Raw genomic sequence first — 144,179 nt, 5'->3', positions numbered from 1 at the left:
TTCTCTGTGGTGGGGTTGGGTGGACTTTCCCGGGCTCTGTGGGGCCGGGGGGCGCTGCTGCGCTGGGCCCCGGTCTGGATGGGCCTGGGCCCCCTTTCCCTGGCGGGTCGCGGAGTATGGGGGTGCCTACTGGGGTCAGCGGGGGAGCTGGCCCCAGGGAGGGGTCACCTGCCCCTCCCTTCCTTCCCTCCCCATCTCCAGCTGCCTCCCTCTTCCCGCTCCACCACAACCACCCACACATGCAGGGCCTTGGAGTAGGGGTATGTCACCAGGGTGCAGGGGAGGCTACTCCCCCCCTCTGTCCCCTTCTGGCTGCCTCTGCCTCAATTTTATCCCACAACTTAGACATTCACATTACTCACACCCTCATTACACATACATATAGGATCTTGGGGGTGGGCACGATACGCGGAGTCCAAGTTACCATCAGGGTGTACACCTCACCCCTGGCATCGTTGCCCACCTCTCAATTTTAAATACACGTAGACATTGAGGGCTAGCAGGAGGGACTATGCGCTTACCTGCTGCTCTCTGGCAGGTAGCTCCATGCCCTCCTGGGTTTTAAATGCACCTTAGAACACACATGCATCAACACTACAATGAGTGGGTGGAGGGAGGTTTGGAGTCTTCTCTCACCCCCGTTCCCTGCGGCCTGCTGGAGCAGGGGGGCTAGGAGGAGTTGGCCGTCCGACTGCGGTCTGGGGTGTGGGGCCTCCCTGCTGCTGCGGAGTCGGGGCGGTCTGCCTCTCCCCACCGCAGGGAAAAGGGTAACACCACCTGGGTCTGGGTGCAGTTCCCCCCTCCAGGGGCAAGGGTACCTAGACCCGGTTCGTAGAGTATGCTTGGGGAGTGTGATCGTGTGTACAGCGTCTCCTTGTGTCTGTCTCCACGTCGGTTGAGTGTGAGGTGCATATGAGAGCATGAGGGGGGGGAATGGATGTTTGTGTCTGTGTGTGCCTGTATGTCTGTGTCTATATGTCAGGTTGGGTATCAGACGCCACCTCTCTGGGGACATCTCAGGCCCTCCAAGGTTTGGAGGCCTATCTCCACCCACCACCACTTCCCCTGCCGGTGGCGGACTCCCTCAGGTGTCGGTGCGTTGGTGGTTCTTTGTGTCTGGGGGTGGGCGTCCGGGTACACACCGGCTCACTCCTTGGCGGCCGCTTATCGGGGCCTGGAACCTTGGGCTCGCTCGGGCCACTTCGGAGGTGGGGTGCCCCCGGCCTCTCGGCCTGGGGCTCGGTCACTCAGGCACAGCTGGCTGCCGGCGGAGCTCACGGGCGCGTCACTGCAACTCCCCCTGGCTTCTGCTCCGCGGCTGCTGAATGAGCCCTCATCTGGGACTCTCCTCAGTTCTTACTGGGACAGTGGCGCGGCTGCCCCTCTGTGGGTCTTCCTTGGTCTCTTGTGTTCTGGGGGCCTCTGGATGTCTGGAGTTTTGATCTCCTCCATACCTGCTTCATACCCTGGGGGACGGGGCTGTGGCCCCCCCACACCCTCTAGCAGATCATTACATGGAGAAACCTTTGGAATGCAAGCATGCTGATCCACACAGGTATGCACACAGGTGTACGCATGGGTATTCACAGACGCGGACTAAAGCTTTCTTGGCTGCTGCCTCAAAGCACATTGTGCGCTGTCTATCTTGCATGCTGCACAATATCGTTTATTATTTAGTAACTATTGATATCTACTGCTAGCTAGTTTATTGTGATGGTGCTTTTTTTTTCTTATTATGTTGCTCTTTGTTGTTTGCTTTCTCTTCTGTTTTTTTTCTCCATACAGGTGACCCAGGTGTTTTGTTTTTTTTGTTTGTTTGTTTTTTTTTCTCTCTTCCCCCCCTTCTCACCGTCTCTTCTCCCCTTTGGTTTTCTTTCTCTCCCTCTCTTTCTTTCATTCTTTCCGCATGTCCTATCCCACAGTCATGTCTGTCCCGTTTGTAGCAACTGAAAATAAAATAAATTCATAATTATAATAAAGGTCAATCAAATGGACCAATATGGCAAGGCCATGATGATCCACTTGGTAAAATAAATCCGCTTGGCATCTTTCTTGGCCTTAAGACAACAATTCTGATGGCTAAAGATCCAAACGGGACAAAAAACCAAAAAAAACCCAAAAAAACCAAAACATGCATATAATTTGATTCAATTTGAATCGGGGAAATTTTGCCTCAGACAGTCAGAAATATTATAATTCAGGTCATGCATCAGTACATTTCTATATTTTTATATCTATAAAAAGAAATCTGACACTTGCGAGACTTTATCAAAGGTGTGAGCATCACAGCAGATGCCTTTGTGTCAAAGTAGCTGAGGATCAAACAGAAAAACATGAAGGTTTTCCTGGCCTGGGATTTTATACAAATATTCTGCAGTACATCAAAAACGAAAGAAAACCATTAATGAACATATGAACATTACCTGATGCTACTGACGTGAAGCAGAGCAAAGTTACAGAGGTTTGATTACAGACACAGCTGAGCATTTTGCAATTTTGCATCATTTTAAAAAGTTTAAATTTGTTCAGTATTGAACGGCAGAAATGAGGCTTTGTTTTCAGAAGTAAGCAAAAGAAAAAAAAACACCGGCCGACAGGCTGTAAGAACGGTAGACTTGTGCGTAACAAGCAAGCGAATAATGCAGAAAACAGGAAACTGTTCTTGAAGTACAGAGAGAGAGAGAGAGAGAGAGAGAGAGAGCTGTGCATGAAGTGTGATTTTATCCTGGTGGCAGCAAAACAATCAGAGGGAATTCATGACGATGTTTATGTGAAGCGTAGTTTGGAGCTTCTTTTGCTGCTGGTTTACTCAATATTGTTTGGAGAGACATCAAACCTGCAGCTTCAGAATCAGCGCAAAAAGGGCGTAAACACAAAGCGCGGAGCCGCCGAAACATCAGAATCAGCGAGCTGTCGGCTTTCAGCTCGTGTCCCTGCAGTCAGGTGAGAAAGTCACATCTCACTGATTCTGATGCGTCGGCGGCTCCGCGCTTTGTGTTTACGTCTTTGTGCAGAATCTGTGTTCCTGCTCTCATTTACTGTTTTAGCTGTTTGGTGGTTGTTGAAATTTTGGGAGGTTTAACCTGAGATTCTGGCGTTTTGGCCAAAATAAATTTATATTAAAAATCGATTCAGGATTTTAATGAATCGATATCACGTTATCCAAGCGAGAATCGATTTTAATCGATAAATCAATAATCAAAACCCACCCCTGATGCATATACACGGGTCACACTGCTTATTGAAACTCCCCAAACATCAGATCTTAATCAGACAGGTTTCTGTTTTTTGTTTTCAAAGTTTAGACTTTGCTTCTATTGGACTTTTTATCAGTAACACGTGCTTACTTTTTGCAGGAACAGTTGAAACTAACATAAATAAATAACTCCAGAGCTGATAGTCAGCAGGGGTTTACAAGTTGTGTGCCGCGTTGTCGGCGGTATAAGCTCGACCACTTGCAAGGTGAGCTGGCAGACATCACTGAACTCATCAGAGATGATCAGGTTCATTTTGACAAAGTGAGCAGATATTTAACCTCCTAGGACCTGGCGTCCACATATGTGGACATCACATTTTGGGTTGTTTAGACCAAAATACTACATTTTGCTCTACAAGGGCCTGATATCCACTTACGAGGATGTTACACTGCCACTGTGCTATCAAAATTTTAGACAAATATCCTCATATGTGGCTCTCATTTTTCTCAGAAACAAAAATTTGGTAAGAAAAAAAAATCTGGTAATTCTTTGTTTTTACATTCATCAGGTCCCAATCAGCCCAAATATCAAAGAGAAACTAAAAATGAATGCCACGGAGGAGTTTGGGTCTTAGGAGGTTAAAGATTATGCCACTACATTCTTGTCTAGAAGATATTAAAGTGTATTTGGTGACACACAAAAAAGGGTAAAGTTTAAGTATAGTTTGGGTCCACACATGTCCAAACCCTGGTGTGTAGGCCTACTTAGTTTTGAGAAATTGTCATGGGACTGGGGTCTGGGTGACCCAGGGCCTGTAAGAAGTTATGGACATGTGTGTTTTTGGTGCTGCTGTCTCCTGTTTCCATGTTTGTGTATCTAGGTGTGTGTGTGGGTGTGTCAGCCAGGAGCCTGGCCACACCTGCGGAGGAGAATTACTCACACCTGCAGCTGATCAAGCCTCGTCAGAGGAGCTACTTAGGAGTGTGGTGGAGCTGTCTCCGATGCTGGATCATTGCGTAACTTCACGTTAGTCTCTTGGCGAGTTAGTTAAGGTTAGTCTGCAGCATTGTGGCGTTGCTGACGGCTGCCTCTTTGTTATTCCCCAGGAGGAGTGTGGAGACGAGAGGGCAGCGAGCACGGGGTGCTCAGACACTGAGGAGCGGAGACAAAGAACACTAACACTGGCAAGAGGACATGTCAGAGTCGGGAACGCACTGGGGATTTATTGTTGTTTGGATTATTTTGCATCACTGTAAATAAACGCACTGACCTCATCAAAGAGTCCAGCATTTGGGTCCTCCTTCCCCTCATCATAGTCTGCCACACAGGCCGTGACAGAAAAGCCCACTAAAAGAACGCCCACCAGACCAAAGCAATGGTTTTGACTTGATCAGCATTAACCCCGCCCCCTGACTTTGATGGGTGAAGCTGACAAATAAAATGTATTTATGAACAGCGATGCAGGGCCAGGAGTAGCAACGTGAATTAAATAAATACATCATTAAATAATTCATTAAATGTGTCAGTAAAATAATTAAAATAGAAAACAAACCAATAATTGATTAAATATGTAATTAACTAATTTGAATTGTACATGAACAAATAATGAAACATTTTAAATGAAATTAATGGATAATTCATTATTAATATATTTCTTTAATTGATTATGTACATTTTTAAATGAATTACTGAAATAATTAATTCATTAGTGATGTCTTTATTTAATACAACCATAAAATACCATAAAATTGCTAATTTACTCAAAATAAATTTAAGACATCAATATTAAAGGTTAAATTATAATAATGAATACATGCAACTTTAACTAATGACATAAAAATGAGGATTTCTTAAGCTAAAGCCAAAGTGCTGACTCATTTTTCATGTTACTCTCAAATGTTTTCCCTAATAACAAGAACATAATTACACTTTAGCCACAAGAGGGCAGCAGCATTAATACAAGTCACATGTATATAAAGGTACAGTGATTATATTACAGTAATTTTGACAAAAACAAAGCAGAAGCTGATGGCAGTGTGTTTTTCCATGACAGAATAATTACGCACACCCCACTTTGCAGTTATTTATTTGTAAAAAATGTTTGGAATCATGTATGATTTCCGTTCCACTTTGTGTTGGTCTTTCACGTGGAATTCCAATAACATTGATTCATGTTTGTGGTTGAAATGTGACAAAATGTGGGAAAGTTCAAGGGGGCCGAATACTTTTGAAAGCCACTGTAAAGTTCACTATCAGTAACATCATAGCACCACCCAGCTGTATAGAAACTCCGTCATGCTAGCTAGTAGCAGTACGAGTTATTGTAACTGACTGTAAAAAGTCAGCACAAGGAAAATAAACTCCACCTAAACTTGGTTTATATCTGACCCAGACAGACTGCAGGTCATAACTTCTTACCTGAAGTTCAGTTCACCTGACACTCGGACCGACGGCCGCCTCGGGTCTCTGCTCCTCCTGCCTCCCCTTTCCCTCATCCACCTGCTGCCTCTGTGGAAGCTCCGCCATAGCCACCACCAAACAACTGACTTATTTTCACACATCGACCAGCATCCAGCCAATCTGCCATCTTTCATTGTTTATACCGTTACAAAAATAAAAATAAAAATCACCATCAGTATGCCCGATAGCCAGTCCAGCTATGGTCGTGCCATCAGTTAACCCTTCACGTGCCAGCTGTGACACGTGTGGCCAGGGTTGCCGACCCCTGCTCTAAAGCATCTGATTTGGATTCCTGAGATCAAATATATTTTCCTTTGGCTTTGTTTTCTTCCCATTTGTGGCTTTAATGTAGTGTTACATCCTGTTTGTTTGCTTCCATCTGTATACATGTCCAGATTCACTGTTATGTTTCTATTCTTACATTGCTGTGTGATCACTGTTCCCTCTGCTGACTGATGTGACCTTTTGTATCTTACACTGATACTTGTCATATTTGTATCTGCGCCTAAAAGATAAAAAGTTTTCCATGCTAAAACACAGCTCCACCTCCTGCAGTTCTCCCTCTGAACCACTAGATGTCTCTGTAGCCAAGTACAGGATAGGGTAGGGGAAATTAAAGTAAGATGGAGAGAATGGGCCAATAGCTAAATTCATAGGAGAGATAAAGTGAGTTGCGTGGAGAAGAATGACTGGAGTCACAGGTAAAGTTGCTATGAACTGTATTAAACTATTTAGCAACAATTTAACAGCATTTCATGAACAGGAATGAAAACATAAAATAAAATACAGTGACAGCAATAATAATAACAATCAGAATCCTATCTGAGCTCAGATATGTCAGTCTTGCCGGCTTAATAGTCAGTGTTTAGTCAAGTCAAATCCAATAGGTCAAAAGTTTGTGATTGGTGCGATTTCGTCCTACCGCACTGTTGCAATTGTTCGTGAGAGAAGAGCAACCTGCCCTTCTGGATATTTGCTCAATTTATCAAGTTAATAGTTATTTTCCAGCAAAAAGCTTGGCGGTGAAAATCAGCGATGGTCTCGTGCACCTCCGTCTCTCTCTGTGTCTGAGCACGTGACGGTACAGACCAGGGGAAGGCGGGGCTTGTTCCTGCCTAACCAGTAGGGGTGTTAAATATACTCTTTGGGTTTTATTCTTATATTTATAGTATTTATCTTTTATTATTGATTTATTTTTGATCAACTCAGTGATTAACAGAGTAATGATGAATCACAATTAACAATAACAATGTTGTAGTGCATTACTGAGTCGTGTAAACTCACTGGGTTACATCTCTGTTATCTAAATGAAGACGTGCAGCACAGCAACCACAGCAGCGCTCAGATCACACGTGTCCTGTTATTATGTATAAAAGCATGAAACAGGTGAGACAGGTGGGATCAATATTAATGTTGTGGAAATATATGAAAAAGCAACAGAAGAGTGAAAACATTTCGTGTTTCTAGAAAGATCTTTCAGCTCACAGCTGCTCACAGACTGTATTTACAAGTGACAAACTGCAACTCTACAGTACATCTACAGTATATATCAAATATATTCTGTATTCAAATCTATTGAGTGATGTTTGAAAGTCTTTCCAGGTGAGTTTGATCCAGTAGGGTCTGAAGCCAGAGTCAGACAGAGACTGTGCAGAGACTGTAGAAGGACAGAGCAGCAGCAGAGCAGTCCAGATACACTGATGATCCTCTGTCAGATCCAGAGGGACACACAGGGATGATGCTGGACTCTACATTGTGTCTGACAGTGGAGCTGTTCTCAGAGCAGTTCACTCTGCAGCACTGACAGTCATCTGCACTTCTTCTCATTCCTCTGTCAGTCACTGCTGGATGAAGCTCTCCTCTCCACCTCCCAGTAACATGGCCCAGTCAGAGCGTCTCTACACACAAGCTGCTGCTGCTTCAACCTCTCTGGATCATCAGGACACAGCTCCTCCTCTCTCAGCACACACACCGTCCTGTTTACCATCATCACCTCCACCTGCAGAGAGAAGAAGGAAGAGCAGAGGAGATAAACGAGTGTTTCCAGAGACTCTTCATCAGCTGTCAGTCAGTGATGCAGCACATCCAGTATAAAGAGCAGCAGGGACTTCAGTGCTGGGACTGTACTAGGACTCATTGTTGCTTCACTTTTTCTAATCTTTGGATTTTTATTGAAGTTGATGAAAATGTTTTTCCCTCCTAGTTTGAGTTTGGACTTTCATTCATTAGAAGAACCTTGGTGTGTCCACTCTGAGCTCTGTAGGAACCCCAACAACAAGCCCAACAATCCAGATGGACGGTTCCAGCTGTTAACTGGAGGAATTCCATCCAAACATCTGCTCTCACTAAATTCTTCCTCACCTACAGACTGTGTTCTTCACTGCTTTAAACTTGGAAATGAATGCAGTCATTGGTCTGCGTGCTGCTTTGTTCAGAGAGCTGATTGGCTGTTGACAGTGTTTGATCAGAGCGTGTCAGCTGTTACTATGGTGACCACAAAGGTCAGAAACAGGAAGTGTTTGTGTCCAATCCTGAAGCCTGTCACCATTCTCCTCTCACAGCTTCACTGAGAAGCTGCAGCTTTACAGGAAACACTGGATCTTTGTTTCATACTGACTGTGTTTAGTACAATACTGCTGACAGCACCACCCACTCACTCCATCACTCTACTGACCACAGAGTCTCCAGTCTGTAGTCTGGACTCTGCTGAAGATCAGACAGCTGCTTCACATCTGGATGCTTCAGGTAGTTTTCCCACAGCTCCAGCTGTCTCAGATGGGAGGGGTTGGACTTCAGTGCTGCTGCCAGATAATCACAGCTGATCTTTGACAAACCACAGTAACTCAATCTGTATAAAGAATGAAAGATGTAAGTTTATTAGACAAAGTGTGAGCTTGAAATCATTCAGTGTTTCATCATCTGTTCAGAGCTGAAGAAGGTTCAGAATGTAGAAGTTTAGAAAATGGAAACTCCAAACAGCTGAAGCCAACAGGAAGCAGCTTCAAACAGGAAACTGTGCAGAGTTTCAGACTATATGTCCTGATGCAGCCAGTTGGATTTTGGAGATTTGAATCTCTGTTCTGTGACTAAGTCCTTGAATCATTTCTTCCAGTTGGTCCAACAAGACAGACTAAGTGTTGGACATGTGTTGTGGCTCCATTAGGGGAGCTTCTAAATGTGATGTGATGGCCCCTCTGGGTCTGTCAGGTCACAGGACTGAAGAGAGCTCAAACTGGGCACACAGTTGTTCCAGTCTGGACCAAAGACTCTATACTGGGACTGAGGGACTGCTTTGACTGCACCCACTGGGACGTTTTAAAGGCTCATATTCTCACTTAGATCATCGATTTCTACTTACATTTCTTTCTGGGAAAAATGGGGATTACTTTGGAAACAGGAAGTATTTTCCCCAATAAGCAGCCCTGGATTAGTAAATCACTCCAACATGTTCTCAGGCAGAAGAAGCTGTCTTGTTATGAGGGAGAGAAGAAAAAGATTGAGGCACAGAAACTTGTTGAAAGAGAGATAAAGCAGCTAAAATCAGGTGTAAAAGTAAAGCAGAGGATGAGCTGAATAAAGGACACTCAAGGCTGGCTTGGAAAGGAATGAAGTCCATGGTGGGGATGCAGAACAAGGAGCAAAGATGAATGTGATGCTGAATCAGCAGAAGACTTGGACTCATTTGATTCCAGCTTTGATATCATTGATTTCAATGAAGAGCTTTGTGATCGTAGCAAAGGGCTGGTAGCTCTGAGAGTCCCACTGATGAGGTGTTTGTGTGGAAATCTCTTAGTGGGACCAAAGAGAGAAAAAGCCCTGGTCCTGATGCTGTGGGAGGGAAATGATTGAAGTGTGCTGTGAGGAACTGACTGGGAGACTTTCACACATTTTCCAGTCCTCCTTGGAACAACAGGAAGTTCCCAGCATATGGAAACAAAGGTTAAGTGTCCTATGGCACTCAGTGATGATGGTGCTGTGGCCCCACCACCTCCACCTCTTTGTAAAGGAACTACCGTATTTCCCGGACTACAGAGCGCACCTGAATATTAGCCGCACAAGCTAAAATCAGGGGAAAATCCTGCTTTGTACATACATTAGCCGCACCTGACTAAAAGCCGCAGGTGTTTCAATGTTGACTTATCATATGTAAGAGAATATGCAGAAAGCGAATTGTCAGGAAAGAGATGGCTGTTTGGAGACACACCCCTTTTATTAATATTTTGAAAAACAAGTTATGGGTACATATTTGCATAACTTTTTAGGTATATGTACAAGTAGCAGTAATTACAAGTACGAAACATGTACTGTGCTTCATAAAAGAGTAACAAATGTAGTACATAACAATAACCTACAGCACACCAGAAAAATAGATTCAGACTACCTTTTAGGCTCAGGTGCAGTGACACGGCTTTAACAAGAAGAAAAGTCAGTCATTCACCACCATCTTCCTGCGCACTAAAACCACCAAAGTCCTCTTCTCCAGTGTCGGATACGAACAGGCTCAGGATGGCTACGTCATCCACTCTCAGCTTCTTTCCTTCGTTGTCACTTTCAAAACCAAAGAAATCCTCGTTGTCAGTGTCAGAGTCGAACACCCTCAGAAGGGCCGTGGCGGTGTCCTCCTCTCCATCATGCAGCAGTCCAGCCCTTCGAAATCCGTTGGTGATCATGGATGTTTTCACACTTTTCCACGCTGTCAGAATCCACCGGTGGAGTTGAGCATAACTTGCTTTTCGCAAGTTTATCGCCGCTCGTCATCCACGACTCCCGCTGAACGTGTAGCGCTACTTTGAAGTTTGTTTTTCGCGCTACTTGTACAGCACTATGTTGCCTGGCGGATGGACACGTGACCAACATACCACTCTTGAACCCCGATACTGTGTTGTCTGATCACATGCCCTTCCGCCAGGCAACGTAATGCCGTACAACAGCGGAACAAACAAAACAAATTGTTTTACGATATGACAAAAATCATGGACAATCCATAGAAAAGCCGCACCTGACTAAAAGCCGCAGGGTTCAAAGCTTGTGCAAAAAGTAGCGGCTTATAGCCCGACAATTACGGTAACTGTAATCTGAAGCTTCAAATGGAACTAAGACTTCCTCCACTAGGTGGCAGTGTCTGATGAGAAAGTGTTAGTGGAGCTGGCCTGGAGTCAGAAACAGGAAGATGCAGGATTTGGGCTGAAATGGGGGAAAGTGGTTTGCACTAGTGCCTTAAAGCAAGAAGGTTGTAGGTTGAAGCTTGTTGGCCTTTCTGTGGAGGTTGGATGTTCTCCCACAGTCCAATGAAATGCTGCTTAGGTTCATTGGTGCTTCTAAATTGGCTGTAGGTGTGGATGTGAGAGAGTGCTTCTCTGTCTCTCTCTGCTGGCCCTGTGATGGACTGCTCACCTGTGCAGGTGGACCACGCCTCTTGCCCTATGACAGCTAGGGCACAGGCTGCAGCCCTGTGAGCCTAAGCTGAATAAACAGTTAGCAAAAATGATCCATAGATGGCCTGAAATCCCCCAGTTAGCAGTTTGGTAGATAGCTATGACATGCTAATCCCATCCAGCAGCTGTATTCTACCTGTAAGCTGATCCCTGCTGAGCCAAAGCACTTTTTCATATACAAATTACAACCTTTAATAGAAACCTATTGGTCAGCATCTTATTAGCCTGCTGTTAGCTTCATTCCACAGAAAACTGAGAGAAACTAACAGAGCTGATAAAGAATAAAGAGAAATGTGCTGATTTAAAGCCTTTGAAGTGCTTCAGATGATCTCTGTCCACTTCTGTCCACTCATTCATTCATGTAAGCTTTCTAATGCAGCTTTGATCTTCACAGTCTGTTTCATGAAACTCATTCTAACCCTGAATGTCAGAGTGTTCCTCCTTCTCTTTCCCATCATTCATGCTGGCAGTGGAGGAGATTTGGATGTTGGACTGTGTTTTGGATGATGTGTGTATGTTTGTGTTGGACTGCTGTCTGTAAAGCAAACGCACATTTTGCTTTGGATTTCAGTGTCAGACAGACTTTAAGGTGGAATGAAGAGTTGGAGAGTTTCACAGTGAATTATCCAGTGGAGGATTTTTCTTCTTCTTTGAAGGTTTGAAATGTGAACATTGTTCTGCTGCAGTCAATGGACTAAACCAGAGAAGAAGAAAACAGACTTTACCATGAAGATCCTCAGTGTGGATCAGTATAATATCAGCCTGATGTCTGCAGTTTAGTGTCAGCACAACTTTCACATCATATTCATCTCAGCACAACTAAAACATGCTGACTGACCTCAGAGTTTCAAGTCCACATCCTGGACTCTCCAGGAAACCACACAGATGCTTCACTCCTGAATCCTGCAGCTTGTAGTTGTAGCTCAGGTCCAGCTCTCTCAGATGGGAGGGGTTGGACTTCAGCGCTGCTGCCAGATAATCACAGCTGATCTTTGACAAACCACAGCCCCCCAATCTGTATAAAGAATGAAAGATGTAAGTTTATTAGACAAAGTGTGAGCTTGAAATCATTCAGTGTTTCATCATCTGTTCAGAGCTGAAGAAGGTTCAGAATGTAGAAGTTTAGAAAATGGAAACTCCAAACAGCTGAAGCCAACAGGAAGCAGCTTCAAACAAACACAACAAGAGAAAAAACTCTGAATGTTTCACATTAAAGTCGTACATTTATCATAAAAACAGGACAAAGACTTGAAAAAGTCGTGTTTTTCCTTCCAGGAACCACAAGGCTTCACTTTTAAAGGTGAAGTGTGAAAGAAATGGACATATTTGAAGTCCAACACCTTTTTCCAGTCACATTATTAAAGCAGACAAACTACAAGCTCATTTTCATTCCAACAAGTCATCTTCTGACCTGGACTAACAACACTGGTCTCTATGTGCAGCTGGCTGTGAGACCAGTGCTCAGGGAGCGTCTACAAAGTGCAACACTGAAAGAACATCACACACTCATTTGCTTCCATCATCCAACCTGAAGAGGAAACAGAGACGGCTCCCCTTCAAAGTAAAAGCTGCTCCTTTTGGACACAGTATCAAAGAAAGTCTACAGTATAACATAGAAAAGACAGAACAAAGTTTTGGTTGTTGTTAAATTGTGCAGAAATGAAACTACACTAAGCTCAATTATGTGACAGACATTTCATCCCATGTCAGTTTGGCCTCATCCTGGGCCGGATTATCCAGCACACACTCTGACCACAGGCCCAGGGGCCACGCACAGCTGGGCTCCATCCAAGAGACAGGAAACAAACCAACACAATAATAAAAAGCACCATGTGATCTTCTTACATCTTCAAGACAGACATAGTAAAAACATGAGCATATTTGTTTCCTGATAAAATGATGTGACAGGTAGAACAGAGTAAAGTGGTGGTGTTACAGCCTTTCTCCCCTCTGCTGCCGAGGCTGTTAGTCTCTCCCAAACTCAGCTACAGGACTTCCAAATGAATGAAAGCAGCAGAAGTGGCTTTACAAATGAAAGCGGAAGAGGAGAAGAAGAGGAGAGGGAGGCCACCCTGACCATCACTCCAGCTGAAAACATCACACTTCCATTAAAGTTGGTGAGAAAATGTTGAGCAGGATGAGCTGCTGGCTAATCTGGAGGCTGTAGCAGCAGCTCATAGTCACAGTGGATTTCCACTCATGAAAAAGCTCTGGCTGCTTCATTTCTCATCTCATATCAGAGACTTTAATGCTTCACTAAAGCTGTACTGTGATGCTTCCATATTCCAGTGAGGCCTCCATAATGATTTCAGCTGTTCTGTACACACACTGTGTGCCCTGTATGGCTCAAAGTCTCTGCAGCCTGTTTTTATCTGCTATCATCAGATCTTCATCATCCTCATTCACATCCCTCACACACTCTACAGCCTCATCAGCACTGACTTCATCTTCACTGACTGATGGAGCACAACATGAACCTGTGGAGGCTGAAACACTGTCCTGTCAAACATCTCCCCGTCACCACTCCACTTCTGTCAGCCTTTAAATGAACCCTGCTCAAGTCTGTCACTTCTGTTTGGAGCCAAAAGGAAAAACTGTTGTTCAGTCGTTTGGAAAGACAACATTTCTGAAAGCACTCAAACTTCTTCACATTTGTCTTCAGACACATCCTGAACATTTAGGAACTAAAGAAAGTTTCAAACATCAATCAAAGACCTGAAATATAGAAAAACTACAACAGCCGCAGTCAGTGAACTCACCTCAGAGTCTCCAGTCCACAGTTTGGACTCTCCAGTCCAGCACACAGAAGCTTCACACCTGAATCCTGCAGGTTGTTCCAACTCATGTCCAGCTCTGTCAGATGGGAGGGGTTGGACTTCAGAGCTGAGGCCACAACTTCACAGTGAGACTCTGAGAGTACACACCGAGTCAGTCTGTGATGATAGAAAATATAAAATGTGTTATTATAAAAGCAGAAAATCTGCATTATAAACTAGAGATGGACCGATCCGATATTACATATCGGTATCGGTCTGATACTGACCTAAATTACTGGATCGGATATCGGAGAAAAGTAAAAAATGTAATCCGATCCATTAAATATCACGAAAGCACCTCACAAAACTTGCAACACGCCATAACTCACCTCAGAACGTTAGCACGTCGGAGCAGTATGCATCACGTGATAGAGCGGCTGTGGCATGCGGGACCTGTCGGTGGTCTGGATAGCATTTGGAGCTTCGCTAGCAACCCGGCATTTCATCTCCGACAAAGTTATCCCCGAGAGAAGTAAAGCAAGTGTGTAAGTCCATCTCTGAATGTTTGTAAAGCATTCCTGCGTTAAGCTTAACAAGCGACTGCCTGTTCTTGCTGCTACTTCAATCATGAAACTGCTTAATGATCAGCTGATCGGCTTTTCTGTCGCGAGTCCGTCTCTCTTGTTTGTTTTTGGCCCACTTTGCACCAGAAAGAGGAAACCAGCGGCTGAACAACAGCAGCACGTTTAAGCTTGATAAGCTGTTGTTAGAATTTATTTAATATTACACCAGGATCTTTTTCTACGTAGCTGACGGCTGGTAACTGTGCAGGGGCGGATCTAGCAAAGTTTAGCCAGGGGGGCCGATAGGGCATTAACAGGGAAAAGGGGGCACAAAGACATACTTTTCTTTCTTATTCTCATTTAAAATGTCTAGCTTTCAATAAATAATTATCTGACACCCAAAGTTTTAATTTGATGTAAAATGAATAGAAGTCAATTACTGTATATAGTGACTATCAAGTCTAATATAAATACCCTAGTAAGCTATAGTACTTTTTCCTTTGGGAAGGTACCATCTGTGCAGTCTGCAATTTTGTTGAAGAAAGATGTTGAATCTATTTAATATTTCTTGAAAAATAATTGATTTCTGTGCATTTTTTTTTTCACACTGCATCAAATTAAGGTTGATTACGTCGATTAAGCATCATGAGGTGGAGCGTGAGGGGTGGTTCCCTATTTTTTATTTATTTATTTTTGTTGTTGCTGGGAGTTGGAACCCTATTAGTTAGGTTGCTTAATATTTACGCTAAGTACTCTTTAAAATACCAGAATAGGGAGGATGGTGTAGGTTTAAGTTTATTAGATTGATCAGTATTGCTGAACTATGAAATTTTTTTTTTGCATACAGGTATAACAGAATAGCTTTAGTGTAGTTGTTGTTTTAAACTTGAGTATGAACTTATACAAAATGCAGCAAGATATCGGTATCGGACATAAAAAAGTGGTATCGTGCCATCTCTATTATAAACACAGACTGAATGTATATGAAGACAAAACAGAGTGAGGTCATAATCTGATGAATCTGCTCTTCACATCTGTGCTTCAGCTCCTCTTACTGTGTTTGACATGACACAACGATTGAGTCTCTCTCAGACCTGCAGACTTTTAATGAGAATCTTTGTTTGGCTTTAATCTGCAGATGAAGGAGGAAGATGGTGTCAAATTTAGGCTTCCATAATGTCCACAGTCTGTCACTGAGATCTGATCCAGAGTCAGAGTGAAGACACACATTTGGACTGTTTGCTGTTTTGACTCCAGAACATTTTGAATGAGTTCAGCTCAGTGAAGAGTTCCAGCTGGAAAGATGATCTCTGTTTGCTACCTGCTGTCAGGTACGACTGTCCACGTCCACACGCAGGAAAAACCTGCTGACTGTTACCAAACGGAGCAGAAATCTCATCACTGGACAATAATGATGAATGAACTCAGAGCTGCTGATATCAGATCTGATTTCAGGGGAACTAAACACAGAAATGATTTGCTCATTTGAGCTTTCTGAGCCATTATCTGCTGGTGTGTCGCTAGTTGGCAGAAAATGATTTGTATTCCTGTTCAGGGCTTCAGTGTTTATGAGTCCAGATCCAGGTGACAGCAAGTCAAAATGATGTTACCTGTCTGTGTCCAGCAGCAGCCTGTATTCACTTTGAATATTGTTATAACCTGACATGGATCAGTTTGTCTTTGATTAGTTTGTAAATGTCACTGTTTCCATTGGACCTGAGTGACGTACAAAGACAGGGAGGGAGAGAAAGGAGAGAGAGGATGGAGACAGCAAAGAGAGAGCAAACACAAACAGGTGAGAGTGGACAGGTGACCAAGGTCAGCAACCAATCAGAGAGCTTCTGTTTGACCCACAGTCACTGATGATGACTGCACATAACCAAGCAGTGTGTTACTCTGATATCAAATATGGATCCTGCTCTTATAATAATGATCATCAGATGATATTATTGTGTTATTTTGTAGCTGAATACGATGTTTGTGTGATTATCAGTGAAAGAAGCAGTGAGGAGGATGGAGAGAGAGAGAGGACAGAGGGTGAAGTTAAAAACACTAAAAGAATTTTTCATGGATTTCATGGATGATTTGAGTGATTTCCAGCAGGACACTTAAACATGTCAGTGGACGTCCTAAAGGACATATTCACTGATATGAAACGTGTCATTGAACAGGATTAATATCAGTGGAAACATGGTGGAAACAGCTGTGACTGCATGGATGTGACACACTTCAAATCTGTTCTCCACTCTTGGATTTGGGATCCATGGAGCTCCTGCTGAGTCTGTACAATAAAGGAATGGTGTGGAAGGTTGCAGCGTACGGACACAAACACTTTGTGGTTACAATCTGATTTTATTTTCAAAATTAAACTACTAACCTACACTGATCAATGATGTTAATGATCACATCTGGACTCACCCAGCATTTCTGCAGTTCCTCACAGCTGGAATCAGTCTCTGTCGTCCCCGCTTTGATGTTTTGTACTTCTGCAGGTCCAACTCATCCAGAACCTCCTCTGACATCTGCAGCATGAAGGCCAGAGCTGAGCACTGGATCTCAGAGAGTTCCTTCTTTGATCTGTTCTCTGACTTCAGGAACTCTTGGATCTCCTGAAATAATGAGAGGTCGTTCATCTCCATCAGACAGTGGAAGATGTTGATGCTTCTGTCAGGAGAGATTTTATATCTGTTCATCTCCTTCAGGTTGTTGATGACTCTCTGGATGGTTCCTGGACTGATCTCTGTCTGACCCAGCAGACCTACTAAGAGTCTCTGGTTGGACTCCAGACAGAGGCCATGAAGGAAGCGAACAAACAGGTCCAGGTGGCCGTTTTTACTCTGGAGGGATTTAGACATGACTCTCTTCAGGAAAACATCAAGAAAAGAGTTGCCTGCATCATCATCATCATCGTCATCACTGTCATCATCATCACTGTCATCATCATCACTGTCATCATTCCAGTTCTCCAGCACCTCTGTCTTCCTGTTGGTGAGACAGTGGAACATGTAGACTGCAGCCAGAAACTCCTGAATGCTCAGATGAACAAAGCAGTAGACTGGTTTCTGGAAGATCACACACTCTCTTTTGAAGATCTCTGTACAAACTCCTGAGTACACCGAGGCCTCTGTCACATCCAGACCACACTGCTCCAGATCTTCTTGGTAGAACATGATGTTTCCTTTCTCCAGATGTTCAAACGCCAGCCTCCCCAGCTTCAGAAGAACTTCCCTGTCAGCCTCCGTCAGCTCCTGTGGACTCGTCTCATGTCCCTCATGGTACTTGTTCTTCTTCCTCTTTGTCTGAACCAGCAGGAAGTGTGAGTACATGTCAGTCAGGGTCTTGGGCAGCTCTCCTCTCTGCTCTGTAGTCAACATGTGCTCCAGAACTGTAGCAGTGATCCAGCAGAAGACTGGGATACTACACATGATGTGGAGGCTCCTGGATGTCTTCATGTGGGAGATGATTCTGCTGGACAGCTCTTCATCACTGAATCTCCTCCTGAAGTACTCCTCCTTCTGGGCGTCAGTGAAGCCTCGTACTTCTGTTAGCCTGTCAACACATGTAGGAGGGATCTGATTGGCTGCTGCAGGTCGGGAAGTTATCCAGACGAGAGCCGAGGGAAGCAGATTCCCCTGGATGAGGTTTGTCAGCAGCTGGCTGACTGATGACTTCTGTGTGACATCAGACAGCAGCTTCCTGTTGGTGAAATCCAATGAAAGTCTGCTTTCATCCAGGCCGTCAAAGATGAACAAAAGCTGAGAGACAGCCAGCTTCTCTGCTGTGACCTTCTGTAATGTTGGATGGAAAACATGGAGCAGCTCCAGAAGACTGTACTGCTCATCTCTGATCAGGTTCAGCTCCCTGAATGAAAGCAGAACCACCACACTGACATGTTGGTTCTCCAAGCCCTCTGCCCAGTCCAGAGTGAACTTCTGCACTGAGAAGGTTTTTCCAACACCAGCCACGCCGTTGGTCAGAACCACTCTGATGGGTCTCTGTTGGTCAGGTAAGGCTTTAAAGATGTCCTGGCACCTGATTGGAGCATCATGGAGGGCGTCCATCTTGGAAGCTGTCTCCAGCTGCCTCACCTCATGTTGGGTATGAACCTCTTCACTCTGTCCCTCTGTGATGTAGAGCTCAGTGTAGATCCTGTTGAGGAGGGTTCTACTTCCTGTTTCATCACTTCCTTCAGTCACACGTTCACATCTCCTCCTCAGACTGATCTTATGTTCATCTAAAACCTCCTGCAGACCAACATCTGCTGAAAGAAAGAAAAACAATGAGACTAAAGAGAAAGAAAACTCTTCAATGTCTGAACAACACAAGAAGTCCAGTTTTCAGAAATGAATCCATCAGCAGACAGATGTTCAGTCTTACTTTGTACACAGCTGCTCTGACTGGCTGTCTGCAGTCCAGCTCTGCTTCTGGATCTTTCTCCACACTGGGGACAGGACGAGTCTCCTGATGAAGCAGACTGGTCCCAGTATGAGGAAATGCACTGTTTGCAGAACCAGTGTCCACAGCTGGTAGAGACTGGATCCTTCAGGACGTCCTGGCACAAAGCACAGCAGGACTGCTGCTCCTCCTTACAAACACCACTCCTCTTCCTCTTCCTCCCTCTGTGAACACATTTCTTTATCACTACAATCAGTGACTGTTAGTGACAAACATCCAGATTTGACAACACTGTGCAGAAGCTCTGATGGTGACACAGAAAAGTCAAAGTGGAGATACTTCTGTCCACCTTTGATTAGACTCATTATACAAAGGAAAACAAAGTTTGAACACAGTCATGTTTCCAGTTCACTGACTTACATTTATTCCATGGACACTCACTCTAACCTGAACCACAGCTACAACCCAACATTGTTGAGGCCTCATCTCCTCCTTTCCTGACTGTAGAGGTTAAATATGCAACAACCAACAAATAAAAGAATTTGGTTCATTTCAAAGAAATTCACACGGCGACCAAGTAAAGTAACCGTAGTAAAGGAGACAACATCCCGTTGATGGTGGGATTATTTGAAAGATTTGCTTTAGTCACGTCACCAAATGCAGTTGAACCACCCGTGGATCCATGTTTGACCATTCTACCACTCTGAGCTCTGCTTTTGAATCATTTTATTATTATCATCATTCATTTATTCATTCTTTGGAGGGGGGCTATTTCCTAATGCCGCCCTAATAAGCTGATGTTCAAGGGGAAATATAACAGAAACTCTTTCAGTGTTATTCATTAATAAATTAACAGATAAACTGTGAAGAAGAAAAAACTGAGATTTAAAGGAGAGAGTGAGAAACTTGATCATCCATCCTCATAATACATGTTTATCAGTATCTGCTGTGACCATACTGCAGTAATAACTACAAGTCTACATTTCTGTGACTGTTGATCAATCACAGCAGGAATCTGAGCTCATCTCTGCACACAGAGCAGCTTCAGCTCTGGGATAAACTGCTCGCTTCACGTCCTTCTCAGCTCACAGACACTCATCCTGATATTTTCCTTTAACATTTGATGGTATAATTCATCTGAGTTTACACTTTATCTGCATGAATACAGAAAAACAGACCCAAACACCAGAAACCACCAGTTTCACCATGTAGAATATATTGTTGTTTCCTTGCTTTTAATTCAGAGAAAAACTCTGATTTGGATTTTCTCTGTTCTCTTTGCCACAGCCCATCCCAGCAGCAGCTGAAGCAGCTGACTGTCACAACACTGAATAACACTTTAGGAGGAATTTCAGAGGTCAGTAAAGCTCCAGGTTCAACATCAGTTAATTAATCATAGTTCATCATAAATGTGAACCTGGCTGGCACACATGTTAATGTTAGCCATTTAAATATTAGCAGTTAGCTGAGGCCACAAGAAGAAGAGGCCCTAGAAGAACAATGGATGATAAGATTAGATTTTCAAGACTAGGCAGAGACGTGTTTTCCTTTACTGTCTCTTACAGAGGAGGGAGCAGATACCAGACGAGGTCACGGAGGTACGGGGAGGATTCGCAGCAGACAGCAAGACTGCCACGTCCATGCGAGAGAGCGATGGCTACGATAATCTCTGTTTTTAAGATAAGATAAGAGATAAGATAAGATAGAACTTTATTAATCCCTCGGGTGGGTTCCTCTGGGAAATTCGACTTCCAAAAAGCACAGCAACGACCGAAGTTACAGTTACGGAATTGTTTTTTATATATATATATATATATATATATATATATATATATATACACATACACACACACACACACACACACACACACACACACACATATATAAATACAGAGACAAATATAAATAAAATATACAAAGGGGATAAATAGAATAAATAGGAATAAAAAATAAAATAAAAATACAATGTCTCCCTATATAATGTTGTACAGCCCATGTGAGGGTTATCCTCTCTGTGAACCAGATGCTTGATTTCACACAGAGGTCCACCAACTGAATTTGATCAGTTATGGAACGATTTACCTCGACAGGCTCCTTCACTCGCTGCTTTTAAACCTCCTTTAAAACACACTTTTACTCCCTGACCTTTGACCCAGTGTGACATGTTGACTCACTACCTCAGACAGCTTAAAAATAGTCTTTTTGTTTTTTGGTGCTGCCTAAAAGAACCGTAAAATATCTGTCCTATATACAGTTATGTTCATATATTTTTGTGCTACATCAGGAAACTCAAAAACATAGTTTTTAATATTTTAATCCTTATTTTTAAAACTGTTTTTGTCATTTTTCTGAATAACACTTTAGGAGGAACGTCTTGAAGCATTCTCAATCATCCAGGAAAGTAAATCTCCAAAAGTTGATTCTCTTCATCTGGACGTAGCGTAAATGTGTCCCAGCTGGACTTTTGTCAAAGCTGGAAAGGCTCCTAAAGAAAGTTCCAGTCGATCCAGGAGAGAAGGACAACCGCTGCCTAAGAGAAAACCTGTAGCTATCCCATATGTGTCAGGAGTGTCGGAGCAGCTGAGTCGCATTTTTTCTAAACACCGGGTCTCTGTGGCTTTTAAACCCCAAAACACGCTGCGCCAAAAACTGGTCCACCCCAAGGATCGGGTCCCCCGACACAAACAGAGTAACATAGTGTACGCTGTTAAGTGCAGGACGATTGGCAGGATTTATACATCGGGGAAACCAAACAACCTCTGGCTACAACACAGAAGAGCCACCTCGTCAGGCCAGGACTCTGCAGTCTGTTTACACCTACAGGCCAGTGGACACTCTTTCAATGATGAGGATGTAACATCCCGGACAGGGAGGAACGCTGGTTTGAAGGCGGAGTCAAGGAGGCCATTTACGTGAAAAGGGAAAGACCATCTCTGAATTGAGGAGGGGGCCTAAGGGTACATCTGTCACCATCTTACATGCTGTGATTGCAGCCGTTCCCCAACTCTCTGTGAATGGTACTCATGACCATTGATCAGTGGTCATGAGAATTGCATAATTAAGATTAAGGAACTGACCTCACAGCCCATTGTTCCTTCAGTGGGCTGGTTTCAGTCATTATGCAAATGTCCTGTTTATAAGATTGAATCCTGCAGTCAGCTGAGACTGAAGGAGTCACCTGGATGAGAGACGAAATGTTTCTCCCACAAAACGCTACGTCCAGATGAACAGAATCAACTTTTGGAGAAAGAAGTTGAATCAGTATTTCAGCTTTAAGAGGGTATTTTAACACAAACATCAGTCCTTCTACTTCAGTATGTTTGACACTTTGTTTACACCTAAATTAACTTTACTGTTAACGAGTTTTCATGTTTCTGTAATCTCACCAGTGTGCTCATGCTTTTTTAATTGAAAACATATTTTTAATGATCAAATATAATTATGTTTGTTATTTGTGGATTTTAAATGTCCTTGACAGAGACAGATGATGATCATTATCCTGCACTGTGGTCTCAGGTTTGGTCGAGCTAGCACAAAGAATGGCTATGTTGAACTTCCTCCTGGCATCTACACTAAGAAGTGAGTCCAACATTAGCAGGGTCTCTTTCCTTTATCTGGATTCACTTTAGCATTCACAGTCACGTGAAGCTTGTTATTAACTCGATAAGTCAACCCAGGGTTTCAGCTGAGCGCTCACATGAAACACATGGTGTTGGCAGCATCTGATCAATCATATTCATGGAGACGTGTATCAGCAACAGAGCAGCTGAGTTTGCAGAAGGAAGTCAAACTAAACCACAGGAACAATATGAGGAGATTACACACATAATAAAATACTAGCAGTAACACAGCTGCTGCAGACAAATCAGTCGTGTGATCGTGTGTGAGAGGAGAAGGACTGTAAAGGAGTTTGGTGTTAAAAGCTCTGTATGAATGTGGGAGACTTTGAAGGGCTTTAAAAAGGCCAATATAAAATAAAAGGCAGCAAAATTGCTGAGTGTGAAAGTCACCAGACTTATCAGACCTCTGTGATTAAGACCTGTAAGAACACCTGTTTGTACTTGTTGGCATTATATCAAACACACACGTATATTAAGCCTTTGTTTGAACTCTGGTTGAATTTGTTACTTTCAGACTGTGAAACATCACAGAGGCTGCAGCTGCAGATCTTTTATTCACCTGGAAATTTACTTTAAATGTTAGATGGAAAATGTATTGCTCAGTTTAACCAAAGTAAGAACAAGAATCCATAAACCTTCATAAAGACAAACATCTCCCAGAACATTGAGCTGCTGAAGTGTCACTGAAGGGAAAAACTATTTGTCCTCCTCCATCCAGCAACACCTGAAACACCTGAGTGGAAGCTCCTCCCTACACTGTGTTTGAAGCAAAGCACAAAGGAGACACCTGCTGGAGCAGCTGGAGTCCTACAGACACTCAGCCTCTTCACTACACAAACACCTCCTACAACATCCACTCTTTCCACTCTGACTGCTGTGTTTGTGGAAACACTCCAACACACACCGCTTCACATACCAACATAGAAATGTGTGAAAAAGAGCTGAGCTGATATTAAACATGAGGATTTATTCAAAAATACAGAGTCAGGAACAACATCTAGACACACATTACCTCTCAGCAGCAGAAGAACAGCCTTTAAAGTCTATAACAACATCCTTCGACACGTTGCTCTTTAAGGAAACACAGCTGGGTTCAGGTCCAGGAGATTCTGGCCTCTTATTGATCCTAAAAGAAAAACAATAAATGTAACAGCTTCATGAGACAGGAAGGAAAAACTGGAAATATTAAATTAAAGACATGATGAACAATCTCATAAAAATAATGTACTTACTCTTTGTCACATAACAGTCTTTTGTTAAAGTTTACAATAACACCCTTGCTTAGTCTTTGCTCTGTACTGCAGTACTTGCATTGGTTTCACTGGACAAGTCTGCATGTGAATCTACAGCTGATCTGACATTGTGGCACAAACACAGTAAACAAACACTACGAGCACCTTGTTTCATGTGCAGTGGCTTTCTTCTCATTCTGTTACTGAACACTGTATGAAAAGCCTCTCACTGCCAGCATCCTTCCAGCCCCACGACAACAAGACCAACTCACATCTTCACAACACCAAGAATTTTTCCCCTTTTCTTTGGAGAAACTGAGAAGCCAATAGGATTGTAGCTCAAACTTGCCCACAGTCCTGCTTCATCACTGCTCACTCCTACCTGTGTTGGTGCTCAGTGGACAGTCATAGACTGCTGCTAGCATGAATGCTAAATGTACTGCTGTGGATGATCAGCAGAACAAGATGTTGTCAGTTTGACTGTTTGCTGTATTTAAAGTATTTTTCTCAGTTCGTCTGTATTCAAAGTGCATTCAGGGCTTTAGCTGACAGCTCTTTGTGCTAACAAACTAAACTCTCTTAGTTTAAGCCAGCAGACTTTACCAAACACAAAGCCTGCTGCTGCCTCCATGGGTTAGCTTGTGTGACTGGTGTTTGCACCAATGAAATCTAAATCACACTAATGTGTCCTCCAAGGTGTTTGGTGGGAGCACTGAGTGAAACATAAGAGCTCTGGTAAAATAACAAACAGGGCTGTGAGAGCAACTGAAGTGATAAAAATACTGTTTGAAGATAAAAAACACTTTGATGTTCTCTCGTCACCTAACAAAGTCCAAACCCTGTGAACTATTTTAGCTTTAATAATTGTGGATTCAGGTATCCTGAACCCATCTTTGGACATTTGTAATTAAATATTTTAAAACTCCATCAGAGACTCCTGATGTGGCTGTTTGGAGAAGGAAAAGAGGGACAAAGTGGAGCGTTGAGCTGAGGCTTCATTCACTGCAAACCTACAGTTATGTTTCCTTATTTCTGCTGTTTGCATGTTCACAGCTGAAATAAAGCTGCCTCTTTGACTTCATCCTGTTGTGTTTGGGTCCAATTCTGCCTGCCACACAGCGCTACAGGACAAAGTCTAATATTTTTTACCTTTTTAATGAATCTTTGGTCATATTTATCCAGGAAAACACAAACATGTAAAGGAGTCATCACAGGTCTCTGACCTCATTGGTCCAGGTTCAGCACTGAAGTCTGGAGGGTTTCTTTGTTTGGACCAGTCACTCCTCACAGACGGACAGCTGGATCCTGCAGACTGTGACCTCTGACCTCTGCAGACACAAACATGTTTTATTCAATGATCAATTCTCTGATAAAGTGATTGAAGCAGCTGTGGTCACACAGACTGCAGATAATGCAGCTGTTTGCTGTCAGTAACAGTCCTCTTAGATTAGAGTTCAGCTTTTTACAGGAAAACAAATGTCCCTGAATGCAACAGTGAGACACAGTCTGCCTGTGTGGCTGTGATAGCTGCCGTTAGGAGCGCTCATGTGTTTGCAGTTAGACGAGGAGATGTTACCATCATGGACACGTTAACAAATCCTGCAGCATCACGTGGCACAAACACTTTGTGTTCCTGTCATCTGCAAGCAACAGGAAGTTCATTAATAAAGGCGGGATGGAGACGTGACTGTGATGGTTCTCCTTCATCCAGCTGTTACACACATCTGGGCTCACACAACGAGCCTTTGTCTAATACAGCAGCTGCTCTCTGAACACTTTTCTGAAGAGTTTAATAGTTTAATTATTTATATAGCACATTTAATTACAACAGGAGCGTTGACCAAAGTGCTGTACAAGAACACAACATACACAATAAAACAACTTAGAGTATTAAAAACAAACACCAAATATAAATTAACAAACAACTCTCATGCTGTATTAAAAGCCAGTAAATAAAAATGCGTTTTAAGATAAGATTTAAAAAGATTGACAGTGGGAGCCTGTCTGATGTGTAGGGGTAAATTATTCCACAGCTTAGGCGCTACGACTGCAAATGCTCGATCACCTCTATGAACCAACAATAAAATTTTAAAATTAATTCTGAAGCGGACAGGGAGCCAATGAAGGGAGGCAAGTACCGGGGAAATGTGTTCACATCTTTTAGTACGTGTCAGAAGACGAGCTGCAGCATTCTGGACCAACAGCAGCCTTGCCAGGCAGGTCTGGCTGACTCCAGCATATAAGGAGTTACAATAGTCCAGCTGGGATATAATAAAAGCATGAATCGCTCGTTCAAAGTTTTTAAAAGATAAAAATGATCTCACCTTAGATAAAAGCCTCAGTTTGAAGAAAGACCACTGTACAACTGAGCTAATTTGTTTTTCAAAGGTGAAATTACTGTCAAGTATAACCCCCAAATTTTTGGCATGTGATTTGACAAAAGGCTCAAGACTGTGCAGGTTAAAATTAGAAGTGTTGGGATTGCCGCTTGGTCCAAAAATTATCACTTCGGTTTTGTTCTTATTGAAGTTAAGGAAATTAGAGGCCATCCAGGATTTAACTTCACTTCATTTAACTGAAGTAAGGGTTCTAGTGAGGCAGGACTGTTTCCCTTCAATTGAAGATAGATCTGAGTATCATCGGCATATGAATGAAAACAAATGTTGTATTTTCTAAAAATTAGACCTAAAGGCAGCATATAAATGGAGAACAATATTGGCCCCAGTATAGATCCCTGGGCAACACCACAAGTAAGGGGAGCTGAGGAAGAGATAAAATCGCCAAAGCTCACAGAGAAGGTCCTGTCAGACAGGTATGACCTGAACCACTCTAATGGGGTGCCCTTTACGCCACAATGCTCCAACCGTGAGATTAAAATGCTGTGGTCAACAGTATCGAAGGCAGCGGTCAGATCTAAAAGCAGAAGCACAGCTGAGTCACCTGAGTCAGTGGCTAATAAAAGATCATTAAGAACTTTTAAAAGTGCAGTTTCTGTGCTATGAAGAGTTTTAAAACCAGACTGAAACCTCTCAAGAACATTGTGTCCATTTAGAAAAGATTGCAGCTGAACAGAGGAGCTGCACAAACTTTTGTTTGCTTTCTAGAGCAGCGTATCAAAGTCAAACAACCCACTGCTAGCAGCTGTTTCTATCATAGTTTAGGATCCAGATGTGTGAGCTCTAAATTTACACCTCTGATTAAAATACATAGTTAAAAACAGCCAATTGAGTCCAAATGTGTCTTAAAACCAGATAAACTGACAGTTACAGCTGAGCCTGTGTGTCCTTGGAGACACTGCTCTGCTACAGAGATGCATTTTAGAAACCAGGAAACATCAAAATCCTTTAAATCAGAGAGTTCTTGTTACTAACAGCTCACCTCTCTGCAGCAGAGACTTTTAAATCAATGAGGAAACCTCTAGACACGTCACTCTGTAGGGACACAGAGCTGGGTGGAGGTCCAGGCTGGTTCCTGTGAATAATGATGGAGCAGTGATGTGAGTGCTGAGCTGTGACATGGAGAAGAGTCATGGACAGTTAGAGATGGTCATCTCACCTCTGAGCTTTGGTCTGGCTCTCATGTTCCCCACACAGAGTGCTTTTAGAGGGAGGGACTCCCTCCTCTCTGTCCTCACACTGATCCATGCTGCTCAATTCACATCAGCTCACACACACTTTCTACCTTCACCTGCAGAGGAAACACAAATCATTCATGTGCACATCAACTGAAATCCTCCTTTCCATCATGTGTGCTGTCCAAATATCAGCTGCTTCTTTCCTGCTTCATCTCAGTGTCAGCTGAATGCAGTCAGACAGCAGTGTGAGGCAGACGAAGCTGCCATCAGCTGCTCTACTATCAGTCCAATCGATGGAGCCACGAAGCACACACGATGCATTCACTGACACATACTGATTTACTGTGACTAGAAGTTTCAGTCAGTTCAACAGGTGTGAACAACATTCTAAACAAATACGTCAAGCTTGGTTTGCAGAGGTCAGACGAGTGGATATCGAGTTTTCTGCCATCCCCAATTTTTTGTTGGTTTGCTCGCAGCATTTTCTTTCTGGTGAGTTCTAAATAAATTCATATCTCTCTTAATAGGCTTTTAGTGTTATTTTGAATGCGCTGAGGTCATAGATAATTAGATAAAGCATCCTAATGTGTGATGCTGCAGAACCACGTCATGTTGACGGAGAGGCTTATTATTTGGCATTATTGCACTCAAACCAGCATATGAAATGGATGTAACAAATCCAGACTTGGCTCCAACGCTGCACATGGGGCACGACGACATACCTGTGTCAAACTCGGACCGGCGCACAACACTGCTTGATAAGATTGTTAAGGTGTGCTGTGTTTTGGTGAATATGTGCCCCAGTGTGGTTGTCAAACCAGGGCCAAATGAAACTTGCTCTTGTTGAATATTCATAAAACTGCTGTGTTGCATGTACAGTTCATTGTAAATAATTGTACTTTCTGTAAAGCGGTTTCAATAAAACAGAAAAGAAAAGTATGTTAATTTTTTTTTATTCAAGATCTGTTCACATGTACTTAGCAAGTACATACACATGAAATGCAAACTATTTACATGGCAACGCACAGCTTGCATCAATCGTGAATCGTTCATCTAGAGCAATTTTTGGGGCAGCTGCTGAGGAGAAGTCAATGTTATGTGCAACCTCAAGCTGTATCTTGGTCATATGGTCAACGTACTCACAATGTGGAGGCTTAAAAACGGCCAAATCTTGTACCCAACCGTTTGTGAATTAGATGTGCGCCTCCAGGAATTTATAATTCCGAAAATGATTCGCCGTGTATGCGCTGACTCCACAGACAAGGTACGCGAAAATATCGGGATAGGACAACGGCGGTAGGCTGTCTGGGTTTCCGCTCCGCTGCCTTATTTCATACGGGTCCACATTACCGATGCACGCTATTTTGTCCAAGTACCGTCTTTTGGCGTCTTGGCGCAATCGGTTGCGATACAGCCCTTTGTCCTTTGCGCTGATTTTAAGCATGGTTCTGACAGTCCTGCTTCCAACACAGTGTGTTTGTTTTGATTTGTGGCCTTCTGACATGGTGCAGCAATCCCACAATGCACTGCGGTGTGACATCAACTCCAAAGCCCTATACGGCAGACGGCAGAAGCGGAGTGGCCAAAGAGTAAACCTTCAAAAGTAAGTACTGAATATTATGTCACTTATTTATGTGCAGATGTTTAATAATGAAAAACATTAAAACATTCCTGTTGGCCACATGTCGGCAAAGTTATGTGACATTAGTGATGTTTGTACTTTCAGCGTTTACTTGGTTTTAAAGCCTCTACTTCAAAATATATATATGTATAGTCGACCTTAATCTTACAGAGAATGTGATGATTTTATGAATAATTAAAGTCAGTCATATATCCACAAACACAACAGGCTGAAAGTCAGTGATGCTGCTCGGTTTGCAGTCCTGAATATCACGGCACAAGCAGGATTCACTGCACTGTTAATGTTAGCTATGTTATATTGCTGCCTCTGTTCGGTGGTGTCGAGCCAAACGGACTTTAACGTGTGTTTGAACGAGCTGACGGTTCACTCGTTAAGCTGAAAGAAAGACGCTTTAATCACAGCAGTCACACATGTGTCCACTGCACCATCTGGGAACTCTTCTTGTTTAGCACTCGTAATAACACAAACACTAAATCCTGCTTCTCTGGTGCTGTTGTGTAGCAGTGTGTACACCTGAGACTGTCACCTGTCTGTCTGTCCTGCACTCTCTGTCTGTTTCTTTCTCTCTGATTGTGGAATAAAAGTATGAACATGTGTTTATAAGTTACACTTGTGTTTGAATCCTGCAGCTTATCACAAATTGATTTCCATGTGTGACAACTGCAAGTGTCCAGAGTGAGGACAGACTGAGGGACCCACTGCTGCACATCATCTGTGAGGCTTTGCAGCCCTGATGATCCACCAGGACAAACTCAGCAGTGTGTGAGGAAGAGGAGGAGGAAGAGCCAGCAGCAGCTGACAGATGGAGAGAGTAGACAGACTGTTCCCTGTTTGTGAAGGACTGCTAGGAAAGTTTAGAATAACTAACTGTCTGTTCTGAATCAGTCTTATTAGGTAATGTTCAAATAATGTGATCATCCCAGTGTTTTCAGTGTGGGAGAAAGTACTCAGGGCCTTCAAGTTACACACTATGAAAGGCAGCAACAAGTTTAATGTTCAGAAACCTAAAGTCTGTATCAGCAGCAGAATGGAGCTAAAAATAAATGTTTGTTTCACTTCTATGAAGCTTTGAGTATTTTGGATCAGTAGCTGCTGTGTTTGTTGCATCATATTGCTGTAACTGTTTATATGCTTTATATATTCTGAGGTAAGTTGAGCTATAGTGTTACATCATTTTCTATAAGGATGTTATGTGTTTGTAGACTTTCTGCCCAGTTTGACCCATTTAGCAGAAGTCAGCCTGTTTAAGGCTCTGATATCTGTTCTGTATGACTGAAAGCAGTTATGACATGGTCTGATTTTCTCACCCAATAAAGGAATATTTCATATATCAGTCTACTCTTCATTCTATCAGACACAGTTACCACAGCTCGCACATTTGCTTTTTACACATATATGTAAGCACTGAGCCAAATTTAGTAATGCCAACATACTGAAAGAACAACATTTGTTTCTTATATATAATACATCTATATATACACAGTCAAAGATACTTGTCTTTGATTGAAGATTTAAGGTGATAGGAAATATAAATAACTGCTACTTGAATCTTTGACACAGAGTTCAAGCTCACTGCTGTAAAATATATATATCATAATAATCTGACAATAAATATAATATTGGCCATATTATATTTACATTACCACAGTGAGATGACTTTAGTCTCATGAACAACATTAAATAATTGTTATTTACTAGCTAATCTTAAATGACTGTTCAGTACAGAAATGAAGCCCAACAATCATGTTTTAGAGTCCTGTGGTCTCAGCCTCAGATACTCAACTAATCAAAGTGATATCATGAAAAAAATGGCTGAGCAACAAAACATTTTTTCTCCATTTCTGTCAAACAAAGCTGTATGAAACGTTTCTCGCTGTTAGTATCATGGTTGCTAGGCAACCTGAGCAGCGCGACGAAGCAGGCTAGACCGTCCCATTTCACAAACCTCTCACTTCCGCACTTCTCGTAATTATAGTACGCACCGTGCGTAGTGCGCGTACTTCAAGCGTGCACTCTCTTAATTGGGACACAGTACAAACTACAAGTACACAAAACAGGAACGTAGCTCAGAGTGGCGGACACACTCGGCCTCGTTGGTCCAGCTGTGAGTCCGTTACCGTGAACTATGGAGCGGCAGATTTGTGCTGTTTGTGCTGGAACTAAGCTGCACACAGCTGATGTTAGCCAGGAAACATTACACACTGACTTTAATGGAGAGACCGGAAATACAAACACACAGTTTGTTGTGTGAAGAAATCAAATGTGAGCTGAACAAACAGTAAAGTTCCTAAAGACAAACTGTTAAAGGAGGAAACAAAGCAAACTTACAGTTTCTTCACACACCAACAAGCTCCGCTCCACACCTGGACACTAAACACGGACACACAGGTGAGCTGCTTCCTGGAAGGAGGCGGGGCTCCACCTGAAACTCACCACAGGTGGGAGGGGCTCAGCTCTGTGTGTGCTGATGTGTTAACTTTAAAAATATGCCGTCTGACTGCTCAGACTGAGTCAGAGTAAAGTTCACATGCTGACGTGTGAAGACATGAAACCTTGTTGTAGCTGCAGGTGTGAACACACTGATCCCAGATCAGCTCTGCTGTATTTGTAACATGAACATTTCTGCTGCAAAGCTTCAAATGTTCAGCATGTTTCTCTGCTTCCAGTCTATAGATCCAGTCACACTTTCTACCTTCACCTGTGCAGTAAAGACTGAGAGCAGAGCTGAAACCAAGCGTCCAATCAGTGAGCAGCATCAACACCTGCGCTTCATTCAGACTCTGTTATTGAAGATGTTGTTGGTACAAAGTTCATCTGCTGCTCACATGAATCCTGTGATGAAAGCTTTATTTCACTGAAAGTTTCTTCAAATCTAATTTCAACCTGTTGAAGTAATGAATCAAAGTGCAGACTGAGAGTGGATCACATGATGTTTAAGGTGTGTCATGTGACATGTTCAGTATTGTCACACATGTCTAGATTGTCCCTGATATCATAACTGCTCAAACACTGATGATTATATTTGAAGAATTATTACTTTTGGCAGCAAAGTTTGAATGGAGCTCTCTGTCTGTGCGGATTTGTCGCCCTCTGGAGGTCAAAGCACAAACTGCATGATGTCACTGTAACCACCACAGTGACAGGAAGTGTTTTTATGACTGAAACACTGAAATGATGCTAACGGCTGTCGTTAGGCTCACTGACAGCAGTGCTGATGTGTTCATGTCAAACACTGGCTCAGGTCAGACTCCTTCATCCTTCTCCAGCGTGAGGCCGTCCTCAGACCCACTGAAGCTCTGACCTTTGACCTCCTGACCCTAACCATTTTAGTCTCATCTTTAAATGCAAATCCATCCAAAATGTAGCCGAGCAAAAGAAGCTGGAAGCTGTTCTATGAATGATGTTCATACCAGAGTTTCTGTTTCCAGCTCAGACGTGTTAAACACTGCTGCTGTGCTACATTTGTCATGTCCTGCTTTCACTACCATCCATGTAAAAGCGCTGAAGTCATCTGATCACTTTAATGCAGTAAAACAGGAGCTGTAAGTCTAACATTTATTTACTATCATCACAAACACACTCTGCTGGATTAACATCCAGACAAAGGGCTGAAAAGCTGAGAATCAGCATTTGATTATTATTATTATTATATTTCCTGTTTATGTGGATGTACTTTTCTATCTGTCAGTGCTGAAGCAGGCGTCACTGATCACATGACTCTGAGGGATGTTTCCAGCACCTCGCTGAATCTGAGCCATGAAGGTTTAAGGTATCTGTAAAGGCAAAGCAGGTCTGAGCCTGTGTTAGCAAGCTGTACCTAATAAAGTGGCAGCAAGGACTCAGTCAGTAATGATCAGAGCCAGCAGGGGGCAGCACAGAGAGGTGAGGCGCTGTCAGAGAAGCAGGCTGACATCAGACTGGTCATATTCCATCATCTATACCTGAAATAATCATCAAACACACACAGAGCAGAAACATGTGGAAACATCTGGAGCTCAGTCTCAGTTTGATCCCTCAGAGGTTTACCTCAGTCCTGCTCCTCTGCTTCCTGTTTACAGCGCACACATCATGCTGTGTACTGAGAGTCATGTGGTCAAAGTGAGGCCCTGGTACTCTGATAGAGAGCGAGCACAGTTATCCTAATGTGTGACATCACTTCTAACCAGAGAGCATTCAGCTTTCACAGCAGCCAACATCCTGTCACACTGAGCATGTGCAAACACAGCAGCCGACATCCTGTCACACTGAGCATGTGCAAACTCATCAGCCAACATCCTGTCACACTGAGCATGTGCAAACACAGCAGCCAACATCCTGTTACACTGAGCATGTGCAAACACAGCAGCCAACATCCTGTCACACTGAGCATGTGCAAACACAGCAGCCAACATCCTGTCACACTGAGCATGTGCAAACACAGCAGCCAACATCCTGTTACACTGAGCATGTGCAAACACAGCAGCCAACATCCTGTCACACTGAGCATGTGCAAACACAGCAGCCAACATCCTGTCACACTGAGCATGTGCAAACACAGCAGCCAACATCCTGTTACACTGAGCATGTGCAAACACAGCAGCCAACATCCTGTCACACTGAGCATCTGCAAACACCACTCTCAGCTTCCATCACTCACAAGCTCCACCCTCCACTTAAAAGCCCAGAACAAAGCTTGTGACCAACACATCACAGACAGAGGTGATGTTCACGCTCTGTTTCTGGGTGGGAAACTCACCTGTGGGTGTGGCTGTTCCTCCCCTACAATCTCTGATGTCACAGCTGCTAAATTAGACTGAACTGAAGCCAGACTCAAACAGAAAACATCCTCAAAGACTTAGAGAGAGAGAGCTGCTCCATCTCTGGACCCAAAATATATGTTCCACCACCATGCTGCAATGCATCTTGGGATAGGGTGGGCCCACCTGTGCTTCAAATCCAGGGAGAAGGTGGACACGTTTGTGGGAGGCTAGGATTCTGGACGCCCTTTGCGGCCACGCTGTGATGTCATGGACCTCCAGAGGAAGCAGAGGCTGCATTTAAACACACCTGCTGACTTAATGTGTTCTGCTCTGACAGCTGCCATGTGTCACAGCGTGGATAATAAAGCCATCAAACTTCACTCAGCTCCAATAACACCATCAGTGTTTGATGTCCAGAGGATTCATCAGCTTTAACCATGATAGAAGCAGGAAGTTAAGATGAAGATGATAAACCACACTGAGCGACACACTGCGAGCAGGTTCGCAGAGATCTGAGCAAGAGCGAATGAAAAAACTGAGCGAGAGGGGCTGTTATTGAATGAATGAAGTCCTCACCTCCCAGCTTCAGTCAGACTGGTTCACCTGTCCCCACACCAGTCACACCACTGGCTGAGAACATGGATCAGCACTTGCACTTGAGAACATGGATAATGTGACTCAAGGATAGTGTTCAGAGACAGCAAGCAGTTAGGCAAAGAGAGAAGAACTCAGCCTGTGGGATTCACTGAAAGATGTCATATAAATCCTCAGCACCATCCACAAGCATTTGCATTATTTGCAAAGAACATGGAGAACATCGGTGTATGAACGCAGCAGTACTCGTCTATATTGGAAAACAACATTTACAGCTACATTTACCAGAGGATCACAGTAGTAAACACAAGTAAACACAAGAGAGATAAACATGTTTGTGAACACAGGTTTGTTCTTACAGATTTATGACTTAATGCCAAACTATTCTGATCTCATTTTAAAATGAAACATGTCCATGTAATGACTGCATTAACCTGATGGGCCTGAGGTCAAGTTTAGGATATAATGTTCATTTCTCCAAAAGATATTTCAGATTGGTCGTACCTGATAAGTAGAAAAATTAAAAATTATCTTTGAATGGTGTTTTTGTGTTTATTTATTTCTAGATGCTTGGACTGGCCAAAATGAAAAGGTTTAGCAATGAGTACATGGCAGGCACAGCTCAGGTTTGAAAGTCTGAGAGGCTGAGACAGATTGTGCACAGAGGGTTAGTGGATATATTGGCAAGAGGAGGATGAAGGTGGAGCTACCATCATCACCATGTCGCCATATGAGGGCAGTGGGTCTCAGGAGGTTCATAAAAACAATTGTGGGATGACTCACTGTCTTACTTTTCTGGAGGTCATTTAATACTTTAGGTTCAACATTTTCCAACCTGATATCGTAACGACATCAGAAATGAGTCATTCTGTTATGCTGCTGTATCATCGATTGATAGAAATTCATGTTTCTGTAGCTAATCCAAAAAAATCATTGTTGTCTTCATACATTGACAATAATTCTTTACTCCTAAAGCTTCACACGAGCAGTTTCATATCTCAGTATTTCACCAACAACTGAGGACACTAGAGTGTCATTCCTAAGTGCAACACAATGCAGTTCCTACAGTTTAACAGCATTTGACACATTTCTCTATATAAAAATGTTTCAGGCTAAAAAGTCTGTAAATGTTGACACTAGATCATATTTTCTACTCTTATGTGCACTGGAGTGGGTTGGTGATCAGTCTGTGAGGTGCTATCTAATGATCTACCAACCAAGTTAATAATCCTGTCATAAGATTTGGTTCCATCAATGACAGAAATGGATGAACCAGTGTTGATGTTTGGTTTCAGACTGATGGCACAATGATTGTGAGCATGGATGCCGACTTTGGCCTTGGAAGAAAAAGAAGAAGTATTATTGAGCGCTTTCATGGAAACATCATGTTTGTAAGAGACAAAGATGTAGAGGAATATCTGCTGTCTCATCCTGATAGCTCCAAACCAGCTGAGCTGAGGAAATGTTGAAGGAAATTTCATGTCACTGCTCCATCACTAGTGAGGTGTTCTCCTAAATAAGTCATAGTTTTAAATGGATTGGTTATGTAAGAGACAACATTTGAAGTATTTGTGATGGAAACAGATGTTTTTGAATGTGCAGATGTTGAGTGCCCCCCCCCCCCCCCACACACACACACACACCCCTATTTTTTATTTTATTTTAAAGATAATTTCTGTCATGTTAAAGTTATTATGGCTGATTGAGGACTACTATTTCCTTTTGTAATTAGGATTGTAGCAACTTTAAAGCCGGAAATTTACTTCAGTCACAAAACCAGCCAAAAAAGACAGGATGTAACTGGTGTAACTGGTGTAACTGGTGTATTTGGAGCCTCCTGTCGTCATGAAATTCCCCTCATGTTTTTGAACATGATTAATGGAGAACGCTGAGTTGTTAATCAATGCTTACGTCATTAACCTACAGTCAACAATGTCACCAAATGTTTCCCAAAAATATTATTTCTCTTATCGACTCGAAACCATTGAGATGATCTTTTTTTTAAACAGGCGAGCAGATCCAACGTATGTCATCAGTGAGCTGGTGAAAAGATACCAGGACAAGAACATCAAGCTGAATTTCATATACGACACCGTGTGTGTGCCGTCCTCACATATACATGTGAGTATTTTCTTTTACTATATGACACAAGAACAACATTTCCTGTTTATAAAACACTGTTTGGTGTTTATCAGACAAATGGAGGAGGAACACCTCGAGGTATTTCCCTGGCTGTCCATGTTTATGGACATAAACTGCAGTGCCAGCTATGATTTATTGGTCAATGTACACAAACTGACACACATGTCATCCTAAGCACATGCACACACTATTCAGTCCATACTTTGATAAACTCTTGTACAGTAAACAGTAAATATGTGTTAATCAGAAATCTTTTAGAGCACACGACGGCTTCCTGGGTTTGGGCTGAACGATGGAGAAGGCATGGAGAGGTTCTGCTCCTTCCTCAGAAGATCTGCAGGAGTCACAAAGAGATGACTCCATCAGATCGACTGGACCTTCTGACTGATGCATTATTGCATTATGGGAGGAGGAAGTCATCGGATCTAGGTACACATGTTTCTGTATTAGTAGTTAAAATGACTCATTTACATTCAAACTGAGAGAGCTGACAGTTCCTACTGATAGAAGTGCAGCTCCTTCAGAGATGGGACAAAGAGGAGAAGGTCACAAGTCTGCTGAGGAGGAGATTTCTGCCATCCTGAAAGAGTCCCCGAGAAACCCGACTTTAATGGAACGTATTCTTGTAGTCGCAAGTGAATCTTTTCTCTTCCATGTTTGTCCAAGTGACTATTTCAGAACAAGACATCCAGCAGTGGATGGAAAGAGAGACAGAAGCTGACAAACATGCACTTTTGAAAACGAGACCCAAAGGTTTGTTGATTTTGCCTGATTTGTTTCTTATTGGGTACTCAGGAAGCTGACAGTGGCTACTTCCTGTCTTTAGATTCTGTTCCCAGATGGAAGAGGAAGTATGTCATGAAACTGGTCGGGCATTGCACTGCTACAAGCATTTCACCTCATGTCATACTGTGTATGGTTTTGTGTGTGTGATAAATACAATTTGAACTTGAATTTGAAACTGGTTCAATTCAACCAGCTCAGGTAGGATTGAATTAAACTATATTTAGCGTTTTGTTGATATCCCAATCGTAAGAGTTCAAATGTTAGCAAACATAAAGGTTAACAGTTGTGCTTAGTTATGTCGACTATATGATGGGAAAACCTTGCTGTCAGTTTTACATGTGCGTTTTTAAATGTAGATCCCTGAATCACGAGTCACCCACTGCAGACCAAACACAGGAAGTTAACGTGTTAATGTTACCATTTCCAATTACGGTGCCATTCATCTAATCTGGAAATGTTTGTTTTGGGGCGGTGTTGATCTTCCTATTGTGTTTAGGCCAGAGAGTGCTCTTCAAACTACTGACAGACACGCCCACATTACAAGCAGATGGTGTGAGTCTGATTTGATTTTCCAGTCAACGCTGAGAGACTGCGAGCAAGAAATGAAGCAAGGAAGAAGGATCGCTCTACTCAATCTCAAGCACTTTTTCATTGTCACAGAGGGAAACATTGTATTTTCTGCGTCACTTCCTCACAGAAAGGATATTTGTACCCATTCTGCAGGTAAACTGTTGATGGGACAATAAACAAATTTCACTTTGCAAAATGTTCTGCAGGGAGGTTGTGGTTGCTTCTTTCGACTACCATGACCTGGATGACTGAGAACCTATGCAGACACGTTCTCAGGGAAGGGCTCCACACTTATTGTACTGATTTAACTGAGCTTATTGTCATAAAATGTAGAAATCTTCAAATATATCTGAAGTGCTTGGTGTAAATTCAATGATTCAAGCTCCAGTTGGTTGTCATCTTCATTGAAAAATAAATATGAATAAATGATTATAATATATAATAAATAATATCATGTGTTGTTGGTGTTTTCTGTAAATGTCTTTTTGAATGTAAATGCTTTGTTTGAGACAGACAGGGAGTCGCTATGAAGCTGTCCAATCAAATCCACGTCTGTAACAGAGACTGAAGAAGATTGTAACAGAGTCCAACAGTCTGCAGTGGCCACCACAGTCCACCGTCTTCACATCACAATTTCAACATGTTTGTGAAGTCTCCTTGCCCTTGGGCTCATGCCTCGATGAACAAGTAGGTAGAGTTCAAATGTGGGTTTTCAGTGAATGTATAAGTGCAATTTACTGTTACTGCTGCTGTTTGTGTTTTGTCAGATTTGTTTCATTAACATATATCTGTATCTATGAAGCGCCTTGAGGCGACTTTTGTTGTGATTTGGCGCTATATAAATAAAATTGAATTGAATTGAATTGAACATTTCTCAGACAGAAGAAGGTGATATTCCAACAAAGCTGAAAAGGAGAGCCCTCGATTCCTTACATTTGAAGAGCAGAGCAGCTGAAGAGAAGCTGTGACTCCAACATGAGATGGACCCTGTGATTCATCACCTCCACCAGCAACACACTGACCTGCATTCATCCATAGATGCCACTCAGGACCCTGGTTCCACAGCTGTTCTTGTTCACAGCTGCGTCCAGTTAGAGAGGAAACTGTATAATGCAATGATGATGTTCCAGCGTCATGTTATTGCTCCTCCTCCACATGCTTACCTGCCACAGTTTAACTCCGCCTCTCAGACAGTCATGTCACCTGGGGCCCGTTCTTCGTACCTCGCTAAGTAGGTTAGCCGGATTAGATTGTTGACGATTTCGCGTGATCCTGGATCAGTCGGTTCCCCGAAGCTCATCCGGGACTTGCTGTCATAGCAACAGAGCCGTAAGCGTAAACCTGCTCGGGAGCAGGTTTACTTTATGTAAACAGGATTAGATCGCGGCCACGCAGGTATGTCCGCTTCATTTATACGAAAGCAACAGCGATATTCCACCACTGTTTCACCATAAATAAATAACATCAATGTAACTAAAGACAATGCAGCACCTGATCCATTTATTGATTTCACACAGGTCATTTCCTAAAAAAGGGAAATGTACTATTAACATTCTATTACATGTATGTGATTATTACAGATTTAATTCATATTTCAGAGTAGCAATTGTAAATTACTTCGTGTAATCAAGATGAGAGACCACGGCTATAAAAGCGAAGGTGGATTTGGGAAGCCTGTCGCAGCCATGTCCTGTCCGTATACGCGAGCCACCCATTGCGGAAGGTGCAAGATTGATAAGGAGAGTTTTCAGAATTCAGCGTATATTGCGGGACAGACAGGATCCTTTAGCTCAGCGCGACAGTGTGCTCATAGAGAGATATCGATTTTCCCGTGAGGGTATTATTCACTTAACCAACTTGTTGACGAGGGGGTGCAGGACCACCACCTGTCTTTTTTTCCTCTGCCCTTTTCTTGGTTGCTGTTATAAACAAACAGATTATTCCAGGGTCTCTTTCCAAGAGACTAAAAGCAATATAAGTGATAAATATTGCCATTCTGTAGGATATTCTTATATTTCACTTTTACCTGTTCCCATGTTCTAGTGGGTCCTGTCGTGGCTCTAATGTGAAAGAGGATAAAATATAACATATTATAATATAATGTAATGTAATATAATATTGGATAATATAGTGTAATATAATAAATCTACCCTACCGCCTACTGGTGTTGGCCAGAGGGGCCGATGGCGCGATATGGCAGCCTCGCTTCTGTCAGTCTGCCCCAGGGCAGCTGTGGCTACAACCGTAGCTGCCTCCACCAGTGTGTGAATGTGAGAGTGAATGAATAGTGGCATTGTAAAGCGCTTTGGGTGCCTTGAAAAGCGCTATATAAATCCAATATATTATTATTATTATTATTAAATTACTTACGAGTTTGATTTGTCAGCAACTTTCTGCCAGCCCTCGCTCCTTGCTTTTGCAGCCTTTGCAGTGTTCCCTTGCGTTCTGATTAAACTCTGAAACTCCTGAAATCCCTCACTCAGGAGTTCTTGCTCTGCTGCCGAAAAATACCGAGCCGAGCGCACTCCTTCGACATTTTCGCCGACCAATCAGAGGGTTGCCGATCAATGTTTCTACTATCGATGCGTAGCCCCTTTTACTACACCCAGTGATGTCACATTACTGCGTCCAGCTGTAGTAATCGTCAACAGCAGGTGTGTTCGGGGAACCGGATTAGCGAGCTCACGGTTAGCGCGATGATTTGATCTTGGATGTGTCATTTGATCTTGGATGTAGTAAGCGACGTACGAAGAACGGGCCCCTGATCTGCACGTTTTGCTGTACGATGACGTCATCTTGACGTTGACGAGGAGGATGAGAAAAACTAGTTTTGTCCTACAGATGGCGATCTTGCACCGTGTTCAGAGAGCCGACACTTTGATGGTGCTGGGCCCTGTTTCAGGAAGCCGGTTTAGAAAACTCAGAGTTAAAAATGATACGCAGGGTTGAGTAACCCCGAACTGTCCAACTCGGAATATTCGGTTTCAGAAAGGCTGATAACAATTAGTTCAATCAACGCGGAGTTGCTTTAACCCCAAGTGAAGCGCGCGGACGAGGATACATAAAGCCCTGATAAGCGGAGCACAGATTAAGCGAGTCACCATGGAGACGGAGGGAAAGAAGGCGCGGTCAATGTATTTCACAGCGCTTGAGGCCGAAATTCTGATGGCAGCATATGCCGATAACATGCAAATTTCTCAGAAAAAAAGTAACACAGCCTCAGCTGCAAAACAAAGGGAGCATGCATGGCAAAACATAGCCGACAGAGTCAATGCGTGAGTGTTAATATAAACATTGATCTAGGGATTTCCACCCATTTAACACGTTATTTTATCATATGTTATTTTATTTGTTATTATATACATTTTATTTTGTGATGTGATGTGAGCGCAGGTGCAACCCAACAGGCCCCAAACGTTCCTGGCAGCAAGTAAAAATGAAATATAAAAATATAGTCCAAACAGGTAAGGTGTAATTGTATTATGAGCCATAGTGCTTGGTCTGTTTGTCCGATGTAAATCAATTGCAGTTAGAGGCTACATTAATTTTCTTTCTGTAAGCACTTATTGAAATTATCTGAGCACATTACAAGTACATATTTGCTTACTCTGTATGCTCAAATGTGGCCCGTTATAGCCAACAGAAAAAAAGCGGAGGCCCGAAAAACAGGTGGGGGTCCTCCACCACCACCACTCACAGAGGCTGAGCAGTTGGCCCTCAGCCAAAACAGTGGGCGCCCTGTGGCCGAAGGCATCTCTGCGGGGACATCCTCTGAGGCAATAACCCCGCAAGACACAAGTGCCTACATAAGGGGTAAATTCAAAATAATACATGATGTGCATACATCCTTTCTTCACAGTCACCTTTGCAGTGCTACTCATTCATTTGATAAACTCTTTACCATAATGGATTATTTTGTAGTGAAGTTATTTTCCTACTGATTTTGCCTTCCCTCAGTCTTGGTTGTCTTTGAGAGCATAATGACAATGAAGTGTAAGGTGCTTGGTATGTTTGTTAATTGCCATTTGGTCCCTTGTAAGTTATAAGTGACCTGTATAAACCTCATATTCTATCAGTTGATGGTGATGGTGTACTGCATCTGGTGCAGCCTCCTGTTGAGCCAGACCAACATGCAGTTGTGAGTAATACTCCACAGATTATATGAGTTTACAGTAGAACAGCAATGTTGTCTATTTCTTTACTACAGGAAAATAATGAAGAAACATTGACAGCTGTTACAGAGGAGGAAGCAACAGAGACACTTTATGAGGTTTACATCTTTTAATACTTTGTGTACAGGAAATACAGGCGACCAATAAAGCCAGTTGAACAAAAAATCTGTTTATTCTTCTTTCAACATGTTGAGGTGATGGGTCAAAGGAAATGATTGTGACATATGGTGTCTCTGACTGCTCTTCCATCTTGTATGTCCGTGGGAGGGTCAGGATGTTCATGGTTTGGATCACTGCTGATGTTTGGTTCAGAAGGACAGTGTTCTCCTCTAATTGTGGCAATGTTGTGAAGAATCACACATGCCACAATAATGTCACATGCCCTTTCTGGGGTGACCCTGAGTCTTTGCAGGCACTGGAACCGGGCCTTAAGCATTCCGATAGTCATTTCAATTCTGGCTCTTGTCCTGCAATTAGCCAGATTATATCGCTGCTGTGGGCCCGGTTCAGGGTCAGGGTAAGGGGTAAGCAAATAGGGTAAACATGGATACCCCCTATCACCAAGCAAGTAGCCAGTGAACTCTCCTAAGACAGAAGGATACACTTCAGTTCAAATGTCCCTGAAGCAATTGGTCTTTATATATTTTACAGTATTCTCAACTCACCATGTCCAAATTTTGTGCTCAGTGTACATTCACGGAATATTTGTGAGTCATGGACAGAGCCTGGCCACTTGGCTTCCACATTTGTGATAATGTTGGCAGCATCACATATGATCTTCACAGTGCAGAGAACACAAATTAGCATCCATTACTATAATGAAATAATTTGTTAGTTTGAAATGCTACAGGGAACTATGTACCTGTACATTAATGCTGTGGAAAGACTTCCTGTTCACATAGTCTCCTTCATTTACTGAAGGAGCAATGATTGGAATGTGAGTGCCATCTGTACAGCCAATCACGCCTGGGAACCGTGAAAATAAATGTAAAATTTAAGTAGTAGTCCAAGTAGCACCACATCATAAATTAAGTTTTGGTCATCCTGATACCTGCAATTTTGTGGCATCCCTCTTTGATAAATCTTGTGGGTCTATGACCGGGGAACACAAACGAGTACAGGAGACGTTTCAGTGCAACTGTAACATTCCTGACTGCCCGACAGACGGTAGCCTTGGAAACGTGCTCAGCGTCACCAATATTATACAGAAAGCTCCCGTTTGCAAAAAACCGAAGTGCAATACAAATAATATGTACAGAACTGAGAGGATGTCCACGATGTGTCACATGCGTAATATATGGCCTGAGGATGTTATCCAAATAAATTATAGATTGTGCTGAGAAACGGTAACGTTCACACAGAAAATCATCAGGAAATGATAAAATGTCCAAACGCGCTCTGATCACTCTCTCCCGGCGGAGAGCTCTGCGGAGAATTTGGGCTTCACGATCTACTGGCTCTTCAAGGAAGGGGCACGCCATGTCCGACACTTCCTACTGTCAGGTTTCCGACAAAGGGGCGGAGACAGTCAGGGTTAGTTGTAGTAAACCTGCTAGGGGGCAGGTTAGCTTCACGGAGTGTGTCGTCATAGTGACTCACTGAGGCTTCATCTGAACTCGCTTTGTGAAACCGAAAACCCAGAGTTTTCGTTAACTCAGGGTATACTTACTCAGTTTTTCCACTAAACCGGCTTCCTGAAACAGGGCCCTGGGGCCCGTTCTTCGTACGTCGCTCACTACATCCAAGATCAAATGACACATCCAAGATCAAACCATCGCGCTAACCGTGAGCTCGCTAATCCGGTTCTCCGAACACACCTTCCGTTGACGATTAGTACAGCTGGACGCAGTAATGTGACATCACTGGGTGTCGTAAAAGGGGCTACGCATCGATAGTAGAAACATTGATCGGCAACCCTCTGATTGGTCGGCGAAAATGTCGAAGGAGTGCGCTCGGCTCGGTATTTTTCGGCAGCAGAGCAAGAACTCCTGAGTGAGGGATTTCAGGAGTTTCAGAGTTTAATCAGAACGCAAGGGAACACTGCAAAGGCTGCAAAAGCAAGGAGAGAGGGCTGGCAGAAAGTTGCTGACAAATTAAACTCGTAAGTAATTTAATAATAATAATAATAATATATTGGATTTATATAGCGCTTTTCAAGGCACCCAAAGCGCTTTACAATGCCACTATTCATTCACTCTCACATTCACACACTGGTGGAGGCAGCTACGGTTGTAGCCACAGCTGCCCTGGGGCAGACTGACAGAAGCGAGGCTGCCATATCGCGCCATCGGCCCCTCTGGCCAACACCAGTAGGCGGTAGGGTAGATTTATTATATTACACTATATTATCCAATATTATATTACATTATATTATATTGTTATATTATATCCTCTTTCACATTAGAGCCACAACAGGACCCACTAGAACATGGGAACAAGTAAAAGTGAAATATAAGAATATTCTACAGAATGGTAATATTTATCACTTATATTGCTTTTTGTCTCTTGGAAAGAGACCCTGAAATAATCTGTTTGTTTGTTCATAACAGCAACCAAGAAAAGGGCAGAGCAAAAAAAGACAGGTGGTGGTCCTGCACCCCCTCGTCAACAAGTTGGTTAAGTAAATAATATCCTCACGGGAAAATCGATATCTCTCAATGAGCACACTGTCGCGCTGAGCTAAAGGATCCTGTCTGTCCCGCAATATATGCTGAATTCTGAGGACTCTCCTTATCAATCTTGCACCTTCCGCAATGGGTTGCTCGCGTAAACGGACAGGACATGGCTGCGACAGGCTTCCCAAATCCACCTTGGCTTTTATAGCCGTGGTCTCTCATCTTGATTACACGAAGTAATTTACAATTACTACTCTGAAATATGAATTACATCTGTAATAATCACATACATGTAATAGAATGTTAATAGTACATTTCCCTTTTTTAGGAAATGACCTGTATGTATCTGTGTGACATCAATAAAAGGATCAAGTGCTGCATTATCTTCAGTTACATTGATGTTATTTATTTATCGCTGTTGCTTTCGTATAAATGAAGCGGACATACCTGCGTGGCCGCGATCTAATCCTGTTTACATAAAGTAAACCTGCTCCCGAGCAGGTTTACGCTTACGGCTCTGTTGCTATGACAGCAAGTCCCGGATGAGCTTCGGGGAACCGAACGATCCAAGATCACGCGAAATCGTCAACAATCTAATCCAGCTAACTTACTTAGCGAGGTACGAAGAACAGGCCCCAGGTCTACTCAGCTTACTTTTAGCCTGGGTTGGACTCTATATGAGCAGCTTCCACTCTGGTTTCAGTGTTAAATACACTTGTTTGATTTCACGTGTAAAAGCTGAAAAATAAATATTTTATTCCAAAAATATTTGTTGGTACATTTTCTGAGAGTCAAATATCTTGTTTGATTTGAGGAATGAACTGTTAAGGTGGAAAAAATGAATCAGGTTAAAATAGTGGTCCTTTAAACCACTGCAGATGTATAATGTAATTTAACATGTTGATAATGGTTGTAGTGGGCTTGTAATGTAAATGTGTTCTGATTAAATGTGACATTAATGGTGATGCTGCATAAACCTGATAAAACAGTTCTATTAGTGGGTCTGTGTGATCAGCATGCAGTGGGTTAAGGTGAGGCCTTGACTAGTAGAACGTCATGTTGGTGTATGACAACACATGAGCCAACATCAGACTCCGAGCGCTACGATGCTAAAGATCAGAAGATCCAGTGTGACATCATCGTTACCTGGCAACAGCAGCCCTCAGCCCATCTGACTTTATTGGAGGATATTTACACCAGCAACACTGTTTAGTTTGATATGACGGATTAACAACATGCTGTGATATCCAGTTCATCTGTAATAGATACTGGATCTAATCAGTCAGCAGATATTTGATCACCTTATTTATAACTACACTAGAAACAAACACAACTGTGTCGGTGATTCATGCAAACTTGCATATCAGCCTTTTAAGGTTTTGTAGTATTGAGAACAAAGAGGTTGTGTTAGGGCTGAAAAGCCCGACTTGTTCTCCTCTGCAGGTCATCAAATGCACCACAGAAGTTTGTATTTGCAGAAGCCTGTATATGTTTGATGGCTTTATTATTCTCTGTTCAAAGACAGTAAATATGGAAAATGTCTCATGTAGTATCAGCGTCATTTAAAAATGACTGCAAACATTTAGAGAACATGTGCTGCTGTTTGTCCTACATTTCCAACACTGAACTAACCCTGAAAACGTGATGGCAGGTGGCAGATTGGAGTTCACATGAAATATCGGCTGCATGAAGACTGGAAAATATAGATGATAAAAATATGCAGCCAAACATTTGTGGACATGGATAAACTATCTGATCCAAAAAGCAGGAAGTGACACAGCTAGAAAATGAAAGTGTGTAACAGCTGAAGTCAAATGTAATGCAGAGTTGAATCTGCACTTGGATCCATCTGTGAAAGGTCCACATGTAGGGATCACATGAGTCCTGATGTTTGTCAGTGCAGCTTGAAAACTCCATCTACTGTGGGCTACATATACTGGGCTGGTAGCTCCATAGTGCTGGAAAGAAACTATTCAATGTGCATATTTTAAAATCAGAGGCTCTTCTAACACAGGAGCCATGTTGAGTTTAGATTCCAGCCGACCACCGGCAGTCTGAAATGGAATGAAGCCCATTGACAGCCAGCAGGTCTAAACAGGAATGCATCCATGGATAATACACCACTTTATTTGAAGACATCTGTAGCACTGCCTCAGTTCTGGATGTTTCCACAGACTCCTCTGGCCTCTGTGCACCTAAAGAAAAGGTCAAAGGTCAGCAGCACATGTAGTTGGGATAAGTTTTCATTTACAAACAACAGTCGCACTGTGACAAAGTGGAGGAGCAGTTGCAATGCTCTCCATTTGTCCCATATGTGTTTACCTTTTCTTGCACATTGTACACATTATTCTGTTTCTATGTATTTGCTATGATTTGCTATTTGTCAAGTAACATTGCTTCACTCACTATCCCGGGTTTGTTTGTGTAAGCGTTCTGTTGCCGGCAAATCAAACATTCTGCAAATTAAGACAAATACTAAGTTATGTTTCTTTATATTTTATTATGTTACAGATTAAGTCATTTGTTCATACTTACTTTGTTTGTCTTTTCAGTCGTCCTAAGGGTCAGGTGTGGGGAAACGCCCGCCTGGGATTTCCTCATTTTAAAGTCCTGATGATGTCACATATGACATCAGCAGGTCAAACAAAGTGGAGGGGTTTCTTTTTCCATAGAGATGCTTCCTTTTGTTTGTGTTAAGGTTTAAAGGGATTTGTTGAATGTTTTTCCTTTCGTTAATACTGCCATTTAGTTGTGTAAATGTGCATGTTAGAAGTGTGTAGAGGTTTTGTGTTTTTTGGATAATCTGTGTAGCGTTTTAGATCCCTCAGTTGAGTGAGTGGTACTGGCTGGGCAATTGGAGGGAAATTGGTGGCCCTATTTAAAGCCAGTCTCTATCAGATGCAGGAGAGAGGAGAGGTCAGCTGTGTCACCAGATCCATGTTATGTTGAGTTTTGTTAATAGAGTTTATTTGGGGAGGAAGTTTTGTTAAGTTACATTAAATTAACTTCACTGTAAATAAGTTGCTCACCTTGGAAATCTGAAATGTCTGCTTCCCTACCACCTTCCTTGACGTTCGAGTCTGACTGCTTCACACGCAGAAACTATACAATTATTTTCCTCCAATTTTCACTTGCAGAAATGGTCCTGTGTGATTTCTAGGCTGTGATATGAAAAACTAGTTCCTAATGGCAGCGATTCACTCAGTAAACATGTGTTTCCTTCACCAACCTCACACACAGATCCAATAAGATCAGGAAGTGGGCAGTATAGTACAATATGTGTTATTTTGTGCTGTACTGCCCAAACTAAAGATCTGCTGAAGTGTTGGAAATGATTCATATGTTTATTTTGGACGATACAGCAGAAGATCAGACATGAAAGTGGAGATAACACAGAAGACCTGCAGCAAAGGGTCAGAGGTCAGACTGGGCCACTGGATTCAACAATGAGCCAATGATCATCAAGTAGTGACTTAAGCAGAGCCCTGACGTTCTGACATTCATCACACAGTTAAAACAAATGTCTGCTGATGACTTCATCTCATGAAACGACTGATAGATGTCAATTCATTGATCAGCTGAGCTGCTGCTGCTGATCTTCTTCATCGTGCACAGAAACATTCAGCTTGTTTCAATCAGTAAATAACTTTGAACTGTTCCCACTCAAAATGCTGTCAGAACAATGATCATTGTTACTCCCCTCGAGTCTTAATGAAGCTCAACTTGTTCTTTGTGTTTAAACTGACATTTATTTCGGACAGGAGGATTCTTCCACATCTTAACATGTAATGATGTCCAACCACAGCCGATACAATGCCGTCAGAACTAAAAGGAAATACAAACTTAAATGAATATTCCTACTAAAGTCCTTAAGCATTATATACAACGAAACATTCCAACAAAATGATCAATAAAGTACACATTACACCTCACACTGCGGCTATTGCACTTGAATACCACGCAACAGTCGCGCATTTACATACAACGATAATAAATAAAACATTTACCTCATTGGCCTCACTCAAAGGGAATAAACGTTCATTTTTACGTGGTGGGGAGGTCCAAAAAAAGGCACTCTTTATTTATCTTTCTGCACACGTGCAAACCTCGTGGCTCGTCTCTTAATTAGCTTGCTGAGTGTGACAGCCAAAAAATGCCCTCTTAGCCACAACACAACTTTAGAAAAGGTTCCTCTATAATTGCACAATTAGCACAAATAACACATTTAAACATATAAATCTAATCAACAAACATGAATTACTATTTATTTCTTAATATTTCAACTCAGGGGCGATTTTAGCCCATTTTTGGGGGTGCTTTGATTCATTTTGGGGGTGCTTCAGCAACCCCAAAATGAATCAAAGCACCCCCAAAGATTTCTTACTTTTTTGACAATATTTGCTGTTTGTGTGACACACTACTAAAAGTATAAAAAGCATACAGTATTTGGTTGAGACGTAACATTTTAACAACAAAAGTATAGATACCCCCCCTCCCATAATGGTTTGTTCCAGCTCGCCTCTCCTCTACTCTGGCTCTAGCGCCCTTTCTGCCAGAGCGATGGCGGCTGAGACGCAGTGGAGCGGAGGTGTAAGTGCCTGGCTTAAAACAGGACATATTAGCTACATTTAACCTTCAGTTACTCTTTATATAGTTAGGTAGGAGTCAGACCATGTTTCTTTTTAGCTGAAAAACATTACACCAGGTAACCTGCAGTGTTGAAAATGTGTTTTCCGACGATGTTTGCTACCCTACAATCCGTCCTGCTCTGTAGTAAAATCAGCGAGAATTGACCGTCCTGTTGCTCCCATTGAAATGCATACAGCCTATTTAAAATCTAAAAATTAAAATTGTCCGTAGCCTGCTGTTGTTACCACTGTCCTGTTTGAAATGGATACTTACTAGCTAACTGACTGGATCAGAATCAGAAAGGGTTTTATTGCCAAATGTTGAGCAGGTTTACAACATTAGGAAATTGCTGCGGTGCTTCAGTGCAAACATACTGTCATAAATTACGCTTAAATAGACATGAAAAAATAAAAATAAGAATAAGAATTAAAAGTGCTAAGTAGATAGATATATACATGAGTGCAGGCGGTGATCAGTGCCAAACATGGAATGATGCCGTGAACACAGCGTAGGGTCACGTGGTAGTGGTGGGAACAGTCATACGGTTATTGTTCATGAATCCAACAGCAGAGGGGAAGAAACTGTTCTTATGGCGAGAGGTTTTGGTGCGAATGGACCGGAGCCTCCTGCCTGAGGGGAGCAGGTCAAACAGACTGTGTCCAGGGTGAGAAGGGTCAGCTGAGATCCGAGCTGCACGCCCCAGTGTCCTGGAGGTGTACAGGTCCTGCAGAGATGGGAGTCTGCAGCCAATCACCTTCTCAGCAGAGCGCACAACACGCTGCAGTCTCTGTTTGTCCCTGATAGTGGCTCCAGCGTACCACACGGTGATGGAGGAGGTGAGGATGGACTCGATGATTGCAGTGTAGAATTGCATCATCGTCCGTGTTGGCAGGTTGAATTTCTTCAGCTGCCTCAGGAAGTACATCCTCTGCTGGGCTTTCTTAATGACGGAGGTGATGGTGGGCTCCCACTTCAGGTCCTGGGTGATGGTGGTACCCAGGAAGCGGAATGAGTCCACAGAGGTGATGGGGGTGTCAGTCAGGATGATGGGGGGGAGTGGGGCTGTGTGCTTCCTGAAGTCCACAATAATCTCCACTGTCTTCTGGGCAGGTTGACTACAAGAAAGATGCTTAAGAGCCTCTCAAAAGAGAATGAACTGTATAGAGACTGATTGCGTCCAGAGGCGAAGCAGCGGTACTTGCAGAAAATAGCGTGCATTGGAAATGTGGACCCGTATGAAATACGGCCGTGGAGTAGAAACCCTGAAGACCAACCGCTACTGACGTAGCCTGACATATTTTCGTACCTTGTCTGTGGAGTCAGCGCGTATAAGTCGTCATTCAAACAAAGGTAAGTCAGCTCGAGTACTGCGTGTGAAATGCGTTTGATTTCCCTGCAAACATTCACATTAGTGCAGCATAAATTCATTCATGAGGGGAAATTACAGTGAGAACATGTGGAGGCTGTTAGAGGGATAACATAGTGAGTTCAGTGCATTGATGTGACATTGTCCTGAAGGATTTAGTTATTCTTTATGGTTAAAGAAATTGCACTAATTAATTCACATTTATCATAAATAATTCTAATTATACATCTTGCTTCCATATTTGTATCTTGTGTCACTAAAAATACATTTTATTTTAGTTTTATACATTGATTAATGACCTGCAGAATCTCCTTATCATATTAAGTGATTCATAATTGTCACTTTATGCTTTCTCCATCTTGACAGTGATGACATCCTTGCATTACGTGCTTTGGGTTCATTTTCTGCAGGCAGGTTTCTGACAGAGAACAGGCAGATTTACACTATAACCTGCAGCGTTCTATAGATGGACACATAAAGAAATGAAAAATTACATGTATGTGCTAACTTTCTAAACACTTTGTTACATTTATGATAAAGTAGATAAAACATATTTACGTCGGCCTTGGCTCATAGTTCTTGTCTTTAAATGAACTTTGTCTGTGTGTGTTTCAGGTGCTGCACTCTAAGACTGAATGAACCAGCATTGCAGCCATGGGTCACTGTGAGCATCACAGGGAAGGTTGAAGCCGCCCACTGCAGCTGTATGGCCGGAGTCGCAGAGACCTGCAGCCATGTCGCTGCTCTTCTGTTTAAAGTAGACGCAACAGTGTTGATCTGTGGCACAAGGACTGTTACAGATGAACCTGCATACTGGGTTTTGCTGGGTAATATGACCAAGATACAGCCAGAGGTTGGCCATAAGATGGACTTCTCCTCTTCAGCTGCCCAAAAAAAGGCTCTTGATCAAAACATAAACAGACCATCTGTATTGACAGGTAAAAGGAGCCGTCCTCAAAACAGAAAAATCCCACCTGCTACTGTGGAGGAGTTGTCACTGCTATTGGATACTTTCCTGGAACACAGTAAAGCTGTGGGTTGTGGGAATGACCCATAATGTTTTATCTAGGGGTCTAGATTTATGCCTGTAGTGCACTGCCGTGTAAATAATTTGCATTTACTGAATATCTACTGACTGAGTCCCACTGTTCAAAAGTTGAATAAAGAAACAAACTAATTTTTGCCTCTTTTTTAAATTAAAACCACTTTATAGAGCATCACATCAGTTACAGTGTAGAATCCATGTCATTTATAGTTTACAAATGACAAAATGTTTACACCAAATCATGAGTGTTTACATGATATCACCCACTACTAACATTACTTTATTTACTGTATCTTTTGAAAAAATACAGCAATTTTAACAGCACAAGACTTAAGAATATTTAACAGGAGCAGGTTTCATTCTTCCCTGGTTTTATTATCACACTGTTCACCAAAACGCAGCAAACCTTCACCATCTTATCCAGAAGGGTCACCTCTTCACCCTCACATGGAAGTAGTAATCTGATTGGCATGGTGGTATGTTTGAAGCAGGTCCCTCGTGTAGCGCTGGAAACCAGTCACGATGTGTTTCATCCATTTCATAGGCTGGTTTGCTGCAACAATGCCAAATAATTAGCAACTCTATAAATAGAAGGTAGTTCTGCAAAATCACTCAGTAGGATGTTTGTTCTAATTTGCTATGAGCTCAGAGCGCATAGAAAATAAAACTAATAGGCTATAAAGAGTGATATGAACATATTTAGAACTTACCGGAATGAAAATGTCTGGAGCACCAACAGATATTTGGAGATGGAAGAGAACTGCACGTCAGCTCGTCTCACAGCTGCTATCCAGGCTGGACGCCTTCGTCTGGTAACATCGATACACGAGCTGCCTCATGTTGCTTCCAGGTTGGGAAAGAATGAAAAGATAAACCATTTTCAAGCTTATTCTCTTGCCGGTCGTGTGATCGAACATTGCAGCCGACCACACAGCAAATACGAACCATGGCTGTTGTGTGTGCCTTCGCTCCCTTTTCACTTGCGCTAGACCCCCAAAATGGCAGATCGGGCCAAAATCCTTTCCACGCCCACCCCCGTGACATCACGCTCCAAAGCCCTATAGTATTTTTTTCATGTTAATGTAATTTTTCATCTAATTGAATACAATCTATTTGTGTATGATTGTCAGTCCAAAGAGGGAGAGAGGAAAGAGAGGAACGTGAGGAGAAGCACAAGGTGAGGAAGAACCAGGTAAGCATACAGACAGGGAGCAGTGACAGGCACAACAGAAACTGTTAAACTGACAAAGAAAAAAAACCTGATTTTACTCACAATCAGGAAGTTGTGTCCTCCCTATATTAAAGCTGCTGTACAGAACCTGCAAAACAAACTGGGTTGAAACATTTTTGACCCTCTTTAACAACATTCCAACATAACATGATCATTGATCGGGGAGATTAAAATTAATTATATATTTTTATGTGGTTCAGCCACAACTCTACTAAAACCTCAGCCAGTAATAGGTAGGCTAACTTTTGGACCGTCCAGTTGTCTGTATGACTGCCGCAGTACGTGCACCACATTTGCACACTATCAGAAAGCACCAAACAGCCCTGGTGGCGTGAGGAGCTGTAAAGAGAAGCAGAAGCTCTGTTTCTAAAAATGTTTTAAGCTTGTTTCAAAGATTCTGTACTGCAGCTTTAAATGTTTTCCAAAAGCACACAGACACTTATCAGTGTTTCTCACACTTTTTACAGTGTGGACCACCTGATAAAAATGTCAAGCTATCCTAAGGACCACTATGAAAGCATGAAACTCATAAATCTTACAACACAAAATTAGTATTATTAAATTAGTAAAATTAGCATCTGCAGTAAAGATTTTTTCATACATTGTATACATTCTACCACAGGCAAAGTTGCCTCCATTTTTATATATATTTTTTAAATATTTTGTAAAAATGTATTTGTAATAATTTATTCTGTTTCGGGAGTGTTTTTTATGCATCTGTATTATATTATACACACACATTAAAAGTGAATCTCTGTCCAAAAAATGCACTCAGTTTACTTTTTACTCACTGTGAGCATCATTCATTATTCTCCCCCAGTAATTAAGGTTAGGATATGTATTTCTTTTATTCTAATCCATTCTTCTTTTGCAGCATTTAAATAACCTTTATCAGATTTGATGGTTTTGTTACAGACTTTTCAAAAATAGTGTTTTGCTTTTCTTTCACAAATGTTGGGATTAAATTGTGTTAAAATGTACAAAACAGTGATGTCATGTTTTGTGACGAGGACCCAGGCACAGAGAGACTTGATGAATTTAAGAATCTTATGATTTAATAAAGAAATTTGCAGTCTTGCACAGAGATGGTAAAATTATGATGACTGATAACGGAGACGAAGACAACAGACGATGAGGACAGGGAGGAACAGGGGTTTAAATGCACCAAGGAGACAGTCAGAGAGAACTCGGGACAACTGGAGGCATTTAGGGATGCAGGGACTGACAGAGATGGGGAAGAAGTCTCATTGTGACAAGTAAAGTTTATCTTGCCTGGCTGGGCAGCTCTCCTGGTGCTCAGCACCCCCAAAGCTCTGATCCTAGAATCGCCCCTGTTTCAACTACTTATTGTTTCAAACTTAACTATCTAATACAATGAACTTAAATGCGAGAGTTGCCTATGATGGCAGCTGCAATCATTGTAGAACTCCACAAACATCACGTGTTGTTTTCCACATGTAAGATCAGCAAACATACAGAAACTTCCTGTTGCCACACACGGCCTCTAAAATCTCTTCCACGCTTTCTGTCTGAAGTCCACTCTCTGTGTCGGATCCACAGGAAACAACAAGATCTTATTAACATGGTTTTCAATGTGTCTCCTTACAAAAAGTCCAACCAATGAACAAATGTGTGTATTTGTGGAGGCCGAACAAAAGCATGACACATTTCTCTGTTTCTATAAACTGGAGTCAAACACAAATATGAAGAGTTTCACTGACAGACTCCAAAATGCCCCCACAGTGGATCAAAGGGAAATCCTACAGTGTGGCCAGAGACTCTTAATGGCTCCAACATCAACACATCCACAATGTTGGATCCAGTTCTGCCTCACAGAGTTACTAAGACACACCCTCTGCCAGCATCACAACAGCTCCACCTGCCTCCTCAGCATCTGTACACCTGAAGAGAAAAGAAAGGCTCCAACAGCTCAAATCTACAAAGGATTCATGAAGTTTCATCCAACAATAACATGTTTGCCTTCCACAGTGTGCTGTTAGACACCACTGAACCTCTTCCATTTCAAAAAGAGCAGCTTGGGAACATTTTGGCTCCAAACACTTTGTGTTTAAGTTCTTTGTTTTCTTTGTGAAGCCGACAACATCTGGAGCTTTTTGACTCATAGAAACATCATTTTGTTCTTTAGATGACAGCAGATTGGGACTGAATAATCAATCACTATCAAACCAATAAAGACAAAAATGCTGATTTTACAGGAACTTTGTTGGAGAAGCTGTAAAGACATGAAACTGGTAGAGATCCCAAACCAGTTGATAGTGCTGGTTATTCCAAATAAAGCTGTTTCCATTTGAGATGAAATGACTTTCTGTCCTGATATATAATAAAGATGTTGTTGTTTTTGAGCCCCTGTATTAAAAGTAGTTTAACGTCAGCTTGAGTTTGATGTCTTTATGTCAAAGCTGCTCATGATGTTGAGCTGCTGATGCAATAAAAACAGTGAAAAATCTGCCTCAATATAAAAGCATGTAGTCCAGACTTAAATGTAGCCTGTTGTTAGCTGAGGTCCACACACAGTGTTTGACAGTGTAAAGTGTGTGAAAGGGCTGCTGGTGGAGCTCACTAGGATGAGCAGGTGACCATGTGCCACGAGGTGGAGAGCAGCTGGCCTGGTTTGATTCTGACCCGGGCCACGCCCCCTTTCTCTCTCCCTCTGCTTTGCTGTCACTTATCTTCACTGCTCTGTCCAATAAAGCTGAAAAAGGCCCCAAATCAAAGAAATCTGCTGCAGCCTCTGAAATGTCTTCTGTTTCCTTCCAGAGGCCGACGGCTTTTTCACCGTCATACATACATGAAACTATCAAAGCTGACAATCATTTCATTCCAATAACATCTAATGGTTCATATATATAGACACAGGACTACAAGTAAATGGCTCTCAGCATCTGGCTGTGGTAACAAATGTCCCTGTTTTGTGTTCAAATTGTGTGCATGTTTTAGACGTGTGCCACATGTAGAAACACAAAAATCCCACGATGACACAAAGATGTGTTTGACACAACTGTGCAGCTGTAAGTTGTTTCTAATGATTCATTGAAGCTCTTCTAACATTCTGGAGACGATCAGTACATGAATCTGTTCAACACGACAACAATTTGACTCATGAAGCATGAGATTCTGTTTGTCATCTTGTCCAAGTCACTAGTAAGATGAAAGTGACACATAGACTAGTGGACGAATATTATTTTGGAGGACAGATGGTTGCATCATAGAGGAGAAAACAGGATGCTGATGAGGGGTCTTGAATGAGTGAGCTGATTGTTGAGTTTCTGATGTGTGAAGAAGTTTTAACATGGCACACATTTGGTTACATGAGAAGAAAGTCGTTATGTGATGAGACAACAGGGTTCTGTTGTGTGGTGTGAGGTGTGTGGCTGAGTGGATGAATGTTTGAGATTAATCTGGCTGATGATTTGTCTTTTGTTGCAAAGTTGAACCTGCCAGTTAGGTTTGGTATGATTTCCCCTCCTGGGATGAAGAACACGTGTCATGACTTAACAAGGCCTTTCTTTCTTTTTTCCTTTTTGTTTTCTTACTTTCACAGTGCACTGAAAGTTTGTTGCTAAATCTCTGTCATTTAAAGCACATCTGAACATTTGAACAGGAAGAACTACACAACATGTTGTTGGGAACGGTTGCAAAGTGAGTTTCTCCAAAATTAAAATGGGTTCAGGAGAAAGCCACTTATTGGGACAATTAGGAAGCGAGTCCCTGTCTGAAAGGATTCAGCGGTGATCCAGTCTAAATTCTTTTTCTTTTTTTGAAATGGCGTCATATTGCTGAGGGTGGAAACGAAATGCGACGATAGATTCCACTATCAGCACTGAATGAATAAATGAATAAAAAACGAGTGAAAAAAATGGGGAACTGACTGGACTGCTGAAAGCTGACAAGAGTTGACTGACTTAACACCACTATGCAAAGGTTAACCCCCACCCAGATGTGACAAAGGGGTGGATGTATCTCTGTGTGTGTCTTTTGTTGCAGGAGCAGCAGGAGACCAGAGGAGGAAACTTTGGGTCACATGACTGTGTGAACTCTGCAAATTTAAGCTTTTAGCTGTAATTTTTCTGTGTGTCTGTGAATTTACCAGCAGTGTGTTATTCATGATCCTGTATTACTCACAATGCAGACGTCACTGTGAGAAAGTGTGTATTCACCTGCGCAGCGCTAACATTTACATTACTTTTCTACAGCAGAGGGTTAATCATGTGATTTGATCACGTGATTTACAGCAGGACACAACTTAATAATGTTTTTCTACCACAGGATTACTGAGTTTTTGTGTGAAGGAAACTGTGTTGACAGGCTGCATGTTGGTGATGAAATTACACTGTGTTGTTGAGGAATGTGAATATTACAGTGGAGATGTGAATACAGTGTGAGAGACATCCTGTGTTGAAGCCAGTGTTACTTCTTTTACAGCAGAGTGTTAACTTTATAACCTTTTACAGCACCTCTGGAGTCTGGTGACCCAGGCCTGACCTAGGATGCTACTGCTAATGTTTCTCTAATGTGCTTGTAAAGGATTCAGCACAGACAGACAAGTGACAACTGAGCAGATGTGCAGGGTTATAGAATAGTTAAAATGGGGCTCATTATCTGACCACTATTGAGCTCATAGTGATGAAACAAGTGAGTGACGAACTTAAGGAAAGTCACTGATTACAATGTGGGATGAATTTGAGATGATCGATGATTTGGAGCAAATTATGGCACAAAAGCAGGAGTTTAATGATTTAGAATAAACCTGCAATGATACTTGTCTCTGTGATGCTGAATACTTTATTACTCTTATGAGCTACAGTTGTTTGCAAATGTGAAGTTTGTTTTAACTTACGGGGTTTTGTCTACAGGCAAGGATACAGGCTCCGGGTGGAGCTGGGAGTTGAACAATCTTAACATTTAACCACTGACTAATGTTTCTTTGACACAGGGTTACAGGTTTGGAGTGGAGCTGCTCCAAGAGAAACCCTGGAGAATTTTTCAGAGAGAATGTGCAACATTCTTGTGCATGTCTCATTGTGTGGAGTTGACACATGGCGAGAGCCGTGTGGCAAAAGAGGAGTGTCAATATTTTAACTTGCAGATGTTGTGATGTGCCCTGAGAAGGAGTGACTGAAGGAGATCATCCACAAGATGGAAGCTGAGGCCTGGAGAGAGGCTTCAGGAGGATCATAGAGGAGCAGAGATCAGCTTCAGCACAGCAGACATCCCACAGTGAGCTGTGCTACTGAGCTTCCAGAAGATCGTCGAGAGGAGACTTTGAACAGCAAACAACCAGAAGGAGTGAAAGAGATTCAACGTTGACGTTGAGGAAGACAACTAGGGTGTACGATGTGCTCTGCCCTAATTCTTCAGCGGCGTTGGAACAGAAGCAGAAGGATGAAGGGAGCGTGCCAAGCTCTAATCGACGGTGCAGAAGTTCAGCGATGGAATTGTGATTCTGTGAACAGCACAGACGCCAGGGGACTGGGAAATAGCTGACAGCACTTTTCCCAAGGATGGAGATCACCTAAAGTGTGTCACTTTTCCATGCAGACTTGATACTGCAGAGGGGCTTTTGTTTACATTTGCATCATGTGTTACACTTTTTTAATCTTTAATTTTAAATTGAAACTAACATTTAAAAACATTTGGTACAATGTGGAAAGAGGAAGAGTATTTCCAGCAGGAGCAGAAACGTCTGACTCAGCATGACGATGCTGTTGGTGGATACTGAAGAGCTCAGCCTGTCAAGACAGGATTAGGTTATCGTTTTTAAACATGTTTATTCAATTATATTCTGAGGCCAGTTATCTGGTATAATCTTTGGAAGTCTATTAAAATAAAAATAAAATCAGATGTGTGGTCTTTTGGTTGTTTTTGTTTTGTTCAATAAGCAGATGTTGGTGTTTCAGCAATGCAGTAACTTAAGTTTAAAAGGCTTGTTAGAAACTATGAAACACATCATACAGACTTGTGGACATTAGAAGACGACTAATAATCATCATGAATAAGACTAAAGGCAGGAAGGTGTCCTTTATAACTAATAATATTAATAACTAATAATATTAATATCATAGTCTGTCTGCAGCTGAGACAATACAAACTCAAACTGTGGGGAGAAGATTATATCACTTCAGTTTAAATTGACCTTAAGTGCCACATTTTCACAGACTTCTTTATTTACAGCATTTTTTACGTGCTGTATAGATTATACAGTTAGGTCCATAAATATCTGGACAGAGAGAACTTAATTTCTGATTTTGGTTCTGTACATACACTAAAATCAATTTTAAATGAAACAACTCAGATGTGTTTGAAGTGCAGACTTTCAGCTTTAATTCAGGGGGTTGAACAAAGAGATGCAGAAAAATGTGAGGAACTAAAGCATGTTTAACACAATCCCTTCATTTCAGGGGAAATGTAGAGGAAAAATTAGAAAAATTAAATAACTTAATTAAATTAATTAAATAATAAGATTGTCAGCTGGTAACCAGCTGGTAACCAGCTCCATGCGACCGCTTATCCTGGTCCCAGTGTTAGGGTCAGTGAATCCAGTTAACAGAAAGATATCCTGGATATACTTGACTGACTTTTTAGACTCAAGATTAATAATCATAATAAAAATTATAGTCTAACATCCAGAAGTCTGTACGATGTGTTTCATTACGTCTAACAAGCCTTGTACAGTTAAAGCTAACAGTTACTACATGACTGAAACACCAACATTATCTCTTTTATTAAAACATGCATATTAGGGCTGGCATCGTCACTCATGTCTAGAATCGATTTGATTCAATTTGATTCAATTTGAATCAATTTGAATCGGGGAAATTTTGTCTCAGACAGTCAGAAATATTATAATTCAGGTCATGCATCAGTACATTTCTATATTTTTATATCTATAAAAAGAAATCTGACACTTGCCAGACTTTATCAAAGGTGTGAGCGTCACAGCAGATGCCTTTGTGTCAAAGTAGCTGAGGATAAAACAGAAAAACATGAAGGTTTTCCTGGCCTGGGATTTTATACAAATATTCTGCAGTACATCAAAAACGAAAGAAAACCATTAATGAACATATGAACATTACCTGATGCTGCTGACGTGAAGCAGAGCAAAGTTACAGAGGTTTGATTACAGACACAGCTGAGCATTTTGCAATTTTGCATCATTTTAAAAAGTTTAAATTTGTTCAGTATTGAACGGCAGAAATGAGGCTTTGTTTTCAGAAGTAAGTAAAAGAAAAAATAGCTGCCGACAGGCTGTAAGAACGGTAGACTTGTGCGTAACAAGCAAGCGAATAATGCAGAAAACAGGAAACTGTTCTTGAAGTACAGAGAGAGAGAGAGAGAGAGAGAGAGAGCTGTGCATGAAGTGTGATTTTATCCTGGTGGCAGCAAAACAATCAGAGGGAATTCATGACGATGTTTATGTGAAGCGTAGTTTGGAGCTTCTTTTGCTGCTGGTTTACTCAATATTGTTTGGAGAGAGATCAAACCTGCAGCTTCAGAATCAGCGCAAAAAGGGCGTAAACACAAAGCGCGGAGCTGCCGAAACATCAGAATCAGCGAGCTGTCGGCTTTCAGCTCGTGTCCGTGCAGTCAGGTGAGAAAGTCACATCTCACTGATTCTGATGCGTCGGCGGCTCCGCGCTTTGTGTTTACGTCTTTGTGCAGAATCCGTGTTCCTGCTCTCATTTACTGTTTTAGCTGTTTGGTGGTTGTTGAAATTTTGGGAGGTTTAACCTGAGATTCTGGCGTTTTGGCCAAAATGAATTTATATTAAAAAATCGATTCAGGGTTTTAATGAATCGATATCATGTTATCCAAGCGAGAATCAATTTTAATCGATAAATCGATAATCAAAACCACCCCTGATGCATATACACGGGTCACACTGCTTATTGAAACCCCCCAAACATCAGATCTGAATCAGACAGGTTTCTGTTTTTTGTTTTCAAAGTTTAGACTTTGCTTCTATTGGACTTTTTATCAGTAACACGGGCTTACTTTCTGCAGGAACAGTTGAACCTAACATAAACAAATAACTCCAGAGCTGATAGTCAGCAGGGGGTTTACAAGTTGTGTGCCGCGTTGTCGGCGGTATAAGCTCGACCACTTGCAAGGTGAGCTGGCAGACATCACTGAACTCATCAGAGATGATTAGGTTCATTTTGACAAAGTGAGCAGATATTTAATCTCCTAGGACCTGGCGTCCACATATGTGGACATCACATTTTGGGTTGTTTAGACCAAAATACTACATTTTGCTCTACAAGTGCCTGATATCCACTCACAAGGATGTTACACTGCCAGTGTGCTATTGACATTTTAGACAAATATCCTCATATGTGGCTCTCATTTTTCTCAGAAACAAAAATTTGGTAAAAAAATATAAATAAACCTGGTAATTCTTTGTTTTTACATTCATCAGGTCCCAACCAGCCCAAATATCAAAGAGAAATTAAAAATGAATGCCACGGAGGAGTTTGGGTCTTAGGAGGTTAAAGATTGTGCCACTACATTCTTGTCTAGAAGATATTAAAGTGTATTTGGTGACACACACAAAAGGGTAAAGTTTAAGTATAGTTTGGGTCCACACATGTCCAAACCCTGGTGTGTAGGCCTACTTAGTTTTGAGGAATTGTCATGGGACCGGGGTCTGGGTGACCCAGGGCCTGTAAGAAGTTATGGACATGTGTGTTTTTGGTGCTGCTGTCTCCTGTTTCCATGTTTGTGTATCTAGGTGTGTGTGTGTGTGTGGGTGTGTCAGCCAGGAGCCTGGCCACACCTGCGGAGGAGAATTACTCACACCTGCAGCTGATCAAGCCTCGTCAGAGGAGCTACTTAGGAGTGTGGTGGAGCTGTCTCCGATGCTGGATCATTGCGTAACTTCACGTTAGTCTCTTGGCGAGTTAGTTAAGGTTAGTCTGCTGCATTGTGGCGTTGCTGACGGCTGCCTCTTTGTTATTCCCCAGGAGGAGTGTGGAGGCGAGAGGACAGCGAGCACGGGGTGCTCAGACACTGAGGAGCGGAGACAAAGAACACTAACACTGGCAAGAGGACATGTCAGAGTCGGGAACGCACTGGGGATTTATTGTTGTTTGGATTATTTTGCATTACTGTAAATAAATGCACTGACCTCATCAAAGAGTCCAGCATTTGGGTCCTCCTTCCCCTCATCATAGCCTGCCACGCAGGCCGTGACAGAAAAGCCCACTAAAAGAACGCCCAAAGCAATGCTTTTGACTTGGTCAGCATTGACCCCGCCCCCTGACTTTGATGAGTGAAGCTGACAAAATGTGGGAAAGTTCAAGGGGGCCGAATACTTTTGAAAGCCACTGTAAAGTTCACTATCAGTAACATCATAGCACCACCCAGCTGTATAGAAACTCCGTCATGCTAGCTAGTAGCAGTACGAGATATTGTAACTGACTGTAAAAAGTCAGCACAAGGAAAATAAACTCCACCTAAACTTGGTTTATATCTGACCCAGATAGACTGCAGGTCATAACTTCTTACCTGAAGTTCAGTTCACCTGACACTCGGACCGGCGGCCGCCTCGGGTCTCTGCTCCTCCTGCCTCCCCTTTCCCTCATCCACCTGCTGCCTCTGTGGAAGCTCCGCCATAGCCACCACCAAACAACTGACTTATTTTTACACATCGACCAGCATCCGGCCAATCCACCACCTTCCATCGTTTATACCGTTACAAAAAAATTAAAAAAACATCATCGGTCCATAAAAACGAAAAATCACCATCAGTATGCCCGATGGCCAGTCCAGCTATGGTCGTGCCATCAGTTAACCCTTCACGTGCCAGCTGTTACACGCGTGCCCAGGGTTGCCGACCCCTGCTCTAAAGCATCTGATTTGGATTCCTGAGATCAAATATATTTTCCTTTGGCTTTGTTTTCTTCCCATTTGTGGCTTTAATGTAGTGTTACATCCTGTTTGTTTGCTTCCATCTGTATACATGTCCAGATTCACTGTTATGTTTCTATTCTTACATTGCTGTGTGATCACTGTTCCCTCTGCTGACTGATGTGACCTTTTGTATCTTACACTGATACTTGTCATATTTGTATCTGCGCCTAAAAGATAAAAAGTTTTCCATGCTAAAACACAGCTCCACCTCCTGCAGTTCTCCCTCTGAACCACTAGATGTCTCTGTAGCCAAGTACAGGATAGGGTAGGGGAAATTAAAGTAAGATGGAGAGAATGGGCCAATAGCTAAATTCGTAGGAGAGATAAAGTGAGTTGCGTGGAGAAGAATGACTGGAGTCACAGGTAAAGTTGCTATGAACTGTATTAAACTATTTAGCAACAATTTAACAGCATTTCATGAACAGGAATGAAAACATAAAATAAAATACAGTGACAGCAATAATAATAACAATCAGAATCCTATCTGAGCTCAGATATGTCAGTCTTGCCGGCTTAATAGTCAGTGTTTAGTCAAGTCAAATCCAATAGGTCAAAAGTTTGTGATTGGTGCGATTTCGTCCTACCGCACTGTTGCAATTGTTCGTGAGAGAAGAGCAACCTGCCCTTCTGGATATTTGCTCAATTTATCAAGTTAATAGTTATTTTCCAGCAAAAAGCTTGGCGGTGAAAATCAGCGATGGTCTCGTGCACCTCCGTCTCTCTCTGTGTCTGAGCACGTGACGGTACAGACCAGGGGAAGGCGGGGCTTGTTCCTGCCTAACCAGTAGGGGTGTTAAATATACTCTTTGGGTTTTATTCTTATATTTATAGTATTTATCTTTTATTATTGATTTATTTTTGATCAACTCAGTGATTAACAGAGTAATGATGAATCACAATTAACAATAACAATGTTGTAGTGCATTACTGAGTCGTGTAAACTCACTGGGTTACATCTCTGTTATCTAAATGAAGACGTGCAGCACAGCAACCACAGCAGCGCTCAGATCACACGTGTCCTGTTATTATGTATAAAAGCATGAAACAGGTGAGACAGGTGGGATCAATATTAATGTTGTGGAAATATATGAAAAAGCAACAGAAGAGTGAAAACATTTCGTGTTTCTAGAAAGATCTTTCAGCTCACAGCTGCTCACAGACTGTATTTACAAGTGACAAACTGCAACTCTACAGTACATCTACAGTATATATCAAATATATTCTGTATTCAAATCTATTGAGTGATGTTTGAAAGTCTTTCCAGGTGAGTTTGATCCAGGAGGGTCTGAAGCCAGAGTCAGACAGAGACTGTGCAGAGACTGTAGAAGGACAGAGCAGCAGCAGAGCAGTCCAGATACACTGATGATCCTCTGTCAGATCCAGAGGGACACACAGGGATGATGCTGGACTCTACATTGTGTCTGACAGTGGAGCTGTTCTCAGAGCAGTTCACTCTGCAGCACTGACAGTCATCTGCACTTCTTCTCATTCCTCTGTCAGTCACTGCTGGATGAAGCTCTCCTCTCCACCTCCCAGTAACATGGCCCAGTCAGAGCGTCTCTACACACAAGCTGCTGCTGCTTCAACCTCTCTGGATCATCAGGACACAGCTCCTCCTCTCTCAGCACACACACCGTCCTGTTTACCATCATCACCTCCACCTGCAGAGAGAAGAAGGAAGAGCAGAGGAGATAAACGAGTGTTTCCAGAGACTCTTCATCAGCTGTCAGTCAGTGATGCAGCACATCCAGTATAAAGAGCAGCAGGGACTTCAGTGCTGGGACTGTACTAGGACTCATTGTTGCTTCACTTTTTCTAATCTTTGGATTTTCATTGAAGTTGATGAAAATGTTTTTCCCTCCTAGTTTGAGTTTGGACTTTCATTCATTAGAAGTACCTTGGTGTGTCCACTCTGAGCTCAGTAGGAACCCCAACAACAAGCCCAACAATCCAGATGGACGGTTCCAGCTGTTCACTGGAGGAATTCCATCCAAACATCTGCTCTCACTAAATTCTTCCTCACCTACAGACTGTGTTCTTCACTGCTTTAAACTTGGAAATGAATGCAGTCATTGGTCTGCGTGCTGCTTTGTTCAGAGAGCTGATTGGCTGTTGACACTGTTTGATCAGAGCGTGTCAGCTGTTACTATGGTGACCATAAAGGTGAGAAACAGGAAGTGTTTGTGTCCAATCCTGAAGCCTGTCACCATTCTCCTCTCACAGCTTCACTGAGAAGCTGCAGCTTTACAGGAAACACTGGATCTTTGTTTCATACTGACTGTGTTTAGTACAATACTGCTGACAGCACCACCCACTCACTCCATCACTCTACTTACAGCAGCCACTCCAGTCTGTAGTCTGGACTCTCCTTAAGATCAGACAGCTGATTCACATCTGGATCTTTCAGGTTGTTTCCCCACAGGTCCAGCTCTCTCAGATGGGAGGGGTTGGACTTCAGTGCTGCTGCCAGATAATCACAGCTGATCTCTGACAAACCACAGTCGATCAATCTGTATAAAGAATGAAAGATGTAAGTTTATTAGACAAAGTGTGAGCTTGAAATCATTCAGTGTTTCATCATCTGTTCAGAGCTGAAGAAGGTTCAGAATGTAGAAGTTTAGAAAATGGAAACTCCAAACAGTTGAAGCCAACAGGAAGCAGCTTCAAACAGGAAACTGTGCAGAGTTTCAGACTATATGTCCTGATGCAGCCAGTTGGATTTTGGAGATTTGAATCTCTGTTCTGTGACTAAGTCCTTGAATCATTTCTTCAAGTTGGTCCAACAAGACAGACTAAGTATTGGACATGTGTTGTGGCTCCATTAGGGGAGCTTCTAAATGTGATGTGATGGCCCCTCTGGCTCTGTCAGGTCACAGAACTGAAGAGAGCTCAAACTGGGCACACAGTTGTTCCAGTCTGGACCAAAGACTCTCCAGGAAACCACACAGATGCTTCACTCCTGAATCCTGCAGCTTTTTGTTGTAGCTCAGGTCCAGCTGTCTCAGATGGGAGGGGTTGGACTTCAGTGCTGCTGCCAGATAATCACAGCTGATCTCTGACAAACCACAGTCCATCAATCTGTATAAAGAATGAAAGATGTTTATTACACAAAGTGTGAGCTTGAAATCATTCAGTGTTTCATCATCTGTTCAGAGCTGAAGAAGGTTCAGAATGTAGAAGTTTAGAAAATGGAAACTCCAAACAGCTGAAGCCAACAGGAAGCAGCTTCAAACAAACACAACAAGAAAAAAAACTCTGAATGTTTCACATTAAAGTTGTACATTTATCATAAAAACAGGACAAAGACTTGAAAAAGTCGTGTTTTTCCTTCCAGGAACCACAAGGCTTCACTTTTAAAGGTGAAGTGTGAAAGAAATGGACATATTTGAAGTCCAACACCTTTTTCCAGTCACATTATTAAAGCAGACAAACTACAAGCTCATTTTCATTCCAACAAGTCATCTTCTGACCTGGACTAACAACACTGGTCTCTATGTGCAGCTGGCTGTGAGACCAGTGCTCAGGGAGCGTCTACAAAGTGCAACACTGAAAGAACATCACACACTCATTTGCTTCCATCATCCAACCTGAAGAGGAAACAGAGACGGCTCCCCTTCAAAGTAAAAGCTGCTCCTTTTGGACACAGTATCAAAGAAAGTCTACAGTATAACATAGAAAAGACAGAACAAAGTTTTGGTTGTTTTTAAATTGTGCAGAAATGAAACTACACTATGCTCAATTATGTGACAGACATTTCATCCCATTCCAGTTTGGCCTCATCCTGGGCCGGATTATCCAGCACACACTCTGACCACAGGCCCAGGGGCCACGCACAGCTGGGCTCCATCCAAGAGACAGGAAACAAACCAACACAATAACAAAAAGCACCATGTGATCTTCTTACATCTTCAAGACAAACATAGTAAAAACATGAGCATATTTGTTTCCTGATAAAATGATGTGACAGGTAGAACAGAGTAAAGTGGTGGTGTTACAGCCTTTCTCCCCTCTGCTGCCGAGGCTGTTAGTCTCTCCCAAACTCAGCTACAGGACTTCCAAATGAATGAAAGCAGCAGAAGTGGCTTTACAAATGAAAGAGGAAGAGGAGAAGAAGAGGAGAGGGAGGCCACCCTGACCATCACTCCAGCTGAAAACATCACACTTCCATTAAAGTTGGTGAGAAAATGTTGAGCAGGATGAGCTGCTGGCTAATCTGGAGGCTGTAGCAGCAGCTCACAGTCACAGTGGATTTCCACTCATGAAAAAGCTCTGGCTGCTTCATTTCTCATCTCATATCAGAGACTTTAATGCTTCACTGAAGCTGTACTGTGATGCTTCCATATTCCAGTGAGACCTCCATAATGATTTCAGCTGTTCTGTACACACACTGTGTGCCCTGTATGGCTCAAAGTCTCTGCAGCCTGTTTTTATCTGCTATCATCAGATCTTCATCATCCTCATTCACATCCCTCACACACTCTACAGCCTCATCAGCACTGACTTCATCTTCACTGACTGATGGAGCACAACATGAACCTGTGGAGGCTGAAACACTGTCCTGTCAAACATCTCCCCGTCACCACTCCACTTCTGTCAGCCTTTAAATGAACCCTGCTCAAGTCTGTCACTTCTGTTTGGAGCCAAAAGGAAAAACTGTTGTTCAGTCGTTTGGAAAGACAACATTTCTGAAAGCGCTCAAACTTCTTCACATTTGTCTTCAGACACATCATGAACATTTAGGAACTAAAGAAAGTTTCAAACATCAATCAAAGACCTGAAATATAGAAAAACAACAACAGCCGCAGTCAGTGAACTCACCTCAGAGTCTCCAGTCCACAGTTTGGACTCTCCAGTCCAGCACACAGAAGCTTCATCCCGGAGTCCTTGACATCATCATTTCCACTCATGTCCAGCTCTGTCAGATGGGAGGGGTTGGACTTCAGAGCTGAGGCCACAACTTCACAGTGAGACTCTGAGAGTCCACACCGAGTCAGTCTGTGATGATAGAAAATATGAAATGTGTTATTAAAAAAGCAGAAAATCTGCATTATAAACACAGACTGAATGTATATGAAGACAAAACAGAGTGAGGTCATAATCTGATGAATTTGCTCTTCACATCTGTGCTTCAGCTCCTCTTACTGTGTTTGACATGACACAACGATTGAGTCTCTCTCAGACCTGCAGACTTTTAATGAGAATCTTTGTTTGGCTTTAATCTGCAGATGAAGAAGGAAGATGGTGTCACATTTAGGCTTCCATAATATCCACAGTCTGGCACTGAGATCTGATCCAGAGTCAGAGTGAAGACACACATTTGGACTGTTTCCTGTTTTGACTCCAGAACATTTTGAATGAGTTCAGCTCAGTGAAGAGTTCCAGCTGGAAAGATGATCTCTGTTTGCTACCTGCTGTCAGGTACGACTGTTCACGTCCACACGCAGGAAAAACCTGCTGACTGTTACCAAACGGAGCAGAAATCTCATCACTGGACAATAATGATGAATGAACTCAGAGCTGCTGATATCAGATCTGATTTCAGGGGAACTAAACACAGAAATGATTGGCTCATGTGAATTTTTTGAGCCATTATCTTCTGGTGTGTCGCTAGTTGGCAGAAAATGATTTGTATTCCTGTTCAGGGCTTCAGTGTTTATGAGTCCAGATCCAGGTCACAGCAAGTCAAAATGATGTTACCTGTCTGTGTCCAGCAGCAGCCTGTATTCACTTTGAATATTGTTATAACCTGACATGGATCAGTTTGTCTTTGATTGGTTTGTAAATGTCACTGTTTCCATTGGACCTGAGTGACGTACAAAGACAGAGAGGGAGAGAAAGGAGAGAGAGGATGGAGACAGCAAAGAGAGAGCAAACACAAACAGGTGAGAGTGGACAGGTGACCAAGGTCAGCAACCAATCAGAGAGCTTCTGTTTGACCCACAGTCACTGATGATGACTGCACATAACCAAGCAGTGTGTTACTCTGATATCAAATATGGATCCTGCTCTTATAATAATGATCATCAGATGATATTATTGTGTTATTTTGTAGCTGAATACGATGTTTGTGTGATTATCAGTGAAAGAAGCAGTGAGGAGGATGGAGAGAGAGAGAGGACAGAGAGTGAAGTTAGAAACACTAAAAGGATTTTTCATGGATTTCATGGATGATTTGAGTGATTTCCAGCAGGACACTTAAACATGTCAGTGGACGTCCTAAAGAACATATTCACTGATATGAAACGTGTCATTGAACAGGATTAATATCAGTGGAAACATTGTGGAAACAGCTGTGACTGCATGGATGTGACACACTTCAAATCTGTTCTCCACTCTTGGATTTGGGATCCATGGAGATGCTGCTGAGTCTGTACAATAAAGGAATGGTGTGGAAGGTTGCAGCGTACGGACACAAACACTTTGTGGTTACAATCTGATTTTATTTTCAACATTAAACTACTAACCTACACTGATCAATGATGTTAATGATCACATCTGGACTCACCGAGCCTTTCTGCAGTTCCTCACAGCTGGAATCAGTCTCCGTCGTCCCCGCTCTGATGTGTTGTACTTCTGCAGGTCCAACTCATCCAGAACCTCCTCTGACATCTGCAGCATGAAGGCCAGAGCTGAGCACTGGATCTCAGAGAGTTCCTTCTCTGATCTGTTCTCTGACTTCAGGAACTCTTGGATCTCCTGATGTACTGATAGGTCGTTCATCTCCGTCAGACAGTGGAAGATGTTGATGCTTCTGTCAGGAGAGATTTCATCACTGTTCATCTTCTTCAGGTTGTTGATGACTCTCTGGATGGTTCCTGGACTGATCTCTGTCTGCCCCAGCAGACCTACTAAGAGTCTCTGGTTGGACTCCAGACAGAGGCCATGAAGGAAGCGAACAAACAGGTCCAGGTGGCCATTTTTACTCTGGAGGGATTTCTCCATGACTCTCCTCAGAAATACATCAAGTGATTGGAGATCTTCGTCATCGAAAACACTGGAAATTATCTTGGTCAAAGATTTTGATTTAAGGAAGTTCTTCAGCACCTTTGTCTTCCTGTCGGTGTGACAGTGGAACATGTAGACAGCAGCCAGAAACTCCTGAATGCTCAGATGAACAAAGCAGTAGACTGGTTTCTGGAAGATCACACACTCTCTTTTGAAGATCTCTGTACAAACTCCTGAGTACACCGAGGCCTCTGTCACATCCAGACCACACTGCTCCAGGTCTTCTTGGTAGAACATGATGTTTCCTTTCTCCAGATGTTCAAACGCCAGCCTCCCCAGCTTCAGAAGAACTTCCCTGTCAGCCTCTGTCAGCTCCTGTGGACTCGTCTCACGTCCCTCATGGTATTTCTTCTTCTTCCTCTTTGTCTGAACCAGCAGGAAGTGTGAGTACATGTCAGTCAGGGTCTTGGGCAGCTCTCCTCTCTGCTCTGTAGTCAACATGTGCTCCAGAACTGTAGCAGTGATCCAGCAGAAGACTGGGATACTACACATGATGTGGAGGCTCCTGGATGTCTTCATGTGGGAGAGGATTCTGCTGGACAGCTCTTCATCACTGAATCTCCTCCTGAAGTACTCCTCCTTCTGGGCGTCAGTGAAGCCTCGTACTTCTGTTAGCCTGTCAACACATGTAGGAGGGATCTGATTGGCTGCTGCGGGTCGGGAAGTTATCCAGACGAGAGCCGAGGGAAGCAGATTCCCCTTGATGAGGTTTGTCAGCAGCTGGCTGACTGATGACTTCTGTGTGACATCAGACAGCAGCTTCCTGTTGGTGAAATCCAATGAAAGTCTGCTTTCATCCAGGCCGTCAAAGATGAACAAAAGCTGAGAGACAGCCAGCTTCTCTGCTGTGACCTTCTGTAATGTTGGATGGAAAACATGGAGCAGCTCCAGAAGACTGTACTGCTCATCTCTGATCAGGTTCAGCTCCCTGAATGAAAGCAGAACCACCACACTGACATGTTGGTTCTCCAAGCCCTCTGCCCAGTCCAGAGTGAACTTCTGCACTGAGAAGGTCTTTCCAACACCAGCCACGCCGTTGGTCAGAACCACTCTGATGGGTCTCTGTTGGTCAGGTAAGGCTTTAAAGATGTCCTGGCACCTGATTGGAGCGTCATGGAGGGCGTCCATCTTGGAAGCTGTCTCCAGCTGCCTCACCTCATGTTGGGTATGAACCTCTTCACTCTGTCCCTCTGTGATGTAGAGCTCAGTGTAGATGGTGTTGAGGAGGGTTCTACTTCCTGTTTCATCACTTCCTTCAGTCACACGTTCACATCTCCTCCTCAGACTGATCTTATGTTCATCTAAAACCTCCTGCAGACCAACATCTGCTGAAAGGAAGAAAAACAATGAGACTAAAGAGAAAGAAAACTCTTCAATGTCTGAACAACACAAGGAGTCCAGTTTTCAGAAATGAGTCCATCAGCAGACAGATGTTCAGTCTTACTTTGTACACAGCTGCTCTGACTGGCTGTCTGCAGTCCAGCTCTGCTTCTGGATCTTTCTCCACACTGTGCAGAAGCTCTGATGGTGACACAGAAATGTCAAAGTGGAGATACTTCTGTCCACCTCTGATTAGACTCATTATAAAAAGGAAAACAAAGTTTGAACACAGTCATGTTTCCAGTTCACTGACTTACATTTATTCCATGGACACTCACTCTAACCTGAACCACAGCTACAACCCAACATTGTTGAGGCCTCATCTCCTCCTTTCCTGACTGTAGAGGTTAAATATGCAACAACCAACAAATAAAAGAATTTGGTTCATTTCAAAGAAACTCACACGGTGACCAAGTAAAGTAACCGTAGTAAAGGAGACAACATCCCGTTGATGGTGGGATTATTTGAAAGATTTGCTTTAGTCACGTCACCAAATGCAGTTGAACCACCCGTGGATCCATGTTTGACCATTCTACCACTCTGAGCTCTGCTTTTGAATCATTTTATTATTATCATCATTCATTTATTCATTCTTTGGAGGGGGGCTATTTCCTAATGCCGCCCTAATAAGCTGATGTTCAAGGGGAAATATAACAGAAACTCTTTCAGTGTTATTCATTAATAAATTAACAGATAAACTGTGAAGAAGAAAAAAAAACTGAGATTTAAAGGAGAGAGTGAGAAACTTGATCATCCATCCTCATAATACATGTTTATCAGTATCTGCTGTGACCATACTGCAGTAATAACTACAAGTCTACATTTCTGTGACTGTTGATCAATCACAGCAGGAATCTGAGCTCATCTCTGCACACAGAGCAGCTTCAGCTCTGGGATAAACTGCTCGCTTCACGTCCTTCTCAGCTCACAGACACTCATCCTGATATTTTCCTTTAACATTTGATGGTATAATTCATCTGAGTTTACACTTTATCTGCATAAATACAGAAAAACAGACCCAAACACCAGAAACCATCAGTTTCACCATGTAGAATATATTGTTGTTTCCTTGCTTTTAATTCAGAGAAAAACTCTGATTTTGATTTTCTCTGTTCTCTTTGCCACAGCCCATCCCAGCAGCAGCTGAAGCAGCTGACTGTCACAACACTGAATAACACTTTAGGAGGAATTTCAGAGGTCAGTAAAGCTCCAGTTTCAACATCAGTTAATTAATCATAGTTCATCATAAATGTGAACCTGGCTGGCACACATGTCAATGTTAGCCATGTAAATATTAGCAGTTAGCTGAGGCCACAAGAAGAAGAGGCCCTAGAAGAACAATGGATGATAAGATTAGATTTTCAAGACTAGGCAGAGACGTGTTTTCCTTTACTGTCTTTTACAGAGGAGGGAGCAGATACCAGACGAGGTCACGGAGGTACGGGGAGGATTCGCAGCAGACAGCAAGACTGCCACGTCCATGCGAGAGAGCGATGGCTACGATAATCTCTGTTTTTGTCTCCCTATATAATGTTGTACAGCCCATGTGAGGGTTAACACAAACATCAGTCCTTCTACTTCAGTATGTTTGACACTTTGTTTACGTCTAAATTAACTTTACTGTTAACCAGTTTTCATGTTTCTGTAATCCACCAGTGTGCTCATGCTTTTTTAAGTGAAAACTTATTTTTAAAGATCAAATATAATTATGTTTGTTATTTGTGGAGTTTAAATGTCCTTGACAGAGACAGATGATGATCATTATCCTGCACTGTGGTCTCAGGTTTGGTCGAGCTAGCACAAAGAATGGCTATGTTGAACTTCCTCCTGGGATCTACACTAAGAAGTGAGTCCAACATTAGCAGGGTCTCTTTCCTTTATCTGGATTCACTTTAGCATTCACAGTCACGTGAAGCTTGTTATTAACTCGATAAGTCAACCCAGGGTTTCAGCTGAGCGTTCACATGAAACACATGGTGTTGGCAGCATCTGATCAATCATATTCATGGAGACGTGTATCAGCAACAGAGCAGCTGAGTTTGCAGAAGGAAGTCAAACTAAACCACAGGAACAATATGAGGAGATTACACACATAATAAAATACTAGCAGTAACACAGCTGCTGCAGACAAATCAGTCGTGTGATCGTGTGTGAGAGGAGAAGGACTGTAAAGGAGTTTGGTGTTAAAAGCTCTGTATGAATGTGGGAGACTTTGAAGGGCTTTAAAAAGGCCAATATAAAATAAAAGGCAGCAAAATTGCTGAGTGTGAAAGTCACCAGACTTATCAGACCTCTGTGATTAAGACTTGTAAGAACACCTATTTGTACTTGTTGGCATTATATCAAACGTATATTAAGCCTTTGTTTGAACTCTGGTTGAATCTGTTACTTTCAGACTGTGAAACATCACAGAGGCTGCAGCTGCAGATCTTTTATTCACCTGGAAATTTACTTTAAATGTTAGATGGAAAATGTATTGCTCAGTTTCACCAAAGTAAGAACAAGAATCCATAAACCTTCATAAAGACAAACATCTCCCAGAACATTGAGCTGCTGAAGTGTCACTGAAGGGAAAAACTATTTGTCCTCCTCCATCCAGCAACACCTGAAACACCTGAGTGGAAGCTCCTCCCTACACTGTGTTTGAAGCAAAGCACAAAGGAGACACCTGCTGGAGCAGCTGGAGTCCTACAGACACTCAGCCTCTTCACTACACAAACACCTCCTACAACATCCACTCTTTCCACTCTGACTGCTGTGTTTGTGGAAACACTCCAACACACACCGCTTCACACACCAACATAGAAATGTGTGAAAAAGAGCTGAGCTGATATTAAACATGAGGATTTATTCAAAAATACAGAGTCAGGAACAACATCTAGACACACATTACCTCTCAGCAGCAGAAGAACAGCCTTTAAAGTCTATAACAACATCCTTCGACATGTTGCTCTTTAAGGAAACACAGCTGGGTTCAGGTCCAGGAGATTCTGGCCTCTTATTGATCCTAAAAGAAAAACAATAAATGTAACAGCTTCATGAGACAGGAAGGAAAAACTGGAAATATTAAATTAAAGACATGATGAACAATCTCATAAAAATAATGTACTTACTCTTTGTCACATAACAGTCTTTTGTCTGGCTGCCTCTGCCTCAATTTTATCCCACAACTTAGACATTCACATTATTCACACTCTCATTACACATACATTTAGGATCTTTGGGGTGGGAACAATCACGGAGTCCAAATTACCATCAGGGTGTACACCTCACCCCTGGCGTCGTTGCCCACCTCTCAATTTTAAATACACTTAGACATTAAGGGCTATCAGGAGGGACTATGCGCTTACCTGCTGCTCCTTGGCAGGTAGCTCCATGCCCTCCTGGGTTTTAATTGCACCTTAGAACACACATGCATCAACACTACAATGAGCGGGTGGAGGGAGGTTTGGAGTCTTCTCCCACCCCCGTTCTCTGCGGCCTGCTGGAGCGGGAGGGATAGGAGGAGTTGGCCGTCCGACTGCGGTCTGGGGTGTGGGGCCTCCCTGCTGCTACGGAGTCGGGGCGGTCTGCCTCTCCCCACCGCAGGGAAAAGGGTAACACCACCTGGGTCTGGGTGCAGTTCCCCCCTCCAGGGGCAAGGGTACCTAGACCCGGTTTGTAGAGTACGCTTGGGGAGTGTGATCGTGTATACAGCGTCTCTTTATGTCTGTCTCCACGTTGGTTGAGTGTGGAGTAAGTGCATATGAGAGCATGAGGGTGGGAATGAATGTTTGTGTCTGTGTGTGCCTGTATGTCTGTGTCTATATGTCAGGTTGGGTATCAGACGCCACCTCTCTGGGGACACCTCAGGCCCTCCAAGGTTTGGAGGCCTATCTCCACCCACCACCACTTCCCCTGCCGGTGGCGGACTCCCTCAGGTGTCGGTGCGTTGGTGGTTCTTTGTGTCTGGGGGTGGGCGTCCAGGTACACACCGGCTCACTCCTTGGCGGCCGCTTATCGGGGCCTCTCGGCCTGGGGCTCGGTCACTCAGGTGCAGCTGGGGGCCAGCGGAGCTCATGGGCGCGTCACTGTGTCCCCACGTGACTATGGGGCGATCGTGGCTCAAGAGTTAAGAGTTCGCCTTGTAATCGGAAGGTTGCCGGTTCGAGCCCCGGCTTGGACAGTCTCGGTCGTTGTGTCCTTGGGCAAGACACTTCACCTGTTGCCTACTGGTGGTGGTCAGAGGGCCCGGTGGCGCCAGTGTCCGGCAGCCTCGCCTCTGTCAGTGCGCCCCAGGGTGGCTGTGGTTACAATGTAGCTTGCCATCACCAGTGTGCGAATGTGTGTGTGAATGGGTGGATGACTGGATATGTAAAGCGCTTTGGGGTCCTTAGGGACTAGTAAAGCGCTATATAAATACAGGCCATTTACCATTTACCACTGCAACTCCCCCTGGCTTCTGCTCCGCGGCTGCTGAGTGAGCCCTCATCTGGGACTCTCCTCAGCTCTTACTGGAACAGTGGCGCGGCTGCCCCTCTGTTGGTCTTCCATGGTCTCTTGTGTTCTGGGGGCCTCTGGATGTCGAGAGTTTGACCTCCTCCATACCCGCTTCACACCCTGGAGGACGGGGCTGTGGCCCCCCCACACTCCCTAGCAGATCGTTACATGGAGAAACCTTTGGAATACAAGCATGCTGATCCACACAGGTGTACACACGGGTGTTCACTGCTCGTAGACCCAAATTACACCTTTCTTGGCCGCTACTTCGAAGCACATCTGTCCTGCGTGCTGCACAACAACATTGAATATTTAGTATTTACTGCTGTTTACACTTAGCTAGATTAATGCGATGGTGTTGTGTTTAGTATGTTGCTTTGTTTTTTTTGCTTGTTTTCTATTTTTCTCTCAACAGGTGATCCAGGAGATTTTTTTTTTCTCCCCCCCTTTCTCACTGTCCCTCTCCCCTTCTGTTTTTCCTTTCCTTCCTCTTTCTTTCTTCCTATCCCTCACTCATGTCTGTCCCGTCTGTAACATCTGAAAATAAAATATAATAAATAATAAAAAAAAAAGATCGACCAAATGGACCAATACGGCAATGCCACGATTTGGCAAAGTAAATCCATTGGGTATCCTTGTTGGTCTTCAGACAACAATTCTGATGGCTAAAGAACCAAATGGGACAGACAAAAAAAAAAAAAAAAAAAAAAAGAGATGGTCATCTCACCTCTGAGCTTTGGTCTGGCTCTCATGTTCCCCACACAGAGTGCTTTTAGAGGGAGGGACTCCCTCCTCTCTGTCCTCACACGGATCCATGCTGCTCAATTCACATCAGCTCACACACACTTTCTACCTTCACCTGCAGAGGAAACACAAATCATTCATGTGCACATCAACTGAGAGCTGCAGAGGTCGTGTCTGATGTGTTGGACTAACATCCATCTGAGACGCAGCTTTCATTTCAGTAACAGTGCCCAGGACCAAGCTGACTGCTTACAGAGAGTTCATACTGTAACTGCTAGCTGCTCTTTGGGCTCCGCCTCCAAGACTGTGTTGTAGGTTGAATGGCTTCTTTGTGAGCACGGCTGCTGAGTTATTGCATTTATGTGCAAGGAATTTAATTTTACCCATGAAATGAAATTATTTGCTCGGATCATGTTTTTGCTAATGCTTGTGTTATGACATAAAAAACAAACAAACTGTAGGACAGGTGAGAAGTGGGAGGAGATTTTCAAATTAATTTGTAGCTGTTTATCTTTGTCTTGTCAGAGTTAAATGTATCTTATATCTCCCTTTTTTCACTGAGCAGTTTCAACTTTTATTAAAAATGCAATGATATTTTTTTAAGTCTGCAACTTGTGGATTATCAATAAAGTGCATTTATTTTTTCAACATGAATTTTTCAACCACTTTTCAACCTTCTGCATGACTTGACTTCGTTTTCTTTTCAAACATACTTTACTAAGAGCATAAACAGGACATAATGCCAGCATAAAGATGATGATTGGTGATGGGTCTGCCTCGCACAACCCCTCGCTGGAACAGAGACAATTCAACTACAACAGCAAAAAGCTTTGAACACCAGGCAGAGCTCTTTGAGTTTCTCGTGCATGAGGGAGAGAACTGGACAAAACTCATACTGTGTTTGTATGTGTGGGGGTCAAGATGTGACCCCATAAACAACTTCCCTAAACCTGCAGTCCAGCTATTGTTGGGATTTAAATATATATTCTTAATTCTTATTTTCTCATTATATTTTTTTATTTATTTTAATATGAGAGGCCTTCAGAAACTGAGCTCAGAGGAGACAAGACTAGGTTAAGGCATAAAACAATAAAAGAAGGTACGACCTCTCTCATGATCCCAAGTTGTGTGTGCATGCCAGAGCACTCTGGAAGGCACACAGAGTCTTTACAGACTACTAAGGATCAAACCTCTATCATCATGCAATCGATTATAAAACTCTAAGCATATATGAGTAAATATTTCTAAGCATAAATGACAATCAACAATATTAACCTTACAATTGGCATCAGGGATTTACTTTTAGGCAATAGGGCAGTTTTACTTGCTGCTCAGCAAAAACATATTTATGTTACAGTTTTTTCAGCTAAGAAGAGCTTAAAGACTCTCAGCTTTTATACTCAAGCCCCTGTAAATAGTTGGACAAAAAAATAATTTTCTCAGAAGTGTTCATGTTCATGTTCCTTTATTCACAGATTATTTCACAGATAGAGACTGAATAACATTTGTAACCCGGCACTTTGCAAAAACCAATGACTTTAAATAAGTATTGTATTATTTTAAAAGTCGGAATATAGTATAAATACTATGCCTAACCAGAAACTTGTGACTTTTATTAAAAAAATATTTTTAAAAAATTGATCGTTTAAATGCATTTATCTTTAAATAGTTTTTGTCATTAACCAAAATGCAGTGAGTTTATTTTCGAAATGTAAAACCTGTCAAACCCGTTTATGGTGTGAACAAAGCGGACATTTTATGACGCAGTATTTTAAAGCAGAGTCAGACATGAGAATCTAGAAACTATCAACTACATGTAGGTAAAAGACTAACTTGTGACTTTTTTTTAGCTTGTGCTGTTTCCATGAATACAAAGACAAATCGTTAAAGGAGGAAACAAAGCAAACTTACAGTTTCTTCACACACCAACAAGCTCCGCTCCACACCTGGACACTAAACACGGACACACAGGTGAGCTTCTTCCAGGAAGGAGGCGGGACTCCACCTGAAGCTCACAGGTGGGAGGGGCTCAGCTCTGTGTGTGCTGATGTATTAACTTTAAAAATATGCCGTCTGACTGCTCAGACTGAGTCAGAGTAAAGTTCACATGCTGACGTGTGGAGACATGAAACCTTGTTGTAGCTGCAGGTGTGAACACACTGATCCCAGATCAGCTCTGCTGTATTTGTAACATGAACATTTCTGCTGCAAAGCTTCAAATGTTCAGCATGTTTCTCTGTTTCCAGTCTATAGATCCAGTCACACTTTCTACCTTCACCTGTGCAGCAGAGGCGGAGGCAGACATTTGAAATCAAGCGTCCAATCAGTGAGCAGCATCAACAACTGAGCTTCCTTCAGACTCTGTTATTGAAGATGTTGTTGGTACAAAGTTCATCTGGGCCCTGTTTCAGAAAGCCAGTTTAGTGCAAACTCTGAGTAAGTATACCCTGAGTTAACAAAAACTCTGGGTTTTTGGTTTCACAAAGCGAGTTTAGATTAATTCTGAGTGAGTTACTATGACGACACACTCCGTGAAGCTAACCTGCCCCCTAGCAGGTTTACTTCAACTAACCCTGACTTTCTCCGCCTCTTTGTCGGAAACCTGACTGTAGGAAGTGTCAGACATGGCGTGCCCCTTCCTTGAAGAGCCAGTAGATGTTGAAGCCCAAATTCTCCGCAGAGCTCTCCGGAGAGTGATTAGAGCGCGTTTGGACATTTTATCATTTCCTGATGATTTTCTGTGCGAACGTTACCGTTTTTCAGCACAATCTACAATTTATTTGAATAACATCCTCAGGCCTAATATTGCTCATGTGACACATCGCGGACATCCTCTCAGTTCTGTACATATTATTTGTATCGCACTTCGGTTTTTTTGCAAACGGGAGCTTTCTGTATAATATTGGTGACGCTGAGCACGTTTCCAAGGCTACCGTCTGTCGGGCAGTCAGGAATGTTACAGTTGCACTGAAACGTCTCCTGTACTCGTTTGTGGTGTTCCCCGGTCATAGACCCACAAGATTTATCAAAGAGGGATTCCACAAAATTGCAGGTAGCAGGATGAACAAAACTTAATTCATGATGTGGTGATACTTGAACTACTACTTAAATTTTACATTTATTCTCACGGTTCCCAGGCGTGATTGGCTGTACAGATGGCACTCACATTCCAATCATTGCTCCTTCAGTAAATGAAGGAGACTATGTGAACAGGAAGTCTTTCCACAGCATTAATGTGCAGGTACATAGTTCCCTGTAGCATTTCAAACTAACAAATTATTTCATTATAGTAATGGATGCTAATTTGTGTTCTCTGCACTGTGAAGATCATATGTGATGCTGCCAACATTATCACAAATGTGGAAGCCAAGTGGCCAGGCTCTGTCCATGACTCACAAATATTCCGTGAATGTACACTGAGCACAAAATTTGGACATGGTGAGTTGAGAATACTATAAAATATATAAAGACCAATTGCTTCAGGGACATTTGAACTGAAGTGTATCCTTCTGTCTTAGGAGAGTTCACTGGCTACTTGCTTGGTGATAGGGGGTATCCATGTTTACCCTATTTGCTTACCCCTTACCCTGACCCTGAACCGGGCCCACAGCAGCGATATAATCTGGCTAATTGCAGGACAAGAGCCAGAATTGAAATGACTATCGGAATGCTTAAGGCCCGGTTCCAGTGCCTGCAAAGACTCAGGGTCACCCCAGAAAGGGCATGTGACATTATTGTGGCATGTGTGATTCTTCACAACATTGCCACAATTAGAGGAGAACACTGTCCTTCTGAACCAAACATCAGCAGTGATCCAAACCATGAACATCCTGACCCTCCCACGGACATACAAGATGGAAGAGCAGTCAGAGACACCATATGTCACAATCATTTCCTTTGACCCATCACCTCAACATGTTGAAAGAAGAATAAACAGATTTTTTGTTCAACTGGCTTTATTGGTCGCCTGTATTTCCTGTACACAAAGTATTACAAGATGTAAACCTCATAAAGTGTCTCTGTTGCTTCCTCCTCTGTAACAGCTGTCAATGTTTCTTCATTATTTTCCTGTAGTAAAGAAATTAACAACATTGCTGTTCTACTGTAAACTCATATAATCTGTGGAGTATTACTCACAACTGCATGTTGGTCTGGCTCAACAGGAGGCTGCACCAGATGCAGTACACCATCACCATCAACTGATAGAATATGAGGTTTATACAGGTCACTTATAACTTACAAGGGACCAAATGGCAATTAACAAACATACCAAGCACCTTACACTTCATTGTCATTATGCTCTCAAAGACAACCAAGACTGAGGGAAGGCAAAATCAGTAGGAAAATAACTTCACTACAAAATACTCCATTATGGTAAAGAGTTTATCAAATGAATGAGTAGCACTGCAAAGGTGACTGTGAAGAAAGGATGTATGCACATCATGTATTATTTTGAATTTACCCCCTATGTAGGCACTTGTGTCTTGCGGGGTTATTGACTCAGAGGATGTCCCCGCAGAGATGCCTTCGGCCACAGGGCGCCCACTGTTTTGGCTGAGGGCCAACTGCTCAGCCTCTGTGAGTGGTGGTGGTGGAGGACCCCCACCTGTTTTTCGGGCCTCCGCTTTTTTTCTGTTGGCCACATTTGAGCATACAGAGTAAGCAAATATGTACTTGTAATGTGCTCAGATAATTTCAATAAGTGCTTATAGAAAGAAAATTAATGTAGCCTCTAACTGCAATTGATTTACATCGGACAAACAGACCAAGCACTATGGCTCATAATACAATTACACCTTACCTGTTTGGACTATATTTTTATATTTCATTTTTACTTGCTGCCAGGAACGTTTGGGGCCTGTTGGGTTGCACCTGCGCTCACATCACGTCACAAAATAAAATGTATAACATAACAAATAAAATAACATATGATAAAATAACGTGTTAAATGGGTGGAAATCCCTAGATCAATGTTTATATTAACACTCACGCATTGACTCTGTCGGCTATGTTTTGCCATGCATGCTCCCTTTCTTTTGCAGCTGTGGCTGTGTTACTTTTTTCCGCGGAATTTGCATGTTATCAGCATATGCTGCCATCAGAATTTCGGCCTCAAGCGCTGTGAAATACATTGACCGCGCCTTCTTTCCCTCCGTCTCCATGGTGACTCGCTTAATCTGTGCTCCGCTTATCAGGGCTTTATGTATCCTCGTCCGGGCGCTTCACTTGGGGTTAAAGCAACTCCGCGTTGATTGAACTAATTGTTATCAGCCTTTCTGAAACCGAATATTCCGAGTTGGACAGTTCGGGGTTACTCAACCCTGAGTATCGTTTTTCACTCTGAGTTTTCTAAACCGGCTTCCTGAAATAGGGCCCTGCTGCTCACATGAATCCTGTGATGAAAGCTTTGTTTCACTGAATGTTTCTTCAAAGCTCATTTCAACCTGTTGAAGTCATGAATGAAAGTGCAGACTGATGTGGCACACCTGTGAGGTGGGATGGATTATCTCAATATAGCAGATGTGCCCACTACCACACATTTGAACTAATTTGTGACCACTGTTTGGGAGGGATGGTTATATTGTGTATCTGGAATGAATTTTAGGTCTCTACGTCCATCCCTTGGGGAATGGGAGCAGTAACAAAGGTGTTGCGTTTATATTTTTGTTGAGTGTAGTAGGCTATGGCACTTGGCCACAGGTGGCAGCAGTGGACTGGCCTCTATTTGAGACTGCTCCAGCTGCTATGTGATAGTCCAGCTGCAAACTGAAGATCATATGCAAGTTTTGGAAATTAAACTGTACAATATAAAGCGCCTTGAGGCGACTGTTGTTGTGATTTGGCTTAGCTTTAAAACCAACCCAATCTAACTCTCCTCCACACTCAAAAACAAAGACAAACCAACTGACACATCTGAGTCCCTCACTTTCTTCAATCCACTCACTCTCACAAGCTCCACTTAGTCACACTGGCTCTGTTTGTTACTAATTACTATTGTCTCCCCAGAAACACTTCGGTTTTCTTTTTTCCTATTTCAGTTGTGTTTTTTGTGCTTTTGCAGCGTTTTTGTTATTGCTGGTGTTTTCTTAAGTTGCAGTCCGTTTGGCCTCTCAGGGCCACCGTAGTGAAAGGCCAAAAATAAATACATAATGTCATTTCAATCAGTTTAAAGGTTTATTTGCAAGACACAAAAACAGAAAAAATGAAAAGTTACAAATGTATTGTGCATGAAACAGGAATTCAAACGTGGCTCAGATGTGTGTCACAAGTTAATCTGGCTGTAGGCTATGGCACTTGACCACAGGTGGCGCTAACTGGCTTGACTCCATTTGAGTGCACACAAAGTAAACTGCACACTTTAGTTGTGAAGCGAAAACGCTGAAATCGCAGTAATAACACGCACGAGGGGAACGATAACGAAGACCAGATGCTCCTGATCGTTACTCTTGCTGTCCTGTGAACAGCATCGGCGTGGTGTTAATGGTTTGCTTTTGTTTTGGCGAGCGCCCCGTGAATGAGAATATGACCAGGTAAACCCGCGACATTTTTAAATAGTTTGTCGTTCAACAGCAACAAGACTGACGGAGTGTGTTTGAGGAAACCTCACAAACGTCACAGATGAAATATTTGGTGTTTATTTGCTGGTTTGTCGGTAGCAGCTTCTTCAAAGTAAGTCTACCACACATCTGTTTGACCAACGCCAGTTGATTTGGATCACCGGTCCAAACAATTTGAACCATTGTTATGTTTCCTTTTGTGTTGAGTTTGACTGATATTTGCTGGATAGCAAATGTTTTAAAGCTATGCAACCTTTATCTGTACATAGCAGTTAAACTGTTTAGATCAATCTTTATTGATAATATACATTATTTATTTATGAATTACTGTGTACACAAGAATAAGTTAATGTATTAAGATAAACTGGCTGAAAGTTTTGTATTATTCTTGTGATTTTTTTTTTATTGGCCCTGTTTATTTACAGGCCAGGTGACCCAGGTGAATCTTTCTTCACTGAAGCTTCCACTTCCACGGGTCTGGTAGGAAGTTGTCCAAGCCAACAAAACAAACAGACAAAAAATCCATCTATCAATCACCTGGATCACCTGTTGAGAAAGAAAAAAGAGAAAACAAGCAAACAAAACAGAGCAATATAATAAACAACATCACCGCAATGATCTATGTGAATATAACTGTAAATACTAAATATTGAATATTATTGTGCAGCACGTAAGATCGACAGCGCACAGTGTGCTTTGAGGTAGCAGCCAAAATGCAAGGCAAGTTTATTTATATCGCACAATTCAACAACAAGGTGATCCCAAGTTCTTTACAGAACATTAAAAAACAAAAACAGATAAAAAGCATGATTTAAACGTGACGTGCCCATGAGCTCCGCCGGCAGCCAGCTGTGCCAGAGTGACCGAGCCCCAGGCTGAGAGGCCAAAGGCACCCCACCCCCGAAGGAGCCCGAGCGAGCCCCAGGCTCCAGGCCCCGACAAACAGCACCTGGACGCCCATCCCCGGACACAAAGAACCACCAATGCACCGATGTCTGGGGGCGTCTGCCACTGGCAGGGGGAGTGGTGGGGGGAGATAGGCCTCCATACCTTGGAGGGCCTGAGATGTCCCCAGAGAGGTGGCGTCTGATACCCGACCTGACATATGGACACAGACAAACAGGCACACACAGACACAAACATCCATTCCCACCCTCATGCTCTCATATCCACTTACTCAGCAGCAGGTAAGCGCATAGCCCCTCCTGGTACCCCTCACACAAAAAAAGTAGCACAAAGTGCTTTACATGGTTAAAAGCAGCCCACCCCACCCCACCCTCCAACTAACCCCCCACACTCTCATTAACACAAACAATCATGAATACACACATATCTGCCTCTCCGTGAGCATGTGTCCTGACTTTGGGAACAGTCAAAAGGCCAGTGCCGCGAGGGTTCATATGGTAAAAGCGGATCTGAGAGATAAGAAGGCCCAAATCAAATTCAAATTCAAATTTTATTTGTCACGTACACAGTTGTACACAGTCATACACAGTACGATATGCAGTGAAATGCTTGGACAACTGCTCGTGACCTAAAGAAAACAAAAAAGGAAAAAGCTATGAATAAGATAGGAAATAAATATGAAAAATTAAAAAGGGTAAATTTAACTAGGAAGGAATAAAATATAAATTAAGATTAAAAAGGAAATAACTGTACAACACAAATTAGAATGAAGGGTAAATTTAACTGGGAAAGAATAAGATAAAATATATAAATTAAAGTTGAAAATAAAATAACTTTACAACAAAATACACAATATAGAACTATATAAGAATGTATGAAGAAATATAAATAAATAAATATATACACAATAACAGCAGCTGTACAAGTATTAACTGGAAATGAAGAATATAGTGACCAGTGTTGTGCAATCCACATTATGTCTTGTGCAGTGCAAATATGCTTAAAGTGATTTAAGTGATGAAGTGAAAACAATGTCCAGAAAGTCCAGTGTGTGTGTAAGAACTATATGTGTGGGTCAGTATTGTGTGGTGGTGTGATTGAGAGACCGTATCGCCTGCGGGAAGAAGCTCCTCCTCAGTCTCTCTGTGTTGGTCTACAGGGAGCGGAATCGCTTTCCTGACCTCAGCAGAGAGAACAGTCTGTTGTTGGGATGGCTGAGGTCCTTCACGATCTTCCTGGCCTTGGTCCAGCACCGCCTGCTGTAGATTGAGTGCAGGTCAGGGAGCTCGGAGCGGATGGTGCGCTCAGCTGACCGCACAACCCTCTGTAGAGCTCGTCTGTCCTGCATGGTGCTGTTCCCGAACCAGGTTAAGATGTTTCCCGTCAGGATGCTCTCTATGGTGCAGGAGTAAAAGTTCCTGAGCACCTTGGAGGGCAGTTGGAAGTCTCTCAAGCGTCTGAGGTGGTAGAGACGCTGTCGGGCCTTTTCACCATGGTGTTGATGTGACAGGACCATGACAGGTCCTGCGTGATGTGAACTCCGAGGTATTTGAAGCTGTCCACTCTCTCCACTGGGCACTCGTTGATGACAGGGGTCTGGTAGTTCCTCTCCTGCTTAGTGCTGAAGTCCACTATCAGCTCCTTTGTCTTACTGACGTTTAGAAGGAGGTTGTTCCTCTGGCACCAGTTCTCCAGATTCCTAATCTCCTTCAGGTAGGCCGTCTCGTTGTTATCAGAGATCAGGCCCACCACGACGGTGTCGTCAGCAAACTTGATGATGGTGGTGGAGCTGGTAGTGGCCACACAGTCATATGTGTACAGAGAGTACAGCAGGGGGCTCAGAACACACCCCTGGGGGGCTCCAGTGCTGAGAGTGGTGGAGGCTGAGACATGTCCGCCCATCCTTACTGCCTGTGGTCTGCCAGTTAGGAAGTTGGAGATCCACTGACACATAGATGAGCTGAGTCCCAGATGCTCCAGCTTGGTGGTGAGTGTGGAGGGAATTATGGTGTTAAATGCAGAGCTGTAGTCTATGAAGAGCATTTTAACATAATTCCCCCTTCTAGTGTCCAAGTGAGTGAGTGATGTGTGGAGGAGATGAGAGATGGCATCGTCTGTGGAACGATTTGGACGGTAAGCGAACTGTAGTGGGTCCAGTGTGTCTGGTAGTGAAGAAATGATGAAGTCTCTGACCAGGCGTTCAAAGCACTTCATCACTACTGAGGTGAGGGCTACAGGGCGATAGTCATTGAGAGAAGCAGACCATTAAGACATTTAAAAACCAATAAAAGAACTTTAAAATCGATCCTGAAACACACGGGGAGCCAATGCAGCGATTCTAAAACCGGTGTACTGTGGGCCCGCCCTCTGGTCTTCGTCAGCACACGAGCTGCAGTTTTGTAAAAGTTGTAAGGGTGATATATTCTTTTTGGGGAGACCAGAGAGCAGGGCGTTACAGCAATCAATGCGACTGGTAATAAAAGCATGCATCAACATATATAGCTTAATTTTTTAAATATTTTGTACACAATAACAGAATAATTTCAGAAAAACACAAAATGACTGGTGTCAATATTATTTGCCCCACAAAAAAGGTCGAATATAAAACAATATTGCAAATATTGCACAGCTGAAAAAAAAAAGCACTACAGCTCAGTTGTTCCCGCCATCCTTTGTCCTCCTGTTTCCCCTCCTTCTCCCCTCCAATGACGAGTTTGATGGTGTTACGGATTCAAATATTGGGGATGGATACAAGAGGAAAAACCACAATAACAACACTGGTCCGACCGGGTTGAGTCAAACGATGATTTTAATGATCACACGCGTGGGAGATGGACACCGTATGCAGACAGCATCAGATCTCAAAATGGTGGAGCATTGATCAAACTCTTATAGCCTCTGGTGCCCCCACCTTATCATAAAAGCCTAAACATTCACATGCTTTCTCTCACACAGCGCCTAAGCTACGACCTTGGCTCCCCATTTATCTGCTCCTGCTGAGATGGAGCAGAAAACTCGAGCATGTTCTCTTCTAATCAGACAAATAAGGCGATGACTTTCTGCAAACAGTATTTCTTATAACTCAGCAGTATAATGCATCATGAAACAATATCATTCATTCACAATAAATCAGCAGTCTAATGTAATGCAAATCAGTTTACCAAGTGCAATAGTTATCAGCTTCTTCTAATTCAGGATAATAATGCAAACTAACACTACATAATAATTCACAATCTTTAATTAGGGGTCTAACATGGCATAAAATAATATTATAATACCACACTGGCAAACTTCTCCCAATGTTTCCACTGAAGGGGTTGAAAGTTAAAAAGCGCTGAAGGTTAGGTTTGGAGTAAATCATGGATGTGCGCACGTGTTTGTGTGCAGCTTGTAGTGAAAAACGTGCGTGCAGAATTCATGCAGACATGTGTAACTGGTCGTTTTGAGGTAGAAAAGAGTGATGCGCGGTCAAGCTGGTAGTTGAAAGTGTCAGTCAGAGTAGAAGAGCATTGTGTAAAAATGCAAGTAATAACAAAAAAGTGCAAGTCATTAATCGCATCACCCTGAAAAACCTGAGTAAGGAGTGTAGCTCCTGATGAAAGGAGGAGCACTGAAAACCAGGAAATGGTGTTTCTGGAACAGTCTGATGACTGAAGCTGGATGTTTGAAGTCTCAGTGAACTGCTTGTCTTTTCCCTCTCCCCACAGCTCCTCCCTCAGCGATGTATATGGCTATATGTTATGAACAATGTGCTGATGTCCAGGGATGTGCAGAGAGGTTTAAAGGGGCGGGTGCTCAAAGTTAAAAAGGGGCACATTGAACCAGGCAGAATAACAACAACACACATTCATCAAGAATCTAATATGGGAAGGGCAGGGCTGTGTTGATCTGAGACTGTAAACATTAAAGAGTCCACAGGAGAGATGGTAGCTGATTAAACAAGGGTCATGAGATAATAACAAAATGCAAAGATTGGTGACAGCGCTTGGAACCATAAGGACACAAAAAACTGTGACATAAACTCAGTTCTGCCTGTGAATCACTCTTTGCTTCTCTTCTTCCTTCCATCCCATCATTTCATATATCACTCTGCACTTGCTGTCTATGTGAGAACAAGGCACAACTTGCTATTGCAATAAACTATAATCTAATTATCCACACCTAACAACTCTTGCACTTAATCTATAATAAAATGATGACAGAAAAATGTTATAGCCCTGCCTTTAGTAGCCTCACACAGCTCCTGCTGTTTCCTCCTCATGTCCTTACCAGCCATGTCTGCACAATGTTATATCATGAGTAATAATTTTTTAAATCCAGCTAAATAAAACACACACATGCACACACAGTGACATTTTAGACCTTCTTCAGAATACTGTATATACTGTGGGCATCATGGTGCTGATCCAGAATCCTTACATTATTATTTATTACTAGAGCTACAATAATAAAGCAATGAGGAGGGGGGAGTAATAAATATGAAATAACGTCATTACGATGATTCCATGTGTTTCACTATCCACTCTGTGCAGGGCAAAGCTTATTACATGTTTAAACTGTAGAGATACAATCATTTTACTGCTGTAAAATCCAACTTTTGTCTTATTTAAAATATAAATCTAATATAATCTGCTTCTTAATGTATGTTCTTTAAAATACAGTGTGTGTTTTTTAATATATTATAATTATAATAATTATTATGTGGACATGCATATTAGATCGTTTTTTAGTGAAATATAATCCCTCCAGAAAGGCAGGAAAAGCCCGGAAACTTACTTTAAAACTAAATATGTTCCCTAAAACAGTGACAGAGCTACAGACCCATGACAGCCTTACACAGGTAGCCAGCAGCTGTGACCAGCACTACCTGTGCAGTTAATAAAAGGACAGGTAATGTTTGTCGCGCTGTTGCACACACAGCACGCTCGTTTGTTTCAGTTCGTCAGTTGCAACAGGACAACTTACCAACGTGTACGTAATAAGCTAATACTCCTGGGTGCTACACACTACAGTGTGCGCTGTACACCTACTTACTGGTTTTGTCGCATCAGTCTGTGTCTCTGAGTTAACTTGTGTTTCTCCTACAGCTCCGGACCGCTAAAAATGCGCGTGCTCTTTGTGAGCTCGTTCCCGGCTCGTAACCAGCGCGTTCTGCCGTCAAGGGCGATCATTGGTTAATAGTGATCATGTGACTGATGCAAGCCAGATCCTTTTATTTAGCAAAACTGTGATTAATAGTTAAATATTATTGTTGAGGGGCACAGACAAGACTCCGCACACACACACACATAAAAAAATAAATTAAAAAAATTTAAAAGTTGCCTCAACAAAAGGGCACTTTGGGCACTCATCAGGAAAGGGGCGGGTGCTCAAGCCCCTCTAGCCCCCCCCTCTGCACGTCCCTGCTGATGTCCGTATCAGGTAACAAACAGCGTGACACAAACGGAGAACATTGTGTCCACTCGATAATATGCTGCTCTAAAAAGGCTCCATCCTGCAGGCAAGTCGTCCCAGCTTTACTCGCACAGCCTGCCAGCTCTGTTTGAACAGAAAGGACATCTGCACAAGAAACACAGCAGCCTGTCGCTCAGCACCAACCGCCTCACTGAGCGGATCAGTCTCAGGTACGACACGCCATCACAGATGCAGGGAAACAGGAGCTGTAGGTGCAGCAGTGTTAATAATGTCATGTATGATGCTACCGCCTGATTTTGAGGAAGGAGGATACTGTAAACCCAATTTTGTCTGCTTCTGACCTGGATATTCTCTGTTGGCCACAGAAAGTTTACCATATCTGTAAAGATTCCTGACACTAAAGGTTGTAGGAGGTGCAGTGTAGGTAAGCAATGCCGAGTTACTCTGGTCAGTCTGTTTGTTCACGGAGAACAACTGCAGACACTTAGTCCTGCTCTCTCTGTTTCAGCAAGAAACCCATACACAGATAGCACATTTCTGTGCGGGGCTGTCCCATCTGGCCTGGTTTTACTCTTGTGGTATGAGCCTCTTCAAAAGTTCATGCATCTAAAGGTTTGTACAGATATGTCGAACTTGCCACCTGAATAAATGTCTTCCTTTCTAACTCTACCCCGATTTCCACAATGCAAACCAGCCATTAGACCTGAATTACACAAAAGTAGACAGACAGCATATCAAAATCTGAAGCTGAAGAATGTAATTGATTTTTTTTAATAACATATGCATACTTTTTATTCAAGCCCAACAAGATTTTAGAGACTAAATAAAAGAAACGTTGTATGAACGCCGTCCAAAAACACCAACAGCACCTTCACTGGGTCCAAGCTCGTGTAACTGAATGGTTACCATGTGTTTTCTGTGCTACAGGAACAGTGTTATCAGCACACAGTTCAACGCCAGCATGCACCATTAGATCACATAGCAGACTAATTGACAGGTTTTTTGTGAATGTCTCGCACATTTCATGAAGATAATGTATGTACTGTGAGAACAGAGCTCTGTGTTAAGCCTGTCTGCAGTCCTAACACAATGCTGCTTGGAGAAACACGCCTGTGCCACAAAATTATGGAAAAGTGGCATCAGTCCAAAGACGTGCAGTTAGGGGACAGGTTCATTGGAAACGCTAAATTGCCCAAAGGTGTGAATGTGTGCGAATGGTTGTCTATGTCTATGTGTTAGCCCTGCCACAGACTGGGTCCTGTCCAGGGTGCACCCCGCCTCTCGCCCTAAGACAGCTGGGACAGGCTCAAGCACCCCGCCACCCTGAAAAAGGATAAGCGGAAGCAGACGGATGGACGGATGCTTGGATGGATGGATGCATAGACGGATGGATGGACAGATGGACGGACAGATGGACGGACGGATACGGCTGGATGGATGGATGGATGGACGGCTGGATGGATGGACGGACAGATGGATGGATGGATGGATGGACGGATGGATTGACGGACGGACGGGTGGATGGATGGACGGATGGGTGGACAGGTGGATGGATGGACGGATGGATGGATCGAAGGGTGGATGGATCGACGGGTGGATGGATGGATGGATGGATGGATTGTAATGTGTCTTATCTTATTAACATGATAGTGATTTATTGATTCTAACCCTAAATCTATCCAGTAATGTCTGCACATATTTTCAGTACTGATTTTAAAGTGTTTTAATCCTTCTGTCACTCAGGGAACCCAATAAGGATTCAAATACTTCAAAAGTCAACCAATGACATTGATGTGTAAGACTATTTAATAATTATTTCTTTTTTATATTTCATTTATTCATTCATTCTTTGCACTGTGATTTAACCCATCTTTGTGTAAAGCAGGGGTGTCAAACTCCAGGCCTTGAGAGCCAGCGTCCTGAAGCTTTTAAATGTATCTCTGCTGCAACACACCTGAATAAAATTATTAGGTCATTAGCATGACTCTACCCTACTCAAGTAAATTTAAATAAATGTAAGTACATACCACCAGGTAGCTCCACTCGTACCCAGTGTAACAGGAAGTGAGAGGGTTAGGTTTTGGCGCTTTGAATGTTCAGTTGTGTGATGCAGCGATTAACGTTTGAGTAAAATATTGGGCTCCCTCGTGTCTTCCCTACATTCCTCCACAATGTACGTTTTTGCAAAAATGTACTTCTAGAAGTGCTTTTATTGCACGATGTTCATTCACTCATGAGCTGCTGCAACATGAATCAAATGGCTGAACGGCCACCTTGGCGTGCAGTCAAGTTCTACAGTCTGCTAATGATCTAATACTAAGTATTAATATTCCTCACTCGCCTTACTAAATGTTTGTGAACACAGCCAGAAACATTTGCATCACAAACACAGACTAGTGTTTATTAGCAGAAGCTTTTGGGTGGTTGCTCTCAAACCTGTGTACAAGTTGAAGCATTAATGGTCCCTTCACTGATTTCCAGGTATCCAATGTCAGGGCTAACAGATGGATTCAGACGCAGGCAGCGTTCTGGCAAGCAAAGGGTTGACAATTTATCAACACAGAAGGGAAACCACAGTGATGTGTATATACAGTGAATGGGGCAGGGCTTCAGGGCTCCAGGGGAAGGAATCCACACTCGCTCCCCACTCGGCCCAAACTCCGCCACTCCTCTTCTTACGCACACTCGCTTCTCCACAGCCACTCTCGCTCCAATTTCCACTTATGTTGACACACACAGGGATCACAGGTCAGGGTCCGCCACCAGTTCCGGGGAGATCTAAACACAAAGAGTCCAATTAGATCAATACGCCACACAACACTGAGAGAGTTTGTCTTAGGAGAGCTGAGAGCACAAACATGGGAGGTTCAACATTCCAGTGCCGAATACTCCGTGCCGCAGCGTTAAATAGGCAAGGGGGACGCCGCCTGATCAGCAACAGGTGTAGAAATCACCGCAGATACGTGGGCCAAGGGTGAGAGCCCACAATGAGCTCCACCCAGGGAAGCAGGAGAGAAAACAAAACAAACCTGTGGCCAACATGAGCGAGCCGGAGAGGCTCGCTCATGAGAGGCACAGCCAATACCAAGTGCACAAGTTCACCCCAGATGGTTCCTCTTCTCTGTAACTTGGAGGATGTGGAGTAGGCTGTATTTTAATCAAAGACATATCAATCAATCAATCAATCAATCAATCAATCAATCAATAACCATGTCTAAAAACAACACAGGTTGACCAAAGTGCTGTACACAGTAAAAGAAAAAGTAAAAAGTAGAAACAAATACACACAATGAACAAAACAAAAAATAATCCCAAATTTCGTTTTTTTTCTGAAGGGGTCAAACACTTTTATGCAAGAATGACAGCGAGGTGAAAAACCTTCACCCGCAAGAAAACTCCAGCTGTGACTCATAGTACGAACACACACCTCACAGTAACACACTTTAATTGTTTAATGTGAACTTTTTGCCAAGCTAGCTAATCCTGACCAACACACCAGACACAGAAGATAAAGGAACGATGTTTTACTGTTAGAGACAGAAAGGTTAAAACATTTTGGCAGAGGGCTAAAAGGGGCTAAAATTACCCAAAAAGAAATTCCATTTGACCAAAAACACTTAATTTTTAAAAAATTAAGTATATAGTTATGAATAATGAACAAATAATTAACAAACTGGGGTTTATAAATTGTGTAACACATCCTTATGGTAAGAAATTTTACCTTAATGCGTTACATGTGTTAGAAGTCAATGTATCTTTAACAATATGCTCCTTATTTTATATCTCCTGATCCTTCACAGAGCTGCATGAACCTGTTGTTGATGTCAGAGAGTCAAACTCTGCTGAAGAGTGGATTGTTTCCTGTTCAGCCACTGGTCGACCTGCTCCCACTGTAACACTCAGTGTCTCACAACAACACCTCAGCTTCTCACAGTACAACACTGTCAGTGTGTCCAACACCAACGCTACATTCACTGTCACCACTACAGCTGTGCTCTCAGGTTCACGTAAACACAGCACACAGGTGGGATGTGCAGCACGAGTGCTCTCTGCTCCTCACAGAGAGGTGATGGAGACGATTCCTGAGGTCCAGCAGACGTCAGATTATCAGTGATGGTGAGAAACTGAGATGCAATAACAATGCATTGTGCTAGTATGCATTTTCTCTTTGATCAATAATTGATGTATTCGTTTTGATCAGTGTCACATTTTTCCTGCTTTTTCAAGTTTCCTCCTGGATCATTGTATTAGCTGCAGTATTGGTGATGATGGTCTTTGTCAGTGTTGCTGCTCTGCAGCTACTCTTTACAGAAAAAGACCAGATAACTTTCATTTTTCATTTCTTGTCATTTTTTTCTACACCAAAATCTATCCAATAATATCTGCATAACATTTTCTACTTGTGATTTAGTTATTAATTCTTTGCTTAATGATTCAATCGGTCTTTGTCTAGTATTAAATTTTATGTTTCCCATTTAATCCCACTGGCTTTAAAGTGTTTCACCAGATTTTTACGAAGTATTTCCAGTCTTTTGTTGTCTCTGTCCCAAATGTTCTGAAATGTGTTGCATGTATTAAAAGAAGTTGGACTTTACCAAAAAATGTACTATGTACTTATAAACTTACATTTATGAAAGCTGAACAAACATTGATATACTTGACTTTTGTAACAGTGAAAAGGCAATCTGTTTTTATTGATAAATATATATGTTTGCATTACTGTTATTTGGATTGCCATGTTAGAACGTAGCAAACAACATTGTTTGTTCCTCTATGGTTTCTTTATTTTTACAAATCTAAATGTTTTTTGTCAAAAGATTAATAATTTCATATTGAGGTCAGACGGTCAGCAGTTTTGATGTTTTTGCAGAGATTTTATTTTTTGCAAAATAGCACAAGTAAACATTAAAAGTAGTTCCTAAATCAAGGCATTTATTATTAAGGCGGCCATTATTATGGCCCTGTGTGGAAAAAGTGATTGCCCCCTAAACCTAATAACTGGTTGGGCCACCCTGAGTAGAAACATCTGCAATAAAGCGTTTGGGATAACTGGCAATGAGTCCTTTACGAGGTGGTGGAAGAATTTCTGCCCACTCATCTTTGCAAAATTGTTGTAATTCAGCCACACTGGAGGGTTTTTGAGTATGAACCACCTTTCCAAGGTCACAGCACCTCAATCAGATTCACGTATGAACTTTGGCTAAGCCATTCCAAAGTCTTTATTTTGTTTTACTTAAGCTGCTTAGAGGTGGACTTGTTGGTGTGCTTTGGATCAAGTGCACTTCAGCTTGTGGTCGTGAACAGATGGCCAGACATTCTCCTTCAGGATCCCAGAAACTGGATTCTGTTCATCTTGACGTTGCATCTCCAGACTGAGAGATCTCAATTACTTTGTTTCTTATTTGCTTCTGAATTTCCTTGGATTGCGCCATGATGTGTAGTTTTTGAGGATCTTTTGGTCTACTCTACTTTGTCAGACAGGTCCTGTTTAAGTGATTGATTCAGCACAGGTTTGGCAGTAATCGGGCCTGGCTATGACTATGGAAAAATTGTATATTTTCTATTGATAAATGCAAATATTTTATGTCTGTTATGTGCATTGCCGTGTGGAGAATATAAGGAAAAAAAATTGTGTGGTTTACATTGTTTCTTCCTCTTAGATTTCTTGATTTTTTTTTTTAAATTGCAATAACTTTATGTTAATTTCAGTGCACTTTCACATTTCTTTAAATTCAAACTACAGTCCTGTGAATAACTAGAAACACTTCTAGCAGCACAAATGTGAGGTAATTGTTTTCTGCTTGACTTTATCAGTCTCTCATATTGTTGTGGAGGAATGTTGGCCCACTCTTCATTACAACGTTGCTTCAGTTCTTTGAGCTTTGTGGGCATTTATTTAAGCACAGCTCTCTGAATGTCCCAGGTTGAGGTCTGGACTTTGCTTTTCAGCTATTCTGCTGTAGATTTGCTGCTGTGTTTGGGATCATTGTTCGACTGCAAGACCTAAACTTTACCTATTAAACAGTTAACTCTGTATTTTACACTTTATGTGAATATTGTTGCAGATTTCAATTATTAATGTTTTTATAACTTTGTTCTTTCTTATATTTAATATTATACAATATTTATACTTCATGTCTCTGTCTTCTTTTGAACACTCCAGCACAGCATCACTATAACTTTGTCCTCACTGACAATAAAGCTGTTTTATATATTTCATTGCAAATGTTTCAAGCAATTTGTAGCTGTATCTTAAGATATTTTGTTAATAATATAGTATTTTATATTGTTTTTTTCCCCATATTTGAGAAATATTTAACATGTAAAAGTCTGTTTATGTACAATTTGGTGATATTAGCCCTGATTATTGGAGGAACTTGTACATGAAGCAGATTTCTGAGACTTCAGATTTGAAGGTTGTTGTCATATAATCTAAATGATGGCAGATTAACGTTCCCTACCTCTGTCCTACAACCACAGGACTCCTTTGCATTCGACTGATAGAAATTTCAAGCTCAGTGTTAATGAAGATTTCAAAGGCCTTAGTGCAGGGGTAGGGAACGTCTAAAACCTGCAGGGACACCGGCCCTCGAGGCCTGGAGTTCCCTACCGCTGCCTTAGTGTGAAAGGAATGAAGCTGTAGCGCCTCCCAGTGGTTGAAAAGAGGTACACAAGAGGTTTTTGCAACCTGCTGTTTAAGGTACATTATGAGAATAATATCTCTGACAAACCTCTACCTCAATTAAAAGATGCATTTTGATTTACATGAATGCATTTCATCTTCTCTGCAAAGGCTACACAACCTTCTTTGCCATTTGAGTGTGTCCAGTCCAGCTAAAACCAGCTCATTACTGATGGCATGAAAACGATCTGTGAGGTAACATTTTTACTGTCATTCATTCCTGTTGAAAACTTGTCACGTGTTTGCTTAGGTTCTTCTCAATAATCCTCCCGTATCCTGTGTAAAAACTACCCGAGCTTAAAGTATACAGACTGCCGGGAGGGGCGAGACGGGAATTTTCATTGCATATATATATATATATATTAAAATACAGATAGCAGCAGCCACGAAAACATAGGCAAGAGAGAGCATAGCAGTGTCGTAGATGTAGCCAAATAAGACAGATAAATTAAGATGGAAAATCCCCAAAACAAAACCCAATCTTTAGTGTGGGAGCATTTCCATGTCATTCCCAAAGGTGTAATTATTTTCAGCGACTGCAAACTGAACACAAACTTTTCATAACTGAGTTTGTTTCTTCAGTTGTATTTTGGTAATGCTGTTGTACAGCAGGGAAGCAAACACAAGTGCTAACGCTAACAACATCCAATCAGGATTTATTGGTTAGATCAAAGCTAACATCTGCATTACATGTGAGCACTACACATGTTATTTAACATATATAACGTATAAGATTTTTACATCTTTCTCTTTCCCTCGAGAAGAACTGCTAAAACTGTAGAAATAACATTACAGAAAAGCAGGACATGCTCAAGCAAAACATTATAGAAAGTCTGTCACGGTTCTGGGTCAGTTTGACCCAGTATTTTGAGTTGTCATGTTTTTGCAGGTTTAGTTTAGTTCCATGTGTCATTTTCTGTCTCTCTCTCTATGTCGAGTCTGCGTCTTAGTGTGATGGTTTCTTGTTCCTGTTTTATTGTGAAGGTCTGCGTCTCATGTGAGTGTGTTCAGTTTTACCTCTGTCTCGTCTTGGTGATTATTCCCAGCTGTGTCCACCACCTGTGTGTAATTCCCCTGTGTTTCTCTGTGTATTTAAGTCGTGTCCTCTGTCATTGTAGTTGCTGGTCCGTCTGTGTATCCACCATGTCTCACCCGTGTGTCTGTGCTCTGTAGTTTAGTTGTTTCCAGTCTAGTTTAGTTCGTGCTCCATTTGCTGTTGTCCATGTTTATTTTTGTGTTCAATAAACCACCTTCACTTCTCCACTGCTGCCTGCGATTGGATCCTCATTTATTATTTTCACACGGCTCTCCTCACCCGCCGTGACAGTACGGACCAGCCAGATATGGATCCGGCGGCAGTCACCCCACCTAGGGAGCTTCAGGAGGCCGTTATCGACTCTGCTTCTAAATTGATTTACCAGCTGTTAGAGCATGAGGGAGACGTGTCTCTTTACACTGTGGAAGCCGACCTACAACACCTTATTTCCAGTTACCCCTGGTTATTGGACTCACTGCGTCCGCTCGTACAGAATTTTGTTCTTCACGAGCTTCACCTGCACCCCCCCGCCGCTACCGCTCGCCTGCTCATGCAGTGATATCATCAGTGACAAGTCAGGTGATAGAGGCTAATGCAAAATGGTGTTTCAGTGAGGCAGAATTTATTATGACAATACATTTTTTTAAATACTCAGTATGAATTAAACAGGTTAAAGGTCAATGCTCTGTTGTAATATAAAGACAAAATGATTGACAGCAGCCCAGCAATATCAGTAAAACGCAAATTAGCCACATGGTGCAATGTAAGGAGCTCTGTGATTGGTTAGGAAAGGACAGACTGGCCACCTCGATTTTTCTTCACTGCACATTGATCCATAGCTTTGCTCTGTAAAGGCTAACAAAGTGCTTTTGCTTTACAAAGACATTCAGCGTCGGTATTCACTCTTTTAAAATGCCACTGAACACTGGAGTGAAATGGAGCCCTGATCCTCAGAGTTTTATTGTTGCTAACATTTCTTATAGATAGCACAGATAGTGCCCCACTGCAGTAATCACTCATGTCTAGATATTCCTGTTAAAAGGGAGTTTTTCCTCCCCACTGTAACATGGCAAACATAGCAAACGGATAATCCAGCTGAAGCTTCAGACAGCCGTCAGACAGTGAAACACTGCCATCTGCTGGACTCGAATAACAAAGACGCTGCTTTGACGGGTGAGGGAGTTTCAACAAGTCTGCAACGACTCAAGCATCAAACTACAGAACTATTATAGCGGACATGGTGCTCTAATGACTGCTTCATTAACGCAGGTCAGAAAGGATCAAACATATCAATAAATTATAAAACACAAAACGTCTCTTATTGCCCAGGAAGTGAGTGATCACTTAAGTGTGTTCAACAGGAAGCTAAAAATTGTTAGCTGTTAAAGTGTTCAAAAAACAGCAGGAGCTCTGTGTGAGGCCACAGTGGGCCAAAAAACACAAGATGACCTCCAGCGAGGACAAAATGTATCTGGACGTCTCTGTGAGCATCTGTCTCACTGTGTAAGTGTAGCACAGTGTCTGTGTGTGCATGGCTGGGCAAGAGAGACAGCACAACTGAAAGCCAGCACTCAGACGAGGACCCGGTGCATCGTCTGTCTCATCTCAGCCAGTTTACTTACAAACTCTTTAAGTTTGAATTTTAAAGCCGACAATGTGCACAGGGCAGTGATATTTAAAATGAAGGTAAACTATTCCAATCTCTGCAGCCCCAATTGTGTATCTCACACACACACACACACAGTCCTGAATTCATTACTGAAGTCTCATCCAGACGTTCAATGTGCTCTGTAATTAAATTGAGACGTGGGGTCAAAATTCCCACCTAGATTGAGTGAGATGAAATAGAAATCGGCTCTCCTCTAACTGACTTTATAGAAATAATTACATAAGCTGCATTTATAACTGTTATTAAATAACAGCAGCACACGAGAACTGAAGTGTAATCCCAGCACATTTCGCTTCGCTTGCACTGATTCTTTAGAGATGACGACCGTGGTGGGTAATTAAGGGCAAACAATATACAAGTGGCGTGAAAAATGGAGGCTGCATTACCTTTCCAAAGCTTCCTTTCCCGATGGCCCGCAGTATCTGGAAGTGGTCAAAGTTTACTGTGGAGAAAATGAGAAGCAGTTAGTGAGAACGTGTCAGTTTGAGCTGAGCTATAAAACAGGGAACATGACATGTACAGCACTGTGCAAAAGTCTTGAGCCATCCCTCATTTGCTTCCAGGGATCCGGACTTCCCTGTAATCTTTAAAGTGGTATTAAGGAATAGCTCTCCAGGCTTTTTAAAGTGTTTCTGATTTTTAATCCAGGGCTTGTATTTGACCACTTTTTGTCTGTTAAGACCCTTCACACTAATCTCTGAAACATTCAAACATAAACAGACACCTAAGTCATGGAAAGGACCAGAAAACTTAACAAAGAACCAATTTTAAATTGTATCTTTACACATTTACTTGCAGCCTATTGCAAAAAAACAAAAGCCCACATCATTTGTTCTCACTTCTTTAGTTGAAGAATGCAGTTAATAACACCGTTAACACAGACTGACCTGGCAAAACACGAAAAAATAAGGGGGTGGTTCAAGACTTTTGCTCGGTACTGTATGAGAAATGGAAATGTGCACTTCACAATGTATCGCTGCACTTCGGCAGTACTGTGCAGATTAAATGTTTTTTCCTTCCCGATGCATGTGAAAGGTTAAGACTTACATCTCCAAATGTACTGGAACTGATTTGAACCAGAGGACTCAGCCACACTGTTACTATGTACTGCATAAACACGTTTACCGATGAAGGTAAATCAGACGCTGTCCTGACTGTGTGGCTAAATTTTGTGCTGAAAGCATCAAATCAATTGAATATGATTAACTTGCTATGAGAGGTTTTTACTCCAAGTGTGACTTTTTCTGGGTTCATACACCTTTCAGGGTCAAATTCAAGCACTTTGTGAGCACGTTTAATGTCCATTTTCAACATTTTCCAGCACATTACCATAAAAAGGATGCATATTTCACTTCGCATCACCTGAGTAAGACCACGTGAAAGGCCAAATTAATAAGTCTTCTCATCAGATATTGATGCTTCTTTCTTATGTGACACAAAAAACAGGAGGAGACAGATCTTTGCTTGTGTTGTTTTTTAAGTTCATTCATTCAAAACTAACTGTAAGACGCTTAACTACATTGCAGTCTGTGTTATTGTTGTAGACCTAATTATCACCTTTAAAGTGTTTGTGCTAATAACATCATGTAGAGTAAGACAGGCATAGAGAACAGCACTGACTGGGAGAGGCTTTGAACAGATGACATACTCAGATCAATTCAACACTTTAGACTTTAAAAATGCACAAGCGTCTTTCAAAAACCCATTTATTTAATCTATCATCATTGATATTATTATGTACAGTTATAATGTACTGTTCATCTCCCTTAAATAAACAGGCAGCCTTAAAGTGTGAAATAGTCACTTGTCTACTGTCTCAGTGGCTGATAGTGCCCCACAGGCCTCAATGTCAGCTTGAAGCCATCATGTTTCAATTGTTTAATGATAAACAGATTTTGAATGAAAGCGAGGAAACTTCGGTAGCACAAAAAAGTGCCTATTCTTTGTTCCCATACGGTTCAGTCATATTACCGTCATTTCCCCCTAAGCTGTTCCCAAAGACACCAGGTTAATACTTGAAAAGGCTGCAGCGATACACAAAAATATCATCAATATTCTGTTTACTTGGTGACAACGTCGCTTTTAGCCTTCAATCAGAAAGCCTGACGTTGGCTAGTTAAGCATCGGGCTAACGTTTAACGCTTTCACTTGAGAGAAGTAACTCGTATTACTGCTACTGCTGTGTAATCTTGGTTCAATTCACAGCATATTCTACAAGTTACCCTGCAATAACTAACTGTTAGAATAGCGGCACCGTATTGTATCGCACTGAGTGCACTTCAATCCTTTATCCCGCGAGTTTGCTAGCTAGCAAAATAATAATACCAATTTTAAACAAATAACATGTGTAACGTACACACTCGAGAAAATTATTTACTAGTACTTACGCAAACTCCCCCGTTGTGAAAACGTACAAATCCTTCTTGTATTTTTCGTTTTCCAGCAAACACTCATTAAAACGGCCTCCAGGCACATTAGCGCACTCACCCCCGACTGATCAGGGAGGGGGTGAGGGGTCACACACTGAAACAGACTAACGTGCAGAGGTACAGCCCAGGCAGAGAAATGTTGCTTTTAGACTTTGCGACTCGTTTTATTTCTCTATCTGATAAGAAAACTATTCAATCAGATAGTTATTTGTGGTGAATGAAATACGGTTACAGTTTCAAGAAGTTTTAAGCACCAAATCCGAAATCCAAGCACTGCAATATTAAAATCCAATTCAATTTCTTGTTTGCTCCGAAATCTACGACATGACTATATACAGAAAAGCTTGACATGGTATGCAAAAAAACCCCCGAAGACAATACAAATACAAATACATGAACAAAAAATGTTTTAACTGTCAGTTATGTCATTTTAAAATTTTCCAAAACTAACATTTTCTTTGATTGACTGATATTAAATTGATTAGGGTCAAGTTAAGTGTGAACAATATTACACAAGCAAGCACGTGTGCGCATGCGCACATATTAGAATCCCTTCGGTCGCTTCTCATATGTGCGCATGCGCACATATTAGAATCGCTTCGATCGCTTCTCATGTGTGCGCATGCGCACATATTAGAATCGCTTCGATCGCTTGTGACGTGGTAACTTTGCTTTGATCCTTTCTGACGTCATAACTTTGCTTTGATCCCAAAACCCATAAATAGGAGCGCTCACCTGTTACTTTATGCTTAACGGACGTTTACCTGCAGCAACTAAAACCCTTTCGAGAAGTTTTGAGAGCAATTTACGAGAGAAACCAAAACAAGTTCAGTTTTGTTTCTCACCAATCCACAGCGCAAACAGACACATTACACCATGTCAGCCAACCCATCCTTCGGCTCAGATGAGCTTGGAATATCTAAAGGGACCATTTTGGGAGATCACCACATGGTGGAGGCTTTCCTTGGAGAAGGAAGCTTTGGTGTTGTAACGAAATGTCGCGATACAAAAAAGAACCAAACTGTTGCTATTAAAGTCAACAAGAGCAACCCTGAAATTCTGCTCCAGGCAAAACTGGAAATTTTCATCCTGGAGCAGCTACGACGCTTGGATCCAGACAGGTGCAACATTGTCGAATGGAACGGCTATTTCCTCGATGGAGAGCGCATTTGCTTGAATTTCGAACTCCTCGACCAAAGCCTGTCAGACTACATTGGGGACCGGAATAACCAAGGTCTCCCAATGAGAGAAATCAGGCCAATTTTGCATCAGCTCGCAAATGCTCTGTTCCACCTGGGTTCTGTGGGAATAGTGCATGCTGACCTCAAACCTGTCAACATCATGGTTGTGAACCGCAGTGAGTCTCAAGTCAGAGTCAAACTTATAGACTTTGGCATCGCATGTAACACCTCTGCAGTGATTCCTGGTGACTGTGTGGGGACAATTGGTTATTGTGCACCTGAGATTATGCTTGGCACTCCATATGATGAAGCAATTGACATGTGGTCTCTGGGACTGGTAGCTGTGGAGCTTGCTACAGGGGTGCCTCTCTATCCTGGGGAAGACGATTATGACGTTTTGAAATTCATAATTGAAACCCAGGGTCAGCTACCAGATCATCTCCTAGAGTCTGGCTTGTACACTGACAGCTATTTCATCGAGGATAACCACAACGAACGGCGCTGGACATTTAAGACCCCAGAACAATTTCAATACGAGACAGATTATCGATCCAAGGAAACTCGATCGATAAAACTTAAGTGTCTCGATGACCTCGAACAACTGCTGAAGGTTAGGCGAGGACCGGAAAATGGCCAAACATTATTTGTAAGGCTAATCAAAGAAATGTTGGCCTTGGATGCAAATCAGCGCATAACACCCTCGGAGGTTCTGAAGCATCCCTTTTTCGACCCTGGCCTCTCAAGGAGAACCCCCTGCACGGACATGAATAGTACAGGGGGAGAACTCCTTGTGCTCTCTCAGCAGCCTTCAAGCTGGAAAAGTCATGGATCGCAAAAATTCAGCTGCAGTTTCCAAAACTCAGTTGAATTTCCTCAAAAAAGAGACATCAACACCTCAGCCAACCCATCTGCCTCTGAAGATGATCTTCAAATAACGGAAGGGACCATTTTAGGAGATCACCACGTGGTAGAGGCCTTCCTTGGAGAAGGAGGCTTTGGTTTGGTAACCAGATGTCGCGATACAAAAAACAACAAAACGGTTGCTATTAAAGTCAACAAGAGCGACCCTGAAATTCTGCTCCAGGCAAAACTGGAAATTTTCATCCTGGAGCAGCTACGACGCTTGGATCCAGACAGGTGCAACATTGTCGAATGGAACGGCTATTTCCTCGATGGAGAGCGCATTTGCTTGAATTTCGAACTCCTCGACCAAAGCCTGTGGGACTACATTGGGGACCGGAATAACCGAGGTCTCCCAATGAGAGAACTCAGGCCAATTTTGCATCAGCTCGCAAATGCTCTGTTCCACCTGGGTTCTGTGGGAATAGTGCATGCTGACCTCAAACCTGGAAACATCATGGTTGTGAACCGCAGTGAGTCTCCCGTCAAAGTCAAACTCATAGACTTTGGCCTCGCATGTCCTGCTTCTGCAGTGATTCCTGGTGACCGTGTGGGGACAATTGGTTATTGTGCACCTGAGGTTATGCTTGGCATTCCATACGACAAAGCAATCGACATGTGGTCTCTGGGGCTGGTAGCTGTGGAGCTTGCTACAGGGGTGCCTCTCTATCCTGGGGAAGACGATTATGATGTTTTGAAATTCATAATTGAAACCCAGGGTCAGCTACCAGATCATCTTCTAGAGTCTGGCTTGTACACTGACAGCTATTTCATCGAGGATAACTACAACAAACAGCGCTGGACATTTAAGACCCAAGAACAATTTCAATACGAGACAGATTATCGATCCAAGGAAACTTGATATATAAAACTTAAGCGTCTCGATGACCTCGAACAACTGCTGAAGGTTAGGCGAGGACCGGAAAATGGCCAAACATTATTTGTAAGGCTAATCAAAGAAATGTTGGCCTTGGATGCAAATCAGCGCATAACACCCTCGGAGGTTCTGAAGCATCCCTTTTTCGACCCTGGCCTCTCAAGGAGAACCCCCTGCACTGATATGAATAACACAGGGGGACAAAACCTTGTGCTCTCTCAGCAGCAATCATCGTTTGGGTGGCCAGAATTCTAGGGGAGCTAGAAATTCTTGTGGAAAAAAAGCCCAAAACAATAACATCAACAAAAACAACCAATGAATGTGGTCTTAAACTTGGGCACAATTTGGCTTGAAATCCATCAACTAATCTCTCAATATTCAAAGCGGAGCAGCAGAAAACTTACCATCACATCAGTCCTTCAATCAGACCTACAACAAACGTCTTCCTTCTCTCACCCCAACCGGTCGCAGCAGATGGCCGCCCCGACCTGAGCCTGGTTCTGCCGGAGGTTTCTTCCTGTAAAAAGGGAGTTTTTCCTTCCCACTGTCGCCAAAGTGCTTGCTCATAGGGGGTCATGTGATTGTTGGGTTCTCTGTATGTATTATTGTAGGGTCTACCTTACAATAATACATACAGCCTTGAAGTGACTGGTGATGTGATTTGCTGCTGAATGAATTCGGAACTAATTGGAAATCTGGATATTAATTAAATAAACCTGCTTTGAGCATCAATTAATTGTTGTTTGAAATTCTTTATAAATATATAAATATAGTGCCACTCTTCTACTGTTTAAAATGCAACTGTTTAAAACTGACTAATTTATTCATACACTTGAGCATAAACACACGCACAGTAAATGGCCTGTATTTGTACAGCGCTTTACTTAGTCCCCAAGGACCCCAAAGAGCTTTACACTACATTCAGTCATTCACACATTCACACACTGGTGATGCCAGCTACATTGTAGCCACAGCTGCCCTGGGGCGCACTGACAGAGGCGAGGCTGCCGGACACTGGCGCCACCGGGCCCTCTGACCACCACCAGTAGGCAACGGGTGAAGTGTCTTGCTCCGGGACACAACGACCGAGACTGTCGGAGGCGGGGCTCAATCTGGCAACCTTCCAATTACAGGATCAACTGCGAACTCTTGAGCCACGATTGCCCTATATACACATATACTTTACAGTACTAGTCAGTGCTTACATACCACCCTGAACACGCCCGATCTCGTCTGATCTCGGAAGCTAAGAAGGGTCGGGCTTGGTCATTACTTAGATGGGAGACCACCTGGGTATACCAGGTGCTGTAAGCTTTTGCACTTCCACACACAAACTGCAGATGGCGCCGCTGCTCACTCAGTGGAGGCAGCTTGAGGAAAAGCTTCATGACAACGCTCCTGATTGCATTTCGCTTTTGTGCAAAACAAAACAAAAGAACAACAGGAACGAAATATTTAGGAAATATACGAACTTATTTATTCTGTAAATGTAGAGAATGTCTACGGCTAGTCCGTCTGGGCTCAGTAGTGAGGAACTTGTTAACCTTTTAGCGTGCAGCGGGCACAGTGTCAACCTGACACTCTTGTGCAACGAGTTTTAACTCGTTGCACAAGAGTTTTAACACTGAATAAATGCGCATCAGTGTGCTACCCTGAGCAGGGAACACGATATCATGGAGTTTCTAACATGGAGCAAGGTGAAGGTGACGCGACTATGCAGGACCGCCCCTGCTTAGCTTCAGAGATCAGATGAGAACAGGCTGGTATGGCCGTAAGTGAGAGGCTTCCTCGACAACGGGGTTCATGTAGATACTGTAACCCATTTATTGGGATTTAAAAAACAATTTAGAGTGAAGGATATTGATTAGTTTCTACTTTTATTTTTAATAGCTGCACATGACAGCACAGTTATAATGCATACTTAATGCTGCAATATTCACGTCATAAACAATTGTGAGTGTTTGCACAAAAACATCTACAGGTGCTCTGTGCATGTACAGTGATATTGATGTAACGCTTGAAGGATTTGACATTACTACATGAGTGGAAGAGCTCTTTGCGCAAGACTCACTAACCATCCTATTCGAAAATGAGCTTAAAGAGTGCCTCAGATCCGTTTCAATATTTAAACTGTCATTTGTGTGTTGAAATGCAAAAGCTTACGGCACCTGGTATTCCCAGGCAGTCTCCCATCCAAGTACTGACCAGGCCCGACCCAGCTTGGCTTCCGAGATCAGACGAGATCGGGCGTGTTCAGGGTGTTGAGTATTGAGTTGTATTTTTGTTATTGACCAAATACTTATTATCCTGATTTACGAATAAATTCTTTACAAATCCTACCATGTGAATTCATGGATTTTTTTTCACATTCTGTCTCTCACAGTTGAAGTGTACCTCTGGTGCAAATTACTGACCTCTGTCATCATTTTAAGTGGGGGAACTTGCACAATCGGTGGGTGACTAAATACTTTTTTGCCCCACTGTATCTGGAATAACCCTGACATATTACAAAACAATAATATGATTAATTTCCCAGAATGGAGTTGTAAAGGAATTAAATACTTAGAACATATATTAGAGGGAACAGAATTTATCCCATTTGACAGACTAGTTGCACAATATGGGATCAACAAGAAAAGATTTTTAGAATATCAACAAATTAAATCCATAATAAAAAAGAAATTTAACCTCAGTCAAGTTGAATTACAAACACCACCAAGTGCGGCACATTTCCTTACTCTTAAATCCCCCAAATTATTATCTAAAATATACAGAACACTTTCTAAATTAGATGAATCAATATCCCTTCCTATTGCAAAGTGGGAAGCAGATTTATCAGTCAGTTTAGACCAAAACTTCTGGTCTGAGGTATGCTTAAAAACCTTTAAATTGATTAAAAATCCCAGTCTGCAATTAATACAATACAAAATACTACATAGAGTGCACTATACAGGTCATCGGATGTTCAAGATGGGCTTTACATCTTCCAACAACTGCTCACACTGTCAAGGCAATACACCAGACAATTACATTCACGCTCTTTGGTTCTGTCCACCAGTGCAGAAGTTTTGGCGCGAGGTATGTGAAGACTTATCAAAGTGTCTGAAATGTAACATTCCAACCTCCCCCTTGGTGTGTTTGTTGGGCAGCATAGATAATGTCACTTCAGAAAAGAATATAGCCCATATGGTTTTCACTGCCCTATGCATAGCCAAGAAAACTGTCCTCATGAACTGGAAAAATAAAAACAATCTTAATTCTAACCAATATAGAAATTATCTATTAGATTACATTAGTCTTGATACAGCCTCGGCCACCACATCAGATCAATTGCTCTGGGCTCCTTTGATCAGCTTCATCACCTAGTGGGGGTGGGGGGTCATAGTTTGGTCCCGCCTTCAATGTTGTGATTGGTGTGGGGGTAGGGACAGGCTTAGGGCGTCGGGGGGTTCCCCGGAGGCATCTTCCTTGGGGGGCTCAACCCGGGGTAGCGGTCATGTCCGGTTGGGGGCTCTTTTCTGACTGTTTCCTCGTGGCTGCGTGCAGCGGAGCTAGGGGAGGGTCTGTGCTGATGGACGTGGGTTACTGACCTGGTAGCCTGTCTGCCCCTGGGTGGGTCCAGGATGGGCGTGAGGTTCTGGGGGCGCTCCGTCTCTGGATTGGGGCCCGGGTCGGGCCTCGGGGCCTTGGGTCCTGGTTTGTGTGTTGCCGGGGTTGTGGGCGGGTGGGTGCATGGGGGCCCATCCCTGGCGCATGATGCCGCCGGTGTGTCGAGCCACCTGGGGGGCTCTTCAACTGGTGGGGGAGATTGTCCCACCTTGCAGGAGCTTTCCTCTCCTCAGGAACTCTCTGCAGGAGGGGGAGATATAGGAGAGGTGGAGGAAGATCTCAGCCTGGGCGTCTATCGTCTCATGTAGTCTGGAAGATGAGTGGATGGGGGGGTGGGTGCAGTTTTCTCTGTGGTGGGGTTGGGTGGACTGTCCCGGGCTCTGTGGGGCCGGGGGGCGCTGCTGCGCTGGGCCTCGGTCTGGATGGGCCTGGGCCCCCTTTCCCTGGCGGGAGTATGGGGGTGCCTACTGGGGTCAGCGGGGGAGCTGGCCCCAGGGAGGGGTCACCTGCCCCTCCCTTCCTTCCCTCCCCATCTCCAGCTGCCTCCCTCTTCCCGCTCCACCACAACCACCCATACATGCAGGGCCTTGGAGTAGGGGTATGTCACCAGGGTGCAGAGGAGGCTACCCCCCCACTGTCCCCTTCTGGCTGCCTCTGCCTCAATTTTATCCCACAACTTAGACATTCACATTACTCACACCCTCATTACACATACATATAGGATCTTGGGGGTGGGCACGATACACGGAGTCCAAGTTACCATCAGGGTGTACACCTCACCCCTGGCATCGTTGCCCACCTCTCAATTTTAAATACACGTAGACATTGAGGGCTAGCAGGAGGGACTATGCGCTTACCTGCTGCTCTCTGGCAGGTAGCTCCATGCCCTCCTGGGTTTTAAATGCACCTTAGAACACACATGCATCAACACTACAATGAGCGGGTGGAGGGAGGTTTGGAGTCTTCTCTCACCCCCGTTCTCTGCGGCCTGCTGGAGCAGGGGGGCTAGGAGGAGTTGGCCGTCCGGCTGTGGTCTGGGGTGTGGGGCCTCCCTGCTGCTGCGGAGTCGGGGTGGTCTGCCTCTCCCCACCGCAGGGAAAAGGGTAACACCACCTGGGTCTGGGTGCAGTTCCCCCCTCCAGGGGCAAGGGTACCTAGACCCGGTTCGTAGAGTACGCTTGGGGAGTGTGATCGTGTATACAGCGTCTCTTTATGTCTGTCTCCACGTCGGTTGAGTGTGGAGTAAGTGCATATGAGAGCATGAGGGTAGGAATGGATGTTTGTATCTGTGTGTGCCTGTATGTCTGTGTCTATATGTCAGGTTGGGTATCAGACGCCACCTCTCTGGGGACATCTCAGGCCCTCCAAGGTTTGGAGTGGTCTGTTGTGTTCTGGGGGCCTCTGGATGTCTGGAGTTTTGATCTCCTCCATACCTGCTTCATACCCTGGAGGACGGGGCTGTGGCTCCCCACACTCCCTAGCAGATCATTACATGGAGAAACCTTTGGAATGCAAGCATGCTGATCCACACAGGTATGCACACAGGTGTACACACGGGTATTCACAGACGCGGACTACAGCTTTCTTGGCTGCTGCCTCAAAGCACATTGTGCGCTGTCTATCTTGCGTGCTGCACAATATCGTTTATTATTTAGTAACTATTGATATCTATGACTAGCTAGTTTATTGTGATGGTGCTTTTTTTTTCTTATTATGTTGCTCTTTGTTGTTTGCTTTCTCTTCTGTTTTTTTTTCTCCATACAGGTGACCCAGGTGTTTTGTTTTTTTTGTTTGTTTTTTTTTCTCTCTTCCCCCCCTTCTCACCGTCTCTTCTCCCCTTTGGTTTTCTTTCTCTCCCTCTCTTTCTTTCATTCTTTCCCCCTGTCCTATCCCACAGTCATGTCTGTCCCGTTTGTAGCAACTGAAAATAAAATAAATTCATAATTATAATAAAGGTTAATCAAATGGACCAATATGGCAAGGCCATGATGATCCACTTGGTAAAATAAATCCGCTTGGCATCTTTCTTGGCCTTAAGACAACAATTCTGATAGCTATAGATCCAAACGGGACAAAAAAGAAAAAAAAAAAGAAAAAAAACAAGCAAACAAACAAACTAACTAATTAACAAACAAACAAACAAAACAGTATATAAAATCAAAACAGATAAAATCAGAACAGTAGATAAAATCAGTAGTTAAAATGTTAGTTTTGAAATTTAAGCTTAAAAGTGTGGATTTGGTGCTTTATTCAAATGCAGCTGAGAATAGGTGAGTCTTCAACCTGGATTTAAATAAACTGAGTGTTTCAGCTGATCTGAGGCTTTCTGGGAGTTTGTTCCAGATATAAGGAGCATAAAAGCTGAATGCAGCTTCTCTGTGTCTGGTTCTGACTCTGGGAACTGATAAAAGACCGGATCCAGATGACCTGAGGGATCTGGAAGGTTCATACTGGGTCAGGAGGTCACTGATGTATTTTGGTCCTAAACCATTCAGAGCTTTATAGACCAGCATCAGAACTTTAAAGTCTATCCTCTGATGGACAGGCAGCCAGTGTAAAGACCTCAGAGCTGGACTGATGTGGTCCACTTTTTTGGTCTTAGTGAGGACTCGAGCAGCAGAGTTCTGAATGAGCTGTAGTTGTCTGACTGATTTTTTAGGTAGACCTGTAAAGATGCTGTTACAGTAATCAAGCCTACTAAAGATAGGCATGGACTAGTTTGGACTAGTCTACTACATATATTATTACTCTCTGACTTGATTTGATTAATTTATATTACAATGAAGGTGTATAAAGCATGACATGAATATAGAAGATATTTCATCCTAAAAAACTGTCATATGTCACAACCTAAATTATACACTGCACTGCACGTAAAGTAAGTAACATCTTGTATGAGGTGATTAGGGTCAGCAGTGCTGTGTATGGGAGACTAAAGCAAAGCTAACTGCACCAGTACCAGCTTCACAACATATTGTATATTATACGTTTCTACCTTTTTGTAATACGTCATCTGTCATGTTTAGATGCAGTGACAATTGCACATTTGGAGTCGTGGTCATATGTGGTTTTTATATACAGGGTATTATTTTTATTTAAATTGTCATTTTATTCTATTTTTCTTGTTTGTTTGCACATCATTATTGTGTGCATATTGCATATGTAACATTACTTTTATTGTTAATATTATTATTAGATACCAAAGATACAATTTGATTAACGGTTTTCCTGTCAAAATGTCAATAAAAATGCAATTACACGTGTAAACAATAGGATCAAAATACACTTTTAAAAAGTCTGTTGATCAAATACTGATTTTCAAAACATCCTAGAGGAAAATAGAGATAAAATAATCTGAATACTGTTACATCCCCCAAGAGGATGTCTCTTCTCCCTACTAACCCTTTGTTTTGTTCAGGCTCCACCTCTTCTGTCCTGATTGGATGCTGCGCAGAGTCCGGCTAATTGGTAATCAGCAGAGCACTATTTAAGGCCTGTGGAGCTGTGCTTCTGTGCCCTCTGGCCATTTTGGTTGTCATACCTGTGCAGGCTTGCATGCCTTTGCGTCTTGTATAAGCAGTTTTGTTTTCATGTTCAGACTGCTTGTAGGGGAGAGCTGCCTTTTGTTTTGACACCCTGTTTTCTCCTGTTTATTAGTGATGGGACGTTCTGTATCGAGGCTTCGGAGCGTGTGTCGAGTAATGGAGGGGGCGTTTCTGCGAAGCGCGTATCGAGGCTTGCTTCATTTATGGGAGGAGCTGAAAATGATGACGTCCGAAGCCTCGCTGCCCGGCTGTACCACGTGACTGGTTCAGGAAGCGGTTCGAACTTTGCCGTGAGCCATGACAGCGATATAAACCCCTCAGACCCCATTCAAAATGTGGGTGTTTGATGGAGAGTTGCGGTTAGTGAGAGTTGGAGACAGTTTGGAGAGAGTTAGAGACAGTTTGGAGAGAGTTAGAGACAGTTTGGAGAGAGTTAGAGACAGTTTGGAGAGAGTTTGGAGGTATAGGAGAGTGAGTAGAGAAAGTCAGGAGAGAATGGAGCCAGCTACGAAGAGAAGGATGTCCTCCCCTGTGTGGGAACATTTTGAGCTTATATCTCCCAACAAGGTATGTACATCTCCACAGAAGATGTATTTTCATAATACTGATGGTGCAATAAAACCTATGTTAAGCTGTCTGTACTTTTGTACAAGGTGAGGTGTTTGCTATGTGCCAGGGAGCTGGGATATAACAACAACACCTCATCCATGCTTAGGCACTACAGAGCTATGCATGAGAATAAGGGGGACACCGATTGTGGAGCAAGACCAGGTGAGCCATCAAATGCCATGATAATATAGCATGCTGTAATGTTACTAAATGATATAACAATATCATACAATGCAATAAGTGACGTGAGTGATATTTATATTTGTGCTTTGTTTTTATTGTCTTTCCTCAGGAGAACAATCTCAAATAGATGAAGACCTGGTTAGCATGGTGATTGAGGACTCCCAGCCATTTAGCATTGTGGAGGACAGTGGATTTAAAAGATTTGTCAAATCATTAAATCCTAGTTATGTTCTCCCCACTAAAAAGGTCATAAAAGCAGTGAACATTTAGTTTCTACAGAGTAAAATGTGAACAGGCAGGACTGAGGCTCAAAGCCTCAGTGTGTAGCTACACTACACACTGCTTCACAGCCACGTCGTACTTGTGAACAAAATGTTTTTACTTTCCTTTAGGCCCTGAAAGTCATGGTGGAGGCCAGGTACCAGGAGATGAAGGAGAAAGCTAAGGCCAGCATTGAGAAGGCAGCAGCTGTGAGTCTGACATCAGATATGTGGACCTCCATCAACACAGAGGCCTATCTTGCAGTCACCTGCCATTTTGTTGATGAGTCCAGCACATTAAACACCGTTGTTTTAGGAGTGCAATATTTTCCTAATGCACACACTGCAGAAAACATTGCACAAGTGAAAGGCACACTCATGGCAGAATGGGCAATTACTGACAAAGTCACATGCCTAGTAACAGATGGGGCTGCCAATATGGGGGCTTGTGCAAGGGAGCTAAGACTTAAACATGCCATATGCATAGCTCACACCCTGAACTTAGTGGTGAAGAAGGCCCTTGACCAGACCCCTGAGCTCTCTGACATCCGAGCCAAGTCCAGGAGGATCGTGGGATATTTCAGGAGCAGTACCTCTGCAAAGGTAAGTTCTTCCGTGGCTTAATTACAGTTTCTTTAATTCTACTTATGTGTATAGTTCTGCTCCCTTGACAATCTAATGTATGCTTTTTCAAATTGTATTTTGTAAGGAGAGGCTTTCAGTCGTGCAGGAACAACTAAGGAAGCCTCAACACAAACTACTACAGGAGGTGGAAACCCGCTGGAACAGCACTTACGATATGCTGGAAAGACTTTTCGAGCAAAGGGAGCCAGTGGGTGCTGCTTTGGCAAGTCTCACAACAGACATCCCACCTCTGTCATCTGCGGATTTTGGTATAATTTCAGAGTGTCTGGTTGTCCTAGCACCATTTAACGATGCAACCACTGAGCTCTCTCAGGAAAAAAGGGTGTCTGGGTCAAAGGTCATACCTTTGCTCACTATGCTGGATCATTGCCTCAATGAACAAATGGTAGAACCACCATCCATTGGATCTTCTCTGGCTCAGAAGCTGAGGATGCTATTGAGAGAGAAGCTAGATAAAATACAGACCATGAGCATTATGTTCCTTGCGACACTGCTGGACCCAAGGTTCAGAAAACTCGGGTTTCTCAGCCCTACAAGAGCTAGCGAAGCAGAAAAAAGACTGAAAGCAGAATGTGCTTCCGTAATGAGGGCCTCCACCACCTCTTCCTCTGCACCACCACCACAGCCATCAACGTCACAATCTGTTGAGGCTGTTTCCCACGGTACCATTGTTATTGCATTGTAGTTGCATTTATATAAACTGAATGTTGGGTTTTCCACTGTATCTATTATTGTATGATCTTACTGTACAATATAAAGCGCCTTGAGGTGACTGTTGTTATTATTTGGCACTATAGAAATAACATTGTATTGGAAATTGAATTGGTAGTATCTCATAAGACTCTCCTTTTTGTTTAGGTAACAACCTGTGGCGTCGCCTGGATGAGAGTGTCAGGCAGACACAGACACAAAATGTGACAGCAGACGCAAATATTGAGGTCCAACGGTACATGATGGAGCCAAATATTGGAAGGCTGGAGGACCCCCTTAAATACTGGGGGAGGCAGAAATATGTCTACCCTCACTTATATAAGTTAGCACTGACATACCTGTGTACCCCTACCTCATCTGTGCCCTGTGAGCGAGTGTTTTCAAAGGCAGGGGAAATATTGTCCAAAAAAAGAAATCGCCTACGACCTGCCACAGTGGAGAAACTGTTGTTTTTAAATAAAAACCAATGATGTGTCCCCTAAACATTATTCACTGTCCTTGCCTCAATGTTACAAAAGCACACCCAATGTCCACACCTCACCTCACAGTAAATGATCATTTCCATCTTAGGCATTTCCAAATGATCATTTTCCATACTGCCATGACTACAATATAGATGTTTTACACACTCCTTTTGTTGTTGACATTTACAGGCTGTGTGCAAAATGCCACACTCTTTAAATTCATGCCAGCTATTATTTTTACGTCCAGTAGGTGTCCTGCTAGAGCAAATGAAGCTTCATGAAGCTTCGCGTTGGGGTGAACCAATTGGATGAAAAGCTTCAGTGCTTCATGGGGCTTCATCTGCCCATCACTACTGTTTATGTGTTGTTAGGTATGTTATGGTATAGGTTGTATATTTTGTTTCTTTGGAGTTGGGTAAGTTTCTTTTATTTCTACATCAGGGATGTTTTGTTTGTTATGTTGGCCTTGGCTCTCCCTGATGTTATACCTCAGTCTGAACCCACATCCCATCACCAGTAGTAAATAAACCTTCTAAAATTACCATCTTGGCTCCTCCTTCTCTATCCACCTTTATGTTCGTCCCTTCAACCCCCTAGACTAGCCAGGGGACGTGACATAAATTGGCGGCTCGTCCGGGATATTATCCTGCTTAATCCATTTTTAGATGGTGAAGGTTTGGAGTTGTTTGTTTCTGCTGGTGTATTTGGCAGAGGTAGTTAGTATGGCAACTGGTGTTTTCAATTTGAGTGCATTTTTGAGTAATCCTTCTTGGCAGGAGCTAAATGTGTGTAGAAAACATGATTTGTTTGCTATAGTAGCACACTTTGAGTTAAATGTATCAAGGCAAATGGTGAAAGAGGACTTAAACTGCTGTTTCAAACAAACTTGTGGAAGAAGGCCTGCTTCCTATTTCTCAATCACCTCGTTTGCCAGTTCCTCTTGACAGGACCCCTAATGATGGAGTGAAGCCTGCTGTGTTAAAGGAAGGAGGGCAAAACCCTGCTGCTGTGGAGCAACAAATGGTGGAAAATTTAAGCACTAATGGCTCACCTTCTTTTGCTACTCCATCTTCTCCTCGTTCAAGACAAGAAGTATTACTCAAGGTACGTTTGGCTAAATTACGATTGGAGGCTCAGGATAAAGCCCAAGCTCATCAGGCAGAGTTGGAACTTCGCAGGTTGGAGTTGGAAGCAGAGACAGAAAAGGTGTTAAAGCTGAAAAGGTTGGAGCTGGAGTTGCAGATTGAAAGGACTGCGTCAGTTGGAGTTACAGGCACAGACTTCAAGAAGCACTACTACTCAACCTAGTTCTGCAAATTCATCTGTTGGTGAAACAACCTCCTCCCATGTAAACCCAGGTGGTTTTAATGTGAGTAAAAACATTGTGTTGGTACCTCCATTCCGTGAATCAGAAGTTGATACATATTTCAATGTGTTTGAACGTGTTGCTGCCTCATTGCACTGGCCGAGAAGTTTGGCCATTGCTTCTTCAGTGCAAATTGGTAGGCAAAGCACAAGAAGTCTGTTCTGCTTTGTCTTTAGAAGAAAGTTTGAAATATGATGTAGTGAAGTCTGCTATCCTTGCTGCTTATGAACTTGTTCCCGAAGCGTATAGGCAACGCTTTCGCAATCATAAAAGAACAGCAAATCAGACTTTTGTAGAGTTTGCTCGTGAAAAAGCTACTCTTTTTGATAGATGGATAATAGCAAGTAAAGTTCCTCACTACATCTCCTTATGTGAACTGATACTGCTGCGAGTTCAAAAATGGCCTGCCAGAACGCATTGTTGTACACCTTAATGAACAGAAGGTTTCCACTTTGAAAGAAGCAGCTGTGATAGCTGATGAATTTGTGCTGACTCTGTTTTTGTGCAGAAACGTGAAGTTGCCACCAGAGAACCTCTCCCACGAAAGGATCCTTCAAACCCACGACAGACTTTTGCTTCAAGGACTGAAAGGGAATGTTTCTATTGTCATAAACTTAGTCATGTTGTTGTTGAATGTCCTGCTTTGAAGCGCAAGAACCAGTCACCAAAAGGAGTAAGTTTAATTAAAACCATTCATGCTGAGAGAGGGGACCAAAGTGAAGGAGTTGATCCCTGCTTCAAACCCTTCCTCTTAGATGGCACTGTGTCATTGACTGGGAAGCCTGAGGATTAAAAACCCATTCGAATACTCAGGTCACGATCTGTGATTTTTATCTGATGTATTATTCTTGAGTGACCGTTCCTCTTGTCATGGTAGCATTCTGATTCAAGGAGTTGAAATGGGGTATGTTGAAGCTCCTTTGCATTATGTACACATCAACTCAAAGTTGGTTAATGGCATTTTCTCTGTGGCAGTACGACCCTCGCTTCCCATAAAAGGGGTGCAGTTCATTTTGGGAAATGATATTGCTGGTGGAAAAGTGCAACCTGTTCCTGAAGTAACAAATGATCCAGAATCAAACTTGAAGAGCAACGACCTAGCAACATGTTTCCCATCTGTTTTTCCTGCTTGTGTTCTCACCAGGGTTCAAACAAGACGTAAAGCAGCAGAAATTGATTTGTCAGACTCTTCGTTGGCTCAGGTTCTGGCTACAGATGATTTGCAAACCCTGATTGATCTTAAAAGTGGCTCAAAGGATACTACTGAGAAGTGGAAGGATCTCCATCTCTCACAGTTAGACTTGCCAGTCACACGTGAAAGCCTTATTGCTGCTCAGAAGTCTGATCCCTCATTGACTAAATGCTTTATTTCTTTCTGAAACAGGAAATAAAAAGGCTTCTTATTTCTTGGAAGATGGGGTCTTGATGCGCAAGTGGACTGTGGTGTGGCAAACTGTAATGTTTATGTGGTCATCTATTCTTCCAACTGGTCAGAGCATGTTGACACTTTAACCACTGTGTTCAAGCGTTTAGCTGATGCTTCCTTCACCCTCAACTTGGCTAAATGCGAGTTTGGTAAGGCTACAGTGACCTACCTTGGAAAGGAAGTTGGGCAGGGCAAGGTTCGCCCTATCAGTGCAAAGGTTAATGCCATCAACTTTCCTGTGCCAACAACACGCCGTGAGCTGCGCAGATTTCTGGGGATGGTTGGTTACTACAGGTGTTTCTGTAGGAATTTTTCTGAAGTTGTAACACCACTGACAAACCTGTGCAGCCCGAAGGTACCATTCATTTGGAGTCCTGAGTGTCAACATGCTTTTGAATGTGCAAAAGGTCTTCTGTCAAGTTCACCTGTTCTTGTTGCTCCAGACTTTTCTAAACCTTTCAAGCTTGAAGTGGATGCCAGTGAGGTGGGGGCTGGAGCTGTGCTTGTGTGCCCTCTGGCCATTTTGGTTGCCATGCTTGTGCAGGCTTGTATGCCTTTATATCTTGTATGAGCATTGTTGTTTCATGTTCGGACTGCTTGTAGGGGAGAGCTCCCTTTTGTTTTGACACCCTGTTTTCTCCTGTTATGTTGTTAGGTAGGTTATGGTTATAGGTTGTATATTTTGTTTCTTTGGAGTTAGGTAAGTTTCTTTTTTTTTTTTTCTTTTCTTTTTTTTTAAATTTTTCTACATCAGGGATGTTTTGTTTGTTACGTTGGCCTTGGCTCTCCCTGACGTTATACCTCAGTCTGAACCCACATCCCATCACCAGTATTAAACCTTCTAAAATTACCATCTTGGCTCCTCCTTCTCTATCCACCTTTATGTTTGTCCCTTCAACCCCTTAGACTAGCCAGGAAACGTGACATAAATTTAACAGTGATCTTGGCTGATGATGGAGGCGTGAATGGATTATTCTGTTTCAGTCAATAGGTTCATATCTATGACAATAATTTGATAAGTTTAACAGGTTGGTTCAGGCCTGGCAATACAGCAAATATTCACAAACTTTTGTTTTTGAAGAATGTTGATCTTTTTTGGGATGAAGCTATCTGGCAACATGACACAGCCCTTTAACCTCATCTGTATGTCTATCATGTGGCTGTGGTACTGGGTTTTGGTTTGATGCATATGCAGGTTACAGCTGGGGAATGGCAGTATGTTGTGGATTGATTTGGCATGTTCAACCACTGTTACACCAAACTCTCTCACTTATAACATGATCAAGGCCTCTTACCCAGTGTCATGGATTCTCTGTAGTTTTGGGGACACAGGTCCAAAGTCTGAGGCAGTAAGTCAGATCGAAGAAGGCAATGATTCTAAAATGGGAGTTTACTCGTGTCATTGTGTATATCCAGGAATATGTGCCTGAGGATAGTTGTCATGAAATCAATATTAAATCAAAGTATTCCTTAATGACCACAGCTGGCATGAGTTCTCCAAAGCTGCCTGCTGTCTCAGGATCTGTCTCCAAAAAGAACCAGGGAGCGCTAACATGTTATGTTCTAAACTGATGAAGAAAATGCACATTAAACATAGTATAAACTTACTATGTTAAGTAATGTGAAGAGGATGCCTTTAGCTCCTATTGGGTTGGTTCCTTGATCAGTGCAATACAGAATCATTCATCTGGTTTGATGTAATGTCCTTAAAACACGTCAAAATGAGGCTCTGTAGTCTGTGTGGCCTCCACATGCCTGTATGACCTCACTACAACACCTGGGCATGCTCCTGATGAAGTGGCAGATGGTCTCCTGATGGATCTCCTCCCAGACTCCAGGACAGTCTGTGGTGCAGTTGGTGGATGGAGTGAGACATGATGTCCCAAATGGATTCAGGTCTGGGGAATGGGCGGGCCAGTCCACAGCATCAATGCCTTTGTCTTGCAGGAACTGCTGACACACTCCAGCCACATGAGGTCTAGCGCTGTCTTGCATTAGGAGGAACCCGGGGCCACCCGCACCAGCATATAGTCTCACAAGGGGTCTGAGGATCTAATTTCAGCACCTAATGGCAGTCAGGCTACCTCCGCCGAGCACATGGAGGGCTGTGCGGTCCCCCAAAGAAATGCCACCCCACACCATTAGTGACCCACTGCCCAACCATTATGCTGGAGGATGTTTCAGGCAGCAGAAGGTTCTCCAATATGTCTCCAGACTCTGTCACAAGTACTTAGTGTGAACTTGCTTTCATCTGTGAAGAGCACAGGGCGCCAGTGGCAAAGTTGCCAATCTTGGTGTTCTCTGGCAAATGCCAAACATCCTGCACGGTGTTGGGCTGTAAGCACAACCCCCACCTGTGGACGTCGGGCCCTCATACCACCCTCATGGAGTCAGTATCTGACCGTTTGAACAGACGTGCATATTTGTGGCCTGCTGGAGGTCATTTTGCACAGCTCTGGCCTTTCTTTCCTACCCCACAGTACCTTTCCTTATCTTTTGTTTCCTACTTAGTCTTTGATCACGGTTGTCTTTCTAGATAATTAATGTCATTTGTTCTGGGGCGAGTCACTGGCTCGGGTGCATTCTGGGACTGTCAGTTCACCAGTGTGCTGGCATGCTTCTTAACAAACACACCACTACAGCAAACATCTCAGTTGTACTTGTTGATTTCTTCAACAAAACACTGAACACAAAATGTCCTTGTGAGTGTGCTGCCTGGTGCTTTTACAGTTTGTGGTAATTTGAGCAGCCCAGAAAGCATCCCATGAATTAAATTATGTTATTGTATCTGAACATGTACACGAGTCATTAAATTAGATGGGAAAGAATGATTCAGGGTAAACAACTGCACCAAGGGAATTACATTTTTCTTCTCAACATGTAAAATGTCTGTTGATAAGCAATTTCTGAAACAGACATTATAAAAATCACATTAAACAGATGTGATTAACTTTTTATTCTAGCAAACATAACATCAATGATGACACAATCAGTCTTCATCAGAAGTGCTCAAATCACTCTCAGCGGCATCGTCTGGAACGTCCTCCTCCTCCGAGTCCATTTCCAGGAGTGGTTGGTGGCTGAGGATTCTCTTGTACACGTCCTTTACTTTGAGCGTTTCAGCTTTCAGTTCACTTTGTTGTTTTAAACCAGGCTATGGAGTCCTTTCTGTGCATCCTCCGACATGCCAACAAGGGAGGCTGTAAAAACAACAAAACTATTAAATATAAGTAAAACAAAGAAACAAACCTCACCTCATAAACACAAGGAGTTAGGATCATGTGATTAAACTTTTTTTTAAGGGAGAAGGCAGTGTTAGCTAGCAACCCAAATATAGGTAAAAGATCCAGTAAGACTTTAGCATCTGCTATTATTTTCAATCAATTCATCACCAAATGTATAAATAAATAAAAGATGTGCTTACAGTCTGAGGAGATTGTCCCCAACACCACAGATTGCATTCGCAACACTGTCCAGTGATGCTGCATCTCCCTGCAAAGGATCATCTCCTCCTCTCTCAGGCGCCTCACAGCCCTCACCTTCTCAAAGACCTTTCTCTTTGTCCGGAGGTCAGCAGCAGCTACAGTTTAACAGCATCAGATGGGAAAACATAGTAGCATATTATGATTCAAGAACAAAACATTCAACTACTGCTCAGATACTGGGAGTTTGTTTAAAAAGGATATTTCAAAATCAAGAGCTTACGTTCACTTGTGCTCTGCCAGGGCCAAACGTCGGTCTGCATGAGAGCATCACTGGATACGATTTGCTTTGTTGCTTCAGCGAGCTTGTTGTAGTCGTCAACAGCAGCCGCCAAGCGTTTCTTCTCATCTAAGATGACCTTGTGAATTCTGTGTCGCCTCTTGTTGCTATCTGTAAATAATCATAAAAAGGAACACCTTCACATAATGCATATATTTACATTTTAATCTACACTCATCAATTTGTTTGCTAGAACAAATCACATCCAGCTTAAACAAACCTGGATCTGATTTTATTCTGTTTACAAAGTAGCTGTACGAGCTGTACAAACTGAGCATCAAACGGTCCATTTCAAAGAAACTGTGACACCATTTTGTCTGTAAAGACTTTGTGTTCGCACTCTGATGATGACGACAAGCTCCTCTACTCGTGCCTGCAACGCTCCAAGGCTGCCATCAGTTTGATCCGTTTCTAAGTGAGAGGAATATTAATCAGAACACAGGATGAGTAACAGTCACCAAACTACAGTGGACTCTGTAATCACTGACTTGATGATATTCATTATAAGACATCTGGAGCCTTCATGTGCTGCATTATCATGAGATAACAAGTATGTTGGTGTTCAGCTTTATAAAACCAACTAGTACGACATCACTTCAACCCAGGTCCAATCCAATTTGATCAAACGCAACAACTCTGCCATCAATTCTGCTTTTACAAGCTTATTTTTCATTGTTTGTTGACACTGTCAGAAAGATCTTAACTCTAAGTTCTTTAATGAGGCCATGGTGGGTCCTGTTGTTATACACGAGTGCATTATATTGAGACTCACCTTCAGCCCACTGCTGCAGTGTGTCGTCATCCACACCCAGCTCATTTCTGCTCGCATTCAGGCTCTCCACTTGTTCTCTAAAGATCCTTATGATCTAAGAATACATTAATAAATGTCATTCATATGGACATTTTTAGAGTACTGGTGTTTTCCCCCATTACCACACACATTAAAATGGGTGTTGAAAAAATGACCTTTAGATATCTCTGGCTCAAAGTGCAGCCCAGTTGTTCCACTTTCCTTTTGTTCCAGCCCAAAGCCAGGAGGCTCAGCATGTCTGTTCGCCCTGCATTTCAGTTAGTATACAAATAAGAATGAATGAGCAGGAGACTGAGTGGAATCTCACACACAGACACACACCTGCTTTAGACATGTACTTCGTTGTGATGGCCGCCCTAGACAGGAAACTGTTTACTTGCTCCACCTCTTCTCCAACTGTAGAACCGGCCCCATCCTGAAACGCACCTCCCCATTTGATCTATAGAAAGGAGGTCACAATACATGACTGCTGAATTCATTCAACCTTATAACAAAATGTCTTAAACGTATCCAAGACTACAAGCTGCAGTATACGTCGCACATCCAAGTGTGAGCTTTTGCATGCATGACGGAGAGAAAAGGACGCATTGACAAGAGGTTCCTCAGCTCAGGGCACTGCTGAGCCACGCTGGTTAAATATGGGAAATATTTACAGGCCACATCGGAGCAAAGGAACATAATATGTCCTGGGACGCTAGCTGCCAACTTCCTCTGGAGAAAAAGGGGGTAAGCAAAGATCTCCCCTCGAAACATGTTCAATGCAGCTAGGAGGACTAACAGCAAACAAACAGCTATTTCCATGCCCTCTTCATCCAACTTCCCAGTGGACTTTTTGCTCGACTCCTTTGCTGCAGTCCAAGATGAAGATCCACACAACCCTTTCCCTGGGACCTACACACTCAAAGACACGACGTGATTACGCCCTATCAGGGACAAACTTTTTAACACTAATGCAAAAGAATTAGCTGAATTAGCCTTAAGTCACGTTCACACAACACCTCATAAAAACCATGTTTTTATTTTTTTAAATACACACGGTGACAAAATGAAGTACACATTAAGATAAAGTCAAGTAAATAGTATTACGACAACACCAAGAGAAAAACAAAATAAATATCCACCCATCCAAATATGTATCCACACACACACACGTATGAGTATATGGTTATGGCGTTAACGTCATTTTAACAAGATTAACGCTGACAGCACTGATATATATGTGTATCTTACATCATTTGTGTGTCTCTGGATGTATTTCACAAACTCAGCAACTTCCTCATCTTTCTCAATGAAGACACCTTCAAAGTTCCCCTGCTCTGAAGTGCTGAACGAACACAGTGACAGTTGTTTGAAAAGAAACATCAAAATGCAATTTTTGTACAAATCCATATTTGATTTATGTCCACAATGCATAACGTACCTTGCATTTGATTGAAAGCGATAAAGCTTGTGGTTTCCATCAACTGACACGGCGAGCATGTCTGGAGTGCAGGCAGGGCAGCTAAAGCATGGCTCCTTGCACATCCTGTCCACCTCACACTTTACAGCACTCCACTCCAAGAAACCTTTACTGAAGGCATCAGCTGATATTCGGCCAGTCTTTTAAGTAGAGGACAAACAACAGAATATTCAAGGACAGTCATCATAAACATTGATTTGCACAATTTCCTTAAACTTGACAAATTTAGAAACTCACCCTTCCAAAATGGGCTGTTCGTTCATCCAGCACTTTGACAAACGCCTTAAGTGACATCCCTGCTGCAGCTTCTTAATGTCATAGAAAGACTGAAAGACATCCATTGAAAACAGGGTGCAGAAATTTAAGGTGCCAGGCCAATATCCACCACCCTGGAAGTCCTTAACTGAGGGGGACCACATTAGGTCACAGCTGGTGCAGCTGACCACTGGCAGTGCAAGGTTATAACGGCCTTTAGGAAGGATAAGGAGAAATCCAGTCATGGCTCAACAAAGACATTCATTTTTTCCCATGTTGTTTTCAAAGCGGTCTGGTAAATCCAAATGACCTTTGACAGGTGCCCACATATACTGCGGGCCGAGGGTAATTCAAAACAATGTAGCAATGTACAATTTGCACTAAAACCTGCAAACACATCTATTGTGTATGTACTGTGTGACAAAAGAGCAACTTACCATTTATGGTTACAAGAGCCACAATTGCACCGGGTGAAACCTCAACGTTACCTGCTGGGCAGTCACACACAGTCTGGCCTTTGCACAGGCAACAGCCGAACTAACATTAAAACACACAATATATACAAAAAGAATTGGAAATTAAATGATACACAATAAATATACAATAACAGCATACACTCATAGTACATAGCAATAAATGCATAGGACTTAAAAACTGTACCTATTGGCTTGTGAAACTCTGATGAAGGCTGCAAAAACCCTCCTGTTACTGCCTCTCTGCTGTGCAGGACAAAGCGTGTGTGAACTGCAATATCACAGTCAGCACAAAGAAATGGAAGAGGCAGGCAGTCCAGACACCTCACAACTACTTGTTTGCCACACTGACACACACGGTGTGACTGTGGATCCAGAGTAGCTAACATATTGTCTATAAGACAAGGCCTGGCCTCTTTCCACTTTTGCAAGGACACCATGTTTCTGATCTCCCAGTGAGTAGCAGCTGCCTCAGACGACGTCTCACAAGTCATGGCTGCGTCCTCTTCTCCTTCCTCCAACAACTGAAGGAGCTCCTGACGAAGCACCTCAGTTCCACACACTAACAGAAAAAAAAAAATAAAGAAGCTCTTCCACAAAGTGAAAAACACTCTGGGCAGTATGTTTCTTAGGACTGCACAAAAGCCCTGCCTAACTCAACTATAACAACAAATATAAAAGCAAACTTTAAAAAAGGAATCACAATATATAAAAGAAGGTAAAGTACCTTTTGTTGGGTTGACACTGGCAACATAACTAGGTTCTTCACGTGGACATTGATGCTGATCTGCAGACACTGGGGGGGAAAAAGAGATCGAAGAATATTTACTTACTGAAATTCTTTGGTGAAAACAAGTTGTCAGATAAAATCAATGGTTGTGAGAACACTGACCACATGGCAACTAGTACTTCGACTGGATGATGGTCTTTGAGGAATAAAATCTCCGTCTGTCACGTTTTTTCCAGCGCACTGGTCTTGGCTGAGGTTCACTCTGTGCATCATTCTACGCAATTAACAAGAAAAAATGCAACACCTAAAATACAGTCCATGATTAAAGCGTGGTGGGGGCGGCATCACAGGCATGGGCAGAAAAAAACCAAAACAAACGTTCATGCTGAGCCACAGCTGTAAAAGCTGCTGGTCATGATGTCGGTTTGGTTATGTGGTGAGAGGGAAACATGAAGATGAAACCAGGAGATGTCCTTACTGAATCATCAGAGCTGAACAGGTGATGGAGAAACAGGTTTACCTTTCAGGTGACATGAATGAGTTGAAGGGAAGTTATGAACTGTTTCTGAGAGACAAATAACACCAGGATGCTTTGCTATGTAGCTGACAGCTGGTAACTGTGCAGGGGCGGGTCTAGCAAAGTTTTTCCAGGGGGGCAGGTAGGGCATTAATAGGGAGAGGTGGGCACAAAGAAATACTTTTCTTTCTTATTCTCAATTAAAATATCTAGCTTTTATTAAATAATTATCTGAAGCTTACAAGCAAAGTTTTTATCTGATGTAAAATGTATAGAAATCACACATATACCCACAAGACTGTACATCACTGTCACAACAGTGTTTGTTTTCATTCAAAGGCTTTATGGCTTTTGTCAAGAGATGTATTCTAAAACACTTCTTCAGCAGAGAATCAGAGAGGAGAAACACAGGTTTTCTTGCTAGCAAGGGCAGCCACCAGAGCGCTCGCACGAGAGAGTGAGGGCTCAGAGACTCGCAACTCTGAGACTGCCCTGGTCTTTATTTATACTTCAGTGGGCGTTTGTTCCTTACATTGGAATGTGGAGGTGTGTGTGTCAGAGTGTGACCCCATAAACGACTTCCCTTAACCTGCTGGTCTGGAAAATCCAACAGTTCATCTATATGTAAAAAAGGGCACTCAGACTAAGACTGACATAGCTACATTAATCCTCCCGTAAAACAATAAGACAAGGTACGACCTTTCCCATGCTCCCAGGATGTGGGGGTGAATGCCAGAGCACTCTGGAATGCACGCAAAGCTTTTGCAGACTATTAAGGGTCACACATCCTATCACTACCATATGTAAACTTATATTATTAAAAGATTATACTGACTACTAAATACAATTTTCTATTGACAGCTGTAATACCTGGGGGGCCGGTCTCTCTAGTCAAAATGCCCGGGCCGATTTTTTGTCCCAGTCCAGCCCTGGCCAACAGGGAAACAAACGCCGACACTGCGGTGCAAGTCTCGGATGATAGTACACCTAAAGCTGGGCAGACACTGCAATTTTCAAACTGCACGATTGGCTCGCAGGGGTTATAAGTTGGTAGGTCACGATGCAGGTCTCACACTATACCGCCCGATGCTCTGATGCGACCTGAGTCACACTGTGCCGCCATAAAATGAAGGTTATAAGAGAAAATCTGTCGCTCGCTCTCTCTCTCTCTGTGTCTTTCACTCACGCAGACACGGACATGCACCACCGCCATCAACTTTGCAAAATTGAATGAAATGAAAAACATTGATCAGGCAGCTGTGATTGAGCAGTGTTGCGAAATCAGTTTTACCCCGGTTCTTTTATTCGTCGAAACTTCCAGAGACGGCACCGGAACTCAGTAGTCATTTCACAAAACCTTTATTCATCTTTATTCATCTTCATTTAAGCATGCACTTCTAGAAGGGAAGACGAGGCCGGTGTGTCCCTCTGCAAAAAATCTTCACCCCTTTGTTAGTTACAGCCAGCTTTATAGAGGCGACCCCCTCATAAACCACCTACGGTGTGCTGCAAACTCTGTGTCTGTGTCTATGTGCACGAGCACATGAATGCCTACATGTGCGCGTTCCCACGTGTCTATGTGAGTGCTCGTGTGTGACCTGTGTGTATGTGTGAGTGCACATGAGTGAGTGTGCGTGTGGATGTGTGTGCGTGACAGTTAAAACACTGTGGGTGTAGGTGACTCCCTAGGTCATAAAACCCATCTCCCTTCCAGACCACAGTTATCCAGTTACAAATGTTGAGACCCCCACCCAAACATTCTCTGGGGAAATTCCACTCAGCTCTCTGTTTTACTTTCACAGTTCAAGTGGGGGAGAGGTCTCCTACAATCTACTCCTAAGTTCACGACACAGTGAGGCCTTTATTACATTGAGGGCAGTGTCAGTGTTTCTACAATAGTTGTACATTCTATGTTAACACATTTCTAAACTCTAAAATAAGCTAAACACTCCTACAGCAGCAGTGTAAATCCAACTATTTTCACAGTTGTTGTGGTCGTGATAATTTTGTGATGCCACATCGAAAAGGCTCAGATGAGCTTTCCAAAGTTCTACAAGTTGTGCCTCCATCGCTTGTGTCCAGATCACACGCTGCACAGCCGTGCTGCACCGTCTTTTTCACCGACGTTTACGTGTTTGCGCGTGAGCAGTGTGAGCGGCTGCGGTGACACCCTGACGAGCGAGCAATGTTTGTTCGCTCAGAGAAAGAAAAAAAGGCTGCAAAAGTACAGGGAGGAATGGGAAAAGGGAAACACCTGGCTGGAAAAGGTCACCATAACACCTATAAAGCGCACTGCACTGTGTGACGGTGCACTTTTTCCATAGGCATGCTTCTAATGGTGGGCACATGAAGAACATGAGGGGCGTGAAAGCTCGGGGAACCCTTAACCAATTTCTTGTCCACCAGGCCACGGCAGAAGCAGATATGGTATGTAAACACTGGTTTGTGTTTTAAACCCTCTGGTTAAGGTTAATATGGGCATGTGCAGTGAATATCAGCGCTATGTGGCCAGAAGTGTGATAATATAATTTATTTTGTGTAATAAACAACTGCAAGGATAGATGATTACAACAAATAGATGACTAATACATAAAAGTAATACATAGATGAATAATGATGATGAGTTATGATGCGTAATCATGGGAACAAGCGGGTTTACAAACAGGAGCAAAAGCTGAAATAATGCCTCTACTGAAGCCAATTGCACTAAATGCACTAAATGTGCACTGTTACAAGAATATTTTTCTTTCTATTGTTTTCTATTAATTTATATAATTTTAAATTAAGCAGGACAGAGTTCTTATAAAGAAAGATTTACTTATATTCACAAAAGTTAAGCATGACAGGCTTCTGTTTAAGAAAGAGACCTGTTTTACTGTGTCAATGTTGTCATTTTGAGCTAAAAATAAATGGCTAAATGATCATTTGTTTCCCATGTGTTCATATCACAAAGAACACGCATCTGCTTAAATCAAATTCAAGTCAAATGGTTAAAAAAAATAATTTCACACACAAAAAAAAAAAAGAGCTAAAAAATTCACCACACTGGGAAGGGTGAAGACAACTGGGTTGCCCGTCCCTGGCCACGAGGTGCCCCTTATTTATTTCTCAGGGAGTTGGCAACCCTATGTTTACATGATCAAAATAACTTGAACACAAACACAAACAAACAAAGAGGAAGACCGCACTGGAAGGAAAAAACTACAAGTCCCAGTGTTGGGTCTAAACTCAGACCCCGCTGTATCCAGGACTTATTCCCATGAAAGAAAAACAAGGCAACAGTGTTCAATCGATTTCTTGCGCAAGGGAGGCCCTCATCCGTGTCCAGCACGTCGAAATGACCCCCATGGTGGCCTCCTCTCGCTGCCTTTTATTGACAAACCATCCTCTGTGCTTAGGGAGCAGTAGTGAAAGTATTGAGCCTCCGTTGAGAGGAGGAGGAGGAAGGTGGAGCTGAGGCAGGTGAGCAAAGGCGTAGATTTTGCATGGACGGGAGGGACGTGTCCCCACCAATAATTTGATCTCTTCAAGAAAAGAAAAACAAACCCGATAGAAAGAAAGAAAAAAAACAATCTGTCAGCGTCTCATTCACCCAGCGGTGCAGAAAGAGTTAAATTATGTTCTCTACTGGAGTCCTACGTCATGTGACAAATATGGCCAATGTGATTGGCTGTGCCTTTCAGGGAGCTCTGTTTAGTAGTGATGTGCGATACCACTGATTTCCTTTCCGATCCGATACCAAGTAAAATTCAGGGTGGTATCGGTGATACTGATCCGATACCGATACTCTGTACAAAAACTTAATGTTTCATTGCATTACATAATACAATATATAATTGTATTATGTAATTGTAATAATAACATAACCATATTGCTTCATAATGATTAGAGGACATCAGACAACTTGTTTTTATTGCTTAATAATGCAGAATAATCATATAGAAATAAAAAAAAAAAAAAAAACTGACGTTGTGCTATTTGAGCATGTTGCCTGCCTGCAGCACTAAAGGACTCTGCGAGAGACGTCTGTCTCGCCCTAGCAGCACCTGTCCCTGTCCTCCTCTTCAGTTCACCTCAACATAAGCTCGTCATATTCTGTGATGGGATTTACTCCGAGGTGTTTGACGAGGTCAGTGGTGTTGCCACAACACCTCACTGTCTTGCCACATATATCACAAACCGCGTCTGGGCTGTTTGTGGAGGTAAAACGCGTCCACACAGGACTCTGTTTGCGCTCAGCCATTGTTGTGAGTGTGCACGCCATGGGCTGCGACACATTTATACAGCCGTATTTTGCATATGACTATGAAAGGCATAAGAGGAAGTAGTTCCTTCCAAATTAGACGATCCGAATGATATAGTTTCTTTCCACTGCGTTCATTTTAATGGAAAAACTACAAATTTACCCCAGAGTACTAAAATATCGATATTATAATATGAGAATCGATTCTAGAACATAAATTGCTGGTATCAGAAGAATCGATATTTCAGTATCAATCCGCACACCACTACTGTTTAGTTTTAGCAGCGGCAAGCCTGCGCTGCTAGGGCCTGCAAGGAGGAGAGGTGGGTGGCAGCAAAAAGGAAGTACCTGGATATAAGAAAGTGTTTTTCAAAGAAACCTGTAAGTTACTTAAAGTCAAGCTCACTCATAAAATGTGTCCGTCACAATAACATTAGAGGCTATGCTAGGCTTTGGCCCACATCAGTCTAAAATTGTATGTAACCATGAATAACGTGTTTTGGAAACTAACTGCACAACAGGCAGCACTGTTAGTTCTCTCAGTCTCTGAGCAGCATTTCTAATTTTGATTGAAACTGTCAGAGAAAACGGCAGCGTCGAGCGAGCCAGGATATTAGTTTACAGAGGCTGTTAAAATTATATGTCTGTCATGGTTCGGCTGTGTGGCAGGCAGGAGAGGACCCAAACGCAAACTCACGGAGACAAAACGTAAACTCAAAAATACAGCTTTAATGCTGGCATAAAGTGAAACACAAAAAACAGTACTAAACTTAAACTGGGGAGACTAAAGCACAAGGCCACAGGGAAAAATCACACAGCTATGAGGGAGACTACGACACTGACAAAGAGAAACACAGAGCTTAAATACACTGAGTGATAACGAGGGAATGAGACACAGAAGGGGAGCACAGCTGGGAGTAATCAGGGTGGACGAGACAGGGACGCAAAACTAGAAACACTCACATGAGGCATGGACCTACAAAGTAAAACAGGAAACACACCGACTGAATTCTAAACATGCAACTTAACAGCAACAGGGGAGACAGAACATAGGAACCTGAAACATGGTACAAAACATCACAGTGGACATAACATGGAACACAGGGAAGCCATATGACAAAGCCAAAGACTAAACCTATGATAACCATAACTGAAATCTAGGGAAACAGGAAACAGTACAACAAAGGACTCAAAACATAATCCATAATATAAAAACACGAGATCTCTTCAAAATAAAACGGGAAACATGAGAGGCACACATGACAACATAAGACAACAGACATGAAACACACGAAGGGCAAGGGAGACTTCACAGGGGTAGAAAACACAAGAGGGAACTAATAAGCAAATGAACATAGGAGACATAATGAGCTTAAACATACTTTAAACATCAAAATGAACTAAAACTCAAAACACTGGGCCATAAGACCCAGGACCGTGACAATGTCTGACGTTAAAATGTTGGTGACACAATAATTTCATCCTAATGGCACTGACATATTCATAGGGTTCATTTTTGAGACAAAATATAACGAGGTAGTCATGATTTTGCAAATAAATAAAAATAAAACCTTGTAGTGCCGTTTGCACAAATTGTTTTAAAAATGCACTCACTCTACAAACATTACTGATGAGTCAAGATCTGCACAAAGTGACAGAAACATCGAAGCAGCTCCACATTTTATTCTTATTGTCATGTATGTCCTATTTATCAGGTGACAGAAGAACCAACACAAAGCTCAGAGAGTAATGGTGACACAAGATCACAGGTGAAAATAAAAAACTTAAAATAACCCGGTTGCACAAATATGCACACCCTTAAACTAATACTTTGTTGCAGCACCTTTGCCTTTTATCACTCTAATCAGTCTTTTTGGGTAGGAACCTATTAGCATGGCACATCTTGATGTGGAAATATTTGCTCACTCTTCTTTGAAAAATTCACATATAAAACTATGAATTGTAATTTTAAATGGTTTAAAAACAGGTAGAATAGCACATGTAGGCAAGTATACTTCTCCTTTTTTATCAAGAAGCAAAGACAAAAAGGGGAACAAGAGAAACAGGGCAGGGTTCGGTGGTTGAATCATCCGTCCCCACCAATGCCAAAACCAAATCTACGCCTTTGCAGGTGAGTGTTAACATGAATATGTTTCTTCTTATGACATAAAATAATTCCACGCTGTTCGTGTCTGTGGGTGAAATGTGAGGCCGGTCGGCTCCTCTGAGCGCTGGTTTCCTGTAAGTAGAGAGGAAGTGAGTTTAGCTGAGCCTCCATTTAGTGTGAGAGAGCAGGAGGAGAGTGAGAGCTGTGCTGAGGCAGGGTGAGTGTTAACACCGCTCTGACATTACTGTGTCTCTGTGGCGGGAACAACAGGCTCCGTCAGTGGAGGCAAAAATAATCAGACTTTGGTTTTTCAAAGGAAACAACTTTATGTCGGAAGTTCCCGCACGCTCATTGGATAACGATGTGTCAATCTCGAGCTATTAGCCAATGAGCGTGCAGATTCACAGAAAGACCCGCCTTTATCACGGGACTTTAAAAACTACAATGTGTCTGTGAAGGTTCTCAGTCATCCAGGTCATCGTAGTCAAAGGAGCTTGCAAAGAAAAGCGTCTGGACTTCTTTAAGTTACTTGAAGACGTTTCACCTCTCATCCGAGAAGCTTCTTTCGTTTCGGGTGTGTTCATTGTGAAACCTGGCCCCACCTTATCATGCGAATTCCTGAGATCAGATGGCCCAGGATGTGAGTGGGCGTTAAGCCGTCTGGGAAGGGATCTCAAAACTGGATTATAGATGGCAGAGAGTTGGTGTCGTAAACCCCCGCCTCTGTTCAAAGATGGTCGCTCACAGTGGACATAGATGGCTTCTTTCACTCTTTCAAACCATCTGTCCTCTCTGTCCAAAATGTGAACATTGGCATCCTCGAAAGAGTGTCCTTTATCCTTAAGATGCAGATGGACTGCTGAGTCTTGTCCTGTGGAGGTGGCTCTTCTGTGTTGTGCCATGCGCTTATGAAGTGGCTGTTTGGTCTCTCCAATGTAGAGGTCTGAGCATTCCTCGCTGCACTGTACAGCATACACCACATTGTTAAGTCTGTGTTTAGGCGTTTTATCTTTCGGGTGAACCAGTTTTTGTCTGAGCGTGTTGGTGGGTCTGAAATGCACCGGGATGTCATGCTTGGAGAAAAAAAAAACTACAATGGCGACAGAAACTCCGTGAGTGGAGTTCAGGGTGACGTTATGAAACTGTGATGTTTGAGCCACTTCCTGTTCTCAGTCCCAGCGTCCTGATCACCGAGGTTTCTGTTGCTCTGATATCTGATATTGATTATATTGGTAAACAGGCTGTAGCATAAACATCAAACACAGCTGAAGCAGTTTTTGGATGGTTGGCTTCAAATGATCCGTCAGTTTGAAAAGTAAAAACAATTTAAAAATAGGTGAAGCTGATGCAGGGTGAGTGTTAACACCAGGACTTTAGAGGGAAGAAGAGTCACAGCATGTTGTTGACGCGTTGTTGTTCAATCGGGGGAGGCTCTCCGTTGAGGAGAAAAGCTTGAATTTGTTTGTATACGGATTATCCATTGTTTATTATTGCTCACCAAACAACTATCTGATTGAATAGTTTTCTTATCAGATAGAGAAATAAAATGCGTCGCAAAATGTAAAAGCAAAATTTCCCCGCCTGGGCTGCCTTGCGCCTGATTGTTCTGTAAATAGTTTGAAATGGTTACATAAAAAGCGTCTGAGCCTTGGCTGCATTTTTAGGTAAATATAACTTTGTTGTCTGCAAAACTTGTGTATTTTAAAAAATGTACAATTTCTGTTTGCATTTCAAGTTATGAAAATGATTTGTTAAACATGCTTGTGGTTTTTACAATCAAAAATATCACTTTCTACTTGTATTTTAAATTTTGTCTGAATTTAGATAAATTGTGCTGATACACTTTGTCAAAATGAGAAAATAACAGATTGGCAAGATAAACAATTTTTAAATGTGAAATATAGAGGCCAAATCAAAAGTAGTCAAAAACGGCCAATTACACCCTGGACACCAGCTTTCTGGAGTATTTGAAATAACGGTAATATGAGTGATCCATATGGTCACAAAGAATAGCCACTTGTTTCTGTGCTACCAAAGTTCCCCGGCTTTCATTCAAAATGTGTTTATGGTCAGCACCTGCACATTAAACTACTTAAACATTATAAATGTCTTCAAGCTCACACTGAGGCCTGTGGGGCACAATCAGCCACTGAGACAGTTCACACATTTATATGTGTTTGTATATGAATATTTCATACTTTAAGGCTGCCTGTTTATTTAAGGGAGATGAACAAAATACATTGGAATTGTACAAAATAATATCACAGATGACAAATTCAATAGATTTTAAGTAGATGCTTGTGCATTCTTAAAGTCTTATATGTTGAATTGAACTATTTGATCTGTTCAAAGCCTCCCAGTCAGTGCTGTTCTCCATGCCTGTCTGACTGTACATGTTATTAGCACAAACACTTTAAAGGTGATCCTTTAGGACTTCAGCAATAATACAGACAGCAATGTAGTTAGCAATAAAACAGTTTTATTGGGAATTAACTTAAAAAACAGACAGACATCTGTCTCCTAATTCTTGTCACACAAGAAAGAAGCATCAATATCTGATGAGCAGACTTATTTCTTTCTTTGTTCACGTTTTCACATCTTAATTTTTAAGTGAAATGGGCATTTAGAGTTTATACACTATGTATATAAGGTAGTACAGTACAGTGGAACCCCGACTTACAAAATGAATTCATTCCCGAGGGTCTTTCGTAATTGAGTTGCGCGTTTTAAGTGAGGCGATGCTGAACGATAGGCTATAGGCTAATTGCTAACTAGAACAACAATTCGTCGTTCAAGTGGAACAGCGAAGCGCAAGTGCGGAAACCAAGGGGTTGTCACATGATTGGAAGGCATTGTGGGCGTTGTAGGCTCAGCCAATCGGAGCCAGCGGATTTTGTTACTCGGGCATTTTGCCATAACACGGGCAGAAATATTGCCATTCAGTGCCTTCGTAACTTGAATTTTTCGTGAAATGGGGCATTTGTAAGTCGGGGTTCCACTGTATTTTTGTGTGGTGCGTTTTTCTATTTCTTAGCAAAAGTTGAACAAAGGTATTTAAGTTCACGTAGGATGATTTGTTTTCATTTTCACATGGTTTTACTGAGGTAATGCGAATTGAAACATGCATTCTTTTTTTTTTTTTGGCGGGGGGCTGAAAAAGCTGGAAAAGCTTGAAAAGGGACCTTGAAAGTGCTTAAAAAGTGCTTGAATTTGACCCTGAAAAAGGCGTATGAACCCTGCTCACGGCAAAGCGTGGGACAGACCCGCTCGCCTCGCAAGCAATCGAGCTGTTATTACCACCGACAAAGCGCATGTCCCGGTACACAGCTGCCATAACCCCCGCTGTACACTGACTTCATTTACTGAGGTTTTATTTCCTGATGTTCGTATGTGTCATACGTGTTCCAGTCGCCAATTCTGAATAATAACTAACATTAAAAACATGTTTAAGGAGGAGAGAGAGCAAAAAAATTCGATTAACAGCTGATGTTTGGGTTTTTGTTCAATAATCAGCGTGACCTGATAAACGCATAAAAGAAATAACGGAGTTTCCGTCATGTAGTAACTGTTAGGTTTAACTGTACAAAGGTGGTTCGACACTATGAAACACACACAGACTTCATGATGTTCGCCTCATTTTTTTTTATTGTGAATATTAATCATGAGGGTAAACGGCCCTGTACACCACGGAGCGAGGTCAGCATGTCCACGATATCTTCAGCTCTCTGAGTTAACCCATCAAACTAATCTAACGCTCATCTACGAATAATTCACGGTCATATCAATATTATTTTACAGAAAATCATCCTTATTGCTGCCAACTATTCCAGAGACATGAAAATCTACAGCATAAAGAACACAAAAAAATATAGCAGTCTAACGCAACACTGTAACAGAGATGAATGCATCAGTGTCACAGATCAAAGTGGAATGAATGTGATTGGTTGAACTGGTGTTCGTGATCTGTGTTTTCTGCATTTTCATCAGCGTAAGAGACTCAGCAGCAGATTATGACAGCACCCAACTCAAGTAGCTCTGGATTAACCCTCGGTTAAGAAGGTGATAGTACTCTGAGCGGGGCCCTGGGTACGTTACTTATTGTATTGGCAAACAGGAGAAACAATAGCTAACCAGTTTTAACCTTTGTACTTAGAAATCTTAATGTTGGCAGTGCTTCCACTTAGTGAAAATAAGGAGTTCTGTCTAATCTTCACTAAGAATAATGAATTTATCTAACATGTTAAACCTCTCTCTTACCTTTTTAGTAACCCTTATCACTTATAAACTCTGTAAATCATAAATATGACAAAACACAAAACTTTAAATTCAAAATGTAAGATTTAGTCAAAACAAAGTATGATTTAAATAAAAAAAAAATACAATATTCCAAGTTCTGAAGTGTTTCCTTACAATTAAATTGGATGGTTTTTTCCTCTTCACAATTCACAGTCAGTGTTTTAGAAACAACACATTTATCCAAGATATTCCCCTTTTTAGTCCAGTTCAAATTTGTAACCTTTTAGAGCTCATTTACTGAAACCGTTGCAGGCCTGATCGTTGCTCGGGCTCGTTGGGCCAGAAAACACACAAATGGCCGCTTCGCTTGATAAACAAGCAGAAAACAAAACGCACGTGCTCGTGGCTACTCACAAATCCTTCGGGCTAAGTGCGAGGACAAGCTGAGGGGCAGGCTCGGTTTGTGACCATGCGGCCTCCACTCGGCAACGTGGTCGGAATTAGCGGCATACATGGGCTGCTGAGCACACTGGGACAAACCCACAGAAATCCTATCCACAGCAGAAGGGTCCAGAGAATTCCTCTCGGTCCACTGTGCATTAGAGATTACTATTTAGTTCCATGGAGTAATCTGTAGCTTACATACTCAGCATACATAGCTAATACAGGCTCTAAAATGCTAACATGCTAACTCGCGATTAACATCATACATTTTAAGTACTTATACATTCCGTTTAAGCTCAATGCTAACTCCACATTCTGTACTCACTCATCACAGGGCAAAACAGTCCATAACAGAAACATAGACTCTGCATCCCCGGCTATTGTTTTGACTATTCTCCCGTTAACTCTGGTACACAACCTCCTCCGGTAACGTGCTGCTGCCGACTCTCACTAGCTTAGTTTTTCTTTTCTTCGCCTCACTTAGATCCCGCCTTCCTCACGTCTGATTGGACAATAGGTTTACATCAACCAATGGGATAAAAACAAATACAAGATTGACAACCCAAAATGAGCTTGTAAAACAACTTGAAGCAAATACGAAGTTTTCCTTGTTTTACATTAGATAACAAACCTTTGGGTTTCTTGTAACTTTAACTCCATGAACACTTAAATTATAATTGACTTCTATTTATTGTGATTTTAAACACGTTTTTAATGCATTTGAACTCTTTTGTTTTTTAAACACATATGAAATATTTACAATAAAGTTTTTACATGACAATATTTATATCCTTTTAACCTGTAGTGTCTAAAATAGATATTTGAGACCAGGCTACATACATTTGATGAATCACCAAATTAATAAACGCAAGATACAATCAAACCTGTTCCGACAGTTTGAGTTTGTGTTCCTTCAGCTGCAGACTCGCTGCTTTTTAAATGTTTGAGAGCGAAGATGAGATAGAGAATCAGCAGCAAAGAGAACAGAGAAAATCCAAACCAGAGTTTTTCTCTGAATTAAAAGGAAACAACAATATATTCTACATGGTGAAACTGATGGTTTCTGGTGTTTGGGTCTGTTTTTCTGTATTCATGCAGATAAAGTGTAAACTCAGATGAATTATACCATCAAATGTTAAAGGAAAATATCAGGATGAGTGTCTGTGAGCTGAGAAGGACGTGAAGCGAGCAGTTTATCCCAGAGCTGAAGCTGCTCTGTGTGCAGAGATGAGCTCAGATTCCTGCTGTGATTGATCAACAGTCACAGAAATGTAGACTTGTAGTTATTACTGCAGTATGGTCACAGCAGATACTGATAAACATGTATTATGAGGATGGATGATCAAGTTTCTCACTCTCTCCTTTAAATCTCAGCTTATTAGGGCGGCATTAGGAAATAGCCCCCCTCCAAAGAATGAATAAATGAATGATGATAATAATAAAATGATTCAAAAGCAGAGCTCAGAGTGGTAGAATGGTCAAACATGGATCCACGGGTGGTTCAGCTGCATTTGGTGACGTGACTAAAGCAAATCTTTCAAATAATCCCACCATCAACGGGATGTTGTCTCCTTTACTACGGTTACTTTACTTGGTCACCGTGTGAATTTCTTTGAAATGAACCAAATTCTTTTATTTGTTGGTTGTTGCATATTTAACCTCTACAGTCAGGAAAGGAGGAGACGAGGCCTCAACAATGTTGAGTTGTAGCTGTGGTTCAGGTTAGAGTGAGTGTCCATGGAATAAATGTAAGTCAGTGAACTGGAAACATGACTGTTCAAACTTTGTTTTCCTTTTTATAATGAGTCTAATCAAAGGTGGACAGAAGTATCTCCACTTTGACTTTTCTGTGTCACCATCAGAGCTTCTGCACAGTGTGTTTCTGGAGCAGATAACATTGCAGCATTATGGAGACATTATTGAGACAAAAAGGAAAGCGTCTGCTGCTGCTTCAACCTCTCTGGATCATCAGGACACAGCTCCTCCTCTCTCAGCACACACACCGTCCTGTTTACCATCATCAGCTCCACCTGCAGAGAGAAGAAGGAAGAGCAGAGGAGATAAACGAGTGTTTCCAGAGACTCTTCATCAGCTGTCAGTCAGTGATGCAGCACATCCAGTATAAAGAGCAGCAGGGACTTCAGTGCTGGGACTGTACTAGGACTCATTGTTGCTTCACTTTTTCTAATCTTTGGATTTTTATTGAAGTTGATGAAAATGTTTTTCCCTCCTAGTTTGAGTTTGGACTTTCATTCATTAGAAGAACCTTGGTGTGTCCACTCTGAGCTCTGTAGGAACCCCAACAACAAGCCCAACAATCCAGATGGACGGTTCCAGCTGTTAACTGGAGGAATTCCATCCAAACATCTGCTCTCACTAAATTCTTCCTCACCTACAGACTGTGTTCTTCACTGCTTTAAACTTGGAAATGAATGCAGTCATTGGTCTGCATGCTGCTTTGTTCAGAGAGCTGATTGGCTGTTGACAGCGTTTGATCAGAGCCTGTCAGCCGTTACTATGGTGACCATAAAGGTGAGAAACAGGAAGTGTTTGTGTCCAATCCTGAAGCCTGTCACCATTCTCCTCTCACAGCTTCACTGAGAAGCTGCAGCTTTACAGGAAACACTGGATCTTTGTTTCATACTGACTGTGTTTAGTACAATACTGCTGACAGGACCACCCACTCACTCCATCACTCTACTTACAGAAGATTCTCCAGTCTGTAGTCTGGACTCTGCTGAAGATCAGACAGCTGCTTCACATCTGGATCCTTCAGGTTGTTTCCGTACAGGTTCAGCAATCTCAGATGGGAGGGGTTGGACTTCAGCGCTGCTGCCAGATAATCACAGCTGATCTCTGACAAACCACAGAGCCTCAATCTGTATAAAGAATGAAAGATGTAAGTTTATTAGACAAAGTGTGAGCTTGAAATCATTCAGTGTTTCATCATCTGTTCAGAGCTGAAGAAGGTTCAGAATGTAGAAGTTTAGAAAATGGAAACTCCAAACAGCTGAAGCCAACAGGAAGCAGCTTCAAACAGGAACCTGTGCAGAGTTTCAGACTATATGTCCTGATGCAGCCAGTTGGATTTTGGAGATTTGAATCTCTGTTCTGTGACTAAGTCCTTGAATCATTTCTTCCAGTTGGTCCAACAAGACAGACTAAGTGTTGGACATGTGTTGTGGCTCCATTAGGGGAGCTTCTAAATGTGATGTGATGGCCCCTCTGGGTCTGTCAGGTCACAGGACTGAAGAGAGCTCAAACTGGGCACACAGTTGTTCCAGTCTGCACCAAAGACTCTATACTGGGACTGAGGGACTGCTTTTACTGCACCCACTGGGACTTTTTAAAGGTTCGTGTTCTCACTTAGATCATCGATTTCTACTTAGATTTCTTTCTGGGAAAAATGGGGATTACTTTGGAAACAGGAAGTATTTTCCCCAATAAGCAGCCCTGGATTAGTAAATCACTCCAACATGTTCTCAGGCAGAAGAAGCTGTCTTGTTATGAGGGAGAGAAGAAAAAGATTGAGGCACAGAAACTTGTTGAAAGAGAGATAAAGCAGCTAAAATCAGGTGTAAAAGTAAAGCAGAGGATGAGCTGAATAAAGGACACTCAAGGCTGGCTTGGAAAGGAATGAAGTCCATGGTGGGGATGCAGAACAAGGAGCAAAGATGAATGTGATGCTGAATCAGCAGAAGACTTGGACTCATTTGATTCCAGCTTTGATATCATTGATTTCAATGAAGAGCTTTGTGATTGTAGCAAAGGGCTGGTAGCTCTGAGAGTCCCACTGATGAGGTGTTTGTGTGGAAATCTCTTAGTGGGACCAAAGAGAGAAAAAGCCCTGGTCCTGATGCTGTGGAAGGGAAATGATTGAAGTGTGCTGTGAGGAACTGACTGGGAGATTTTCACACATTTTCCAGTCCTCCTTGGAACAACAGGAAGTTCCCAGCATATGGAAACAAAGGTTAAGTGTCCTATGGCACTCAGTGATGATGGTGCCACCACCTCCACCTCTTTGTAAAGGAACTAACTGTAATCTGAAGCTTCAAATGGAACTAAGACTTCCTCCACTAGGTGGCAGTGTCTGATGAGAAAGTGTTAGTGGAGCTGGCCTGGAGTCAGAAACAGGAAGATGCAGGATTTGGGCTGAAATGGGGAAAAGTGGTTAGCACTAGTGCCTTAAAGCAAGAAGGTTGTAGGTTGAAGCTTGTTGGCCTTTCTGTGGAGGTTGGATGTTCTCCCACAGTCCAATGAAATGCTGCTTAGGTTCATTGGTGCTTCTAAATTGGCTGTAGGTGTGGATGTGAGAGAGTGCTTCTCTGTCTCTCTCTGTTGGCCCTGTGATGGACTGCTCACCTGTGCAGGTGGACCACGCCTCTTGCCCTATGACAGCTAGGGCACAGGCTGCAGCCCTGTGAGCCTAAGCTGAATAAACAGTTAGCAAAAATGATCCATAGATGGCCTGAAATCCCCCAGTTAGCAGTTTGGTAGATAGCTATGACATGCTAATCCCATCCAGCAGCTGTATTCTACCTGTAAGCTGATCCCTGCTGAGCCAAAGCACTTTTTCATATACAAATTACAACCTTTAATAGAAACCTATTGGTCAGCATCTTATTAGCCTGCTGTTAGCTTCATTCCACAGAAAACTGAGAGAAACTAACAGAGTTGATAAAGAATAAAGAGAAATGTGCTGATTTAAAGCCTTTGAAGTGCTTCAGATGATCTCTGTCCACTTCTGTCCACTCATTCATTCATGTAAGCTTTCTAATGCAGCTTTGATCTTCACAGTCTGCTTCATGAAACTCATTCTAACCCTGAATGTCAGAGTGTTCCTCCTTCTCTTTCCCATCATTCATGCTGGCAGTGGAGGAGATTTGGATGTTGGACTGTGTTTTGGATGATGTGTGTATGTTTGTGTTGGACTGCTGTCTGTAAAGCAAACGCACATTTTGCTTTGGATTTCAGTGTCAGACAGACTTTAAGGTGGAATGAAGAGTTTGAGAGTTTCACAGTGAATTATCCAGTGGAGGATTTTTCTTCTTCTTTGAAGGTTTGAAATGTGAACATTGTTCTGCTGCAGTCAATGGACTAAACCAGAGAAGAAGAAAACAGACTTTACCATGAAGATCCTCAGTGTGGATCAGTATAATATCAGCCTGATGTCTGCAGTTTAGTGTCAGCACAACTTTCACATCATATTCATCTCAGCACAACTAAAACATACTGACTGACCTCAGAGTTTCAAGTCCACATCCTGGACTCTCCAGGAAACCACACAGATGCTTCACTCCTGAATCCCGCAGCTTGTTCCAGCTCAGGTCCAGCTGTCTCAGATGGGAGGGGTTGGACTTCAGCGCTGCTGCCAGATAATCACAGCTGATCTCTGACAAACCACAGTCCATCAATCTGTATAAAGAATGAAAGATGTAAGTTTATTAGACAAAGTGTGAGCTTGAAATCATTCAGTGTTTCATCATCTGTTCAGAGCTGAAGAAGGTTCAGAATGTAGAAGTTTAGAAAATGGAAACTCCAAACAGCTGAAGCCAACAGGAAGCAGCTTCAAACAAACACAACAAGAGAAAAAACTCTGAATGTTTCACATTAAAGTCGTACATTTATCATAAAAACAGGACAAAGAGTTGAAAAAGTCGTGTTTTTCCTTCCAGGAACCACAAGGCTTCACTTTTAAAGGTGAAGTGTGAAAGAAATGGACATATTTGAAGTCCAACACCTTTTTCCAGTCACATTATTAAAGCAGACAAACTACAAGCTCATTTTCATTCCAACAAGTCATCTTCTGACCTGGACTAACAACACTGGTCTCTATGTGCAGCTGGCTGTGAGACCAGTGCTCAGGGAGCGTCTACAAAGTGCAACACTGAAAGAACATCACACACTCATTTGCTTCCAGCACTTTCACACAAACATCTACTGTCATTATTGTCACCGAACTCTGTGGATCCTTTATTGCAAATTCAAATGGGATCAAATGGTCAGACAAAAGAGGGTTATGAGGAAATATGATGAAATGTTTTGTATTAGCAGCAAGTTATTGAATCATTTTCCTCAGAAACCAAACAAAATGATTGACAAACATGTTTTTACAAACTCATTGTTGGACTTGGATCAGCAGGATAAGCTGATGTTTAAAGGCATTTGAGTCTCGCTGTATGAGAGTCCAGTTATTACTCAATATTTATGGATGATGTTCTTTCAGTGTTGCGCTTTGTAGACGCTCCCTGAGCCTCACAGCCATCTGCACATGGACCAGCTGACATTACCCAGCATTAGAGGCGGCTGTAAAAAAATGGATTTTCCTATTTAAATGGTTTTAATTTGAATAAAGCGATGTTGATTCATTTCAATCCTGAATCGATTTTTAATATAAATGTATTTTGCCAGAATCTCAGGTTAAAGCTCCCAAAAGTATTTCAACAACAAGCAAACAGATAAAACAGTAAATGAGAGCAGCTAAACACACAAAGATGGAAACACAGAGCGTGGATGGTTCACTCGACGGCACGTACACGGACACGCCGTCGGGGCTGAAAGTGGACAGCTCACAGATCCTGAAGCTGCAGGTTTCATCTGTCTCCAACCAAAACTGAGTGAACCAGCAGCAGAAGAAGATCCAAACTACGCTTTACGTTTGATGAACATCGTCATGAATTCTCTCTGACTTTGACGTTTACTTCCTGCACAGCTCTCTCTCTCTCAGTGTACTTCAAGAACAGTTTACCTTCAAAAATCTGTTTCCTGCATTATTCACTGCTTATTACGCACCAGTTTGCTGTTGTGTTCACTGCTGTCGGCCTCCGAAAACAAAGCCTCATTTCTGCTGTTCAATACTGAAGAAATTTAAACCTTTTAAAATGATGACAGATTACAAACTCTCCGCTGTGTCTGTAATCAAACCTCTGTAACTTTGCTTCCCTTCAGCAGCATCAGCTCATGTTCACATGTTGATTCATGGTTTGCTTCAGTTTTTGATGGACTGCAGAATATTTTGAAGGTTATCTGCTATAAAAAGCCAGAACAGGAAAATCTGCTTCATGTGTTTCTGTTTGATCCTCAGTGACTTTGACACAAAGGCCTCTGCTGTGATGATCACACCTCTGATCAAGTCTCACAGTGTCAGCTTTGTTTTTATACATATGGATATGTGCTGATAAATGATCAGAGTTATAATATTTCCCACTGTCTGCTGTGTGCCGTGACCTTTGACCTGCTAAAGACAGTCAGCTGTGGATTATTCATTGTTGTGTCTGATACTTAGAACTGTGAGGAAGAACACTACACAGTTAATCAGGGTCCCCTCTCTCTGAATCAGGAAAGGTGGGCAGGCCGCGTGTGGGCCGCAGGCCATATGTTGAGTCTCACTGTTTGAAATGTGAACATTGTTCTGCTGCAGTCAATGGACTAAACCAGAGAAGAAGAAAACAGACTTTACCATGAAGATCCTCAGTGTGGATCAGTATAATATCAGCCTGATGTCTGCAGTTTAGTGTCAGCACAACTTTCACATCATATTCATCTCAGCACAACTAAAACATGCTGACTGACCTCAGAGTTTCAAGTCCACATCCTGGACTCTCCAGGAAACCACACAGATGCTTCACTCCTGAATCCTGCAGCTTGTTGTTCAGGCTCAGGTCCAGCTGTCTCAGATGGGAGGGGTTGGACTTCAGTGCTGCTGCCAGATAATCACAGCTGATCTCTGACAAACCACAGCGACTCAATCTGTATAAAGAATGAAAGATGTAAGTTTATTAGACAAAGTGTGAGCTTGAAATCATTCAGTGTTTCATCATCTGTTCAGAGCTGAAGAAGGTTCAGAATGTAGAAGTTTAGAAAATGGAAACTCCAAACAGCTGAAGCCAACAGGAAGCAGCTTCAAACAAACACAACAAGAGAAAAAACTCTGAATGTTTCACATTAAAGTCGTACATTTCTCATAAAAACAGGACAAAGACTTAAAAAAGTCGTGTTTTTCCTTCCAGGAACCACAAGGCTTCACTTTTAAAGGTGAAGTGTGAAAGAAATGGACATATTTGAAGTCCAACACCTTTTTCCAGTCACATTATTAAAGCAGACAAACTACAAGCTCATTTTCATTCCAACAAGTCATCTTCTGACCTGGACTAACAACACTGGTCTCTATGTGCAGCTGGCTGTGAGACCAGTGCTCAGGGAGCGTCTACAAAGTGCAACACTGAAAGAACATCACACACTCATTTGCTTCCATCATCCAAACTGAAGAGGAAACAGAGACGGCTCCGCTTCAAAGTAAAAGCTGCTCCTTTTGGACACAGTATCAAAGAAAGTCTACAGTATAACATAGAAAAGACAGAACAAAGTTTTG

General features: G+C 42.4%; 5 protein-coding genes and 2 pseudogenes across 5 annotated transcripts; 3 read left to right on the top strand and 4 right to left on the bottom strand.

The window, feature by feature from the left end:
* Positions 1-8,318: 8,318 nt before the first annotated feature.
* LOC146634555 (protein NLRC3-like) lies at positions 8,319-31,250 on the bottom strand. The gene is made up of 9 exons (XM_085349912.1): positions 31,203-31,250; positions 27,214-27,345; positions 27,037-27,129; positions 24,882-24,986; positions 18,789-19,030; positions 16,830-18,672; positions 13,852-14,025; positions 11,931-12,107; positions 8,319-8,505 (listed from the first exon to the last, which is right to left on the bottom strand). Exons 2-9 carry the CDS (start codon positions 27,300-27,302, stop codon positions 8,319-8,321), a joined length of 2,910 nt encoding a protein of 969 aa, XP_085206038.1. The 5' UTR covers positions 27,303-27,345; positions 31,203-31,250.
* A 33,775-nt stretch (positions 31,251-65,025) lies between these two features.
* LOC146634549 (ribonuclease inhibitor-like) lies at positions 65,026-143,562 on the bottom strand (the record flags this gene model as incomplete). Its single annotated transcript, XM_085377881.1, has 4 exons — positions 65,026-65,203; positions 65,598-65,771; positions 141,050-141,223; positions 143,381-143,562. Coding segments are annotated over 4 exons (708 nt in total), but the record flags the coding sequence as incomplete, so codon positions are not given.
* Positions 68,417-74,079, bottom strand: LOC146634554 (protein NLRC3-like). Its single transcript, XM_085377510.1, has 4 exons — positions 73,972-74,079; positions 71,143-71,219; positions 69,199-71,026; positions 68,417-68,496 (listed from the first exon to the last, which is right to left on the bottom strand). Exons 1-4 carry the CDS (start codon positions 74,022-74,024, stop codon positions 68,433-68,435), a joined length of 2,022 nt encoding a protein of 673 aa, XP_085233636.1. The 5' UTR covers positions 74,025-74,079; the 3' UTR covers positions 68,417-68,432.
* On the top strand, positions 101,872-104,208 carry LOC146634553 (uncharacterized; annotated as a pseudogene).
* LOC146634552 (5S ribosomal RNA) lies at positions 105,153-105,267 on the top strand (annotated as a pseudogene).
* LOC146634551 (E3 SUMO-protein ligase ZBED1-like) lies at positions 111,639-115,287 on the top strand. The gene is made up of 7 exons (XM_085349542.1): positions 111,639-111,674; positions 111,761-111,890; positions 112,015-112,145; positions 112,292-112,762; positions 112,869-113,466; positions 113,663-113,750; positions 114,927-115,287. The coding sequence occupies exons 2-7, from the start codon at positions 111,815-111,817 to the stop codon at positions 115,285-115,287; spliced, it is 1,725 nt and encodes a 574-aa protein (XP_085205668.1). The 5' UTR covers positions 111,639-111,674; positions 111,761-111,814.
* LOC146634550 (uncharacterized) lies at positions 120,811-123,559 on the bottom strand. Its single transcript, XM_085350440.1, has 9 exons — positions 123,496-123,559; positions 123,041-123,272; positions 122,765-122,943; positions 122,575-122,668; positions 121,879-122,235; positions 121,666-121,783; positions 121,500-121,591; positions 121,306-121,399; positions 120,811-120,944 (listed from the first exon to the last, which is right to left on the bottom strand). Exons 2-9 carry the CDS (start codon positions 123,095-123,097, stop codon positions 120,811-120,813), a joined length of 1,125 nt encoding a protein of 374 aa, XP_085206566.1. The 5' UTR covers positions 123,098-123,272; positions 123,496-123,559.
* Positions 143,563-144,179: the final 617 nt, after the last annotated feature.

This window comes from Diplotaxodon limnothrissa, linkage group LG3, assembly GCF_057381915.1.
Source record: "Diplotaxodon limnothrissa isolate DT_005_m linkage group LG3, D_limnothrissa_male_GT1.1, whole genome shotgun sequence".
NCBI lineage: Eukaryota > Metazoa > Chordata > Actinopteri > Cichliformes > Cichlidae > Diplotaxodon > Diplotaxodon limnothrissa.
Note: the sequence above shows the minus strand (reverse complement) of the source record. Positions and strands in the feature narration are given on the sequence as shown.

What these genes read in the sequence shown, in the direction of transcription:
- LOC146634555 (XM_085349912.1), bottom strand. Translation starts at nt 27,302, where the DNA reads ATGGATCAGTGTGAGGACAGAGAGGAGGGAGTCCCTCCCTCTAAAAGC. An exon ending in AAAGTCTCTGCTGCAGAGAG is followed by an intron (nt 24,987 to 27,036) that starts GTGAGCTGTTAG and finishes TTGTGTCTGCAG; the next exon opens with AGGTCAGAGGTCACAGTCTG. An exon ending in AGGAACTGCAGAAATGCTGG is followed by an intron (nt 14,026 to 16,829) that starts GTGAGTCCAGAT and finishes CTATCATCACAG; the next exon opens with ACTGACTCGGTGTGTACTCT.
- LOC146634554 (XM_085377510.1), bottom strand. Translation starts at nt 74,024, where the DNA reads ATGTCGAAGGATGTTGTTATAGACTTTAAAGGCTGTTCTTCTGCTGCT. An exon ending in TCAGAGCAGCTGTGTACAAA is followed by an intron (nt 71,027 to 71,142) that starts GTAAGACTGAAC and finishes TCTTCCTTTCAG; the next exon opens with CAGATGTTGGTCTGCAGGAG. An exon ending in AGGAACTGCAGAAAGGCTCG is followed by an intron (nt 68,497 to 69,198) that starts GTGAGTCCAGAT and finishes TACGTCACTCAG; the next exon opens with GTCCAATGGAAACAGTGACA.
- LOC146634551 (XM_085349542.1), top strand. Translation starts at nt 111,815, where the DNA reads ATGCTTAGGCACTACAGAGCTATGCATGAGAATAAGGGGGACACCGAT. An exon ending in ATGTTCTCCCCACTAAAAAG is followed by an intron (nt 112,146 to 112,291) that starts GTCATAAAAGCA and finishes ACTTTCCTTTAG; the next exon opens with GCCCTGAAAGTCATGGTGGA. An exon ending in GCAAATATTGAGGTCCAACG is followed by an intron (nt 113,751 to 114,926) that starts GTACATGATGGA and finishes TCCTCTTGACAG; the next exon opens with GACCCCTAATGATGGAGTGA.
- LOC146634550 (XM_085350440.1), bottom strand. Translation starts at nt 123,097, where the DNA reads ATGTCACTTAAGGCGTTTGTCAAAGTGCTGGATGAACGAACAGCCCAT. An exon ending in CGCTTTCAATCAAATGCAAG is followed by an intron (nt 122,669 to 122,764) that starts GTACGTTATGCA and finishes GTGTTCGTTCAG; the next exon opens with CACTTCAGAGCAGGGGAACT. An exon ending in GAAGTACATGTCTAAAGCAG is followed by an intron (nt 121,592 to 121,665) that starts GTGTGTGTCTGT and finishes ACTGAAATGCAG; the next exon opens with GGCGAACAGACATGCTGAGC.